Source organism: Macrotis lagotis, chromosome 1 (genome assembly GCF_037893015.1).
Source record: "Macrotis lagotis isolate mMagLag1 chromosome 1, bilby.v1.9.chrom.fasta, whole genome shotgun sequence".
Classification (NCBI taxonomy): domain Eukaryota; kingdom Metazoa; phylum Chordata; class Mammalia; order Peramelemorphia; family Peramelidae; genus Macrotis; species Macrotis lagotis.
In genome coordinates, this window is record NC_133658.1 from 516,020,983 (window position 1) to 516,164,165 (window position 143,183).

Here is a 143,183-nt window from a genome sequence, read left to right on the forward strand (position 1 = left end):
ACTGTAGTTTTCTGTAATATTGCTGTAATAATCCTGTAATATTGCTACTAGGTCTATACTCCAAAGAGAGCAAGGAAAGAGGAAAAGGACTCATAGGTACAAAACTATTTCTAGTAGCTGGTTTTTGTATTAGCAAGGAGAAGGAAACTGGGGGTCTTCTTCAGGAAAGAAGGATGAACAGCTCTCTCAAAGATGGGTGCTCTCTGAAGACTTAAGAGGAATCCCCAAGGGTCACCTTTGTTTCTGGTCCTATGTTACTTTATAGTTCTTTATCATGAATTGTTCCCTTTGTCAGTCATCAACTGGAGAATGACTAAATAAGTTATAGTATATGAATATGATGGAATACTATTGTGTTATAAGAAATGAAAGGGATGATTTCATAAAAAAAACTGGGAAGACTTGTATGAAAAATGAAGTGATCTGAATTAAGGGAACAATGTATACAATAGCAATAATTTTGTAAGGATCATCAGCTTTGAAAGAACTATGATCAACACAATTTTTGTTGTTCAGTAATGTCTGACTTTTCACGACCCCATTTGGGGTCTTCTTGACAAAGACACTGGAGAGGTTTGCCACTTTCTTTTCTACCATTTAACAGATGAGGAAAGTGAGGCAAATAGGTTAAGTGACTTGCCCAAGATCACACAGCAAGTAAGTATCTGAGACTGGGATTGAACTCAGTAAATGATTCTATTCTCAGATGCCTCTATGACCAACACAATGATCAATCACAGTTCTAAAGAACTCATGAGGAAACATGAGTTTCAGATAAGAGAGCTGATAAATTCAGAGTGCAGACTGAAGTCTCTTTTCTTTTTATCTTTCTCCTTTTTTTATTTTTTGGGTACTTTTGGACATGACTAATATAGAAATTTGCTTTAAATGATTAAACCTATTTGTAATGAATTTTGTTTTTCTTGCCTTCTTGATAGGTGGAAGAAAAGGAGGGAGAGATAGAATTCAGAACTGAAAATGGAGTATTTATATTTATAATATAGATAATATATTATATACATAATAGAAATGTAATATATACATAATATAATGTTTATTTAATATACATAATAGAATTCTAAAGGGGTTTTCTTGAACAAGAGTACTTTATCTGAAGTTAAATGTGTGCTATTCAAATTTTTTTATGGCATAACAGTCAGCTTTTGGGTCTTAATAAGTGTTTTCAATGTGGAACCAATCTAATGTTCATTATTTACCTGAATACCATATATAATGACTCTTTTGAGCTTATAATGCACTTTTGGTATTTTGGGCTACCCTGATATTCTACATTTCCTCTACATCTTCAATTTGTTGAATATTACTCTACTCCATAAATCAATCTATAGTGTTCTCTGTGTGGATACTCCCTCCACTGGTGCAGATCCCAATCTATTGATGCCCTTTCATACTTTGTTATTCTTGTTTTTATCTCTTTGTGCAAATTCTTCATAGAGGATCTATCCACCATACAAGTGACCTTCCCCCTGTTTTCTTAATATTTTATGGATATCAGTGAATCCACTGGTATTCACTCAATCTGCTACCTATTATTCTTGATCCATGACAGGTCAACTCCCTTTTTTTGGTTGCATATATCCTCATTATATGGCAGTTTAAGATTTGCAAAACATTTTACATATGTTAACTCATTTTATCACATCTTTGCTTTTATACTACTTTTGTCATACAAGTCACTTCTGATAATGTGTTGCAGACTGCTTCCACTTGTCTTGCATTTTTCTATTTCCCTTTGGGTCATTTGTGATTATAATTTTTCTAGGCTAGTAGGATCGCATGATTCACAGCCATAGGACATTACTGGGAGAATATTGCTGTTAAAAATAAGATTATCCATCCATTGGAGAATGAATATAATTATCAATTAATCCTTAAGTATAATGGAATATTATAGTGTTGTAATAAAGAGTGATTATGAAGAATTCAAAGAAGTTCTGAAGTATTCATATGAATTGATTAAGAATGAAATAAGCAGGATCAGGAAAACAACATATACAATGACTACATTAATGTGGATAGAAAAAAAACAACTAAAATCAGTATTTAAAACTGTGAATATATTGACCAAGCATGTCTCTGGAGAAAAATTGAAAAATTGTCTTCTTATAACCTCTTTGCTGAATTGATAAGACCATGGCCTTGTAGTATTGTCAGGCAAGACAAGTTTTGTTGACCTATTTTTCTTCTTTTCTTTGTAACAGGGTTTGGAAGAAGGGATAAAGGAGTGACATCATCTGAAATATATTCTGTAAAAATAAAAGACACAAATAAAAATAAGACCAGAAAGTTTTTTTGTGGTAGTAATAAGTTTAGCAAAGGATAGGCAAGCCAGTTTAAGTGAAGAAATAAGGCACTCTGAGGAAAAGTCAAAGGATAGCTTATCCCAAGAGAATCAAACCATTAGCACTGTCTCCCATCAGACTATATTGGAGGTAATCCTGAAACGTAAGCCTCAGAGTACTGGATGAAGCAGGATCCCATACTACTGGCTGTACTTCTAACCTGAATCCTACAGCCAACATCAAAGGAAGTAATCTTTATGGAGAACTCACCCATCATCCTTGCCATAGCCAAGTTCAAACATTGATTCAATGCTATTAGTGAAGAGATATGTCCAATCTTCGACATAAACACAATGCCCTTTCCTCCCTTCTCCCCCCACCATCCTGCTAGCTCAGCTCCCACAATTATCATTCAGAAGACCAAACCCTAAAAAAGAAGAGATCAGAAATCTTTGTTCAACAATTACCATCCATAGGACAGGTAAGTCAAGGTAGTTAAAGTAGAGAAAAAGATAGAAAGTTAAATTTTCCAAGAAAGTCAAACCACATTTACCACCTCCTCTCAGAGCCCAGTGATCACAACCAAGGACCCTGAGACCATAAGACTAATCACTAGCTGCTATAGCAATTATTTTAGGGAACCAATTCTTTTTTTAAAATGTTTTTATTTTTTTAATTCCCATGACATATAAAGATAGTTTTCAACATTCATTTTTTTCTTTTTTTTCTTTTTCAGATTTTATTTTATTTTCTCTGGGTACATATAAAAACAAGTCTCAACATAAATTTTTAAAACCTTGATTTCTGAATTCTCTCCCTTTTTTCCACCCCAATTTCCTTCATTGAGAAAGCAAGTTATTTGATATAGTTAGAAATGTGAAGTACCAAAAAATCTTACCATAATAATCATGTTGCAAGAGTAAACATAACTCCTTGCTTTGAACACACATGAAAGGAGAAAACTGAAGAAAAAAGAATTTTAAAAAATGCCTGAATTCAGACACTCTGTGTTTGATATGAATAGTATTCTTTACCATAAGTCCTTTGGAGTTGTCTTGGATCACAGTATTGCTGAGAAAAGGTAAATTGTTCATATCTGATCATACTACAACCTTGCCATTACATAGGATATAGTTTATTTCCTACTGCATCTGCTCATGTATCCTGTTCTTTCTTTTTTAATATGTATTTTTATTTACATTTTTATTATTTACACATTACTAAAATAGTCTTCTTGTAATAGTAAACTTAATCCTCCCTCCCTCCACAAAAATAAAAAACCTCACAAGAAATAAAGTGAAAGAGAAAGAAAAAAAATGTGCTTCAGACTGTGTTCAGATACTATCAGCTCTGTCTCTGGAGTAGATCACAGTCCTATCATAAGTCCATCAGAGAAGTTGCTTCCATATTTTTTCCCACAGTTGCTATCGCTGATTGTAATTCCATCCATCTGTTCCTACCCACTCCCATTTATTCTATTTTTTCTCTCTTTTCACTCTGTCTCTTTTCAAAAGTGTGCTGTGGGGCAACTGAGTGGCACAGTGGACAGAGCACAGACCTGGGACCAGGAGGTCCCTAACCCACATCCCACTTCAGACACCCAGCAATCACCCAATCATGTGGTCCTGGGCACCCAATCCTACCACCTTGTAAAAAACAACAAAAAAAGTATGTTGTATCTGTCTATCCTCTCCCATAATCTACCCTCTCCTCTATCACCTACACCTTCCCTTCTCCTCCTCCTGTCCCTTTTCTACCATCCTCTTCCACTCCTTTTTCCTCTAGATTTCTTCCCTATTGTGTATGTTGTTTCCTCTCTGAGCGGTTTCTGATGAGAATGAAGGCCCCCTCATTCCCCCTCATATTCCCCTCTTTCACACTATTGCAAAAGCTTCTACAGTGAAATATCTTAGCCATTCTACCTCTCCTTTCCCTTTCTCCCAGTATATTCCCTTTTCTCCCATTGACTCCATCTTTACAGTATATTATACCTTCATGTTCAGCTCCCTCCTGTGCCTAAATATTGTCCTTCTAACTGCTCCATTAATTTATATGGTTCATGTGAGTATTATCAGTATTGTCTTTCCATACAGGAATACATGCAGTTTAACATCATTAAATTCCTCATAATTTACCCTACTTATCTACCCTCTCTATGTTTCACCTGACTCCTATATTTGAAGGTCAAACTTTCTGTTCAGCTCTGGCTGTTTCAACAGGAACATTTGAAATTCCCCTGTTTCATTGAAAGTCCATCTTTTTCCCTGGAAGAAGATGTTCAGTTTTGCTGGAGAGTTGATTCTTGGTTGCATTCCAAGCTCTTTTGCCTTCTGGGATACTATATTCCAAGACCTATTAGCCCTCAATGTAGATACTGCCAAATCCGGTGTAATACTGACTGTAATACCACAATACTTGAATTGTTTCTTTTTTTTGACTGCTTGTAATATTTTCTCTTTGACTTGGGAGTTATGGAATTTGACTATAATATTCTTGGGGGTTGTTTTTTTATCTCTTTCAGGAGGTGATTGGTGAATTCTCTCAATTTCTGTTTTACCCTCTGCTTCTAGGATATCAGGGCAATTTTCCTGCTGAAATTCTTTAAAAATGAAGTCAAAGCTATTTTCCTGATTTTGTCTTTCAGGTACCCAATAATTTTTAAGTTGTCTTTTCTGGATCTGGTCTCCAGGTCAATTGTTTTTCCAGTGAGATATTTCACATTTTCTTCTAGTTTTTCATTCTTTTGGTTTTGTTTTATTGTTTCTTGATTCTTCATAGTTATCAGCTTCCTTTAGCTCCCTTCTACATTTGAAAGGAGTTGTTTTCTTCAGAAAGCTTTCGAATCTCCTTTTCCATCTGGCCAATTCTGCTTTTTAAGGTGTTCTTATCCTCATAACTGTTTAGACTGCTTTTCCATTTGACCTAAATTGGTTTTAAACATGTTTTCTTTGGCATTGTTTTTGTAACACCTTGACTAAGCTATTGACTTGGTTATCATGATTTTCCCACATCACTCTCATTTCTCTTCCCAATTTTTCTTCTACCTCCCTTACTTGGTTTTCAAAATCTTTTCTGAGCTCTACCATAGTCTGAGCCCAATTCTTATTTTTCTTGGAGGCTTTGGATAGAGAAGTTTTGACTTTGTCATCTTCTAAGTGTGTGTTTTGATCCTTCATGGGACCAAAGTATTTGTCTATGGTCAGGTTCCTTTTTTTTTTCTGTTTACTCATTTCCCCAGTCTGTGTCCTGGTCTTAGGGTGCTTCCTGAGCTTTTGAGTTGCTATTGGGACACCCCCACAAGGACCCCAGTTCCTTCAGTGTCTTGTGAGAGGCTCTGACTGCTTTCTTGTCTTGTTCTCTGGTCTGTGGATGACCACAAGCACTCCCTCTGCCTTGGAGCAGTTGAGGAAGGTTCTTGCTCTATGGCAGTTGGGGGCTCCTTGGTGTTCTCTGGATTGGGAGATCTAGAAACTGCTTCTTCTGCCATGAGTCTGTGCCCACAGGGACCCAGGTGCCCTGCAGGTTGTTCCTAGAAGACTGGAGTTCCTTCACCCTGGAGCAGTGATCCTGGCTGTGCTGCTGTGCCCTCCAATCCTGTGGAACAGAGTTTTACATGCTCTTCCAAGTTACATGGGGTTGAAGAATTGCCTCACTGAGTCTGTCTCTCAAAAATTTAGTGAGAGTCATAATTTTAAGGGTTTTGGAATACTTTGAAAGAGAGCTTCTGGGAAATCCTGTCACCTCCTCAACATTATTTTTTTTAAGGTTTTTGCAAGGCAATGGGGTTAAGTGGCTTGCCCAAGGCCACACAACTAGGTAATTATTAAGTATCTGAGGCCCGATTTGAACTCAGGTACTCTTGACTCCAGTGCTGCTGCTCTATCCACCTAGCCACCCCAACATTCATTTTTTGAAAGATTTTGAGTTCCACATTTTTTCTTCACCTCTCCCTTCCCCCCACCTTGACAGCAGGCAACTGATATAGGTTATACATGTACAACTATGCTAAACATATTTCCATGCTAGTCATTATAAAAAGAATCATAACAAAAGGGGAAAAAACATAAGAAAAAATTTTTTAAATTTAAAAAATGAAAATAGCATGCTTTGGTCTTTATTCAGACTCCATAGTTATTCTTCTAGATATGGATGGTATTTTCTATCACAGGTCTTTGATCATTGTATTGTTGAGAAGAGCTAAGTTTAGCATAGTGGATCATTTCATAAGGTTGGGCTAATGTGTACAATGTTCTCTTGGTTAAACTCACTTCATTCAGCATCAATTCATACCTTTTCAGGTTTTTCTGAAATCAACCTGTGTGGGATAAAAATCCACTTACAAATATAGAGACTCCTCCGAGCAGTAAAAAAAGAAAAGTTTATTTTGACTTTTCTTGAGAAAGGGGCACACTCCAAGTCTCACAAAGGTAGTGTAGATCAAGGAGCTGCCTCGAATTTACAGTCAAGCAAGATTATATGGCTTAACTCAATTCTCCCCACCCTAGGCCCCTCTCTTCCAACCTGATTGGTTAAGGTTTTCAGAGTTACAATCTACTGGGTAAAGAGAAGAATAAAATGTTTTCATAGAATATTCCCTCACCATCCAGATTTCTAATGGCCCTTTGTTGTCTATCTTAATGAATTAATGTCTGAGTATGCAAGGTCTTCTAAGAAAATCTACTATCTTCTTATTTTAGCACTTATCATTAAACAAGAGGAGGTTTATGAGCTCCTTTGGAATGCAAGGTTTTCCCCAGAGAACAGTCTACTGTTCTCCCAGTAAAGAAAGTTTTATCATCAAATAGGTGACTAACTAAAAAATGCAAGGTCTCTCTAGAAACAGTCCACTGTTCTCCCTCCCCCCTAAAGGAAGAGTGCCTGGCTTGGAATGCAAAGTCTCTCTCCCTCTTTCTTCTAAGAATAGTCTAAGAGTAATTGTCTTCATTTTAATAACTTTTTTTTTTTTTAGGATTTTGCAAGGCAAATGGGGTTAAGTGGCTTGCCCAAGGCCACACAGCTAGGTAATTACTACATGTCTGAGTCCAGATTTGAACCCAGGTACTCCTGACTCCAGGTCCAGTGCTTTATTCACTGTACCACCTAGCCACCCCTGTTTTAATGATTCTTAACCCTGAGAAGACTTCACTAGGAATATTAACCCTGAAATAGTTTTATTGGGAATACTCCAGTCAAACCTGTTTAGCATTTCTTTTTTTCTTTTTTTAGGTTTTATTCTTTTTTGCAAGGCAAATGGGGTTAAGTGGTTTGCCCAAGACCACACAGCTAGGTAGTTATTGAGTGTCTGAGGCCTGATTTGAACTCAGGTACTCCTGACTCCAGGGCCGGTGCTCTATCCACTGTGCCACCTAGCCACTCATGTTTATCATTTCTTATAGAAAAATAATCACATACCACACAATTTGTTCAGCCATTCCACAATTGATGGGCATCCCCTCAATTTCCAATTATTTGCCACTACAAAAAGAGTTGAAAAAAATATTTTTGTATATGTGGGTCTTTTCCCCCTTTTTTTATGATCTTTTTGATACAGACCTAGTAGTGGTATTTTTGGATCAAAGGGCATGTATGATTTTATTTCTTTATTTTTATTTTTGAATTTTACAATTTTCCCCCCTAATCTCACTTCCCTCCCCCCATTCCTCACAGAAATAGATAGTCTTTACATTGTTTCCATGCATTGTAAATGTTTCCATTATATTGGATCTAAATTGAATGTGTTGAGAAAGAAATCATATCTTTAAGAAAAAAATAAAAGAGATAGGTATGCATGGTTTTAATAACCCTTTGGTTATGTTTCCAAATTGCTCTCCAGAGTGGTTGGATCAGGGGAACCCCTTCTTGAGACAATGCAACTTGGTTACTTTTACAGAGTGCTTCTTTCAGTTCCTGCCCCTGCAGAAGCCACAAGTACTAAAGATCTGGTAAAGAGAGTTCTTGCCATCAAAGTCCTTGGCACTGTCACATGGTTTTATATCAGAAATAGATACAGATCTATTAGTAGAATTAACTTTAAAGATGACAAGGGGTGGCTAGGTGGCACAGGGGATAGAGCACCGGCCCTGGAGTCAGGAATACCTGAGTTCAAATCTGACCTCCAACATTTAATAATTGCCTAGCTGTGTGACCATGGACAAGTCACTTAACCCCGGTGCCTTAAAAATAAAACAAAACTTTGAAGATGACACATTACTATTTGATTTATTTCTATACCTTAAAGACCTTGGAACTTTTTCATCTATCTGATTTGTATCTTTCTATTAGTAAGTCAGTGAGATCAGGTGCTGCCTGTCTTTTATGTTTGTTTACCCCAGTGCCTTATATGTGCAATCCAGTCCAACATTGTCCATCTATTCTATTCTGGTTCCTTTTAAATTTGTGACCTTTTATCCTTCTAGATAAATTTTGTTATCCTTCCAGTTTCTATAAAGTAGGTAACATGAAAAGTAGAAAAATTTAATAAAAAATAATTTTCAGCTAAATGGAAGAACACCTCACAGATATATATTCTTTAGAGAAACATAGAAAAGTATTGTTAAGAGCTGATTTTTGTATTGATATGTATTGTTGTCTAGACATATGAATGTGTTGATACAGAGTGGAATGAGAAGAACCTGGAGAACAATTTATACTGTGACCATAATTTATAAGGAAAAACAATGTAGAGAAACTTAAGAACTCAAATTCAGTTCTCAGTCATGGCTCTGTAAACCTGATAATGAAATATGCTTCCCATTTCTTGACAGACAGCATGGACTAGAAGTGAAAAAACAAGACATATACTTTCAGAGTTGGCCAATATGTGTATTTGTTTTGCTTGACCTTGATTATTGATTATGCCTCAGGGTTGTTGTGTGGATCAAAGAGATAATAATTGTAAAGCACTTTCCACATAAATTTTATTGCTAATGGTTATCATTATTTTTACAAGAGATGCTTTTACTGAAGGATGGGGAAGAAGGAAGGGATGATAATACTGATACAAAAGTGTCAATAAAAGCATTTTAAAAAATGTGTACAAAATAGAACAAAAAGCTCAAAGGGAAATAGACAAGTCAGACATCTCTGGAACTAACACACCAAATGCATTCTATCCTTAAGGAAAAAAATGCCATACTATATAATGGAGATTCACAGTTTCATGTATTCTGTTCAAACACTCTGCGATTAATGATCGTCCTTGTGGTTCTGTGATACATCAAAAAATGCAGCTACAAATATTTTTGTTCATGTGGGTCCTTTCCTTCTTTTAATCTTTTGGCATAAATTAGTCAAAGGGTATGGGCAGTTTGGGTATAGTTCCAAATTATTCAGTTCATATTTTGACCAACAATACATTTTGTGCCTGTTCTCCCACAACCCTTCAATAATTGTCATTTTCCCTTTTTGTCATCTTTATCAATCTGATGGGCATGAAGTGGAAATTCAGTTCTTTCCCCTTATTAATGATTCTGAGCATTTTTTCATATGGTTGTTGATAACTTGCTTTTCTTCTTTTGATAATTGCCTGTTCAGATCCTTTTACTATCTTTAGAGAAACATAGAAAAGTATTGTTAAGAGCTGATTTTTGTATTGATATGTATTGTTGTCTAGACATATGACATAGACAATGGTTGTTTTTTTTTATATATATTTCAATCAGTCTGTCTTCTCAAGAGCATTCCAATTTTATTATATATGCTGCTGAAGCAAGCACCAATCAGTTCCCAACTGATGTTGGACTTTTGGATGATGGACTTTACCAGTCATTCCAGTTATTTATGATTTGATTTTTAACTATAGATTGTTTATGCAAAAATTTTCTTCTAGATCTTGTGTACCTAATCTGTTCAAATGACCAACTTTAACCAATCTGTTTTGATGATTGCTATTAAGTATAATTTGAGATCTGCCCCCACCTTTCTTGTTTCCTTTCAAATACTTTTTCTTTTGTTCTTCCATTTTTGACATTTTAGACATTTTTTTCAATTTCTATAAACTTGGCAGTTTGACTGAATAACTGCATTAATTTAACTAACATACCTCTTCTTCCACTGTGATGCTAAACCCTTCGAATCTCTATTTAGTTCCAAGATCCTTTCTTTTATACAAATTCCTTGGGACATGAACAAGTCTCTTACATAATGCCTTTAACTAATTCAAGAACTGAACCAACCCTGTTAACATTAGTTCTGGTTGACTGATTCAACCAAGTGCTCTTATCTAACAAAAGTAATTTGAATTACTTAGTACTTAAAAGTTAAAGCAAGGGTGGCTAGGTGGAGCAGTGGATAGAGCACGGGCCCTGGAGTCTGGAGTACCCGAGTTCAAAAGTGACCTCAGACACTTAATAATTACCTAGCTGTGTGGCCTTGGGCAAGCCACTTAACCCCATTGTCTTGCAAAAACCTAAAAAAAAAAGAAGTTAAACCAACATTTAAGTGGATGGAACAATCAGTGAAGTAGCCACCCTTACACTGAAATCAATTTGATTGAATTTATTAACCTCCCCTATATGTAAATCTAATATATCAATACAAAACACTATCAAAATGTGTGATCTGCCTTTTACAAGTTGTATGTGTTAGTAGGAGTATCACTGGGATCTACAAATCTGTTTCTCTTTTTACTGGTTGTCCTCAGGCCTGGGGTTCTCTGCCCTCATTTGTGCCCTCTGGCATCTTTCAAATCCCAGCTGAGATATCACCTTCTAGAAGCCTTTCACGATTCCCCCTAAAGCTTGAACCCTTTCTCTATTGGTTATCTTAAATGAATTCTCTGTCTCCTTTGTAAGTAGCAGTTTTCATGTTGCCTCCCACTCCAGGGCTCCTCTGGAGAAGAGGCTGCATTTTGTCTTCCATTGTATTCCCTGGTTGGCGATGGTCATAGGTAAATGTTTGTTAACTGCCTCGCCTGAATGGATCTTTCTGTGTCAGTAACTAGTACCTATTTTCTGTTATAGGTCCCTTTCACGGCCAGGTGAAGCCTATAAAAAAATCCCTTCTCAGAATAACATTTTTAAATACATAAAATCAAGTATATAAGAGTACAATGGAAGTCAATTAAGATGACATAACATCATATAAAAACAATTTGTAACATTTCTTTTTAAATTTTGAGCCCCAAGTTCTCCCTTTCCCTCCCCTTTTAAAAAAAGTTAAGCAATTTATCAAAATATAATTTTAAAAATTCATGAAGCCTTTTGGCAGTTTGGGCGAAGCCCTCAGACTCCCCGGAATTGACGTTTTCAAATGCACGATACAAATCAATTCCACTGAAAAAAAATTATCAAAAATTTGAAATCATCAAAAATAAACATAAATATATTTATAACATAATGTATAATTATAATATACTATATGATATATTTATAAATATAATACATATAAATATAAAAATTATCAAAATAAATGCTTTAAAAGGTAAGCCTGGACCCTAGCTTAAGAACCTAAGTCTAGAAGTTCAGGCCTTTTTCTTTTTTTTAACAAAACCCACAATCAGGCCGTTAATTGAGACTTCAATGGAGAGAGGATTTTGCGCTCGAGGTTTCCTCTCGGGAGAACGCCACCTCCCCGGGCCCGGGCGGGGACGGGCGGAGCCGGGGGTCGGGGCTGTAGGCGAAGCACGTTGGGCAGAGGGAGGCGGCGTGCGGCGGGCGCGGGCCCGCGCGGAGAGGAGCAGGCCCGGCCCCTCCGCAGCTCCCGCCCCTCGGTGTCCCGGAGAACAAGAGGGGGAGGGGAGGGGGAGGCCGGGGTCCCGCGCCCCGCGGCTCCGCGCTCCAATCTCGCCGCCCCCTCCCGCCCCGCCCCCAGCGCCCGCAGACGCCGGCCCCGGCGAGGGCGAGCGCAGGCTGCTGTCGGAAGTCCCTCGCGATTCTCCTTCCGCTCCACAAACCACTTCCGGTCTGGCCCGCCAACATGGAGGCTTAGGCCTCTGTCGGCCGAGCGGCTTCTGCTCTTCTCCCGCCCCTTTTCCTTCCTCCCCCCTCCCGTTCCCTTTCCGGCTCCCGGGCTCGCTGAATGGGGTCGGGGCTCCGCGCCGCCCGCCCCGGTGCCCGCTCCATCGCGGGGCAGCGTTAGGGAGAGGCGGGGTGGCGACAGGCCGAGCCGAGGCGGCGGCTGCGCCAGCGCCGGCCCCGGGCTCCGAGCGGCGGGGGGGGTCTCCGGAGCCGCGTTCCGGGGCGCCGCCGCGCGTGAGCCGCCATGGCCCCCGTGCAGCTGGAGAGCCACCAGCTGGTCCCGCCCGGAGGCGGCGGCGGCGGCCCGGCCTCGGCGCCCGCGCCCCCCCCTCCGGGAGCCGCGGTGGCGGCGGCGGCGGCGGCGGCGGCGAGCCCGGGCTACCGGCTCAGCACCCTCATCGAGTTCCTGCTTCACCGGGCCTACGCGGAGCTCATGGTGCTGACAGACCTGTAAGTGCCCCCCGGGGCCGGTGCCCGCGCGTGCCGGTGCCCGGCCCGGGCGCGCCTGCTTTGTGCAGCCCCTCCCCCTGCCCCGGCGCCCCCGGACCAGAAAGGCGGTGCAGCTGTCAAGTGGGGGAGCCCGCCGGGCCGCAGCCACCCGCTGGGCAAGGGGAGGCGGAGGCAATCTTTCCGTCCTTTTCCTTCTTTCCTTTTTTTTTTTAAATGTTTGAGTTCAGGTAAGAGGTATGTCGGTTTACTTGATGGAGCAGAATCTGCTTCCTAAGCTGAGAGGATCACAGATTTAGAGCTGGAAGGGCCCTTGGAGGCATCTGAGATGAGGAACCTGAGGGTAGGAGAGATTAGATGACTTGCCCAGAGCCCACTTCTAGATTGGAGCTCAGCATTTCCAAGTACCTACCGCGAGTGCTGTATATCCGCTTGTATTATATAAATGAATGCTTCAGGAAGTGTATTACCTAAAGTAACTGGGGGCGGGGAGGGGATTTTTTTAACCTTTTGAGGTTTGGTGGAAGTAAAAAGTTATTTTTTTTTCTCTCACCTACTGAAATTTTATGAAGTTGGGAGCTTAACGCCACTCCCTAAGTGGTTATTTTAATTTGAGGGATGCAAACATTTCGGAATCGTAGCATATAAACAAAAACGTTTTTTGTCAACCGAAAAATTTATCCCCATAGGATAGATTTTTAAAAGCTCACAATCTTTTGAGGAAGGCAGAACCAGATTTTATATATCTGAATTTTCTCTAAAGGCTTTACTGATTCAGTGAAAATTCCTAAGCAGAATAGTCTTTGTTGACTTAACTGGAGGAAACGGTCAGAACTTAGAACACAGGATAAGTTGATGATGTTTTCGCTTAAGACCCTAGGCAAAATTATGAAGTAAAAAGTTTTCATGGTTACTTTTGTCTGTAGCTAACACTTATTGACCTTTTGCCCTGTAATACTTTTTTTTTTTGGTTTTTTCAAGGCAACGGGGTTAAGTGGCTTGCCCAAGGCCACACAGCTCCTGACTCCAGGGCCGGTGCTCTATCCACTGCCACCTAGCCACCCCTCCTCTATACTGTTTTAAAAATTGACTGACTTCATCCTTTATTTTAATCTTCCCTTCTGTTACTTTTATCACTATTTATGTTTTAAGAGTTATATCTCAAATTGCATAGTGGATGGAACGTTCTGAGTCAGGGAATTTTGAGTTACCTTTGACTCTCAGTGACTCCAGAGGAGGTCTGGTTACTTCAGGAAACTCCTTCCCTTAGAGCCTTTAAAATATTAAACAATTGGTGATTCTCTAAGTACAGGGAACTCCCTACAGCCATCAAATTACAGATCTGAACCCCCCCCAACTCAAAATTATGGAATTAAAAGTTTTAATTCGCATAAGAACTTTTAGCTATCTGTGGACAAAGTCATATAATCCATTCACAAAGTAATTCCTGAATCTCAGACTAATGTGATAAAGTCCATTGATTTAGATTAAAGGGTCAGATGGGTTGCTTTCAGTCTTTGTCCTTTGGTAAAAAGGACATTGGATTTGGAGTCTGAAGACTCCAAATTTGAATCCCAGGTTTACTATTTATTTGATCTTTGGGAAATCACTTGACTTCTTTGATCTTCAATATTTTTAACCTATAAAATGAAGGAGTTCATCTAGGTGATCTCAAGTCCCATTTAGCTCTAATCTAATCTAATCTAATCTAATGTTCATTTGAGTCCTAAAACTGCTTGAATCACAGATTTGACGTTCTGAACCCTCTCCTTTCTTCAAATATCTGCTTCTAGTCTCACTTCATCATTGCATCTAAATGCTTCAGGAGATCTGTGATGTTGGTGTATACTCCACCAACATTGAACAGATTTGCTCCTCACCATGATAGATGACTCTCTTAAGTTGGTGACCGATCTGGTGGCCGATCTTCTGATGATAAAGTTCTTCAAATTTAATTAGGTTAGTCTTTGAGCCCAACATCTCAAAGTTGATTCTACTTGAAGACTTTTCAGCTTGATAAGACCTACCAGTGATCATGCTCTGCAAAGCATAGTTTTTAAATGATTCAGAGTAAGCACAATAGTTACAATTAAACAATTGTTTGGGGGTATAGTTGGAAGAATAATCATACTATATATTTCTACAAAGCTCCTTTGATTCTAAAAACATCCTGTGGTCTAGACCTGTCAAATATCTTTATTTAACAAATGTGATAACTAAGTCTCAGAGGAGTTAGTGATGTGTGTAAAGCCATATGAAAAGTCAGTAGTAAAGTCAGAACTAGAGCCGGAGTCTTTTTTTTTTTTTTGAGGCAATTATTTGACTTGCCCAGGGTCACACCACTAATAAGTTTTTGAGAGTGGATTTGAACTCAGGTCCTGCTGACTACCTTCAGTGCTCTGTCGACTATGCCATCTAGCTGCCCTGAGCCCATGTCTTTTAACAAAGATGTAGAGAATCTGAGTTAGAAGAAATTTTAGATGTCATCTAATTCAATTTCTACCTAAATAAATCTCCACAATGTCCCTGAAAAATGGTCATGCAGTTTCACTTGAAGACCTACAGTGAAGATAGACCTACTGTTTCCAAGGCTCTAATTATTAGGAAGTTTTTCTTTAAATTCTGCTAATATCTGCCCTTATAACATCTACCTCTTCCTGTAGTTCTATCTTCTGGGGGACAATGATAATTTTTTTCAAATGATAAGTTTTCAAATGATAATTCATATATTTGGATAGCAAACATTTCACCTACCCTTCTGAAAATTAAACCTTCCTGGTTTTTAAAACTCCCTTTTTTAAAAAAAAAATTTATTTAAGGCAGTGGGGTTGAGTGACCTACCCAAGGTTAGACATTTAAGTATCTGGCAATGGGGTTAAGTGACCTACCCAAGGTTAGACATTTAAGTATCTGAGGCCCAGTTTGAATTCAGGTCCTCCTGACTCCAGGGTTGGTCCTGTGTTTTTTTAAAACTCTTGATCCTCATATGTGGTCTTCAATTCCCTTACTATTGAGGTCACCCTCTTCTTACGAGCTTCACATCTTTAATGTCCTTCCTAAAATATAATACCTAGAACTGATTAAAGTATTCTATGTGTGACTTGATAGGGCAAAATAATAGGTAATGTAGTTTTAAATTATGTTAATTCTTTTGACTCCAATGACACTGTATTTACACATATTGGCATCTTTTTAATTTTAGACCTTTTCCTCTCACAATTTTTCCATATTTTTGTTGCAATGGAAATCTGATTTCCCCTAGTAGGGGAAATCATCTTTGACCAGATTTTCCAGCATCAAATCCTAACTTTTGTGTACACACACACACACACACACACACACACACACACACACAGGTTCAGAAGTAGTTTTCTTTGCTTATTCCCCACTACAAATTCCCGTGTTCCTGCTCCCATCTTTCAACAATGTCTCCCCTTTTTGAGGTGTTCATGCCTTCTTTCATCACTTTAGTCAAATCTCTCAAAGTCTTCTCCTGAAGGTTTCCCCCCCGCCTCTTAGGACTTGGCTCCCAGTCTTCTTCATACTAACCCCCATCCTCATACTTGGGGACTGCATCATTGATTTCCCTTAGAATACTTCAGTCTCCCATTTCACCAACTTCTTCAAATCCTGTAAGTCTACATTTTCACTGAGCTTCACTAGCTTTCAACATCCATTATGCTGCTTCCTCTATTAGCTTGAATATTGTTTCCATCTCCAAACATTACTACTATTGCTCCATTCATTCTGTCTCACTCTTCCTAAGGGCAGCTAGGTGGCACAGCGAATAGAACACTGTCCTTGGAGTCAAGTTGACTGGAGTCGAATCCAGCCTCAGACACTTGACACCTGTCTAACCTGTATAACTTTGGGCAAGTTACTCAACCACGATTGCCTGGCATCCTGGGCCATCTCCAGTCATCCTGATTCATATCTGACCACTGGACCCAGATGGCTCTGGAGGAGAAAGTGAGTCACATCCTCACTCAAATTCAATTCATGTGCTTGTCATGATATCACCTCCCTGATGTATGGTCTAAATTTGAAAATGAAGGCCAAACATTATCTCACTCTTCCTAAAATCTAATCTTTGGTCTCAACATGGCCTCAGTCCCTCATTTCCCCTTTTTCTACCAGTCACTTTAACTCTGGTCTCACATTACTCCCTTAACAGTCTATTTAACCATTTTAACTGAATGCTCTCTACTACCATGAATTCCTTTCCCTTTTGCCCACTCTCCACTCAGGTCTTAATCCAAACCTAATCCTCTTGTGCTACTGGATGCCACTAAAGGAAAGTCATATAATTGTGTCTACTATCATTTTATAATTATCTGATAATCCCACCCAGACCCTTGATAATCTTTTTTTTTTCCTTCTTTCACTGTCTTCAATTCTGCAGTGGCTGCTTCTTTTCTCTTCTTAAGCCCCTCATCATCCTTTTCTCTCTCAGGAGGAGACCTCATCTCCTACTTTACTAAAAAAATCAAGGCCATTATCTCTTTCCCTTTTTTGAAATTACTTTATTTGAAAATGTTTCATGATTTAAAAAAATAAGATGACTATGGAGTATCAGAGACATAACTGTCATTTCTTTCAGTACTGAGATACAGTTCAACCCAGCCAGGTAATTCTTTGAAGATAGATAGTTGGTGTCTTATTATCTCATTCCCAAAGTACATCCTCAAGGCATATTGCCTCTCACTTCACCTTAAGGACACCATTCATTGCCTGGAACCTAGATCTCATTTTTCCTGTGTACCCGTTTCCTATATCTCATTCTTGCCTTGGGGTTAACATTCAGTAATTATGGGAGAAGGCCATTCCATAACCGTGGAAATAGTGAAATTCCATTTGTGCACCTAGGACTTCCTGGAATGTAGGTATGTGGGGGAGGGAAGTAAGAAGAGCTGTTGGACAGACTAGTAAATCTTATTATTTTGGGGCTATGGTTCCTGAACCTATAAACAGTTGTGTGTTAAAAGAAATGTCATACTTGATAAAGCTTATGCTACAATGCCTGGCACATAATAGATGTGTTTAATAAATGCTTGTTGATTGATTACTAGCATAAAAAATGCTTTGTGAAACACTCCCAAGTACAGAAAATTCTCATTTTTCCTTTGTTTCATACTTGTAAAAATGCTTTTATTGCATGTGGTTTTGTCTTTAAAAATAAAATCACGTTATTAACCAAATTGATCTTTGCAATGTACAATGACAAGTATTATATGAATGTTTTCTAAAGCTATCAGTAATGGTATTCATTGCTACATTTATATTAGTCTAATGTTCTGATTCAAATGCAATATTTATATAATTAAAATGTTTTTGTTTCCTTAGACTACCAAGGAAGTCGGATGTGGAAAGGTGAGTTTTAAAGATATCCTTATCTCTCTTTTAGTTTAAATATATCTAGGAATTTTTTTTTTTTTTTTTAGGTTTTTGCAAGGCAAACAGGGTTAAGTGGCTTGCCCAAGGCCATTAAGTGTCTGGGACCCGATTTGAACCCAGGTACTCCTGACTCCAGGTGCCTGTGCTTTATCTACTATATGCCACCTAGCTGCCCCTATCTAGGAATTTTTAAGAATATATTATGTGAAGAGGAAAACTCAAGAAATCAAACTTTACTAGCTTCCAGTATAGTTGGTATTGGCTTAGAATTTTCATTCTTTTAATAGTTATTTATTGAATGCCTATAAAGTGCTAGAACCTTTTGAACTGTGCAAAAATGTGGTACATTTAGATCACCTTTGTGGAATTGTGCATCATGTTTAAACACGAATCACTTCCTCTATATTTCTGTTATTAGATGTCTTAGTGAAATGACATCTTATTTCTGTGGTTGCTCTACAGAAAACTTGATTTTTGTAAATAATTGAAGTTTGAAATGAACATTACTAAGTTTTAGCACATGACCCGTTTGTGAAGAATTTGAAATAAATTAGTCCATTTAAAAATCATATTTTGGAATTTTAAATTATCACCACAGAACAGTGTACTGTGAGAGATTTTAAGGAGATATTTAAGTACCTTCTGATGGGCCTTCCTCTGAAGTACTTGGCAGATCTTTTTTTGGTAGAAGACTTTTTTTGTAATTAGGGATCCTTGGAAAGGCACAGTTTTAACAGAGGATCGAAGTTGTTGTTTTGTGGTATATTTTACTGATAGACCCTTTGGCGTGACCTGACTTGTCATTCATTCTGGGTCATTACGTGCCATAAGTAGCTCTTTCAGACTCTTTAAGTGGCAGAGAGGGGACTGCTGATCTACATTGATAGAGAGGGGTATTTCCTACAAAAATGAAAGGTTGACTCTCTCTCCCTTCTAGAAAAGAAAATCTTTTTTATTTATTTACTGTGTACAAGTTGTATTGCTTCAGTTGATTGTAAGGTCTTTTGAGATAGAGACTGATTCCAGAATCACTCAGTTTTAAAATTAGAAGGAACCTCAACAGCCATCATATACACCTCACACCTGAAAGGAATGTCCATTATATCTAACAAGTTATCTAGCTTCTGCTTAGTGTTTGTATATTTCCAATACAGTTGTTCTTGAATTGAGTTTTTTTAAATTTAAGAATAAGTTCTTTTCTTTTCAGCGGTGCTATCAGAGTTGTACTTTGCTCATTTTTCTGGGTATACTCCATGATTAGGTTATTATCATTAGTTGTTTTAGATATATTCTTTTGTAGTAGTGAGATTTTAATTGTTACAAATTATGTCTGTGTCCCTTTTACCTTATGGGTGATGCCCAGCAGGAATACTAACTTAGACATCTAAACACTGGTTTTAATTACAAATGTTAACCCTGGATTTGACCCCCCCCCCCCCAGGCGAAATCCTTGTGAATAAAGTTCAGGATAGTCTAGGGCATGTATGGGATAATTGTTGTTATTCCAGTTTTACTAGATCATAGAGTATGTGGAAGGGATTGGCATGAGAGAATGCCAAGAAAAGTATTTAGTTCAGACAGAAGAGCCCTACTGAAGTAGTTCCACATGGGTAATATGTCATAAAGGTCCTTTAGCAGGACATAAAAATAGACATGAAAGGAGTAATAATCAGTAACTAAAACATTTCTTTTACACCCAGAGAAACTTTTTAACAACGTTGGCATCATGTGAAGTGGCCTTTATAAAGTTTTATGAATTGCTAGAAAATCTTAAGTTGATTAATTTAAGATTATCTATATTAAATGAATCTGGATTGATTAAGAATGATATTAATTCACTTCTGAATGCTTTGAATGAACTTTAATAGACAAGATCAGTGAGTAAACATGGTTGGAAAAATAATGTTTGGTGCCTGGAAATCTCTTGAATGGTTTGATGTTGTTCAGATCATTCAGCTGTGCCAATTCCCATTTCATAAGAACAAGATGTCTACTTAAATAAACATTCCTTTTAAGGACTTGGATTTACTTTAGCTACTCATCTTCTGGATACCCCTTAATGACCTTTAGAAGAAAACTTTACATAATAGTGTGACTTTTTTTTTAAGACCCCTTCTCTTCTTGCAGTCTGTTTCCGTATTTTTAAAAAATGTTTAGAAGCCCTATTGCAGATTCAGAGGAATTGTGTGGGTCAGGAACCACCCTTTTTATTAATAAATTTTCCTTCACTCTTTTTTTTTTATTCTTATTAAGGCAGTGGGGTTAAGTGACTTGCCCAAGGTCACACAGCTAAGTAATTATTATTTAAAAATAAAATCAGGTTATTAGCCAAATTGAACTTTGCAATGTACAATAACAGCTAAGTAATTATTAAGTGTCTGAGACTGGATTTGAACTCAGGTCCTCCTGACTCCAGGGCTGGTACTCTTATCTACTGTACCACCTTGCTGCCCCCTTCCTTCACTCTTGAAGCCTTCTCCCCTCCCCCAACCTAATTAGAGTGGGTCATGAAACAGTTGTTTCTCTGCTTTATTTATCTGCCTATAGAATCTATAGTACATAATAGAGGTTGTAGCTGTTGATGTGTTGGAAATCATGATATGATCTCTTTATTGATCCAATCCAATGAACTTGTACTAATTACTTACTACCTGTTAGGTACTATGCTAAGCACTGTACAATGAATAAAAAAAGAAAGACAATCTGTTCATGAGGAGCTTGATGACATCTAATTATAGGTAAAGAGTTACATGGCAATTTTAAGGTCCCTTTGGTTTATCCATTGTTGAATTCCTCTAGCAGTGTCACCTTAAAGGGGGAGATATGAGTTCAGGATTAAAGACTCAGGTTTTCATATGTTGGAAAGATTCTTTTTTTTTCTTCTCCTTTAATCTCTCATGAAAGGTGACTACTTTCTTCAAGACCAACCCCCTCCACAAGTATCCTTGATCCTATTTCTTCCTATCTTTTCAGTAGATTGTACTCATAATTATTTCATAACCCCTTTCTTTATTTTTGGATCTCTTCTTCTCTATTGGTTCCTTTCCTCCTGACTATAAACAGACCAAAGACTTCCTTTTCCTTAAATTTGCAGTAGACTCAGGTATGTTTTCAGGTTGTCTGTCTCTGCTCATTCTCCTAGAAAAATGCTTTATGCTTGTCTCTACTTCCTCCTCTCTCACTTCTCAGCCCTTTGTTGTCTGACTACTGATCTCATCACTGAAAACTGCTTTCTCCAAAGTTGCCAATTGTCTTTTACTTGTTATATCTAATACCTCTTCTCAGACTTCTTCCAAGTTCTTGTCCTTTCAGTAATGTACTGCATTCATGAGAATAATTTCTCCTTTCTGGATTGTTAAGACAGTGTTTTCTCTTCACTGTCCTCTCTGTGATCTGACTGTTCCTTCTCCTTGGGAGGATCAAAATTCATATCTTTCTCCTCTGCTCTTAGCGTGGGTACTCTTTTTACCACACCTCAGTCTTATCAGGTTCCCTGGTTTCATATATCATCTCTATCCATATGACTCCCAAAAATATATATATATATATATATATATTATATATATGTGTGTGTGTACATATATACATATATATACATATATACATATATGTGTATATATATATATACACATATATATACTACCTTAGTTGCTTTCTTAAATTACTATATTATTCTATTTCCATCTACAAAATATCTGTAGCAAACTTTCCCTCTCTTGGGGTAGCTAGGTGGTGCAGTGGTGCAGTGGATAGATCACTGGCCCTGGGGACCTGAGTTCAAATTCAGCCTCAGACATTTAATAATTTCCTAGCTGTGTGACCTTGGGCACATCACTTAACCCCATTGTCTAGCCCCACACAAAAGCTTACCCTTCTCTGCTTAAATAGCATCTGCCTAAATTCAGACATTTTATCACCTCTCACCTGCAATATTCTCCTTATTGGTCTCCCCAAGAGCCTCCTCCACTTCAAACTATCTTCACATGCACCAAAGTGATTGATTTTCTCTTAATGCTCAACCCTGAACCCTTTCACTAAACGCTAGTGGTTCCCTCACCTCTAGAATCAACTAGAAACTGCTATGTTTGACATTCAAAGCTCTTCCCACCTAACTCCAACTTACCTTTCCAGCTCTCATGTGTTAATCTTCTTCATGCGCTTGTAGATCAGCCAAATTGGCCTTTATGTTGTTATTTTTATGTCACTCTACCTCCCATCTGCTTGACTTTTGGACTATCCCTCTTATCTAGAATATGTTCCTTCACTTCCATCTTTTGGAATCCTTAATTCCTTTCAATACTCAAATCAAATATTACCTTCTACACGAGAATACTCTCTTCCTTTGCTAGTAATTCTCCTCTAATGTTGCCTTGGATCTGTTTTTGTACTTACTTGGTATATAAATATTTGTGTCCATATTTGTCTTTCCCTTTAAGGTTCTTGAGATCCAGGCTCTGTTTTTAACTTTGTGTCTTCATGGCCTGATACACATAGTAGACATTTAATAAAAGTTTGATTTAAAAAGTTACACATCATTATTTTGCATTTGTCCTTGACCTTTGTTTCGCTAAATTAAACTATATTAACAACTGATTTCACATGTTAGTCTATAGAAATTTAAAATTTTTTAGTAAAAACTATAACCCGTATTGAAACAAATATGAAATAATTAAATGCTTTAATTTTTTGGATTTATTACTTTATTCCTCTTAGAAATTGAGCTTCCTGAGGTGGTTATGTTTAAAGAAATATTGATGATAGAATATAGATTTTGACTGAGATAATATAAATAGAAATCATTTTTTTGGTTTTAAATAAAGATGGTGAGATTATCACAAACAAGCAATAAATAACCTTTAAGATATTTTTATTTACTTAGAGTTATGCTTTCTTTTTATAGGAAAATAGAAATTGTGCAGTTTGCTAGCCGAACACGTCAACTCTTTGTTCGATTATTAGCTTTAGTAAAATGGGCTAATAATGCTGGGAAGGTGGAAAAATGTGCGGTAAGTCTTTTTTCAGAATTTGGTACACAGTTGATTTAATGGTATGTTTAACTGGTTATTAATTTACTTTCTAATTTAAGCTTGCCGTTTCATCTTCTGATTATTTGCAGGAGGTCATGAAATTATTTGAATAATCTTTTCTGTATTATATAGTATTTACTGCATCCAGTGGTATTTTTAACAATTGTTCATGCATATTGCATCACTAGTAATTATATCTCATTTCTACACCAGTAGTGAGTGTTATGAATGTGTATCTTTTTTGATTGGTGTGTGGTCCTATATTTAGATTCTTGAAAGCACTATGATTTGAAGGAGGCAAAGTTCTTAAAAAATGATTTCTAACCTAGAGCTGCTAATCCTGATTTGAAAGAGAGAACCTAGAGATAGGAAGATGGACATGTAAGGAGAGGAGAGATGGAAAAATAGACCAAGGATAAATAGAAAAGAATGTCAGGAACCTTTGAAAAAAGGATATCTAGTTGCTCTTATTTCAGATATGTCCAACCTGTGGGCTGGATGCTACCCTCAAGTCCATCAATGGGGCATTATTATATTTTATTGTTGTATCATTGGTAATATAGGTTACATTATAGTCACATATTAAATGCTATATGTGGCCCTCGACAAGTTTTTGTTGGGCAGTGCAGCCCAAAAGAACTAAAAGGTCAGACACCTTTGCTGTAAATGAATTGCTTTTTCTGTGCCCATGTAAAGATTCAAGACTACCAAAAAGTCATCATTCCCACTTTCCAGGAATGGTCCTGGACCCCTTTCAGTAATATTTGTGAAATTGTGGAAAATTAATAAGAATTTCCAGAAACCTAGTGACAGACAAATATTGTCCTTGTTTCCAGAAATTTTATAAGAATAACATTGAACCCTTGTAAAATTCTAGAATGGACTATTAAGCATATTTATGAGAACTTAGAAGAGAATAGTTCCAGTCATGGATTCTCTTAACAAATAATGCCAAACTATTGGGAAATCAGAAGACCTCAGGCACAGCATATCTTGAGTTAAGAAATATTTATTTTATTAAAACTGTCTTATTTTACCTTTCCAAATAAGTTGGAAAAATTTGGAACAGCTTGTGTAGTTAGATCTGTTTGCAGCAGTTGAAAATAAAAAGTATTGAATAATCAATAGAGTCTACCTGGAGAGAATCCTGCAGTAAAGTATCATAGAATTCTGAACAAATCAACATTTTTATCATTTACTTAAAAGAAGCATAGGAAGTATGTTAATTATATTATGAAGGCCACAAAGCAGGAAAAGTAACTGACCTCATGGATGAATAAGTCAAGATTCAAAATGTAAATGAATTGGAATGCTTAGTCAGAACTATGAAAATTAACAAAGATAAATGCAAACTTTTATATCTAGACTTTTAAAATCATTAAGTGCAGAAAATACCTGACAATAATTCTCAAGGGGAGAAAAGAATGTGATGGGTTTCTTTTGACATGTCACCACTCCCACTCCCTCCCAGTAAACTCCAGTGATTCACTGTTGCTTCTTGGAGCAAATACAGAATATTTTGTTTGACTTCAAAGCCCTTCGTACTTTAATCCCCTCCTGCTTTTCCAGTCTTCTTACACTTTACTCCCTTCCAGATACTTTTTGATCTAGTGACACTGACTTCTTGATTGTTCTAGTAACAAGATACTTCATATCTCACCTTTTGTTGAATTTTATGGTTCTCTCCTATTTCTGGAACATTTTTTCCCTCTGCTCCAACTACTCATGTCATTGGCTTCCTTTAAATCCCAAGTAAAATCTCATCTACGGCAGGAGGCTTTCCCTTATGCCTCTTAATTCCATTGCTTTCCCTCGGTTATCTCCTATTTATCCTGCATATAGCTTGGCTTTATTTATATATGTATTTGTGTGCTTGTTGATTCTCCTATTAAATTGTAAACTTTGTGAGGTCAGAGGACTGCCTTTTGCCTTTTATTTTTTATCCCCAACATTTAACATAATGCCTGCCATAACCTAATCCTAGAGTGTTGATACAACTAACAGTTGAATAAAGGCTGGAGACATAATAGATAGTCTGTCTTCTTGTCATATCACATTGCAACAGACCAGAAGTCTCATGATATGAATTCCAGTTCTGACCCTGTTAACTACTAGCTTTTTATGGTAATGGGCAAATTACTTAACTTCTTAGTTTGTTTCAGACTTTAGAAGAGGGATAATAATACTTTGCTTAACTTTAGATTTTTTTTCTGAGGTTCACATAAGGTTGCATATAAAAATCTTTTTAAAATTGTAAAATAATGAATTGGAGTGATGGCAACTATAATTTTGGACACAGTTTTTAGAAGGAATTTAAATGTACATCTACAGATAGGGAAGCTAGGTGGAGAAGTAAAGGAACCCACTGTATTTGAGGAAAGTTCGAAATAGAGAAGAAACTAAAGAGAGACATGTGTCTTCACAGATCTGTAGACTTTCTTGTTACAAGAGTGGTAAGATATCAAAGGATTAATGGATAGAAATTGCAAAAAAAGAAAGATTTTTGACTCAACATAAGACTGATTTTAATAGTGGAACATAAGCTTCCTTATCACAAAATTTAAGTCATGGCTGGATGACTTATCAGGAAATGTGAAAGGGATTCATTAATTCAGACTCAGAGTTGGAAATGACCTTACAATGCCATTTGGATCAATCTCTCATTCCATGTAGTCATCCCCAAGGTTTTGTTCTTAAACTCTGTTTATCCTTTTCCTTGGCAGTCTCATTCATTCCAGTGACTACAGCTATCACTTCTGTGGCTGCTACTCTTCTAACTCTTGCCTTGCTCTTTCTCCTACCTTCAGTCCCTTTAGTTCTCTTATAATTCTGAGAGTACCTGAGAATTTGGTCCAGATGTATGATTTTATCAGCTTAGGGAATTCCCTCTGTGGAAATTCCCACCACTTATGTAGACATGCTACAACTTAGTGTCTTATTCTTAGAGGATTGCTGCAACAACTTTTCTATATGCTGTTGGAGCAGGAATTACCACAGCTACTGGCACCAGATTTACTCTTCAGTGATCCTCCTTGAAGTATTTAAAGTGTACTCATTCCAGTACCAGGGCCTCAAAAGAGCCCTGTATTGTTATTTTTCATCACAATTAGGCCTTTAAGGGCAAGGTCTACCCTCACTGACAATTAGTCCATTGAGAGACAGGTTAGGATATGCTTTGCTGCCCCCCAAATTACTGAATTGTAATAGCACTGAATAACCTCATTGATACAGGAAAGGAAATCATAAAAAAGCCCAAGAGACTCTTGCAGCATTCAGACCATTACCAGTAGTCCTGTTTCCTATCAAATCAGACCAGGGCATGAAATGGTTCTGGAAAAGCAAGTGAGAAGGATGTCTTTGCACAGCATAGCTTTCACAATAATAAACGTAATGTGCAAGTCATTAATTTGATTGATGTGGTCATCTTCAAAATTGAGGGGAATCTTCTATAATAATAATAATTGTCTTAGAAGGATGCTGATGTATGAAAAGTTTGGGCAAGAGATAAGACTAGAACTCATGTCTTTCTGACTCCTGTGCCCTGCCTACTATCTTCTAACTAGTAAGGCCTTGGGGAGCAGTGACCAGAAAGTGTCATCAAAGTTAGCAAGACACGGGTTCAAGTTTCATCTCTTCTCCTGTATTGGTTATGTGACTGTGGGCACATTTCTCAGTGTCCTAGACCACTTTTAGAAATGTAGACTGCAGAGAAGGTAACCCTCTATAGCCAGAGGAGGTTCATTACTAGGAGCTCCCTACACCAATAAAAATCACAAGGAAAATTAAAGAAGTGTATCTTAGCATGTATTTTATTTCACCTTCTCAATATGAGAGTAAAAGGTACTAAAATTTATAGCATTCTTTAACATAATCATTTTTATTGTACTTGTAGTTAAGGAAGGGAAACCAAATGTCAAAGTCTTGAAATGAGTAAGGTAATTATTAATGTTAAACTTTCATTCATTTTTACCTTTCATTGAAGATTGAGTAAATAGTATGAAGATCAAGTAGTTTTCAAAAAGCATAACAGTTATACTTTCCTTTAAAGATGATATCAAGTTTTTTAGATCAACAAGCCATTCTCTTTGTTGACACTGCTGATCGTCTGGCATCGTTGGCTAGAGATGCATTGGTCCATGCACGTTTACCCAGTTTTGCTATCCCTTATGCCATTGATGTATTGACTACTGGGTCTTACCCACGTCTCCCAACATGCATCAGGGTAAGAATTTTTTAATGTATTTTCAAAATATTTTTTCTATAGTGTTTGTTATTTGATGATGCTATTTTGTCACTACAAATAGATTTTTTACATTATAAATACTTTAAAAATCAGTTATTTTGTGTTGGGGCATTTTGGGGAGGAGGTGAGGAAATCAAACATTGAACTGAAAAATATTTAAAATGAAATAAGTTAATTATAACCATGATTTCTTTAATGGAATATTTGAAGGAGTGGTGTTAAAGTATAACTAGTGCATTCACTTTGAAGTAGTTTCAGAAATAAAATAAAAAGATAAAACCTGTTTAGGAAAAATCATATATCACTCTTTGTTGTGGCTTGCTTCACCTTGGGGCCCACAGTGATGACCTCCCTCCCAAAGAGGAGCTGAGAATAAGGAGTCAAGCCACCACTGCCTTATGCCTCCAGCTCAATTTTATTACTGCTTAGCTACTATATACATACATACATACACACACACACACACACACACACACACTGTTAGGTCTTCCGGTAATTGGGGGGATGTACAAGTGGGGTATGTGCAGCATCGTGCTTTACAGGATAAGGGGGTACGTTGGGGGGAAGTGGTAAAACACAGCTGTGTCTGGTGCCCTTGGTCTGTGGGGCGGAATGTCCAGCTCCTAAGGACTCTGGTGCACCTTATCTCTAAGGGCAGCATGCCAGCTCCTGAGACTGTCCAGGTGGTGGTAATTGGAAATGATTTGTGTCATGGCTGTTAGAATAGCCTGTGTTCCCACAACTGTTCTTCATTTAGAGCACTTAATTAAACCTCAAAATCATAAGAAGGATGTCTCATATTGGCTTGGAGAGCTAGACAATAACTAGAGACTAGATTCAAGTTCCCCATCCCCTCCCCCTCCCCCACCTTGACACATAATGGCTCTCTTAAGATTCTTAAGTTGCATGAGAAAAGTACTGATCTACTAATTAATTTCCTTACTTGGAAGTTCCTGACCTTAAAGAAATTACCAGTCAAGTTTCTATCCTAATCTTTAACATTAACCAGTAAATTGAATATTGATTTTTGTTTAAAAAAAATCATACTAAGAAAACACTTTGTTTCTTCCTAAATATGTTTTTTAAATATCTCTTTTTAGGATAAAATCATTCCTCCTGACCCTATTACCAAAACTGAAAAACAGACTACTCTTCATCAGCTGAACCAGATTCTTAGACATAGACTGGTAACTACAGATCTTCCTCCTCAGCTGGCAAATCTTACAGTGGGTATGGATCTGAAGTTTCTATTAAAGAGTAGTTTTGTTTAAATAATTTCTTTATCCCTCAGTTTGATCTTGAGATACTTAAAATATTAACCTACATTTCATGTAATTTTTGTACAATCTAGAAAATTAAAATCAGATTAGTGGTCTGTTCTAGCCTATATTAGCCATTTAAGACTTCTTACTTTGAAAGTAGTAGAGAATTATGGAAAGATGGCAAAAGAAAAAGAGATTGAAGAGACACAGTATAGGAGAAAAAAAAGAATGAGAACATGGAAGATGCAGGTAGAAAATTTCTTTGTTGTTTTTCTTCAGTAAAGAAATACTTACTGACTACATAAAATTAGGATCTTTGGGGAAGCCCAGAGAAGTAGTACATTGTTAGGTCATCAGATAATTAAAGCATTAAGATGCCTCAAATATTTCAGGCCTTTGCTAGATACTCGGGATGTAATGGTAGAATTGTAGCATCCTCATCCTCAAGTTGAAAAAGATGACACATACATGCAGCTAAACAGAGAAAGCAAATACACAGTAATGTGGGACAGGAATGTTCTCAAAGCTGGAGTTTTTGGGGCAGGGGCAGCAGGCAGAGTAAGAAACATCAAGAAGGAAGCGCTTTGAACTGTGTCTTCAAGAAAAACCAGTGAGTCCAAGAAGTGGAGGTGAGTAGGGAATAACATTTCCGTCATGTAAGAGACATCAAGTGCAAAAAGGGTGGATATATGAACTAGAACCAAGTGGGAAATTTACTACTTTTTTTGTCTGACTGGTCAAACTACTGGTACCACTGGTAGAATAGATTCATTGAATAGAATTCTTTCTCAGATATCTACTCAGTTTTGGAGTCACTGATTTCCTGGTAAATATTGCTTAGTACTTCTCGAATATCTGGTTTTATTTCTCTAGGGCCACTTAAGAGCAGAAGCTGGACAGTTCTCACAGATACACATGTACTTGAATTAAAAATTAGTCCAAATATGTAGCATTAGCATGATATTGGATTCTTTTCAAACAGTTCTCAGCTGTTATTTCAATTCTTCACAGACCTGAACTGAAAAAACATCTAGTCAGCAGTAAGTTAAGAATAATTCTTTTTTTTCTTCTCTTATGTTATGGTAAAAACCATACAGCAAATGGTCGAGTAAAGTTTCGAGTGGAAGGAGAGTTTGAAGCCACTTTGACAGTGATGGGAGATGATCCTGATGTCCCTTGGCGTCTTCTCAAATTGGAAATCCTGGTTGAGGATAAGGAGACTGGAGGTAAATTCAGAGAAGTTGTTTTTTGTTAAAAGTGTTTCATCAGTTTTGTATCTCTGTGTTATGGGAGAAATATCTCCCCTCTTCGAATTCTTATAGTAAGTAAATGTTTCCAAAATAAGTTTTTCACAAAGTGGAAATTATGGAGATAAAAACCTAGGTTTTATTTTTATGTTTAACCACAAGTTTAGGTTTCAGAGAAAACCATAAAATCATCAGGATTTTAACCAAGAATCATATAGGCAAAATTATTTCAGTGATAGTGAAATAATTCTTTAACATATTGCTATTTGTACATTTCTACTAGACTATAAGAATTAAAGAAAAGGTAGATTCATAATAGCATATTTCCATCAAAGTCGTATTATTTGGACAAATTTGCAGTCATAATCTCATACATCCCCTAAGGAAACAAAGTTTTTTTCAAATAAACTCTATAAGCAGTGTCAGATTACATATTAAACTACATTTGGGAGGGGGGTCACAAATAGTTTGAGGGGGAAGATTCACACATATCAAGGAGTCAGGGACAATTGAGTTTTCCTCTGACTCTTTATCTAAGGAATGTTTAAGACTTTTAAGTAAATGTTCACATCCCATGGGTTATGTTTTGGTCATCTCAGTAACCTTGCTGCTAGGAAAAAATGGCAGTGATCTTTCTTTAACATGATAATTTTTATGAGTCATGTTTTGGCAGGTTGAGGTTGATAATCAAGAATCAGAGATTCCCATTACACTTGAAACATATATTTTTAAAATTTTCAAAAATAATTTTTACTTCAACTGGTCAATAACATGTCATCAACTTTTAATCGTAGAAAGTTGTTTGAGGGCAGCTAGGTGGCACAGTGGATAGAGTACCAGCCCTGGAGTCAGGAGTACCTGAGTTCAAATCTGGCCTCAGACACTTAATAATTACCTAGCTATGTAGCCTTGGGCAAGCCACTTAATCCCATTGCCTTGCAAAAAAAAAAAAAAAGTGAGTTGCTTGAGTCATTTAGATTGTGACTTACCCATGAACATATTTCAAAACCTATCAGAAGCAAGACTTGGACCTAGGTCCCCAATGCTCCAATGCTGACTTTCTAACTACCAAATCACATTGGCATTACTTTTCATAGAAATATTTTAGTTCTTTTTTTCTGTTTATTTAAACATTTTTGAAGAATACTGTAATTAACTCCTAGTGATTGAAATCTAGTGAGATGTGGTTTTCTTTTTGGTCTGTCTTAAAATGTGTTCTGTTTTCCATTGAAAATAAATTTTTATTTATTTCACTTTATTTCATATAGCATTTATTCTTGTGTAGAATGCTACTTTATTTTTATCATATAGGGTAGAAGATGGGGATTATAGTACTTTGACTTTGTTGGTATCCACAACTCTCAGTTGATGAAATTTTAATAAATCAGATCATTCACAGCACATAATTCCCTGAAGCTTAGTCTTAGAGTTACTGTGAGAGCAATGAGGGTTTAAGTGACTTGCTCAGTGTTGCCTAGTCTTATGCATCAAAGTCAGGACTTGAATCCAAATTCTTTTTGGAGCCCAGTTTTCTAGCCTCTCTTTTTATCATATATTTATGAAATTTTTTTTCCATGATTTGTAAAATTGTGATTAATTTTTTTTTCTCATTTCTTCTTCCTAATATATAGATGGGCGAGCTTTGGTCCATAGTATGCAGATTAGCTTTATTCATCAGTTGGTCCAGTCTAGGCTCTTTGCTGATGAAAAACCTCTTCAGGACATGTACAATTGCCTACGTATCCTTTTAAAAATAGGGACTGGTAGTTCCAGATAATAACTTTTCCATTTCCTTCTCCTTTTTTATCTTAATTCTTAACTGTGGCAGGCTATTTATTGTTTGTTTGTTTGTTTTTTAAATAATCAAAAATAATGAAATTCCACTTTTAAATTATGATTATATTGGCTTGACAAATGTAAAAAAGCTATTAATAAAGAATAATGAGAAGTGGTTATTAGTATGTCTAATGCATAAATATATATTTTTATAGTATGAACATGGAAAGTAATATTTTCATAAGGGGATATGTGACACTGCTATTTAAAAGTTGTATTGAAATTAATTTCTCTTAATTTCTTAAATTTTTGAAAAGGGGGAAAGATGGTATCAGTCTTTCCTGAAAGGATGGAAAACAAAGCTGCCAACTTTTATTTCTGATAACAGTAAAGTTCTTTGTACTTTATATACCTGCTTTTTTTAGATTTGGTGGGGTAGACTGACTTCACTGCTAGGTTTGTTTGTTTGTTTTTAGTTACAGAACTAAAAATAATCCCAAGATCTTTCTTCTTTAATTCTGTGCTATAAATTAATGAGATGACATAATTCAAGCAAGATAAATTTGTTTTCTAGCCAACTTTTCTGTTAGGTGTTATTTTTAAAAATAAGATTCCTCTCTACTTGATTGAAAAAAGTAGCCAAGGATTTTTGAATGAGAGAATTTTGCTTAACTTTTTTATCAGATTCTTTCTGCTTATCACTTCAATTAGAAGTACTCCATTCACAAACTTTAATGCTAATTCGAGAACGTTGGGGTGATCTTGTTCAAGTGGAGAAGTATCATGCTGGGAAGTGCCTCTCACTCACAGTTTGGAAGTAAGTAAAACTGTTTCCAGTTGCTTTTTGCCATTAAATCATATTTTTCTTTTTCTCATTTTTGTTAAATATTTTTGCCAAGTACAGTCTTCATCATTAAGCTCTTGTCCTGTGACCAAGATCTTGCTGTAAAATAAACATGATTATATTTGTTTTGTTCATAATTCCTCAAAAATTTCAGAAATAAAATAATTCTTTTCTCACTCATGCTAGATTCTTAAAACAAGGGGTTCATCTTACTTTAACTTCTTAATTATTTGATGAGTTTTCTGTCAAATAATTTTATTAGCCTGCTGAATTTTCTTATCTTTAAATATAGGTATCCCAAAAAACTTAGTGTAGGCTTCAATAACTTAGTAGCTTTCAGTTCTTTTAAATTGTTTCGAACTGCCTTAAGAGTTTTGACATACTTTCTACCTTTTTCAAACACATAATTAAAATGAATTGTATATGCACATTTGAAATATTGACATTCGCTTAAACTGCTGTCTCATACAGAAGATTGTTTACTGAAATAGTTTTTCCTTTTTTAGGTTTTTGTAGTAAGCATCAGTTAGACTGCCACCAGCCTTGCATCCTTTATTATCATGACTGATACTATCTTTTTATTATAAAAGGATGAGAAATGATAACACAGATAAACCCAGAAGAATTTATTTTTTTATGTACTTTAAATTGTATCTCTATACTATTCAAAAAGTCAAACATATATAAATGGACATGAAACATAACTGCCAAATATGCTTTTTGTAATAGTGAAGATTTCTTTCTCAAAGCTAATGTTACATTAGCATACTTAACATTTCAGTTTTCTGTTAAGCCAACAGGTTCTTGGGAGAAAAACAGGGATTGCCTCTGTCCACAAGGTCACAATCAAAATTGATGAGAATGATGTCTCCAAACCTTTACAGATATTTCATGATCCTCCTCTGCCAGCTTCTGATTCCAAATTAGTAGAAAGAGCCACAAAGGTAAGTGCCTGACTGTAACATTTTTTGGGGGGGGGGGGGGGATATAATTTAAGTTGTTTTTAGCACGTTAACCATTACCAGAAACTCTTCAATATCTTTCATGTGGTCATTTCATAATCTTGCTACCTACTTATTATGTGGAAGACATTGGGAATTCAAAGAAGAGTAGTGGTAGTTGTAGTTCTCAAGGAGTTTTCAGCCTAGAAGGGATGAAACATAAGGCATAGCAATGTGTGGTAGAAATTGCCATTTTTATTTTTTTGTCACTGTTGAAATTTAATAATTTCAAATTCCCATTTTAAGTATACAAAGATTTTTTTTTTCTATTTAACTCTTAAGAAAAAAAAATGGGAAGAGGAGCAGTAAGGTGGGGAAGGAGATGAGAAAGGCAAAGAGGGAGAGAGTGGCTAGTATAAAGGAAGGCAGTTCCATCCAGGAAGAGAGCAGAGAACTGAGCCCTGCCAGCATAGAAAGAGTCATGCTGCTAGATGTATATACCTCCTCAGGGATACTTGCAGGAGGAGAGCTAGGAGGGAGGCAGGCAGGCCAGTCCCCGAGTAAAGATGGGATCATTCAAGAATGTAAGAAACTAGGTAAAGTGACTCTGGACCTCTGGGCCTTTTCTGCCATGGAGAGCTTTAATAAGAAAGGGAAACTTGAGTGATAATGGCCCTGGAAGACCAAACTCCATTGTTTAAATTTCTCCATGTTGCCCTGGAGCCTAGACCTGTAGGGTCCTAGTGCATCCCAGGTCAGAGAGGGAGCTTGGAGCTGCTGCCATAGGTTCAGATTCTGTTCAGTATCCAGTCCTGGGTTAAGACTGGTCTGGACCTGAAGCCCAAAGACCAGCAGTTGAAGTTGGAGATATTACCCTTAGGCCTCAAGTCCTGGAGACCCTAGGTAGGGGCAACATCTAGCATCCTGACAGTGAATAGCCAGTAGGGGAGTGACTTCAAAGAGGAGTGAGAGACCATAAACTTCATGTCAGTGGAGTCATTGAGAAAAGAGGACTAAAGCAGCAATAGTGATAGTGGCAGTGACTGCTGTGTCCATGTCTTGGTCACAGCTGCAGCTGTTCCTTTGGAGCCTGCAGGCTAGAGTCATGGAGTAGGGGGGTGGCTAGGTGGCACAGTGGATAGAGCACCGGCCCTGGAGTCAGGAGTACCTGGATTCAAATCCAGCCTCAGACACATAATAATTACCTAGCTCTGTGGCCTTGGGCAAGCCACTTAACCCCATTGCCTTGCAAAAACTAAAAAAATAAATAAAAGAACATTGAGTAGGGCCCCCTTGGGCTTGCACACTGGTCAAGTGGCTGCCAGGGTGCTGGTGCTTAAATTCACGCCATTATCCCAATTCATGCCATTATCCCAGGACTCTCCTCTGTAGGAATCTGCAACTTCTAAGCTGGAGACATTGACAACTAGGTGTAAGAGGAAGGCAAAGCTTCTGAGGACCTGATATTACCATTAAAAAAAAAAAAGATTTGGGGGCAGCTAGGTGGCACAGTGGATAGAAAAATAAAATAAAATAAAATAAATTTCACTAATTTACCTCCTTTTTTTTAGTTTTTTTTTTTTGCAAGGCAAACGGGGTTAAGTGGTGTGCCCAAGGCCACACAGCTAGGTAATTATTAAGCGTCTGAGACTGGATTTGAACCCAGGTACTCCTGACTCCAGGGCCGGTGCTCTATCCACTGTGCCACCTAGCTGCCCCTAATTTACCTCTTTTTTAAAAAAAAATTTTTAAGACAGTGGGGTTAAGTGACCTGCCCAAGATCAAACAGCTAGGTAATTATTAAGTGTCTGAGGCCAGCTTTGAACTCAGGTGTACTTGACTCTTAAGACCCATGCTCTATCCATTGTGTCACCTAGCTGCCTGCTAATTTACCTCTTTAAAAAATTCTCATTATATTACCTATCAAATATTTTTATTTCAAGATAGTTGTGAGATTTTAAAAATAAGGAAGTAAATTGTTAATCAACTTTAGTATTTTAAATTCTCTTAATTTGGACTTAAATTCTCTTCTTTTTTTAAATAGAAACTTATAAAGATTGTTTTTTCTTATTTCTGCAGATTGATCACTTATCAATAGAAAAGCTCTTAATTGATAGTGTACATGCAAGATCTCATCAGAAACTCCAGGAACTGAAGTCCATTCTTAAAGGTTTCAATGCCAATGAAAATTGTATGTCCTTATTAACATTTATTCTTTTGAAAGCTTTGCATTTTTGATTTCACTTGCTTGACTTTTTGTAGATAATAGTTTATTTTCAAGGGTTTACACTTTCTTTAAGTAGAGATATATTTTTTTGTATGTTTGTATCACTTTAATCAGATATATTCATTAACAGAAGGAGCTCCCTGGATAAGGGGAGGTTTGAAACCTCTGCATTATCTAGTCTTAGAATGTTGCTTAGAGCTATCAGAGGTCAAAAGACTTAGCTAGGGTCAGTGACCCTGCCCAGCTAGACCAGTGGCGGGGGCGGCACTTGGCCCTGAACCATGCTGTAATCTGTTAACAACACAGTTCTGTTTAAAGATCATTAAGCTGGTAAATTAGCTCTATGAGTTTTAAGGATAGGGACTGTACCTTGATAATCTTTGTGTGCCCTTTAAGCACAGTATTCTGGCATATATTTGAATCAAAATTATGGGTATTTTTCATTAGATTTTTTAAAGGACCATGATTTAGCTAAGTGGAGGAAACTAGACTAAATTTGTGATATCTAAATTATTATAAATTTAGCTTTATTGCTTGCAAATACATATGATAAACTTCCTTCAAGGGTAAGCTTATGTTCAGCTTCCTACAGTAAGCTTTTCCTAATCCCCCTATTTATTAGTACTCTTTCTTCTCTTATATTATTTTCTATTTACTTTTTTTTCTTTTTGTATCCCCCAATAAAATGTAAGGTCCTTAAGAACAGAAACTGTTTTTAATTTTGTCTTTTACCTTAGTGCCCAGGAAAGTGCCTTCCATATAGTAGGTTAAACTACTTAATAAATAAAATATAATTGAAAGTAGGAGGTTGCATGATGTATTGGAAGAAACTTTGAATTAATATATCAGAGTATCTGGATTCAAATCTTACCTTTAGTAACCTCTCTAGACCTCAGTTTCCTCAGCTGAAAAATGAGCGGAAATGAACTAGGTGAGCTCTAAGGTCCCTTCTGATTCTCAGTCTATGATTTGATGATCCTATAATGAAAAGATTTTATCTAATTTCTTTTTTTTTAATTTTTTTCTAATTTCTTATATACATCAGATATTAGTTCTGAAGTCCTGTTTCCCATTAATTTACTTAGTTAATTTGAAAGGAAATTATATTCCAGCCATGACTATACTGTCAACATTTTTATCTGAGATTTTGGTGTTTCTGATAATAGTAATAAGGAATAATAATAATAATAATAATAATAATAATAACAACAATAATAATAGAATGATGATAATAAGGAAGATAAGTAGTATTTTGAATCATGTTGAACTGTACCGTACAGTTTTCTTTTCTTTTTTTTTGCAAGGCAAATGGGGTTAAGTGGCTTGCCCAAGGCCACACAGCTAGGTAATTATTAAGTGTCTGAGACTGGATTTGAACCCAGGTACTCCTGACTCCAGGGCCGGTGCTTTATCTACTGTGTCACCTATCCACCCCTGTACTGTATATTTTTCAAAACATTTCATATACATTATCTTGTTTCAGTAAGCAAACATTTATTAAGTGCTTACTGTATGCAGATAATTATGGCTGCCCTTAAGAAGTTTAAACTCTAGTAAGATAACTACAGTTATCTTATATGCTTTATCCTCATAGCTTCCCTCTGAGGTAGGTAGCAGATATTCTGTCCCTTCTGAGGGCCCTCAGTACAGTGGGCAGACCTCTGATTCTATGGTCAGAGAACCTGAGTTCAAATTCCCACTTCTGATACTTTGGGCAAGTCATTTTACTCTACCTGGGTTGTCTTCTAAGGTTGCTTCCAGTTTTAGCTCTGAACTTTGAAGTAACTGGGACAAGTACCCAACTTGCTCATTGTCATATAGTTGATTAATTAATGACACAATCAGAACTAGAATTTGATTCTCCTGAGTCTAGTCTTCTTTTCCCCTCTATTATAGCTCTAGAGGGCTTTAGTGCATTAGAGCTGTCATTTTTATATTATCTTTACCTTTAATATCTTAATGCCTTTTATAATATCTTGTTCTGACTGGTACTTGGTTTGTAAGTACTTCCTGCTAATGTCTCTGAATTACTCCTCTGTCTGATTGGGGTTAAGGGATAAGTTAATTGGGCCTTTTAGAAACATTTTGAATAAGATCAGGTAAATCCCTAACTCTCATCTGTGACTTTAAAATGAAGTATTCATTTAAAGTTAAGTATAGTTAAATGAAAGTTTTTTTTCTTTTCAATGTGATTTTTGAATGTGTATTTTTAGATTTTTATAGTTTAATTCAGAGCTGTCCAAAATGAGACCTGCAGGGCGATTTTTATGTGACTGCCTGTGGGTTTGCTAAATGCTTTAGTAAACTAAGCTAAGCTATGCAGAGCTCTCACTAAATGGCAAATCAAAATATATTGTCTATTGTTTCAATAAAATCTTTTAAAAGTGAGTTGGACAAACCTGGTTTAGTTTTTATATTATATCTGTTGAGAATGACATTATAAAACTTTAGTTCATAAAGTAAGGTGATTAGGTTTTCCTAAATATATTCTTCACTTTGTAATTGGATGGTGAGGATAAGAATGGATAGAAATGACCTGAAAGAGAGAAACTTTTTCAAAATTAACATTATAGTAACCACTGAGTGACATAGTAAGTAGGATCCTGCAGGCTTATTATGGAGGTATTAGGAATATTCAGTTCCTTTAAAAGATTCTTTTCCTTATCAATATCTTCTTTTTACAGCAGATTTTGAGACTAGTTTACTTGAAAGTTGCATTATTCCTATTTATAATATAGTGATATCCCAAATTTAACATTTGCCTGCTTTGTCTTTGGCATGCATCTTGGACATCTAGTTGATTTATATTATTAATTTAGAGTTGAACTTTAATTAAAAATATGGAGACAGAGATGTATATTTTAACCTTTAACTGTTTAGCATTCATAGAGACTGCACTTCCAACTCTTGTCGTTCCCATCTTGGAACCCTGTAGCCGCTCAGAATGTCTACATATTTTTGTAGACTTGCACTCTGGAATGTTCCAACTGATGCTTTATGGACTTGGTAGGTTAATAAAATATTACAATCACGTAATGTATAGTTGTTTAATTCATGTTTATTAAAAATGGAAAAGACATGTTTATTTTTTCAGGTATTTAAGAGAAGTAGCAGCAGTGAAAGGTTAAGATAGAGGACAGAAAGAACAAGCCTATCTAAGTTTTATAGGAGCTGTTGCTTCTGATAATATAATATATTACTACCGTATTTGTAGTATTTCAGATTTATTGAAATACTCAAGAGGTTTACATTTTGCTTAGTGTTTATGTTTCAAAATAAGAAGCTAATTGTTTTAATAAGTCCTTACTATGAGCTATTAGTGATTTTTAAAGAGAGAAATTTTGCTGGAATTACAGAAGCTGAATTTTCTATCTAGATCAAGGCTCTGTAACATTTTGTTAGGAAATTATCTGTGATTAAAACACTTCAATAATTTTAGTAACTGAAATGATGGTAAAAAAGTAATTCACGAATTTGCTGTTTGCCTTTAGGTTCTATTTAAAAGGCTTTAACCTGAATGTCCTTTTAATATAATTATGTCCTCCAAACAGAGCAGATTTATTGAATTAAAAACTTGTTACTTATATACAAGTTATATACAAGTTCACCTATAGCATACCTTATTTTCTGACACTAGTGTTATCAAAAGGTTACATTGTATTACTTTTCATAATTTGTAGATGGTAATAATCTTGAGCCCCAGTGAGCCCCTTTGAGTGATGCATGTTTTAAATATTAATAATCTACTTGTCAAAAATGTTATTGCTTCTTTCAAAATATTGTATATGATGGTTAATATAATTTAATACATTAGCATTTCCTTGAAAAGATTCCCTCAAAAATTAACTTTAATTTTGTGTGTATTCTTATGGAAAGTTAAATTACCTTTACCATTGTTTCCTTTCACCAGTGCATCTGTTGCTATTCCAGGAGTATCCTGGGGAAGGAGAATTTGCTGACTCATAATCAGCAAAGCTAGAATTTTAATAATGGGCAAAAATTAGGCAAACGAATTCTATGATATATAGCCATTTAAAGGCACAATTGTTCCTTAATGTTTAATATGAGCTCTTTATGATCAAAATTAAAACTTTTTTCTCTTATTTTCCTTTTTTTTTATTTACTTCATTTCTTTGAAAAATTTATAAAAGATTTTGTTCATGTAAGCAAATAATGATAAGCTTTATCCTCTTAGATCAGGCAACTCTGGATGACATAGAGAAATCTGTGAATGATGATATGAAAAGAATCATCCCTTGGATTCAACAACTCAAGTAAGGTTATTTTTTTACATTCTTTTCACTTCATCCAATTTATTGAAAATATTTTATGTTGATGTTGACTAGTATTTTAGCCTTTTAATTATATTCCAAATAGTTTTTTTTTTTTAAAAAAGAGACTTTTACTTTGCAGGAGAAAAATTTAGCTCATGATTGAAAATACCTTTTCTTAAGATTTTTATAAGTTGTATTTTGATGAAAAAAATCAAGTAGCAGAGCCTGTTCTTCTAGAAATAACTACTTATGAAAGTCATACTGTGGATGTTATCTTGGAACATTTAGTGAATTCAAAAGACATAGACAATGATAATTTTTCATATTAAGCAGTTGCTAGGAATAAATGTGATGGATAAGTGATCATTTGGGAAGTTTATTCAGAATAAAATCTCTTTGTATGGAAAGGATAGCAATAACAGATTTTTTTGGTCAAAAATGTCATTAAAGTTAATATAAATATGCTGAAATCACACTATTAGTCTTCACTTCAGAGTGGACTTTGATTTAAGCTAACTTTATCTTGGACTTTTTCTTCAAAGTTCATTTATGAATTAAGTATGAAAAGGATTGTAGTAAAAGGGAAAGCCCTCATTGTACTCTGTTTTTAGCCCCCTCTTCTCATGCCCCACAGTTTTACTTTTGTCAATATTGTGGTATTTGCTATATCTCAAGAAAATTTTTGTGAACAAATTGGTCATATTTTTGTTGCCAATGGGTGGAAGTCATTATGCTTTGGGGGGGGGTGTCATTGCTCTTATATTTCTCCATTAGTTTAATGTTAATACCTACACATTTTGACCACTTTTTCTTTTTGAATAATGAATAAGTAAAACTGCAACACATTTAAAAAGCATTTCTGTGTGTGAAATACAACCAAAAGTTGGGAAATTTTTAGATTTTTTTCTTGTTTTAAAGGGAGGGTGGGGGTGGTGAGTTTATGAAATATATGATCATCCAGAGAAGCTGTTCCAAAATCCATGAATCAGCTCATTCTTTTTTGCTTATTGGAGAAGCCCTCACTTCTTATTTATCTGTTTTCTGTGACAGTAACAGATGATAGAGTCAAATTATAGAAGGAAATATTAGGGTAAAAAAAGCATTAATAATTTGTGGTAACTATGTATAAGGAGAAAACAGCCATTTGAGTCATTAGTTTTTTGTTTTGTTTTTAATAAATTTATTTGTTTTTTATTTCAACTACATGCAAAGATAGTTTTCAGCATTTTTTGTAAGATTTTGAATTCTACATTTTTCTTACTCCCTTCTTTCTCCTTTCCCCTTGATGGCATTACTATTTTAAAGTTAGTATCATAATTGGTACACATAATAAGCATTTGGCATCAAGAAAAAATAAAATCAAGTCAATATTTGCTTTTTTAAAAAAAGACAAGAGTTTATAATCTGTTTTAGAAAGATTTCCTATTCAGAATAGTGAAAATCAGAAGTTGTCATCCTATTGAAAAAATTTCAGTTACTTGAAAAATCATTTACATAAAATAACTTTTTTACAATGTCAAGAATTAATATATTTTTACATATGGGTTCCTTTATGTGCACACATACAAAATTACCCTTTGTATCATTTTATAAGTTCTTTAGAGAATACATGATTGAATACATACTGAAATATTGATGATCCCTTTTGCAGTCTGATGAAACCTATGGACTCCTCAGAGTAATACTTTTAAATGCATTAAATAAGATACATAAGATCATGAAAGAAACCAATTACGTTGAAATATAGCTATCAATATTTTTTAAAGTTCACAGATTCTAGGTTAAGAATCCTTTTCTTAAGAGGTTAGTTTCTTTGGCAGCAATAAGCTAAAAAAAATTCTTTTAATTTCTTTTACTAATCTTTTTCACTGTCTCATTAACTCTGAAATTATTTCTCTTTTTTTAAAAGTTTATTTAAACCACAATTGACAGAGAAGTTAAACATTTGAGAGTTTTGCTTCTATTTATATATCCTTTTATTGATCTGTGAAATTTCCATTGCTTTATATGATTGCTAGCTTGTAATAGGATTGAATATTGACTTAATCAGTTGTACCAGGTTAACCAGAACAGTGTTTTTCTAATAACTGCTTATTTTTAAATTAAGATTTTGGCTTGGACAGCAACGTTGCAAGCAATCCATAAAACATCTCCCAATAATGTGCAGTGAAACGTTACAGCTTTCTAATTATTCAACTCATCCTGTTGGAAACCTTTCGAAGAATAAACTATTTATCAAACTCACTCGTCTCCCACAGTATTATATTGTAAGTAACTAAATGGAACTTCTCACATAAGTCTTTAGGTTTCATTAAGTTGGTCATTTCCTTGGTTCCTTTATTACTTTGATTCTGTTGTTATGAATATTATTTTCTTGCCAAGTAAACCCTGTTGTCCCTTAAAAAGGGTATTTTCTTTAGTCGCTGAACGTAAGAAAATTCACTTGATGGCCAAGCATACAGCAATTTAAATATGGCAAACCATGGTTAATTGGACACATTCTGTTTACTTTTTAATGTGGAATGAAATCCTTTTCTGATCTTAGTTCCTGCTTTTAAAAGATTTTAATTTGTAATTAAAATTTTAATTGTAATTTAAAATATTTTAATATATCAATCATTTTCTAAGATTTTAGTTGGCATATTTCTTTTTGGTTTATAAGAAGTATATTAGTCTTCAAATAAGATGATTCTGCTCTCAGTTTTTGCATTTTGTTTATCTAGTCACATGCCAAATGGAATTAAAAGTTGGTTATTTCTTTGCTTTTTTTTGAATATTGGACTTCATTTGTGATATTTGTTTTTTAAATAGCACAATATTGTATATAGGAACACTTGTACTGTTCTCCAAATTTATCTCCTGAAGACACATTTATAAGAACTAATCATAAAATCATAGATTCAGAGTTATAAGGGACCTCCTAATCCTACCTCTCCTTCTACAGCTAAGGAAATTGAGACCCAGGGAACTTAAGTGACTTACCCAGAGTCATATGACTAGTATGTGTCTAGGGCAGGAGTTATAAATAATTCTCTGGGATTCAGAGTACAGGATGGAAAAAGACTATGGAATCATGAATTAGAAAGAAGAAGAGAGGGTAGGTAGGCTATTGTGTTAATACTCTGAATTCTTCATTGAACTTAATTTAGGTCAGCTATATAGCTATTGTCTCAGAATAGCCTCTACAATGTGTGAGCCTTTTTTCAGAGGAATTGATTTTGCAGACTTTAAGGTGATTCTTCTTTAGATTTTTCTGTTTAAGGAAGGGTTTAAAGAAATTGAAATTAGCAGAGCTGGTGTGACATAGTATTTTATCTGGCTTTCCATCAGAGTGTCAGTATCTTTAAGACTTTTTGCATCTCGTATATACTAGTGTTTACTTCTAACATTGATAGTTTTTGTGTCTATTTTTGCTTTTCTTGCCATCTGCTGGGTTTCAATTTTGCCAGATTTAGTGGCATATATTTTTGCATATCAAAAATGCATATTTTTTAAATGATTGACTAATCCTTGGGTAAAATCCTACATTGAATCCTTATTTCACAGAACCATTTGAAATTGCATTTTAGGAAAGGAGTAAGGAAAATGCCTCATTCTATAAATTGTTTTAATTGTTAATATAATCTTCTGGGTCTGAGGTTTTATTTATTAATGTTTAGGTGGTAGAGATGTTTGAAGTTCCTAGCAACCCCACAGAGCTGGAGTACAAGTATCATTTTCTCTCTGTGAGCTCTGCAGAAGGAGATGAGAGTCCAGCCACAGCGTTGTTACTACAGCAATTCAAAACTAACATTGAAGAGCGACTACTTGACCCTAAAGCTGGGAAACAAGTAAGAGCAGGTGTCAAGCGCAAGGTAAGTGAGGTCAGTGACTATAGAACTTAACCTTGTCAGGAACCTATCATTTTAGATGTTTAATGGAGCTAACCAACCCTGAGCTTTGAAAAAAATACCTAGAATTTATGAAGGATAAACAGAAGTTGAATTTATATTAAAAAATGCTACGTTTTCTTAAATATTTGTATTTTAGATTAATTTATGACTCATTGAAGCCAACTTGATAGACAAAATATTGTCATGTGTATCATTCTGAGTGTTTTGTAACAAATATCTTAAAACTGAACTCTGATGTAGTAACTTAGAAAGTTGCCTTAAAGCAGTTTTGAAAGAAATTTTATTTATCTGCTTGTACTCTTTACTTCAATTTTAGTTGTCTGGTGATCCAAACCCTGTAGAACCCAAGAAACCCAAACAATCAGGAGAAATGTGTGCCTTCAATAAAGTTCTAGCTCACTTTGTAGCTGTGTGTGACACAAATATGCCATTTATAGGACTTCGAATGGAGGTAAGGATTTTTAACAGTTGGGTGTATTATCTCTTCCCATTCCCTGCTTTAGGTTAAACGTCTTTTCAAGGCTAAGTAATTCCCTTGAAGGAAACTGAAATGTTTATAAATCCTTTTGTTATGAAATTATGACATATTATTGAGTATTTGTGTGATTCCTGTGACATCATCCAAAGCAGATGTTTAGACTCCTCATATCTTTTGCTTAAATCCCCTCCTTGTATGCTGGAAGCTAAATACCTAATAAAAGACTAGCAATCTTGCTAGCTGAAGACATGTTTGAATTTTAAGGATGATGACTTTTTGTGTGAATTACTTATTTTTTACTGTGGGAAATGGGAGGACATAGATTTTCTTGTAGAGGATGAAATCATCATGGTATAGGTGATGGAGTGCTGAACTTGGAGTCAGGAAGAACTGGATTTTAATCCTGCCTCTTATTAGTAGTTTTACAATTTGTGGCAAATGATTTAACCTCTCTTTACCTCAGTTTCCTCAACTGTAAAATGAGGCAGCTAGACTTAATAAGGTCCTCATAAGCTGTGATTCTATAATTCAGCCTTCTTAGATCACTAGAAATATTTGCACTCTATTTGTTAGGAAAGATACACTTAAGCTTAAAATGATTTGACTGGAACTTTGTAGAAATATAAAAACTCTTACACTATTAGTGAAAATCTGTATCTTATCCCATCTAAGGTGAGCTTAAAGACTGGAAGAGTAAGTCCTTGACACATAGTACATTCTCCTAGTACTACAGAAGCCTGGGAAGTCAGTTTCAAAAGTGGCATGAAATGATTCATTTTTTTGCAGCCTCTTCCTTTCTTTTGTTACCCCTAACTCGACTCCCAGACTTTGTGAATTGGGAACCTCCTCTCTGTAAAACTGGAGAAAGGCATTCTCTTTATTAGAAGAAAACACTTTTTAAAAAAAAAAGAAAACATTAAAAACTTCAAAATGTAGAACAAGCAAGTCATTGATGCTGATCCTGGTGGGGTAATAGAAATCACTGGAGACTTTGGAGCACTTGTAGGCTAAAAAATGGAGTAAAGAATGAAATGGTTTACAAAGTTGACCTAGGATGTAGTTACCCCTCTTCTATCTAATTACTATGGCCAAGGACTTGGAACTGCTGTGTGTGTGTGTGTGTGTGTGTACGTACGTATTTGTATCTGTCTGTCTGTCTATCTTTATGCCCTTAGTTGAATTAGGAGTGTTAATAGACATGTGATATATATGGTAATTTTTTTTGACTTGCAAGGAATTCCTTATAGGGGACGACCTAAGCAAAAAGTTTTTCAATAAGTCTATGCTCCTATTTTGATACCCTTCTTTCTCAGCACCTAGTTCCCTCATTCTACCATAGCTGCCTATTTATCTGTTACAACTCCTTTCCCTGTGGTATATATGTTTAGCTGGGTACTAAGATAGAAGTAGCTAGATGGCACAGAAGATAGAGGATAGAGGGCTTGTCCTGGACTCAGAAATGCTTATCTTCCTGAGTTTCAAATCTGGCCTTAGACACTTACTAGCTATGTGAATCTAGGTAAGTCATTTAACTTAGTTTGATTAATTTTCCTCATCTGTAAAATGAACTGGAGAAGGAAATGGCAAACCATTCCAGTATCTTTATTTAAAAAAACTCCAAATGACATGAAGAATTGGAAACTACTGAAATGACTGAACAAGATAGAAGGAGTAGGGTTGTTTGAAGTAACTTATAATGATTGATGTAGGCTTAATCATTGAAGTAGAAGGTACTATTAGCATTTTAGAGGAGCTTATTAATGAAATTTAATTTGATACTTCTATATTATAAAAGATTTGAATTTCATTCTTTTCCCTTTAGCACCCAGATATATAATCTTTACATTTGGAAAAATAGAGGCATTTTTGAAATTGGATAGAATGCTTTACTCCAACTATAAAAAATGTCAGTGAGCAGCTCAACAACTGTTTCCAGTGGATTACACTAGTTAGCTTGGTTAGTTGTAGGCTCATTTCAGACATTAATCCATAGTTTCAGAGATGAATTATATACTAAATGTTCTAGTTATATTCATCTTTTTTGAGTTATAAATATCTTATATTCAGTTGGGAAAAATGCCCATCTTTTTTATTATTAAATAGATCACACAGAATACTTGCCTAATTTGGTAGAGATTTGTATATGGTGAAGAAGTTAAAAGCTAGTTGATATTGTTTGGGATTAGAAATGATAAGAGAGTATTGATAGAAAGTTCACTATGCTGAATCTCCCCCAAAGTCTTAGTGCAGCTTTCAACTTTAATTGTTAAAAAAAACTGAAATTGAACTTTTGGGATACTGTGTGTTCACATGCATTGCACATGCACACATGCTTAGTAGAGCTATTTTCAAACCTCAAAAAATTGATTGCTTTATTAGATTCACCTTATTTTTGTTTTGCCAAAGACAATTACCCAGTATGATCAACAACTTTATTTACCAGACTTGGCTCTGAATGACTTTTGGCTTTTTTTTAAAAAGTAAATTCTTTCCTTAGGGGAGATTAAAATTTGACTCTCATCTTTGAGAATATTCAAACGAATGTGTTACATTCTCTGAAATAGTTTCATACATTTTTGAGGAGTGCTTACATCATTGGAACAGATATGCCCACAGAACTGCTTGGAAGGGGATGACATGAATGAGAAAAAACAAAACTTAGACATCTGCTCATTTAGGTGTGTAAGTTCTCTTATGTATCATTATTTTATAGTTAATACCTCCTAATGTTCGCAGTTTCTCACTTTAAAAGTGTTACTAAAAACTAATATCACCATATGAAAAGAAGTAAGACTTAGGGGAATTTGTAAAAGGTTTTGTATAATTTGACTTAATTTTTCTCTTTTAGTTATGTAATATGGAGATTCCACATCAAGGAGTACAAGTAGAAGGAGATGGTTTCAGCCATGCTATTCGTTTATTAAAGTAAGAATGATTTATTGAATTTCATTTTCTGAAACAAATTCAGTTATACTTTCCTAAAGAATTACTTTTAAAAAACATGGAAAATTGGGGCAGCTAAGTGGCACCAGTGGATAGAGCACTGGCCCTGGAGTCAGGAGTACCTGAGTTCAAATCCGGCCTCAGACACTTAATAATTACCTAGCTCTATGGCCTTGAGCAAGCCCCATTTTCCTTGCAAAAACCTAAAAAAACATGGAAAATGGAGTTCTTTTTCTGTATAAAAGGCATAATTAGAAATACTTGTTTTAAATTTGTTTTATTTGGAGATTTCATTATTTATTTTCTGTTAGTTACTTCAGAGAATCATTAAATAGGGAATAGCCTAGAAGATAAATGAGAACAATGGTTGGGAAGAGTTGGTTCTTTTTTATTGTTGATTTATTGAATTTATTTATTTGAAGAATTTATTTATGTTTTGTATTTGGTAGTTGATTATTTTTTCCCCAATTACATATAGTGAAAATTTTGACATTCATTTTTATCATTCATTTAAGATTGTGTTGCTGAGTTCTAAAGTTGTTCAAAATTGCTTTTTTCCATAATTATCATTATTTAAATTTTTCTGCTTACTTCACTCTGCATCAGTTCATAAGTAGGAATCATCCCAGTTTCCTCTAGAGCTATCCATTTCATTTTTTCTTTGGCAGAATAACATTCCATTACACTCATATACCACAATTTCTTTAGTCATTTCCCAATAGGAGGATACCCAATCCCTTATTTTCGAGTTTGTGTTTACCTTGAAAAGAGCTGCTATAGATATTATACATATTGTTCTTTTTCTCTTTCTTTGAAGTAATGGTTGATCAAATTATTGGGAAAACTCCCAAAGTAGGGAATTTGGGGACTTAAGAGCACAACAAATTAGGGTTAAAAGCACATTTATTGATAATTCACCAAGTTGAGAGACCTTCAGCTAGCCTGAGTGGAAGAACCCTCTGAATTAGAACTATCTGGTCAAAATTCCTTGGGTCCGACCAAAGCAGGGATTGGCCCCAAGGCAGGATAGGTTGGAGAGGTATATAGGAGAGTCCTGGAAGAGGTGGGGAAAGGTGAAGAAGAGGCTTTCTAGTGAGGACCTTCAGGGCCTATTTATGGTATAAGAAGGCTAGCCTTTGGTCCTTGAATTAAAAGTATTTTTTTCAAAATGCCAGTTGACTTAATTACCTGGCTGTACTTATGACCTCACCCCCTCCTCTCTGTTCCTAATTTGATCAAAAGGACGTTAATATGAAATAGGGGAATTTCTAGTGACTTGTTACAGAAATATAAGTTTAAAACTCATCTACTTTTTTTATATAGTATAACTGAGAGGATGTGCTCAGTTTGGTAACTTTACCAGGGTAGTTCCAAATTCCTTTCCAAAATGGCTGGAACCCATTCAAAATTACACCAGTAGAGAATACAATTGTCATTTTTTTCTTTTATCATCTTTTCTAGTTTGATTAAGTGTAGAGGAATCTCAAGTTGTTTTCTTTTTCATGATTGTGTAATTATTAATGATTTAGTACATTCTTAATTTTTGAGATTGTGGATGACTTTGAATTATTCCTATTCATATCCTTTGATCATTTTTGTAATTAGGTAATAGAGTGGCCAGAGCACTGAACCCTGGAGTCATGAAGATCTGAGTTTAAATGTAGTCTGAGACATTTACTAGCTAGCTGTGTGATCCTGGACTAGTCACTGAGACAAACCCCAATTTTCTCATCTGTAAGATCAGAATAATAACACCTATACCCCAGGATTATTGTGAGAATGAAACAAGATAATATTTGTAAATCACTTTTTAAATCTTAAAACATTATGTAAATGCTAACTGTTGTTATTTATCAGATGTGGAATGGCTCTTAGACTTATAAGTTTGAATCAGTTTCATATATATATCCTATCAAGGAAATTTTCTCTAAGAATTTTTTTTTTCTGGTTACTTGTCTCTCTTTTAACTTTTACCCATCACTTATAATCAGAAACTCTTCTCTTTCCATAAGGCCAAAATTAATTTCCTCACTCTTCTAATGTGTATGAGATGTTACCTTTTAAGTTTAAGTCATATCTGTTTGGAGTTTTTGGTTTTAGATGTTGGTCTGATTTTTTTTTAAGCAACTGTCCATTTTTCCCAGCCGTCTTTGTCAGATATTGAATACTTCCCCTGATAACTCCAGGCTTGGAATTTATCAAACACTGCTACTATGTTTGATGATTTCTGCTTGATAATACATTACTGAATTCCTTTACACTTTTTTCCATTATTCCCCTTGAAATTCTAGACCTTTTGTCTTTCATATTAATTTAATTAAGTTTTTCGGTCTTTAAAAATAGCCTTTTGAGAGTTTGAAACAGCACCAAATAAATTAATTTAGAGGGGATTACTGTCTTTTATTATTACACTAGTTTATTTTATCCTTGAGTAATTAATATTTCTCTTGATTTTTAGGTCTATCTTCATTTCTGCAAAGAGTGTTTTATAGTTAGATTCATGCAGTCCCCTCCAACACTGATCATTATTCTTTCTGGTCATATTGGCCAATATGAGAGGTGTGAGGTGTTATAAGCTCTCCTTTTCTTGTTTTGTTGCTTATAACTAGCATTCTTAGTGTCATTAAATAGCCATGATAATAATGGGCTTCTGAAGGTTTTCTCCAAAATGAAGATATGATGTTATTTTTGTATTCTGAAAAGTAATATAATAGTGGTATGAAAGATTTTCAAGGGAAATAATTTGGAGACTATTGCATTGAGTAGTTTCTGAGTAGAAATGAAAGCCTAAACTAGGGTGGTGGCTAGAAACAAAGACTAGATGAAAGAAACATCATTGATAGTATCAGTAGACTTGATAATTGTTTATGATTTGAGAAGAAAGGGGGAAGAGACAAGGCAAAAGTTGAGTCTAAAAAAACAGAATCTTAGCATCACCATAAATAGTGAAGACAGGAGGAAGAACTCCAGAGACAAAGATACTTATAAATTTCAATTTGTAGCACCTTGTAAAAATCTCGGGGTCCCAAGTTGTCAGAGTTGGAATGGATCTCAAGGCCACCTAGTCTTCCATCTGGCCTCTACTTGATGGATACAAGTAAGAGTTCTAGTACCTTATAATAACTCAGATTTTAGAATTATTTTTATGACATTTTGTATTCTCCTGAATTGTTATTTTTATTTAATTTTGTTTTAAAATATGAAAACATACTAGAAACATCTGTTCTTCAGATGCTGCTTTCCAATAGAAAAGGAAGTATAAATAGAAAATGCACGGAAACAATTGTTTTAATATGATGTCTGCAGAATCTTCAATTACATATTTAGTAGCTACTAACAAACTTGGATTAAGCCTTCAAAATTATTGCTTGTTGGATTAGCTTCTAAAAGAAATGACAGTTTTCAGATTTAACTAATGTATTGTTCAGGAAACCTTAGAAAGACTTTCATGAACCAGTATCAGTGAAGTGAGCAGAACCAGGAGAACAATTTATACCATAATAATACTGTAGAGACAAATAATTTTGAGATTTAAGAACTCTAATTAACTTAATGATCAACCATGACTCAAGGGGACTCATGATAACGCATGTTATTTACTTCCTGACTCAAAGGTGTAGGAAAAAAAATGGTATCTAATAAGATATATTTTTTTAGGTTGGCCATGTTTTTTAATTCTGCATATTTGTTATAAAGATTGGGGGAGATGGGGGGGCACTGTTTTTTTCAATGAAAAGATTGAAAAGGAGCATATTTTTATTTTTTAGGTGGATTTTTTTTTTTTGGCAAGGCAGTGGGGTTAAGTGGCTTGCCCAAGGCCATACAGCTAGGTAGTTATTAAGTGTCTGAGGCTGGATTTGAACTCAGGTACTCCTGACTCCAGGGCTGGTGTTCTATCCACTGTACCACCTAAGCTGCCCCCAAATCTCTTTTTTTTTTTTAATGGTAATTTCAGGTCCTCAGAAGCTTTGCCTTCCTCTTACACCTAGTTGTCAATGTTTCCAGCTTAGAAGTTGCAGATTCCTACATAGAAGAGTCCTGGGATAATGGCGTGAATTTAAGCACCAGCACCCTGGCAGCCACTTGACCAGGGTGCAAGCCCAAGGGGGCCCTACTCAGTGTTCTTAAGAGAGCCATAACTCTAGCCTGAAGGCCCCAAAGGAACAGCTGCAGCTGTGACCAAGACATGGACACAGCAGTCACTGCTGCTATCACTATTACTCTATCCACTGTGCCACCTAGCCTCCCTGGAGCATTTTTTTTTAATGTGCTTAATAAAAAACTTTTCATAATTAGTCACCATTTTCCTGGGAATGAATCTTTATGTCATTAGTTTCCTGTCTAGGACTAATGTCTCTTAGCAAAATTTAGGATCATAATGAAGGATTTTACTTTGCTAAATGTATTAAATGATGCTTCTATGTATTGTCATCTCTTTTTTTGGTAACAAATTGTTTTTAGTGCTGTTACAATTGAAGCTTCTTTTCTAACCTACTAAAATGTGCACTTTTTGTTTTTGTATCTATATAAGATATACATGTACACTTCATATGTTACTTTTTTCATCATCAGAATACCACCATGTAAAGGCACAAGTGAAGAAACCCAGAAAGCTCTAGATCGAGCTCTTCTTGATTGCACTTTCCGACTGCAAGGTAGAAACAACCGTACGTGGGTGGCAGAATTAGTGTTTGCAAATTGTCCCCTTAGTAGTACTTCTACCAGAGAACAAGGTGAGGTATTCCACATATTTTGTATGAATTTTAATCAATTTATTGATGTTCATTTGCTCAATTATCAACAGTTTTTTTTACTCTTACTATCTCAGGACCAACAAGGCATGTTTACTTGACATATGAAAATTTATTGTCTGAACCTGTTGGTGGTCGAAAAGTTGTTGAGATGTTCCTTAATGATTGGAATAGTATTGCACGGTTATATGAATGTGTGTTAGAGTTTGCACGGTCTCTACCAGGTAAATATGATTTTTATAATTTTTTTGACTTTTATTTTTGTATATGTTGTAAGCTTATATCCTTTTCTCTTTTATCTGTTCACTAGATATACCTGCGCATCTTAATATTTTCTCAGAAGTTCGTGTCTATAATTATCGCAAACTTATCTTGTGTTATGGAACCACCAAGGGAAGCTCAGTGAGTGAATAAGTCCTTGTTATTGAGGCTTTGAGTTTTTAAATGAGTTCAGAAGGTAGAAAATCCAAGTTTCTTTCTTACAGTAGGAGGATTCTAAATATAAGAAAGATATCTGAGGTTTACTACCTGTGTGACTTTGAGCAAGTAATGCCTTTAGCCTTTTTGGAACTTAATTTCTTCTTTTAAAATGAGGGAGTTGGACCAGATGATCCTTTGACAATTCTTCCATATCTAGACTTAGGATCCTATGATCTTTCTTGATTTAAAGAATCATTACTTATAAAGGATATAAGCTTTCATTTAACAGAATTAAATTTCACAAGGTATAAGATGCTATATCTCAAGTACTTTATTTACCTAAGTAGTGCCAAAAATAAGTTTTTTCTTAGCTTTCAAATTTAAAATACTTCATCAATAAAACTACATGACTGGGAGTGGTTAGGTAGCACAGTGGATAGAGCACCAGCCCTGGAGTCAGGAATACCTGAGTTCAAATGTAGCCTCAGACACTTAATAATTACCTAGATGTGTAGCCTTGGGCACCAGCCCTGGAGTCAGGAGTACCTGAGTTCAAATGTAGTCTCAGACACTTAATAATTACCTAGATGTGTAGCCTTGGGCAAGCCACTTAACCCCATTGCCTTGCAAAAAACCCCAAAAAACCTAAATAAAAGACATGACTGAATAGTGCAGAACAAGAATTCATTATGTTTTCTTAGGATGTTTGTATGAATCTTCTTATCAAATAATTGTAATAATAATTATTATTATAGCTAATGCCCATATGTTTGCAAAGCAGAAAAAAAAATCTTATTTGAACCTCTGGGTGGGAAATACTGTCAATTATCCCATTAATTTTAAATTAACGAAGCTCAGACACTGAATGACTTTGCCAAGACCACATAGCTATCATCTTTAAACTTCTAGTTTAAAGTCCAGCAGACTTTCTGTACTATATTTACTTTTCAGTTCTGAGATAGGAAATTAACAACTTAATTTAATCCTGTTTCTAGTGGTTCTCTATAATTTTAGGGACTATTCTGTTTACCTTTTGACTGATTGCAGTTTTTATAACCCTCTTAATTGAGGAAGCAGACAAGACTTAGTTTTTTTTTTAAGGTTTTTGCAAGGCAATGGGGTTAAGTGGCTTGCCCAAGGCCACACAGCTAGGAAATTATTAGGTGTCTGAGGCCGGATTTGAACTCAAGTACTCCTGACTCCAGGGCCGGTGCTCTATCCACTACACCACCTAGCCACCCCAAGACTTAGTTTTAATGTCTCTATTATAGAGGTGGTTTGTTACTTTATGGCTAAAAACATCTATAAATATCAAAAATAGTAGGGTTTTGTTTTGTTTTTCAAGTTGTTGATGCTAAGCATATTTGATGAAAATTCTGCTGCCATTTTAAGTAGAGGGACACTTTTGTTCACTTAAACATTCCTTATTTTTACCCCTACATAAACTTAAGGCTAGATATTTTTACATTAAAATTCAATATTCCTGCTTCATGATGGTTTTTCTAAACATAAAAGAGTGGGTTTTGAGATATTCAAAGAAATCTTAACATTTACCAGATGGGCATGTCTTATGGTACAATCAGTAAACTCCCTTCATTTCAGAGCTCTCTAGTGCTTTAGCATAAGACTGAAAAGTTTGTTTCATTTCAGAAAGGAAACTGGTCAGTCTCAGGTACTATTTTAGATATAATATTGGATAAAAGATTTATCTTTGGTGCATTCTAACTATAGTAATATTTCCTCAAAAATTTGGTTGTTTCAGAAATTGATTTATTGATGCTTAACCACGTATCCTGACTTACAAAGGAAAGAGTCTAAGTTCTCCTATCTTAGTTTATTGCTTAGTTTTTTAACTGAGAACTTATTCAACTTAAGAAAACAATGACTCTTATGTATAGATAAAAATCTAGTTTTCATTGTCTTCGCTGTGACTTTTCTTTAGCTTATTCTTCATTAGCACTTCTAAGGTTCTGAAATCTTATTCTTTGTTACTTAGATTAGCATTCAGTGGAACTCTTCACATCAGAAATTTAATATTTCATTGGGAACTGTTGGTCCAAACTCAGGTTGCAGTAACTGTCACAATACCATCCTCCATCAGCTCCAGGAAATGTTCAACAAAACACCAAATGTGGTCCAGTTATTACAGGTAACAAGTATAACTTCCAGAAATTAAAGTAAGGTCAGAGTTGTATGTAAACTTTTTCATAAGGTGAGAAGGGTTACGTCTATCACTTGGGGTCTTTTTGAGAATTTTTATTTTAAAACAGGACCAGAGTACTTAGATGATCTATTGTGTATTTTAGACACAGTCAAAGAAAACTGTTGATGAGTCACCTCAGAAGAGTCTTCCTTAGAAATAGTGCTTTCATCTTCCTAGAATGAAATCTGAAGGTAGCAGTGCCATAGACTGAATGTCCAGGTATGTGTTGATGACACTTAATTTTTCTCAATTTTTTTTTCTTATAGGTACTTTTTGATACTCAGGCTCCATTAAATGCCATCAATAAGCTCCCAACTGTACCAATGTTAGGCCTGACACAACGGACTAATACTGCTTACCAGTGCTTCTCAATTCTGCCTCAGTCATCCACTCACATCAGGCTGGCTTTCAGGAATATGTATTGTATTGATATATACTGCCGAAGTCGGGGGGTTGTGGCCATACGGGATGGAGCCTACAGTCTTTTTGACAATAGTAAGATAGTTGAAGGCTTTTATCCAGCACCAGGACTGAAGGTAAGAGTCTTAAGTATTCTAGCATATTAAATATGTGAGGAAACATTAAAATATTCCCTGAAATATTCCTTTGCAGAGAAAAATGATTCTTTCTGCTAACTTCATCTCCACTGTGACTTCATGCTAACTAAAGATGGTGGGAATTTTGTTAAAATTGCTTGTGCCTATTTGCCTTTTATGGCAGTCCTTTCCTTGCTTTTAGAAATAGTTGGGGTTTTTTTTTTATTGAAATGAGGTAACAAAAAATTGGTTAATTTCTCTTTCATCTTTTATCCTGGTAACTTATACCAGGAAGGTGGATTTTATTTAGATGGGTTTAATTCAGTTCATCAAACCTTTAATAAGTATTTATGGGGCGGCTAGGTGGCATAGTGGATAGAGCGCCGACCCTGGAGTCAGGAGTGCCTGAGTTCAAATCTGGCCTCAGACACTTAATGATTGCCTAACTGTGTGGCCTTGGGCAAGCCACTTAACCCCATTTGCCTTGGAAAAAAATACAAACTTAAAAAAATATGTGTACTGTCTGCTAGTTGTTGTAGTGTTGTAATGAAGCATGGCATAGTGGATAGAGGGCTGACCATGGAGCCAGGAAGAAGACCTAGATTGTAGTTGTACCTATGACACCTGCTGACTTAAGAGAATGAATAGGTCACTTAACTTTCAGAGCTCTTAGACAACCTAGACTGTATGTTACAGAGAAGGAACCAACTTGAATTGGTAGAGGAGGATCCCTCATTTGGGAGCTTCATATATCTTTGAAGCCATTGCTTCAAGCCATCTGTACCTATTTATTAAATATTGGGGGATATAAAGACAAAAAAGAAATAGTTCCTGCCATCAAGGAAACTTACAATCTTCTGGAAAAAGGTTTATTGAAATTGACTTTTGTCTTATTTGATTTCTGATCCCTTTTGGGGGATTCAGGAAAGTTGTTAGAAGTTTTGGAAACTATGACCAGTGTGACATGCTGTTATGAAAACTTTTCCTCTCCTGGTTCTAGTCAGATAAATTGTGATGGGAAAAGAAAAGGTATAAATCATTGCTTAACAGTTTTGTTCCATTGTTCCATTCTCCCTCTGTTATATACTCCCACCAAAAAAAAATGAAAGAATTTTAAAAGTTATTCCTAGATTCATATATTGTTAGGGTTAGGAGGATCTTTAAAAATCATCTAATCCAGCCATTTTACAGTTTAGGCAACTCATGTAATAGCTAAAGTAAATCCAGCCTATGGGGTACTTGCATCTCAGTTATGTGACATTAGTCTAGTTAATGTCAAATGATTGTGGGCTAGATAATACTTTAATTGCCAAAAAAAAATTTCATTTCTGATCAAGAAGATCATTTGAAAATATTTGTCCAATTGGACCAGCATACACTTAAAAGCTTTTTAATCAGAATTTCCTGTTCTTCGAATGTTAAACTAGATGACTTTTAGTAATTATTTGATAATGTGTTTTTTTTTAACTGATTTTTCTATCACCAGTCCTGAGGGTATCTGTTTTCAGTTTGTGGATTTTATGTAAGAACAACTTTCCTTTTGGAGCAAGGATTTCCAATTAAGTCTTTTGACTGACTCTTAGATAGTTTAAAAATATATTTTTAAAATAAGTTTAAAGTATTTTAAACAATGCATTTATATCCATAGACGTTCCTGAACATGTTTGTTGATAGCAACCAAGATGCTCGAAGACGATCTGTAAACGAAGATGATAACCCCCCTTCTCCAATAGGGGGTGATATGATGGATTCTTTAATATCTCAGCTACAGCCCCAGCCACCACCCCAACAAGTAAGGATAAAGTTAAAGGTCTAAAAATAAATCATACACATGTAATCTAAATTTTTTCCATGAAAACCAGTCTTTTTTGAGTAGGAGCTTAAAAGCATCATCTAACATTAAAGTTTTTTTTAAATCTGTTACCTTGTGTAGAATTGGCTCATATCATGAGAGTAATTGCAAATTCTAAACATGTTTATCAGTTCAAAATTTTCCCTCTTATCAGAAGTTTGTTTCAGGTATACAGGTAGCCTCAGAGTATAGTGTTTTCAACCTATAGATCCCATACAAAGGATACTATTTATGTCTAGTTAGAAAAGTTTGACCTTGGTACAGAATCAGAAATCAAATGCCCCACCATCTCTCCAGAAGAAACCTTGATTGACAGATACAGTTCTCAAGGGATCTCTTTGCTTCCAGGTTACCTTCACTTACCTATTCTTGTCACTCTTGAGTTGTGGATACCTCATAGGAAAAGAGTTTTCTCACGCATACTTGCTTAGAACAAGGAACTGTATGGAGGGAGCTTCAGACAGCTTCGAGTAAGACATGGTCAAAGGTGTTAGGGCTTTAGATTCGAGAAAGCATCAGATCATTGATGTTTTAGGCTGAATCCTTCCAGTTGCCCACATTGCTTTACTTCTGTTTAAGTGACAGGACTAAATAGCATGACCTTTTTCAGTTTACAATCCTGGGCAGTTTACATTTCTGTGTTTAAACAGTTTCCTTTTCAAACATTGGTTGGACTGGATGAACTTCTAAAATCTCTTTCTGCTCTAGAACCTGGGATTTCAGATTAAATAATAGAAACAGACCCTCAGATCAGAATAGCTAACATTTATATAGCAGTTTGAAGCTTGCAAAGCAAAATGTTTGTAAACATTTGATCCATAAAAGAATCTGAGAAATAGATGTTATTTTATTCTTCATTTTACAGCTAAGGAATCTGAAGCAGCAAAGGCTGGATTTGAACTCAGGTCTTCTTGACTCCAGACTCTTTGTTCTATTTCCTGTATCATCAGTAGTCTCCAACAATTGTATTATAAAAATTGTGAGGTTTTTAAGTGTTTTGCAAAGGCAGAAGAAAATATTTCTATCCATTGCAAGAAAATTCTAACAAGCTTCAGTGAGCTACAAACATTTACAACTAATGAAGTTTTGGCATTGTCCTTAGCTAACCAAGTCTTGATTAAAATTATGTATGGGGCAACTAGGTGGCGCAGTGGATAAAGCACCAGCCCTGGAGTCAGGAGAACCTGAGTTCAAATCTAGTCTTAGACATTTAATAATTAACCTAGCTGTGTGGCCTTGGGCAAGTCACTTAACCCCATTGCCTTGTAAAAAAAAATTGACATGTATTACTGTTTACCCTATGGCTAAATAAATTCTTCATGTTCTAGATTCTTAATTATTTACCATTATAGTTAAATTTCTTTTAAAATTTTTCTAGTTTCTTTTTATTGTAATTATGCACAATTTCATGGAGGTCTTCCTACAGTTTTTTAGTTGAATTCTTGCATGTTTCTAATCTTCAGTCCCAACAGGAAGCAAAACATTATTACCCTTATTAGCATCAGTTAATTAATAAGTATTTATTAAGTGCCTTCTGATAAGTGCTAGAAATACAAAGACAGTTGCTGATTGTCTAACAGGGGAAACAGCATGCAAATTATAGAACAGTCAGGGCTATATACAAGTAGGAAATGATCAACAGAGGAAACTCTAGAAATAAGAGGAATCATAAAACTTTTTCTGTAGAAAATAGAATTTTAGCCGGGTCTTGAAGGAGACCAGGAGGTAGAAATGAGGAGGGAGAACAAGCATTTCAGTCATGAGTAATAGTTTGAAAATGTTCAGTCAGAATAAGGAATATCTTGCTCAAGGAACAACAAGAAAGGTCAGTGTCCCAGGATCACAGAGTACTGGAGGAGGGGGAATTGCAAAAAAATTGGAAGAAAGGAGATGGGTTATAAAGTGCTTTAAACACTAAGAACTGAATTTTGTATTAATTCTTAGAGGTAATAGGTTATGGTTTATTGAAGATGCTGCTCCCACCCCCTCACCCCATCCTCAGTGGCTATATGTGTGACATGACCAGAACTGTGCTTGAAGAGAGAATCGCTGACAACTGAGTGAAAGATGTTATTGGAGTAAAGAAAGACTTTTGGAAGGCAGACTAATCAAGATGAATAGTTCAATCTTGAACTGACAAGGGTTATGGTACTGTTAGAGGAGAAAAGGAGCCATATGCTAAAGATGTTATTATGAAGGTGAACAGATTTGATATGGGAAATAAGAAAGTTAGGTTGCAAACCTGTGAAATGAAGAAGATGATAGTGCCCTAAAGAGTCAAAGAGAAATTAGGAAAGGGAAGGGTTTTAGGGAAAAGATGATAGATTCAGTTTCAAACATGTTCATTATTACAAATCTATAGCACATCCAATTTGCAATGTCTGAAAAAAACAGTTGAAGATGTGAGACTGAAGGTCAGTAGAGGTTAAGACTGAATAAGTAAATGTAAGATCAGCAAGTGAAATAGTATAAAGGAAAAGAGGAATCAAGGAGAGAGCCTTGTGAGGTACCTATTATTAGTGGGTGGACCCTGACAATGAGATCAGGTAGACAGAGGGAAAACCAGGAGAGAATAATATCATTAAAACCTAGAGAAAAGAGGGTGGTTGACAATGCCAAAGATTGCAGAGAAATCAAGGAGGATAAAGATTGACATGAGTCCATTAGAATGGGTAATTCTGGTACTGGTAACTTTGGACAAAGTAGTTCCAGTTTAGTGATGAGGTCAGAAGCTAGATTACAAAGAGATAAGAGAATGAGGAAAAGAATTGGGGGTACCTGTTGTAGATGTATTTCTCAAAGCATTTAGCCACAAAAGGAAGAAGGATGTAGAGCATGATAGTCATTAAGGATGGATGGAGCAAGTAAGGGTTTTTTGAGAATGGAACATACATGATATGTTTGTAAACAGGAGAGAAGCAGCCAGTAGGTTGACTAAAGATAAATTGAGAGAGTGGGAATGATCGAGGGGATAATCTGCCAGAGCAGATGGGAAAGAATGAGATCAGTTGTGCATGAAGAGAGGTTTACCTTGGTAAGAAAGACCATCTCTTCAAGGGTGACAAAGATGGAAAAGATAATGGCAGAAGGTATCAGCGTGATGTGAGATAAAGAGTTCTCAACAGGGGGTGGCTAGGTGGCACAGTGAATAGAGCACTGGCCTTGGAGTCAGGAGTACCTGGGTTCAAATCTAGCCTCAGACACTTGATAATTACCTAGCCGTGTGGCCTTGGGCAAGCCACTTTAACCCCACTGCCTTGAAAAATCTAAAAAAAAATTTTTTTAAAAAGTTCTCAACAAATGACATCAATATTTTTTTCAGTAAAATAGTAGGCAAGATTGAGAGAGTGAGGGTATTGGAAACCAAGGGTTTGTGGGACAATGAGAATGTTTGGAAGAGCTTCTGTGGTATAATAAGTTAATTAGGGAAATTTAAAAGGATTGCCGAGCAGCAATAAAGACTTGGTTCAGTGTGAACAACACATTTTTAGTAAACCCAGTTGTGATTTTTTTTGCAGCTTCATTCACATCATTTGTGTGTAAGAGGGAAGGTAGTATATGATGAGAGTGATCCAAGGCTGAAACTTGACAGGGCAGGAGAAATGAATATCACTTAACATCCTTTGAATTAGGACAGTATAGAGTTGAGCTAGTTCATTAGGGGGCCTACGTGAGGAAAGGAGGAAAGTGTTAAATAGTTAATCAGCAAAGGATTCAAAAGAGTTTAATTACTGGAGAACTGCCACAAAATTTGATTGATTTTCCTCTGTGGAAAAGATACACAGAAAACTTGAGGAAAGTTGGGGTCAGGAATAGAATCTAATAAGGAAAATTACTGAGTACTCACACATACTGTGACCCACATAATCTAATTTGTAGATGCTTCCTCTCCTGAAGCAGTTTCTTTGAGAATAGTAATAGTGGCTTTGGATAGTGCTTTATCTCCTTTAAATCAGTAACTTACAAGATTGTACATGGATAGACCATCTCATTTTTAATTTTGACCAAGGGATCAAAAAAAGAATGGAAGAATAAAACAAATAGCATGAGAAAACATAGAAGCCCCTCTTATACTGTAGCTTCTGTGTTTCAGTGCACCCTTTTTGGGGGGAGTGACACCTCAGGCTTTTGTAATAGTAATTGAGTAAAATATCAATAATAATAATAGAGACATCATGGTATGATTTGGTATTGCCCAAAGAATGGTTCCTGAGACTTAAGGGTCCTTGAGGTTTCGACTATTTTCTTAATAATAATAAGACGACATTATTTGCCTCTTAAAACACTCTTCCATTTTCATCTGTATGCAACCAGAGATTTGTTCTTTTACTTCAGCAGATTGAAAACAAGCAAATTTGAAAATTCAGCAATCTTCTTAAGCCAGACATTAAAACATATGTAAAAGAGATTTGCTTAATAATATTGTTATTTTGGGGGCGGCTAGGTGGTGCAGTGGATAGAGCACCGGCCTTGGAGTCAGGAGTACCTGGGTTCAAATCTGACCTCAGACACTTAATAATTACCTAGCCATGTGACCTTGGGCAAGCCACTTAACCCCATTGCCTTGAAAAATCTAAAAAAAAAATGTTATTTTTCAATTATCTTATTTATATTAACATGTGATGCATTCATTATCATTTTAATGAATTAATAAATATCTTAAGATTTTATCATTTTATTTTCTAATATGGTAGAGTATCATTAGATGTAAGCCAGATTAACCGAAGATCTCAGAAATTTTTAAGAGTATAGGAATTCTAAGAACATGTTTGAAAATTGCTGGTATAGTGATTAGAAAGATGGTCTCAGAAGCAGGAAGATTTGGTTCAAGTCTCATCTCTGGTGTTGACTTCATGAGCTTAGGCATATCATTAAACAATTCTTTAGTGTCCTTATCCAGGAAGCCACAGGTCCAGACCCTAGCCTTGAACTTTGTAATACAGTTATACATTTTTTAAAGGGATAAAATATGATTTATTGTAATTTTTTAGTATAATGGCAAATCATTTTCCATAAAGATTGAATAAATTTATAGTTCCACCAGAAATTCATTATTATGTAACTGTCTTAAACATTTATCATTTTTGTCTGCTGTCATATTTATAAATCTAATCTTTCGGGGGTGGCTAGGTGGCGCAGTGGATAGAGCACCTGCCCTGGAGTCAGGAATACCTGAGTTCAAATCCGGCCTCAGACACTTAATAATTACCTAGCTGTGTGGCCTTGGGCAAGCCGCCTAACCCCATTGCCTTGCAAAAAAATAAATCTTATCTTTCTCTTATGATCAGTGATTAAGAAATCCAGAAAAAAATCCATTACACAACTGTTCACATCCTATCAACATTTCTTCAGTGAAGAATGTCTTTTGTACTTTTTTTAAGGGAAGAAAGGGGAGGAGTTGATAATTTCCATGGGTAAAAAAATTTATATGTTTTGGGAATATGCTAGGAAGAGGTATATACTTTTTTACCTGGGAATGGTGTACATTTCACATAGTGAAAAAGAAGTAACAGAGCTAGAAGTTTATCAAGATGGGAAGATCAGTGAGTGAAATAGTCTCAGCAGCCATCTAGTAATCTAGCCTCTGCTTGAATATCTTCATTGAGAGGATATTCTTCCATCTTATGGAAGCCCCTTTCACCTTTTAAGAACTCTTAATTGTTAGAAAATTTTCCTTAGAATCAAACTTAAAATTGTTTCTTCTCAACTTTCCTTCACACATTTATGCCTTGTGAGATTTGCTGAACATTTTTAGTCTCTCTTTCACATATTTCAAATAGCTGAAGCGACTATCATATCCCATCTTACATCCCCAGCTCTAGACCCCATCTTCTCTTCTTCAGGCTAAATATCACCAGATCTTTCAATTGATTTACCCATGACATGCTGTATCCTGTGATTCAAGCTTAAGCTTAAACTCCTTACCTTCTTGAATGGCATACAGTTCTCTGTATAGTACAAGAATTAGGTTGAAAAGGGGAGAAATATAACTAGTAAAGAGAATGGGATTGTCTGTGTTGTACTTGGGATGATAGGCATTGTAAAGCATATAAAATTCAAATTAAAAAAATAGGCTTCATAGTGATGTATAGGACTATCTTTTTCCCCCTCCCATTTAAGGACGAGGATTTTTAGTTTGAAAGTTTTTTACAAATCTGAAAAGTATTTTTTAAAGTATTCATTCATTTGGAATTAATATTAATTAGTACAGTTTCATATTTGTGTATGCTTTCATTGATGAGGTCTGAGTTTTATGCCAACTTTATTTTTCAACTTTCAGTCATTTCCAAAGCAGCCAGGGTCTTCTGGAGTTTATCCTCTTACTTCACCACCTACATCTTATCATAGTACTGTCAACCAGTCACCTTCTATGATGCATACACAATCCCCAGGTAAGCTGTCACTCATTGTATTGTTGTTTTATCTTAACCTAACCTTATTAGAAGTAGTCACTGTATTGGGAAGCAGTAAACTAGCTTTTAATGTTATTTGTCCTAGGCATTTTTTGTTACTTGTCACTCATTGTCTTTCTCCTGCTGATCTATCTACTCTCTTCTATGCATCATTTATTTAAGCTTTATTGCTCATTTCTTTCTTAGGTGAATATTTAAAATATATATAAAATGATCCTCTACTGGAGTCACACTCCTGTGTGATAGTTGATTTTCTTTACCAACTTGCAAATGCATCAAATTCTGACTCAACAGTGGACAGGTAGCCAAAGACCAATTTGGAATAAGACACTATCAGAAAGTTGGCTACCAGGGATGATTTTTTTTCTTTTTACCATAGCCATTCAGTATTCTATGGGGATATCATCTAGATCTGTGAAGCAGGTAGCTAGACTAATAAAAGGATATGCCTCTTTAATTATTGAAATATATGTAGTTTAGTATTGATTAATTTTCCTATGATTAGGAAATCTGCATGCTGCCAGTTCACCCAGTGGTGCTTTGAGAGCTCCATCACCAGCATCTTTTGTTCCAACTCCTCCTCCTTCCTCACATGGAATCTCTATAGGACCAGGGGCCAGCTTTGCCAGTCCACATGGTAAGTCCTTATGTCAAAGTCTTACAGAAACAAATTCAGATTGATGCAAAAAAAAGAATTAAACTGGTGTTTGTAGGATACAATTTTTGGTTCTGTTTGACATATTTTCTGACTTGAACAATGTATGCAATTTTGCTTGACTACTTATTTGTAACAATTGCTTTTATTTTATGGTGAAGAGTTGTGATAAAGGAGTGAGGGTTAATGATAATGATACCAAAAAAAGAATATAAAGAAGATCAATAAAACATTTAGAAAATAACAGAATAGAACCAAAGGAAGTTAGAGATAAACCTGTCTAACCATGCTAAATTTAATTTGTACTTTTGAAAAATAAAAAATAGAATGTATTACAGATCTATGGTTTCATACAGAATCTCTTTTGTTTCTTTTTTAAGGAAATGTTTATAGATGTTGTCAAGTTAATAAAAAAAGATATTGTAATAAAATAAAGGCATTAAGAAAGAAATTATTAAATTCATATTTTTCAGAAAGATGCTGGCTTTTGCAGCATCATAATCTAATCATTTTAATAAATTAATGTTTGTCAAATGAAGAAAATCTTAGTCATCCTTTTTTCAGTTTTGTCAACCTTTCTTGGTGGAACAAAACATTCAAGAAAATTAGTCTTAATTTTAGCTGATTAGTTGGCAGTTATTTATTGAACACCTGCTACATGCAGAATATTCACTGAACTTAGAATTTGAGGTTCTAATCCTGGCCTTCCCATTTCTTTGCTATGTAACCTCATATTTATATCCAAAGACTCTTTATCTAAAAGCACCTTTTAAATCTAAAGCATTCTGTAACCATCAGTATTATGCTATGTGCTAAGTAATAGAAAGAAATAGAAAAGAAAGTAAATTGAGGTCCCTAGTTGTCTGCAGCCTATTTTAACATGTTCTTTAAATCTAATGAGTTAATTTTGTAATTGTGTAATGAATATTACTGCATAAAGCATTTGCATAGGTAAATTGTATCTTTTTCTCAGTCTTGTGATGGTAGTGAAATCATATGTTATTCTGTCTGATAGATTACACATAATAGATTCTAAAGTGGTATCCTAAAATATGGTCATCTTCAGTTGAAATGTCATTTTAAAGGAAAGACATCAAATTGAATAATGTATTAATATTTTTGCTCTTAAAAGAAAACATTAAGGATCATCATGGATATTGAACCAGGAACAGATTTCAAATTTTTTTTAACCTTTTATTTGAATACTTTCTCAGGATAATGGAAATAGGAATAACTTTGAAATTTATTACAGGTACCTTGGATCCTAGTTCACCATATACTATGGTGTCACCAAGCGGAAGAGCAGGAAATTGGCCAGGGTCTCCTCAAGTGTCTGGTCCCTCACCAGCAACACGAATGCCTGGAATGTCACCAGCCAATCCATCTCTACATTCTCCTGTTCCTGATGCTTCTCATTCTCCTCGAGCTGGAACAAGTAAATCTCACAACATTATTTTGCATAAGTTAATGTCTTTTGTTAATATTATCATACTAATCAGTTGAATACCTTATATCTTCATATTTAAAAGAATTTAAATATACCAAAAACATATTAGTCTTGACCTGTGTAGTAGATTCTTTTTATAAAATTTTTGATAAATAACTTTGTCATTTTATAATCCACTGAAAATTTGAACATCAAAGAGAACAGTAGTATCTGATGTCAAATTATCTTTAAAAACCAACCCATCCATTTTTTTGTTGTTGCCCAATTTTTTTTTTTAGTCATATCTGACTTTTTGTGACTCCTGTTGGGGTTTTCTTGGCAGAGACACTGGAGCAGTTTGCCATTTCCTTCTCTAATTCATTTTACAGATGAGGAAATTGAGACCAACAGGATTAAATGACTTGCCTAGGGTAACATAGGTAGTGTCTAAGACCAGATGTAAATTCAAGATGATTCATCTTCCTGACTTAGATCTGTCACTATGTCTACTGTGCCCCATCCATGCTTTCTAGGAAATAAAGTTTTCAAAAGTTTTTTCCAAAATGTTCATCCTCTGGTGGTTATTTCCCTTAAAAAGCAGGACCTTCATGACCTTGAACAAGTCACTTCTTTCTGAGCCTAAATTTAATCATCTATAAAATATAGTCAAACTAAGTGTGGCCCAAGGTCCCTTCTTCCCAAAATATTTTGATCCCATGATTCTATGATCCTTTTCACTTACCATTTTATACTAACTTCAGGCAGTTTGAAACAGGCTTAATGCTATGTTGTGATAATCAAGATCCTGAATTAAAAGTCTTAGAATTGTGACCTATTGTTTGAAATAGATTACTTAGTAATAACTCCAGTCATTTAATAAATAAAGAACAGTAGCTACTCATCATCAACAACACTTTGTGAGCTTTTTTTAGTTCACGAATTAGAAAATGGTGGCTCAGATTTAAAGTTGTTTTTATAATTCTAGAGTTTTGGTTGTGGTATTGATCTAACTTCAGATTTCTGCCACACTGGACCTCATCCAACCAGTGCCATAAATGTACTTTTTTTTTTTTAAAGGAAAGATTGTAAAATTAAAAATAGTGAAAAATAAATTAATATAAAATTGTCACTGAAAATTGAAATTAATATCATTTTTTTTTTCCAAAAGGTTCTCAAACAATGCCAACCAACATGCCTCCACCTCGTAAACTACCTCAGCGCTCTTGGGCTGCATCCATACCTACCATCCTCACTCACAGTGCCTTGAATATTTTACTTTTACCCTCTCCTACTCCGGGACTTGTACCTGGCCTGGCTGGTAGTTACCTTTGCTCCCCACTTGAACGATTCCTTGGATCAGTTATCATGAGACGACATCTTCAAAGGATTATTCAACAAGAAACGGTATTTGATACTTAATATGTAATTTAAAAAGCAAAATGAATCTTAAAAGGAAATATCCTAAATTGTAGAATTATGGGTATTTTTCTTCCTATAGCAGAACTAAAGTGATTTCCCTAATGTTGGTAATCTAGTCAAACTCAAGTGACCTTCCCTTTATATTAACACTATGAATGGGTTTTGTTTATGTTGTCTTTTCTGATGTGATGGCCATCATCATCACATCATGGAGTTTTTATAATTCCTATAGGACAGATATCATCTTCACACTTATTAACCAGACTTCCCAGACAGAAACTAGACAGATTCTGCCAATAAGCCCTTATTAAAAAATAGATATTTGCTTTTTGAAGACTTTCAAGAGCCTAACAATCTCTAGAAATTCCATCACTTTAAATCAAATAAGTAATGTCAACTAAGATTTCCTTTTATTTGTCTAAAAATACTTGGGGCAGTGGTTACAAGATAAAACTTTCAAATAATACATTGATTAAATTCATGTGAAATTTGTGATCCATTTTTGTTGTTTGTTGTTTACTTTTCTTTTTTTAATTGAAGGCAATGGGGTTTTTAAGTGACTTAATAACTGTCATTTAATCACAGTATCACATTTTCAAAATGTTTTATGAGAAATTGAGATGTTAAAGTAGATTTTTAGCTTTTTTCTAAGCATTTATAACTACTTATTTAAGCTCCTTATTTTGAATATAGTTGTCATCTTATTGCATGAGCTTCTTTTCTGCCTCTAGACTTAGTATTATTTAATTCTCTTATAATCTCCTGAATATGTTAATAATCATACAAATTATTTTGGTTTTGTAGCTACAACTAATAAATTCCAATGAACCTGGAGTAATAATGTTTAAGACTGATGCCCTTAAGTGCAGAGTTGCTCTCAGCCCCAAGACCAATCAGACTCTTCAACTAAAAGTAACACCTGAAAATGCCGGACAGTGGAAACCAGATGAACTTCAAGTTTTGGAGAAATTCTTTGAAACAAGGGTATGTATTAGTTTTAGTAAAATTATGTATATTTAAAAATGAAGTATGAAGTCATGTTGGAATGAAAAATAATTGCTTCTTTTATTCTTTAGGTTGCAGGACCACCATTTAAAGCCAATACACTAATAGCTTTCACCAAGCTATTGGGCGCTCCAACACACATCCTCAGGGACTGTGTGCATATCATGAAACTAGAGCTGGTGAGTTGTAAGGAAAGAAGCAAGATCTGTTGGTGGTGAGGCTGAATATACCCACATATATACATATATTCATACATATACTAATGTATGTATATGTATAACCAAAAGTATGACTTGAATAAAAGCAGTAGGTCTATTTTCTCTTTCTCTGATTATTCTGTTTACTTTTTTGCCTCCTTTCCTTTTTTTTTAACCTAGAGGTATTTTTCAGCCAAAAAATAGTAATGGGGTTTATATTGTGAACCTGGTTAGCTTAGTTAACCTAGTTAACTTCATCAGGTGTTTAGGGGAGGGATTGGAGAGCTGGGACTGCTGATTATGATAAGGGAGGCCAGGGTATTACAGTGGAAAGAAGACAGCTTGGAATAATATGAGTCAAAATCCCACCTCTAGTGCTTGCTGCTTTTCTGACCTTGAGCAGCACTTAACTCCCCTGAACCTCAGTTTCCTTGACCTTTATAATAGGAGATGGGCAAGTGAACCAGATGATCTCTGAAATCCCTACTAGTTTTTAATTCTGTGATTCTAATTCAGTAAAGATTCCTTGAGGGTATAAATAGCCTTGTAGACAGTATCACTTTACACTAGTACATCATGAGTACACAGTGGATGTAGTGATGATTTAACAACATCATAAAAAAGAAAGTGACTACATCTTAAGAGACAGGAAATGGCTTGGTTACATGGCAGGTGCAGCAAGCATTTTAAAATCAAACTGTGTATGATCAGTATTGACTAAGTTACAGCAAAGGTAGAGTAAGGAAAAATAAAGATGAGAAGGCAACACTAAATACAGCTCCTTTCTGATCTGTTTGACTTGGCTGTTGATTTTGAAAAAAAAAAAGTGGGAAATGAACATAAAGAAAATGACTGATCATTGCTTAAAGAAGTTAACTGATACTGTTGAGGGCCTTACCATCATGGGATTCAGGAGAGGAAATACTTCATCTCTTTGCCAAGCAGCAAATCCAAAGGGCAGCCCACATTTGTCATGGAAACTTTTGCAGTGTTAGAAGGGAAATTGATAAAAGATGGCAGTGTCACTTCTTCAACCAGTAAAATGCAATTGCGGAGTAAATGAAGCTTTACAAATCTCATTCTGAGAATCATTGAAGCAATATCTTCAAAGAGTGCTCCTGACTGAGACTATAAGGAAGATGGGAACTTGACACCCTGACTCAAAGCTCATGGTATCACAATTTTTAAATTCTCAAATCTCCAGTAGTGGATCAGCTTTATAAGGAAGTGGCAGTACATTGTTGTATTTCTTTGAGCTTTGAACCTTGAGTCAGGAAAACTAGTCAGTGTCCTTTTTTGCCACTATTAAATTCTCAAATCTCCAGTAAATGAATCAGCTTTATGAGGAAGTGGCAATGACATTGTTGGTGCTCTGAGGTAGTGTTGGTGTTTCATTGAGCCTTGAACTTGGAGTCAGGAAAACTAGTCAAGATCCTTTTTCCTACTAGTTGACTGATTTTGTGACTCTACTTGGACCTCGCCTCTCAGTTAAGTCTTAACTCTAGTTCCAAACATATTGTTGGCTCTTAAAGTTTTGTTGACAAGATACCTTGAATTGCCTTTTGGCTGTAACAAAAATCCAACTAAATTCAAGTAGGAACAATTTTAAAGATTGCTAAGATAGTTGTTAGAGGGGATGACTGAAAGAAATGGAAATGGAAAATGATCACAAACTTTTTTAGTGATCCAAGAAGATCTACCAAACCAAATGTTCCAATCCATATATATATATTTCAATAATCATTTATGAAATGCTTACTATGTACTTCCTCTTTTCTGTAAAATAGCTGAAAAACTATACAGGAGACATTCATATACATGAATAAGGCAGCCAATGATTTGCTATAGTAAACTTTATCTTTATGGTCACAGAGAAGTGAAATTTTTTTCCTAAATTCACCTTGGTAGAATAAAATGAAACCTTGAAGGCTCACCACAAAAAAAGTTTCTGGTGTAGCTGCAGTAGATTGTGCACTGGCACTAGAGTCAGGAGGACCTGAGTTCAACTGTGGTCTTAGATGCTTAATTAGTTAGCTATGTGACCTTGGGCAAGTCACTTAACCCCATTGCCTTGCAAAAATGAACAAAAATGTTTCTCCCTAACATATGGTTAAATAACTAGAATTGTGTAATATGTAAAATGACATGATTTAAACATAGCCATGGGAGGAATTATTCTATTGACAGATGTATAAGCCACAACAAATTTTGTCCAGTGCACATGGGTATTGTCCAAGTGCAGCAAAAAGCAGGCAAGTATGTACTCACTTAAAGTGTTTAACAGTGTCACAGAAGATATCTTGGCAGAAAATTGATTATAAAAGGCATACCCATCAAGTGGAGAATGACCAAACAAATTGTGTTATATGCATGTAATAAATACTTTGGAGCTGTAAGAAATTATTAAAGAGTTAGTTTCAGAAAAATTGGAAAGTGTTAGGAGCTGATGCAGAATAAAGTGAAAACAACTAGGAAAACAATTTATATTAGAGTAACATTGTAAAAATGACGAATTTTAAGATCAGAATTCTAATCAATGAAGTAATCAACCTTATTTCCAGAAGGTGAATGAAGAAAAATGCTATCACCTCCTGACAGCAAAATAATGCACTAAATTTATAAAGATTCATATTTTAGGATAGGGCAAATAGGGGAATTTGTTTTGCTTAAATATGTACTTGTTGCAAGTATATTTTTGTTTTTCTTTTTTCCTGAGGTTAAGAGAAAAGAAAGAAATGTTGATAATTGAAAAGGTTCATTACACAATTTTTTTAAGGATATCAAATTCACATTTAAAACTGATATTATGCTAATTTCATTGCTCATCCAAAAACTATATTCTAAACTGAAATCTACAGAAGAGATTTATGTAACTATCCACAAAATGAATAAAAATGGATGCAGCTTAGCCTGTGACATTCTATTGGACTATTTGGCTCCTCTTCCAATGTGTAATATTAATGTCTTGGATGGATAATGCAGCTGGACAGTGAGGTGAGCCCAGAGTTGAAAAGGATCTTATTTGGGAAATATAATACTTTAAAGGCCATCTTTTTCCTATTTATGTATGTTGCTTCAAAACATAAAACCTCACAAGTATCAAAATGACAAGTGATTCATCCTACATTAGACTCTTAGGCATGTAAGTTGGCGACAGGATATTAACAGTGATGACTTACTTGCCTTTGAGAAGTTATCATTGGAGATTGTGTGTGACTGGAATGGAAATAAGCTAATCGTGTAGTGAGAATTCAAGCCACTAGATGAAAAGTGCAAGGGTCTACTTTGGTACCTTTGAGATAACAGAACTAGGAGAATGCATTTAAGAAGCTTTTGAGGAGGTTTTCTGTAGCGTATTGAGAGAAATACATGGCACAATATTAGAAGGTCTGGAGGGGTTGTGACCTGCACAAGAGAGGTAACGTGAATGTGATGGATTCATGTATCTTTGAGTCAAGGTTCTGTGTGGCAAAGTCTTAAATATTTTGAGTCACAGTGGGACACTTGACCTAAAGATAGGAAATAGAATTAGCCTGATACATGTGAATAGTAATGTCTGCCATTAAAAAGGAGACAACTGGAAAGAGGTAAATCTATAAAGATTAAAGGAACCACTGTTTAACACAATAGATAGAAAACAATGGCATGAGTTACTTCTTAGAAAGTGGTATTTGATAATTAGATTAAATAATAGTTTTAACAGAATGATGACCTCTGAGAATCTTATTGGGGGTAATAATACAGTGAATAAGATTAGACAAACCCCTGTTCTTTGTTAGGGTTAGAGAGGAAATACCAGGCTAGAGGTGAATCAGTCTGACCAAGTGTTTCACTTTCCAGTTACATTTGTAAAGAAAAGCAACTTTCTCACAAGTGGAGCTTTTGAAGTCTTAGAGCAATATATACCCTTGTCAAAATTTTCATTAATATCTTTCCTTTTGAAATAGTGATTTGCAAAAATTTTTTTTAGGATTTTTTGCAAGGCAAATGGGGTTAAGTGGCTTGCCCAAGGCCACACAGCTAGGTAATTATTAAGTGTCTGAGCCTGGATTTGAACCCAGGTATTCCTGACTCCAGGGACAGTGCTTTATCGACTGTGCCACCCAGCCGCCCCTGATTTACAAATCTTAAGTTGCTCTGTTTTTTAGAGTAGTTGTTGAACCTTCAGATTTAGATGTACTATTTAGTTTACTAGGGAAATGTAATAATGGTTATCCTTTTAGGTAGGCAATGCCATGATATGCAAGGTAATTGGATTTGAGTGAGGGGAATGCTGTGCAAAGTCACTGGCCTCACTTTCTCTTCTGGAGCCCTGTGGGTCTGGTGGCCAGATATGAATCCGGACAACTGGAGATGACTCTAGATGTGAGGCAGTCTGGATTAAGTGACTCGACCAAGGTCATACAGCCAGTGTCTGAGACTGGATTTGAACTCAGATTCTCCTGACTTCAGGGCCATGCTTTATCCCACTGCGCCTCTTAGCTGCCCCAAACCAAAATTTTATTTTTAGGCAGGGAATAAATAGTTAAGCTAAAAATTACACACACACACACACACACATATAATTTTACATAAATATGTATTTTATATACGTGTATGTATATATATCCATAATTAAATAAATCCATAAAAATAAAGGAAATAATTGCTGTTTCTGTGATCTTGAATAATGAATGTTTGAAGTAGTCTGAATCAATTAGAACATTTAATGCCACATTGAGATACTATAGTTAAACCATTTGCATAGCCTTATTAATTACTTTCTTTATATTTCTAATTATAGTTCCCTGATCAAGCTACACAATTGAAATGGAATGTGCAATTCTGTCTTACAATTCCTCCCAGTGCACCACCTATTGCACCTCCTGGGACACCTGCTGTAGTCCTCAAATCTAAAATGTTGTTTTTTGTAAGTATTATCCAATATCTGAATTAAAAGTGCTTTAGAGGTAAATGAGGCCTTTTTTATGGTGACTAAGTCAGTGTCTGTCCCTTATATAAACAATCAGATATTACTAAATTATAGACCTAACTTTTTGCACTTTGAAAGATTGAGTATCGTTTGTCAAGTCAAGATCATTCAAATCAATAGGCTATATTTTATCTTGTATGTCCTCACCTTAACTTATTCAACCTTTGCAGTCTGTCTTGTGTCTACATGACTACAGAAATAACTTTCTAAAGTCACAATCTCCTTACTTCATATCCAAACCTATGCCCTCTTATGTGCGTGCACACACACACACACAAATTTTTTTCTTAGTCTTCAAAATTTCTAGTCCTGTATTTTAGGTACCTCCTGGATAACTCCACCATAATACCCTGCCAGTTCAAAATAGTAGCTTTATTTGTCTTACAATTCTGTTTTAAACTACTGAAGAGTAGGTGTGTCCTATGTATTTTTGTGCTTCTCTGCAAGTGTTAGACTGAACCAACAGAAATTCATTATTTTGCAAACAGGTATGGAGAGAAGAGGCTAAATCTTACAATAGTTAATTTAGATATTGCCTCTCTAAAGTGAACAGATTTAAGCTTACCTTGGCATGAAAGTATTCATTTATATTCAGTATCTCATTTTCTATATAGCAATAGAAACTTGAAGACCGTTACTCCCATTTATCTCATTAAATATTTAATTCTTTATTTTGTGTGTGTTGTATTGCCTACAGCTTCAGCTAACTCAGAAAACGTCAGTACCTCCCCAGGAACCTGTTAGCATTATTGTTCCAATTATTTATGACATGGCTTCAGGTACAACACAACAGGCAGACATTCCCCGACAGCAAAATTCTTCTGTTGCTGCACCCATGATGGTTAGCAACATTCTAAAGAGATTTGCAGAGATGAATCCACCGCGACAAGGTACATGACCAGTAGATGGTATTTTGTTACATGGGTCTTAAGATTCTGATGAGAAAGCGCCCTCCTCCTCCTCACTTCTCTTTGTTGTGACCCCCTTAATGTCTGCTTTCACTTTATCTCCTTCCTCACTTGTTATTTTTGTTCATTTCTCTGCTGCCAAGACTTTACTTTTGTTCATGATTTAATAATGGGACTGTCCCCATTGCTACTACCAGAAAGTTCTATGTATAGCACGTTGTTGCCAGAGGACTGTAGTTAGGACCACAAAATTCTACATAGCCCTGCTTCCTCCAGCATTGATACTTGCTCTGTAACTCAAAAAAGTTGAAATGCATGTTTCTTTATCATATTTAATTGCTAATGAATAACAAATTAATAGAATTATCTTTAAAAGTTCTGTATATATTCCAATGTTTTGTGAAGAATAAACGCTGATACAACCAGCACCACTGCTGTATGGGCTTCTTATGTAAATGTCAGCTTGGGTGCAAGTGAACATTTTCACCAAGTGCTCAGTGAAGCTCTCAAACCTAACATTTTCAAGGCAACCAGAATGGTATTAAATGTCAAACCCCTTTAATTTTTCTTTCATATTGGTAGCATGCAATTTAGAATTTTTTACTTCTGGCAGTGTTAAATTTGGTTTAAAAAAATTTAATTTAAAAGGAGGAACTTCCCTCCATTTGGCTCATCCCAAAGAAGATTCTCTTTAATCTGAATAGGACAGCAATTTACAGTTTGAAATGAAATGAAACTATTCTCCAAAAAAAGATTTATGTTCAACTTATTTTTAAGTAAAAGTTACTTATCAAAAATTTTCTAGGAGTAAGAATCATAGAAAAAAATTATACTATATTATCAAGTTTTTTTTTCACATGATGGAAAAATTGTGGTTTCCCATATTATGCATGCCCATGACTAAGTGATTGAGAAAAGGTATTTTTTCATTTCAGAAATAACCACATAGTTGCTCTTAAGCATTAATTGAATTAAAATTTATAAGAAATATAGTAGCAGTAGGGAGGGTTATGCTTTATTTATTGCAAAACTTCCTCAATTTTCATATTGCTATCTTCATTTCTTCCTTTGGCTTCTCACCTCTTTGGGCGAAAAGTAGAATTCTTCAAGAATCAAGGTTGAATGCTATCAGAGTCTTTGACCTAACAATCTAAAATTTTTTACAGGCTTGATGAATGACATTACTATATTTTGTAGAACTTAAAATTATACTTTTGGGGGGGGGTGATTTCAACCAGTTATTGACTTAGCAAGCTTTTCCACCTAGAGTAATGACTTTTCAATGAACTCCAAAAAATTGCACAATAGAAATCATGAAGATATGGAAGATAGAATATTTTTTGGTGTTTAGAAATTGCTTGCATTATTCTGGAGGGGAATTTTTTGAGATATAATTTAGTTAAACTTTCACATTCCAACTTCCTTCTGTCTAGTTTTCTATTTCTATGGATTAAAACTTAAATTAAAAGTAAACAAAACTCATTGTCTTAGTAGTACAGTTAACAATATCTAATGTTTGATTCCAGTTTCTTCCAGGGTGTTTTGTGTGTAAAAGTAGACTATTCCGCACTCTTTATTATCATAAATATAACTGACTAAATTAAGATCAGGGAGACTGGCTATACTTGATTTGTTTGGCCAGAGCAAGGTGGGGGGGGGGGGGAATGGTGTGCAGAGAAACACTCAACAATACATCCTAACCTCAGCATTTCTTGTATTTACATTGTTGTTTAAAAATCCCTTCTCAGATGCTTTTAATGGATGTAGCATTTTTCTTGAAGAAATCCAATTTTGATATAAAGACTAAACTTCGAGAATGTTTATGTATCTTTAAAATACTGTGACTTGAGAAGGATGGCCATTTACCTGAAATTTTATTGAGAATTCTGGTGAATTTCCTAGTAGACTTTCAATGAAAATTTTGCATTATGCATTGATGTTATGGGTAGGGTATCAACACTTAGAATAAATAACCTTTTTATTTGCTAGGTTCAAAGGATAGAAACAAATACAGGCTTAATTGAAGCAGATTTTACTATGAAAAATTTTCAGTGTTGATGACATTACTCAGAGTATCTTTATAAATTAAACAGCTATAATTTGACTAGAAATTTCTAAAACCCAAATATTGCCTTATAGCTGATATATAGTCTGGGCAGTTAAAAATGAAGTTTTTTTAATTCTCCAATTTCTTGTTAATACTTAAAAGTTAAACACTCCCTTCCCCCACCAGTTGTGTTAAGATCCTTTTTCCTATGTTGCGAATAGCTAATTAACATTTTTCTCTGTTACAGGTGAATGCACAATATTCCCAGCTGTTCGTGATTTAATGGCTAATCTTACACTGCCCCCTGGTGGGCGTCCATAGACACTTTTGTTTTTAAACAAGGCTGAAAAATGAAACAACAAAAAAATCTGAACTTTTAAAAAAGGAAAAGGACATTTTGACATGATTTGTTTTTTTAAAAGGGATAAATATACTAAACTGGCAAAAAAACTTTCAGGGATGCACTTCTTTCATCAAAATGCGCATCAACCTTTTTGTACAGTGATCTTGTATAGTGTGTTTAAATGGGACACATTTCAAACTAGAAAACTAGGTCAGTGTCAGCTTGCCAGTAATAGATTTAATATTCTGTTTTATACTACAAAAATTATGAAAAATGCCAAACTTGTTTATTTAATTGTTTTCTTATGTTTTGGGTGTAATAGTCCTTTTTTTTTTAAGGCAGGTCTGTCATTTTGAATACTGTAAAACTGTGATAAACTTTATATTGAAGCTGTATTTTAATATGACCGCTTTGAATCCTTACATGAAAATGTTCTGGGATATGTTATAAACATATCCCAAGGAAGCAATATTTAATAAAACTAGGTTAAAAAAATAATAATAGTACCAATGTGTGTGTATAATAAACCCTATATAAACTCAGTTCCTCCCATGACCTTTAACTTGGTGGGAGCATTCATTTGCAATAAGATATGACTGAAGATATGATATTGACCGCAAATACTTGACTGTATATTTTGGAGTTGAGCCAGTTTCCTTTTCTTTGAATCTCCTTGGCTTCTCACAGTTTATCTTCACTAAATCGTGGCTCTTTTTTGTAGGGCTTGAATGGGTAGAACACATATTGTGAGTGCTACATATGATGATGGTTTATAAGTATTGAAGTATTATTTTTCATCCATTGAGAAAATGACAATTTCCCATTGGATAAGATTAGTTCACAAGATATTTTGCCATGGGATCAGTGGAAAACAATCTATTTCTAAAAATCAAGAAGTAGCATTAGGATGTTGCAGCCTTGGAAGAAATTTCCTTTATTTCACTCACACAGGTTCAGTTAAATACGTTTGTGCACTTGCCATGATTTGGTAGTGAATAGTTAATTTACTTTTTTGACTAGCTTGAAAATTTATCTGAAAGGAGGGAGAAGTTCTGGTGATTTGACATTGGGAAAATTTAGAAATGTTATGATGCTGAATTAACTAATCAACATAAGATCTTCCTGTATATTTTTTTTTAATAATTTGTCTAATTCTGTTTTTAAATTACTTAGGTTGATTGGGCTTCCATCGCTACTAAAAACCCAAATTCCAGCATGCTACCTGTTGTGACTCACATTTCATGAAAAATATAGTACCCATCAGTTTATTCTCACTCTTTTTGATCTCCATTAAGTTCTGAATCAGATTCAAGACCTTTCCTTTGTCTTCCTTCTAAGGCTTCTTTTACTTTCGCTCCTGATTGATATTGCTGTGCTTCTCACCCTACCTTGAGACTATTATGGAACCTTCTCCTGGTGACTTATATTTTCCTTTATTTAATTCTTCTTTTAACTTCATTTTCCTTCGGTTTTCTCTCATTTTTAAAATGGTGGTAACATCATTTTGAGGATGCAGGATACCAACATTGGATTAATTCTGTTCTATTGAATTTTATATCACATACATTTGCATGAACACAAAGAAGTTTGGGGTTTTTTTCATTTTTTCATTTTGTGACTTCTAGCACAATATTATTTTTACTATTTTGAGTATCTTATAAATGTATTTTTCCATTTAAATAGGTGACTTTGAAAGACCATAGATCATTCTTAAATGTGATGTTACCATACCATGGGTTTTTTTTTTTACAGTGCAGCAATCTGGTTTTATAGTGTAAATGAAAGGACAATTTACTTCACAAAAATTTTCTTTACAGTAAACTTTGCTGGAATCCATCTCTTCCAATGAGGAATACTTACAAAATAAAAGCTCATGCATGAATTTAGGCTTCTAAATTCGGTGATGAGATGACCTGAGCTTTTTGCTCCTCCTGAGTGACATGAATGGCAGCAGCCAGCATTGGTTTTCCTGGTGGTAAATAGCCTTGGGTGATGAATGCCTTCAATTCAGATTCCCTTATGATACAATTTTAATATTATCTAAGATTTTGAACAAAAATGGTATCACAAATTTTAGATAACTAACACTTATGTATTTATTTTTGCTGAAGATGCTTTGGGCAGTAACCTGGTTTATTATAGGTGCATAATCACTTTCTTGAAATGAAATTTTAAAATTCTCATAACTAAAATTTTACTGCATTTTAAATATCTTCTGAAATTTTAGGATTGATTTTAATACTTTAAGTTTTGAGATGAGAGATTTAAATAATAGAGGCTGCTAATTTGCCAGCTCCTGAGCCAAATAAAGGCATAAATATAAATATTGAGCATCCATTTAAATTTTTTTCTGATTGTATAAATTTTTACTATTCATTACACTTAGCACTTAAATTAGTACAATTAAAGCAGTACAGAGATTTTAGTAATAGAAAATGAATTTATCTTTTCTGTAATGATGGGGAAAGTTTTCCATGAATATAGCCTTATCATGAGACCTTGAGAAATTATAGAATCATGTATTATAAGTTTAGGATGAAAAATTATCTTAGAGGCCATCTAGTCCAGCCAGCTCATTTTGCAGATGAGGAAACTGAGGCACAGAAAGATGGAATGACTTGAAAGGTCAAATACAGGTAAGTGGCTGAGTTGAAATTTAACCAGGGCCTCTGACTCCAAATCCATTACTTTTCCACCACATATACTGAAGCTCTATTTATAAAGGCTCTGTTGATATGAATTCATCAAACACTCTTTCATACTTTCATCAGTACAGTTGTTAAGCTAAAGGTGAAGAATGACTGTTCTAATTTTATCTCTGTAAATTACATTCTTAAGCATAGAATTGACTATACTAGTACAAATTAAATTAGACTATGCTTAGGATGGTAGTCAGATCAAATTGCATAATCTACAAAAATGGTCTATAAACTTTAATCTATCTATACATATCAGCTATTCTGTGTCTGTACAACAGTTATAATATTACCAACAGTGAGTTTCCCTTTTACTTTTTAACTCCTAAAAATGGAGGGGTTATTGGAGAGAGAACTGATTTGTGGAAATTATGGAAGGGGTTTTATGACTAATTGGCCAAGAAGATTAATAAAGCCATTACAATAGGCAAGGCATATTTGTGAGACTGTAACAACTTAGTTTTTTCTTGGGCCATGCTTTATTTGATAGGTTTTTAAGAAATAATTTACTCAGTTATTCAGAATTCAAGGAGCTGTCAACAACAAAAAAAGGAGTTAACATAGTTGAACCCTTGCTGGATAGTTGAAGTCAAAAGAAGAAACAAAGACCTGCAACATTTTGTTACATATTTAAGCACCTGTGTTATTCATGATATGACCTATCAATATCAAAAAAGACAAACTATCTAGAGAGAGCAGGTAATTGCATTAGGTAGTATGAAACAACACTACTTGGGAAAGAGAATAATATGGAATAAAACTTAATCAGAGTCAGAACAGCTTCAAAAATGCCAGAATGGGAAAACAGATAACAAAGTGAAAATGATTCCTGTGAATTTCTCTCCCCCAGACTCCTAGATCCTCTACCCATTTTTCACTTATTAGTTTAAATAGAATGAAGGGGCTGCAGCATGGATTTTATTTGAAGACTCTTAGAATGGATTCAGTGTGAGTTGGCACAGTGAAAATTGAGTGTCAGGCCTGAAGTCAGAAAGATTCATCTTCCTGAGTTCAAATCTGCTCCCAGCCACTTTGTAGTTGTGTGATCCTGGAGAGTCACTTCACCTCGTTTGCCTCAATTTCCTCATCTATAAGTGAGCTGAAGAAGAAGAAAAATGGTAAGGCACTCCAATATCTTTGCCAAGAAAATCCCTAGTCATGAGGAGTTGAACTACAAAGGCAAGGGTCTGCGAGTAGTGGTGATTTTTCTATAAAGTGCCTCTGTGCCACCGAGTTGATTTAAGAGTTGGATAAAAAAAAAGACTTCTGGACAATTTCAGGTCCTCTTTCAGAGTCATTTTTAAAAATTTATTTTAGACATGGTTTTAATGAACTTAATTACTGACTTTGAGGCCCTTGGTAATTAGAAGCAAATTTAAAAGAGATAGTCTAACTTTAAGTTATAAAGACTACTCAAAGAGACTGGGGATCACTTAGTATTGCTAAGAAGAAGGCAAATTGTGTCACTTTCCTTAGCTCAGGAGGGCTTTGAGAAAAATCAATGTTGATTAAGTTTCTCCTTAAAAGATCCCCATCTGGTTGCCCTCAAGGAGCTGAAATGTTTACTCTGAAAGGCTTTCTGTATTTTAGGAACTTTGTTTCTGATAAAGAGGTACATACAATATGACCATAAATAGTCAATAGATAATTTGAGGAGAAAACATTCACAAACTGGGCCAAGGTGGGAGGAGAATTTGGAAAGGCCCTTCAGCAGGAGGTGTTACCTCTGATAAGCTTTGACAGAAGCTGACAAATAGAGGGAGGAGGGTTCCAGGTAGAATTCTGAGACTGAAGATTTTAAAGAGAGCAGGTAATTGCAATAGATAATAAGAAATACACTATTTGTGAGAGGATAATATGGAATAAAACGTGATCAGAGCCAGAACAGCTTCAAATACCAGTCTGAGGATTTTTTCCTAGAGATGACAGGGAGCCACTCAGCCACTACTGAGTCTACTTAGGATTTTTGAGAAGGAAAGAGGTATGGGCAGATGTGCCTTGGTTCAGTTGTTTTGGCAGGTTATAATACAGCAGGTGGACAGGAAAGACTGAAGGGAAGACGTTGACAGGGTTAGGTAGAATAGGGAAAGCGTTGAAACGGCACTAATAAGAATTGAAGCTCTATAGTAGAATCAAAGCAACATCATAGAGGGTAGACTGTAGAAATTAAAGTGACAAGGCTTGGTGGCTAACCAAGTATGGAGCATCAAAAAATCATTCTGGGTATCCAGAGAAAGAAGAGTTGCAAGGGGGCAGGTTTAGGGGATTGAGTTACATTCAGAATATTTGTTTTAAATGCCAACAGGATACCCAGGTAAAGATGTCCAGAAGACAGACTGGAATTCTGAAAGAAGGGAATTGAATCTATAAATTTCGGAGTCATATGCAGTCATAGTTGAAACAGACGCTGATGACACCAAGAGAAAAGTTCCAGGAATGAATTGTCTTGGGGGTAGATTGATCCACAATTCGGGGCTTACTGAGACTAGGATCAGACAGGTGGAGAGGAATGAGAAGGGGAATTAATTTAAAGCATAGGCAAAAAGGGGGGAGGGGGAGATACCACCGTGATTTCGTAGGAGAAAAAAACCAAACCAACTGGCTGAAATGCAGGGAGGATCTAGTAAATTGTAAGCACCGATACAAGTTATGAAAATTTCCCAGGTATGTTGTAATACTCCCTAATCTCATACATAGACTGTAGCTCATAACTTCTTGATGTGTTTTCATTACAAATGTAAATACTTGTAATCTCACAGCCTACTTGCATTAACTTTTTGAATCTTTGTATCTTTATGGTAATACATTTCTTTCCCCTTGGTGGGGATTTTTTTTTTTGACTGGGATTGGTGTGGGCTTCTACAATGTCCGTTCCTTTGCTTCTAATTTGGCATAAATTTAGTAAACAAATAATTAACCTTATTACACAAATAAAAGTCTCTAAATGAGCGAACTGCCCACCAGTGAAAAAGACATTCATCAAAGTATGTATAGAAGACTTAGTCAAAAGACATGGTTTTTGAAAAGTGCTGTGTGGGATAAAAACCTGCTAAAAATGGGACACCTCTGAGTAAAAAAAAAAGCATTTTGGCTTTTCTCGAGAAAAGGGCACACTCCAAGTCTCACAAAGGTAGTGAAGATCAAGAACTGCCTGCCCCTTGACAGTCAAGCAAGATGGCCTAATGCAGCCCCCTCCTCCTCCCTGCCGTCCCTCTCTGGTTGGCCTTCAGAGTCCCGTTCTTGTGAAAATCTGCCCCAGCAACAAAGAAGAGAATGACCTTCACCGAACGGTAACAGTCTGCTTCTCATCCACAAGAGGAGTCTTATGAGCTTGCTTAGAACGCAAGGTTTTTCCCATGGGAAAAAGGCTACTGTCCTAGTGGTCTGTAAAAGTAGTCTTACCAAAAATCAGGACCGCAAGGGGCATTCTTCTAGAAAGTATAAGAATAATAGTTTGTTCTTTACTATGGCTTGACCTCGAGAGGACTTCACTAGGAGTATTAGCCCTGAAATGGTTTTATCGGGACCATCCCAGTCAGTGCCACTCACGTTGTATACCCTGGGCAAGTCTCGGAGCAAGCTCAGGAATGTGAGGAATTGTAGAGAAATCTAGTCCCACCCTCTCACTCTACCCGTGACTACCGGGAGGAGCGGGCCCACGCTGCGGGCTGGCGCCCACGGGGAGCTGCTGGGGAGCGGCGAGTCGGGGCCGGAAACCGGGGCTCAGTCCGGGAGGCGGCCGCGGAAGGAGAGGAGCCCCGGCGTGGCCGGGAGACTCGTCCTCGGCGGCTCCCTCTTCACGACGGGCGGTGCCTCCGGAGCGCGGCCGGGCCGGCCCGGGAGGAGGAGCCGCACGCGGAGGCGGGGCCCCCGGGCTCTGCGCGGGGCGAGGCCGCGGCGGCCGCGGGCCGGCTCCTCCCCACGCCGCCCCCCGAGCCCAGCGCGCAGGCGCCGGCGGCCCCCGCGGCCCGGGCGCGGCGCGGATGGCGCTCCCGGAGCTGGCCGCGCGCCTCAACTGCGCCGAGTACAAGAACTGGGTCAAGGCGGGCCACTGCCTGCTGCTGCTGCGGGGCTGCCTGCAGGGCTTCGTCCGCGCCGAGCTGCGCGCCTTCCACCGGCGCCTGCGGGCCCGGCTCTGCGGCCCCGGGCCCGGCGCCCCCTGCCCCGGCGGCCCGCGCTGCGCGCCCCGCGCCCGCCAGGTGAGGCGCCGCCCGGCCAGCGCCACCGGCTGACCTCCGGCCCCGCGCCTGGGGCGCCTCCCGCCCGCACCCCCTGCCCCGCCGCACCCCCGCCCCGCCGCACCCCCTCCCGCCCCGCCCGCACCCCGCCGCCCCGCCCGCACCCCCCCCACCCCCGGCCCCGCCGCACCCCCTCCCGCCCGCACCGCCGCCCCGCCCGCACCCCGCCGCACCCCGCCGCCCCGCCCGCACCCCCCGCCCCGCCGCACCCCCTCCCGCCCGCACCCCCCGCCCCGCCGCACCCCCCCGGCCCCGCCGCACCCCGCTGCCCCGCCCGCACCCCCCGCCCCGCCGCACCCCACTGCCCCGCCGCACCCCCGGCCCGCCCTCACCCCCCTGCCCCGCCGCCCCCCCCCGCCCCGCCGCCCCCCCTGCCCGCCCTCACCCCCCTGCCCCGCCCGCCCCCCTCTGCCCCGCCGCCCCCCTTGCCCCACCCACATCCCCTCCTGCCCCGCGGGGCCCCCTCAGCCTGTCCGAGCCCCCCAACGCCTCCCCCGCGGACCGCCTCCGGCTGCCTGTGCCCCGGTTTGGCCCGTTCCCCATTCACCCGGGAGCCCCTCCTCGGCCTGGGGCCGTGGGGGGCGTCCCGCAAGGCCCGTGCCCCAGCCGCTTCCCCGCACCGGGGCCCCCAGCCCCACCTCGGGGAGTCTTCAGCAGGGGCTGCTGGCCTGCCGCTTGCTTCTCCTGAACTTCCTGGGGTTGCTAAAACGAGTCAGTCTCCCCCCCCCCCCACTCCCCCCCCAAAAAACTTTTTCCTGCAGATTTTCTAAGCGAAGTCAAAGCTAAAAAACCCGCTGGATTTGGTGTCAGAGGACCTGGACCCAAATCCAAGCTCTGGCCTTTCCCCTGGCTGTGTGAGTGAGTGACAGGCTTAGGGGCATCCTTTTCTTCATCTATAAAATGAGGCTGGATTAGATGGCTGCCAAGGGCCCCGAGTGGGCCACCCTCAAAATTGAGAGCAGATCCTTGCCAAATCCACAGCAGTTAAGATGATGTTTGTCCTTCATTCTCAGAGCCCATGACATCATGACAAGCACATGAATTGGATCTGAGTGAGGGGGCTGTGCCAAGTCACCAGCCTCACCTTGTCCTCCAGAGCCAACTGTGTCCGCTGGCCAGATATGAATCAGTTGGAGTGGAGATGGCCCCGGAAACGAGGCAATTAGGGTTCAGCTGGTTTGCCTAAGGTCACACGGCTTTAAGAATTCAATCCAAATTCCCTTCTTCCTGACTCCAAGGCCAATGCTCTATCCGCCGCAGCAGTTTTTATTATTATATTCTTATATTATTGTTAGATTCAGCAATAGGTTAGTTACCTACTGTATACACATTGGCCATCGTGCCAAGCAAACACTGGCATCTGGAATAACTTGGAACTCTCTACTGTTTTCCTTCCTCATCCCTTTTAGTTTCAGCCTCAGTGTCACTTGTGTGCAGAATGGAAAAGGGAGATTTTGAAACATCACACCAACAGAAATGGAGACATCTACTGGGGAAATTGTAAGCCTGAGCGCTGGTCTTTTGATCCCTGGGAACTGGCAAAGGTAATTTCCTCTTATTGAATACTTTTTTCCACAGGAACTGAAAATTAAACTAGCATCAGGGAGCAAAAAGTGTGACCCAAATATAGGGCTCAGGGAGCCCAGCTGTGGAGTCCAGGTGGGATTTGACTGAATTCTATCAGTCAGTCAGTCAGTCTATAAACATTATGCTCCAATTGTGTTCCAACAGCATTTGTTAAACCTTATTATGTTCGAGCCTTGAGGCTAGTGCTGGGAATATGAAGAGCTGTTAGTTCAAGACTGTGCTTACCTTCTGCTCTGGAGATTCAAGGAGCTAACTAAGTAGATCCATAATAGATAGTGGATGGGAGAGATGGGCAGGTGTTTGAGAAAGACAAGGTAATAAAGAGGGGGAGTACAAATAGGTAAGGGAAGACCCTGAAGGGAGTTGAGCTGGTAAGGGAGCTTAGTGCTCCTAGAGGCTTGGGTGAAGAAGGAACTTGGCTCTGCAGGAGGATTCATGGAAAAACTACTTTAGGCTAATAACATTTTTTTCTCTTCAGCTAGAGTTGCCTGCCAGCCCAATATACAACATCCTGTGGGCAGGTAGATCACTTTAGCTGAAAAGAAAAAGTATGATTGGTTTAGAAAGACACACTGGAACTAGATTAGGAGGAGCTTTAAAATGTCAAAGGGGCTTGTTTATGTTTTGTCCTAGATCTTCTGAGCAGGGCTATATTCTGCACAAACATCCTTTAGGAAAGGCAACTTGGCATCAGTGTCAAGGGAGGATTAGAGAGGATAGAGATGAGCAAAGATGAGATTTCTATAAGTGGTTTATGATGTGAGAAGTGATGAGGGCTTGAATTATGTTAGTTGTTGTGTTGAGGAATAGATAGCATGCAAGAGACACTGCAGAGGCCATATTTTGGCAACTGATTAAATATACTGAAGAGAGTCAAAAAAGGCTGCAAACTTGGGTGCCTAGAAGAGCAGTGATGCCCTTTACAAGGAGAAGTTAAGAGGAGGGAAGAAGTTTGGGGAGACCGAGATTGAGTTCAGTTTTGGACAGGTTGAGTTTCAGGTGATTCTAGGATTCCAGTGACTCGTCTACCTGAGGCCATAGGAGATCTAGAATTAGAACTCAAAAGAGAAAGAGGAATTCATTATGTAGATCTGGTAATCATCTGCTTGTGAAACTTATGAAGCATAGAGAAAGAAGAGAAGACCTAGAATTGAGCCTTGTGGAATGCCCACACTTACCAGGGGAGGAGCTAGATGATTTTGCAAAGTAGACTTGGAAGAATCTGTCAGAGAAGTAGAAGACCACAAAAAGAAGTATTTCAGTGTCATGAAAACTTAGAAAATGAGTTGATGAAGCACTTATTATTTTGTTAAACTCTGAGTGAATACAAACAAATAAAACAGTGCTTGTCCTCAAGGAACTTACATTCTAAAAGAAGACAAAACATAGAGACAAATGGTAACCAGAGAGGAGTGTTTAGACAGCAGAATCCTAGAGAATGGTGATTGGTGTTCCAGGACAATTAACTGACATTTTCTTTCTAGAAATGGTAATACTGATTTGATTTCTATTCTCAGGGTTAGAGTTGGAATGGAGTGAAGGAAGAGACAGTGAAGAAGTAGTGTGGTGGAGTGTGGTGGGTCTGGGCATGAAAAGGTGAAGGTTCACAAGTCAGAAACCTGTGAATGAAGAAGTGGGAGATTAAGCTTCAGTTTGAAAGATGAGGCTAAAAGCTCAAATAGCGTGTTTTCTCTCTCTCTCTCTCTCTCTCTCCCTGGGTCCTTCTCTCTCCCTATCTCCACCATAAGTTCTACAATCTAGTGTCACTAGCTCCCTGCACAAGTCTCTCCCCTCTCTAGTTGCTGGATCTACCCATTTGATCTCCAGGCTGGGAATTTATAACTTCTCATCCCTACCTCCAAACTTCCCTGGTTTTTTAAAGTCCCATCTTATACAAGAAGCCTTTCCCCTTCTTACCAGTGCTTGCTTTTGCTGCCTATCTCTTATTTGTCCTGGAAACCTCTGTTTTAGAAGCTAATGTCAGATTCCCTCCAAGGAATGGCACAGGTCTGGTATCAGCCAGGCTGAGCCTCAATGTTTGGGGCCATGACCAGTGGGAGGAACCTCAGGACTGAGAAGGCCATGTGAGTTCTCTCCCCCAGGAGCAGGGACTACAACAGGACCTCAAGTCATTCCACTGACCAAACAAGAAACTTCTCATGTGTTTTATAAAGGCAGGTGGGGAAGAAATGAAGAACAGAAGGTAGGGGTGAGAGGCTTCCAGAAAATGCTCCACAAATAAAACTGTTTAAGCCAACTCAAATTGGCCAGCACTAACCATTTCTGAAGAGTAAGAAGATTTAGTAGCCCTAAGATGATGCAGACTAATTTAGACTGGACTCACTTTATATTCCATGTGGCCTTGCAAAATAATGATGCTTTTTGTAATAGCAAAAAACTATAAGAGGAAAGGGGGAACCAATAAACCAAAAATTGTGGTTTATGATTCTTCTGTGTATCGCAGCCCATAAACAAAGGGCCACTGAAGTACCTTCCAGCTCTAAATGCTGTGAATTTGTAAAGGTGATGGACTGTTATTGCATCATATTAATAACAAATACAAGAAATTAAGGGAAATGTAGGAACACTTGTATGAAATGATTCTGACTGAAATAAACAGAGCCAAGAGAATTATTTGATAATCATATTATGATCACAAAAAATATAAGATACAAAAAGAAATAATTCAGATCACTCTTGATTGATAAGGACTATAGCATACCTTATCTCCCAGTTGAAAGGTGGTAGGTTATAGGATCAAAATTAGGCATTGCTGTTCGACATGGTAAGTATTTCAGTTTGTTTTTCTTAACTGTACCTTTTTGATATGAGGAAGGAGTTAAGTAATATCATAATAATATCAACTCACTTGGCAACCATTCCCTTTGCCTTTAATTTTCCAAATTTTTTATGATGGTCCTTAAAAGGGGCTCCAATCTCATCCACCAATACAGATAACAATCACTATTTACCCTGTATGTCTTAAACATGTTCTCCTAAGGGCTAGTTCTAGATGACCCCTGTAGGCCTTTCTGGATTTCTATCTATTATCGTATGTTTCTCTTGTAAATTGTCCACAGACTATTCATCCCAAGAGCTAGGGACATTGTATCTAGTTATTCAATGGAGCTGGAAGGTTGCCCAACTTCTTTTCTGGTTGTATGTCTCTCTGATCTTTATGCTGCTTAAACCCGGCCTTCTCAGAGGATGACCACTCCTTAAATTCAGAGATTCAAGAGTCTGGGACTGTTCCCATGATTGTTATCCATCCCTGGAAGAACACCGAGATTAAAAAGACAAGTCTTCATTTCAGTCAGAAGTTGAGATCATTAAAAAATATGCTTTGAGGTTTCCCAAATTCAAGCCAGCCTTCCCTTCTCTTAATCAATTTTGTTCACAGTTCACTGTCCATCTTTAGTTTTTGTCTAAGAAATGTTCAGATGGATCCAACCTTGTCATAATCAATAGGCATTCTTCTCTGGTCCCAAATGGATTACATATCTCCTTTAGATGGCACTGTAATGTTCTGGGGCTTGATGCAACTAGCACAGTGTCATCAACTAACAGGAGCATCTGAGAGATCTTACCCTCTAGAGCAGGGGTGCTTAACCTCTTTTGGTAGTCTAGTGAAGCCTAGGTACCCCTTCTCAAAGGAATATTTTTAAATAATTGAAGAGTAAAATTTCATTTAGAGATTAGTGAAAAATGAAGGTTTTTTTCCCCCTGAAGTTTATGGGTCTTTTGAAATCCATGGATTCCATGATATTAACCCCTGATCTAGAGGGCATATACCTCTATATCCTTATCCATATATTTATATACATACAAACACATATACACACACACAGATATCAAAAATCCATTTATAAACCATGGCAGTAGCAAATACTGTCATATTCCTAGTTTCATATTAATAATCAGATGGCTTTAGAAGACAATAATTTTTGTTGTATCATAATAGAAAGAGTGCTACATTTAGTTAGAAGACCTAAATTTGAATCCTAGTTCTTTTACTACTTTCATCTTCATTTTCTTGAAGGCAAGTCTTTTCCAAGTGTATCTATGATCCTATAATGTATAATAATATTATAATTTCTTAATAGTAATTTTATATGATTGTGACTAGTACATGAGAGCCACCTTGTTGGGAAAAAAGTCTTTAATACAATTTTTTACTCTACTGAAGTTTTTTTTTTGTAGTTAGTAAACAAAAGGAAGTGGGATTGTATATGCTTCATACCCATTTGTGTCATAGTAAATATAGATGAAGAGTCTACTAGTCTGCTATAGAATGTTGCTTGTGAAAACCTGCCTGTTTTCCTTTTCAAGTCAGATGAATGTGAGGGCATTATTCTATCAAAAGATTTTTGTGAAGATGGGTTTGTAGAGAGATAAGGTTGCTATTGAAGTTATTACCTTTCTTAGTCTCATTTTACAGTAACTACATAGTTCCCCCCACTTCTCAAAGTATATTGTTTCTTCCCTCTTTCAATTTGATCCCTCAAATTTTTCATCCCTAGCATAGACCCCTTCTAAGTGTTCATGGTCTAGCCCAGCTACTCTGTCCAAGTTGTATTATTAGTGCCTTTTCTACTTCCCTACACAGGAGCCATATGTTAAAAGTGGAAATGATGGAGTTACATTGCATTGTGGTGAAAAAAATTTACAGCAATAGTGTCTTTGTCCTCCATTTTTATTGTTAGCTGCTTTTCAAATTATCTGTCAAGGTTGTGTTTCCACGTAAAGTTTTTCTATGCCAAACATAATCTTCGACCATCTTCCTCGAGAAGATTGTACAAGAGTTTATAATCTATGCCAGTATTGTCCTTGGCTACTTTTTGTCTTCCCTTGGCAAGGAGATCTAATGTTTACTGATAAAGCAGTTACAGGTTCTTTTGGTTTATCCTTGTGGTAACTTGATTTACATCAAGTTAAACTTCCTTAGGAAAAGTTGATAGTCTGTGAACTCAAAATAAAACTAGATAATAAGATTTAAAAACACAATAAAACATTGAAGAAATGAGGAAGAAAATTGTATCAGTCAAGTCTAAGGACCATTACTATCATGGGCTAAAGAATCTGTGAAATTCATAGATTTTCCTTTCTATGTATTCAGTTTGGTTTTAAGGAGGGGGAGCTGATTTAGGGAGTGAAAGAGAGAGAAGCTAGGCCAGGTTAATAAGAAACTATTTTACCTTGAATTAGTATTACTTTAAAAAATATACATATATTATATATTATATATGTATATATTTTTTAAAAATTATATGTATTAAAGCTTAATTTTAGGGACACTACCATATATGTATATATGTATTTAAAAATACGCACTAAAAACATCCAGTAATCTAAGGAGGATTACATTTCATACACACACACACACACAAAGGTTTTTGCCATTATCTTAGTTTGGTTTTTTTTTTTTTAGTCACTATAAGGTACATGATTTTTTTCCCTCAAGAGTTTATCATTCTCTTTTCTTTCAGATAGTTTGAAATTAATCCATCAGAATTGTGTCACTTTGGGGCGGCTAGGTGGCGCAGTGGATAGAGCATCAGCCCTGGAGTCAGGAGTACCTGAGTTCAAGTCCGGCCTCAGAAACTTAATAATTACCTAGCTGTGTGGCCTTGGGCAAGCCACTTAACCCCATTGCCTTGCCAAAAAAAATACCTAAGAATTGTGTCACTTTTAACACAGACTTCTATATGCACATGGCCTAGCCTGCAATTCTTTTAATTTTGTTTTCATTAGTAGGACACACATGTATTCATATTGTATATTGTATGTACGTATAATCTTTCTTACAACTTCTGTCTTCCTGTGTTTGTGTTACACTGAATCCTGATCTATGATGGGTTGTGTTGTCTGGACGTATCTTTTACTTATTTTCTGTTTGGGTACCAGCTGTGTTTTATAAAGCTTTCACTTTAATACCACAACCACTTGTATCTCAGTGAGAAAACTTCCTTATTGTTAGAATTTGTGAAATGCTAACATAGGTTACCAGGAAAAAAAAAAAACAGGATAAATACCAAATTGGGTTAGTTAGTTTTACTTGGGGGTAAGAAAAACAAATTGGAAAAACTATTCCTTTGATATTTCTTTCAGAAAGTTCTATGATAATTTAGAATTCTGCTCCCCAACTTGTACTTAGAAAACTTATTGAGGCAAATTTTTGTAATTTAAAGAACTTTTATTATATCCTTAGGGAGATATAAATATGATGAATGATTTGCATTTTCCTAAAGCAAATGAGAATTCTGTGGGCTCTGTGATATAGGCTTTTATGCCCAGAGGATTGACTGAAAAAAAAGGACCTGAGGAATGTGATGCAGTTGCTCTTCTAAGTCTTATCAACTCCTGTGATCACTTCAAGATTGATCGAAAGAAAGTCACAGAGGTAAGAACTAATACAGGTACTTCTAAATATTTGTCTGAATTAAAATTTTAAGTCAATCATGAATGCCAGTGAGCTTGTTAGTTTAATAGGGGAGAATTCTTCTCTGGAGAAAATCAGTATAAATCAGGTGGGAAAACTTTTTCCTATTGTGAAAGCCTCTGATTCACAGGAAAATAAATCAAGCACAGCTAAAATAATACAACTTAATTCAGTTTTTGATGGGTTTGGGGATCAGTTATTTGTTTGGTTTTTAAGGGATAAAAAATGTAAAACACTTCACTTTTAAAATTAGGAAAAGGTAAAATAAAACTATTCAAAAGAAGAACAAATTTTTAAAAATCCCCCCACACCCCAACATATTTTCTGTTCCTGATCTACTGGTCTATTTGCTGTTACCATAATTTAAACTTGTGTCACTCTTCAACTTTTTTTTTAATTACTACTTTTTAACTATACTGGAGAAAAAGAATATGAGAAAAGGGATAAGACTAGTATTTCAGGTGGATAGGACTGTTGCTAGAAATGAGTAGGACAACAATGATGGGGGGGGCGAAACAGACTTGCTTGTTTTCTGAGCTAAAAAAGATGTTCTTTGAACTAGATAGAACAGAATTTAAAAAGGTAAATAAGGAGTTGAAATAATTTGAGTCTTGGTCATAAGATCCAGGTGACCTTCATTCCAGTATTCAGAAAGAACTGACACCTATGAGTGCTGAGATTATCAGTGAATAAAGAATGAGAGTGATACTATAATACTGGAAAAGGGAAAATTTCACAGTTTTCTGAAAACTAAAGAGAACTAGGTCTGCAAACTATAAACCTATGAGTTTGAATTCTATTCCCACTAAAATTCTAGAATATATTATTTATTTAGTTATTTGTTTGTTTTTTAGCAAGGCAGTGGGGTTGCCCAAAGCCACACAGCTAGGTAAGTTTTAAGTGTCTGAGGCCAAGATTTGAACTCAGGTCCTCCTGACTCCAGGGCCAATGCTCTATCCACTGCGCCACCTAGCCACCCCTAGAATATATATTATTTAAACAATGATTAGTAAGCATCTAGAAAGGGTGCTGATGGTTTCTTCAAAAAAGGGGTCATGCACAATTTTTTAGAGCAAGGGAATTCATAGCTAGCCTTTACTTAGATTCCAGCAACAACAGCAAAATTCTTGTCTCCCCAAAGAGTGTGAGCTTCTTGAGAGTAAAGACTTTCTCAGTTTTTTTCTCATTCTTAAGATGTAACAAGAACTTCACACATGCATTTTCATTCATTCAGAATATTTAACAGTCTTTCTGATTAGTTTTGTATGAAAGAAGCCACCCAGTAATGTATTTGGATAGATTTGAAACTATTTTGAATAACTAACTGCACATAGGATATTTATTAATGAATGGGGCATTAGCTTAGAACCAGTCTCTCAACAATTATGGGTTAAGTGTCTCCTTGTGTGTTTGCAATGAAGATGCAAGTTCAGTGCAAGAAACTTACATTCCAATATGGGAAACTATAGATCCAAACACTATATAGAGAGAGTATGAATATAAAGTGGGTAAATACAAATAGATATTCAATAGTTTGGGAGGGAGATTCCCTAGCATTTGAGAAAACTAGACAGGGTTTCATGTTAGCAGAGAGACTACAGCAGGGCAAAGAAGGGAGTGCATTCTAGGTGTGGAGAGAGAAAAGACAAGATTTTGTGTGTGTGGAACTGAGAGAAGGCCAGTTTGGTTAAATCATAGAGGACAAGTGTGTGTATGGGGGGGGGGGTGGTTAGACATCAGTGAAAGGGGAGGTAACACTAGCTATGGGCCAGGCAGTGGTCTAGATGCTTTACCAATATGATCTCATTTGATCTCACAACAGCAGGTCCAGGTAGGTGCTGTCTTTGTTCACTCTTTACAGTTGAGGAAGCTGAGGCCAAAAAGGTGATATGATTTGCTAATAAGTGCCTGAGGCCAGACTGGAACTTAGATCTGCCTACAACTGGAGGTCCCTCACTGTCTGCCTCTGAGGCTGACCCCGTGATGCTGAAGAGAGAGACTGGGGGCTAAACTATCAAGGGCCTTAAAAGAGAAACCTTGAAGTTTACAATATCTTAAAGGCAAAGAATGTAGGGTATGAGGTGATGAGGGCCTGAATTAAGCTTAGTGGAGGAATTTAATTCATATGTTGTAGAGACAGAAACATCAAGATGTGACTGGAGGTGTGTATGTGCACATGTGTATGCATGTATGTACACTTGTGTACTGAGGGTGAATAAAGAACATAGAAAAATGTCAAGGTTGAGAATCTGGGTCACTGGAAGAATGGTGGTGGCTTTTGACAGAAATGGGTTAGTTTGGCAGAGGGGAAGATTTTGGGGAGCAAGGTAATGAGTTCAGTTTTGTTCATGTTGCATTTGAGATTTTCAGGAAAAGACAATTTGAAATGTACAGTAGAAAGTTGGCAATGCTGCACTGATGCTCAGGGGAGAGGTGCTAGATATACATATCCTTGAATATTATGCACTGACATAGTAATTAAACCCATAAGAGCTGATGAGGTTGCCAAGAGAGTAAGAACATCTCAAGGATCTGTCTTTGGCCTTGTACTGCTCTTTTTTCTATCAGTAACTTGGAAGAAGGGAAAGATGGAAGGTTTATCAGATGTGCTAATAACACAAAAGCTGAAAAGATATAGTTATTGTATTGCATGACAACCAGGAGAAAAAAAGGATCTAACTTTTTTTTAATCATATGAATACTTTATTTGTTTTCTAATTATATACAATAGTAGTTTCTACCAATCATTTTTTTTAGGTTTTTTTTTTTTTGCAAGGCAACGGGGTTAAGTGGCTTGCCCAAGGCCACACAGCTAGGTAATTATTAAGTGTCTGAGGCTGGATATGAACTCAGGTACTCCTGATTCAAGGGCCAGTGCTGTATCCACTGCACCACCTAGCTGCCCCCCAATCTTTTTTTTTGCAAGGTTTTGGATTTTACAATTTTCCCCTCCCTGCTTCCCCACCCCCAACAAAAGGCAATCTGATATAGTCTTTACATTTGTTTCCATGATATGCATAGATCAAAATTGAATATATTCAGAGGAAAAAACATAAGATCTAACTTTTTTAAGTTAACAGTGGGTCAAATCTAATTAGATTAAATTTAATATTAATAAATGTAAAGTCCCACTCTTGGGTTAAAAAAATCAACTAAAAATAAATGGGGGAATCTTGTCTAGATAGCAATTTAATGTGAAAAAGATCTGGAGGCTTTTCTGGGCTGAGGCAAGAGTGTAAAATGGCTGCCAAAAAAACTAATGCAAACTTTAAAATCTCTCTTTAAGAGAGGTAAAGGATCCAGAATAAGAGAGATAATGGTCCTGGCTCTATTTTACTCTGTTCAGACCACATCAGAAGCATTCCAGTTCTAGGTGTCACATTTTCAGAGGGATATTGACAAGCTAGAAAGCATTAAAAAATGCCTTAAGTTCATACCTTATGAAAATCTTTTGTTGGAAATGGGTATGTTTAGCCTAGGGAAAAGAAGATTTAAGGTGATATAATAGTTCTCTTCATTTATATGTAGGGCTAGCATTTAGAAAAGGAATTTGGCTTGTTCTGGTTGGTGAATTGGTGAAACTCAAAGGAAGCCAATTCCATCTTCATGTAAGGAAACACTTCCTAATAATTGTAATTATTCAGGCATGAAGAAGAATCATTTGAGAGACAGTATATTCCCCAGAACTTTGATGTTGTAGATGCATTTCCTATGAGTTGGTGCAAAAGAAGGTGGCTTAACCTTACCAGAAAACATCAGTCATCAAAATAGTCTGGTATTGGCTAAGAAATAGAGTGGTGGATCAGTGGAATAGACTAGATGCAAAAGAGAAAGCAGGAAACAATTATGGTAATCTGCTGTTTGATAAATCCAAAGAGTCCAGCTTCTGGGATAAGAATTCTTTCTTCAATAAAAACTGTTGAGAAATTTGGAAGTTAGAATGGCAGAAATTTGCATTAGACCAACATCTCACTCTGTGTGCCAAGATAAGATCAAAATGGGTACAGGATTTAGATATAAATGACAATATTATAAGCAAACTAAGAAATCAAGGAAAAGTTTACTTGTCAGATATATGGAAAGGGAAGCAGTTTATGGGGGAAGAGATAAAGAATATCATTAAAAACAAATTAGATAATTTTAATTACATTAAATTAAAAAGCTTTTGCACAAACAAAACCACTGTAACCAAGATCAAAAGAAATGTAGTAAATTGGAAAATAATTTTTACAACTAGTATTTCTGACTAAGGACTCATTTCTAAAATATAGAGAGAGAACTGAGTCAAATTTATAAAAAAACAAAAACAAGCCATTTCCCAATTAGCAAATGGTCAAAGGATATGTAAAGGCAATTTACAGATGAAAAAATCAAAGCTATCCATAGTCATATGAAAAATTGCTTTAAATCATTACTGATTAGAAAAATGCAACTTAAAGCAGTTTGAGGTGCTATATTACACCTATCAGATTGGTCAATATGACCAGAAAGGACAATATTAAATGTTGGAAGGGATTTGGGAAATCTGGGACACTAATACATTGTTGGTGGAGCTGTGAATTCATCCAACCTTTCTGGAGAGTAATCTGGAATTATGCCCAAAAGGCAATAAAAATGTGTATACCCTTTGATCCAGTAATACCACTACTGTGTCTTTACCCCTGAAGAGATGATGAAAAAGGGTAAAAAAATATTCATAGCAGCCCTGTTTGTTGTGGCAAAGAATTGGAAATGGAGTGAATATCCATCAGTTGGGGAATGGCTGAACAGATTGTGGTATATGTATGTTATGGAACATATTATTGTATTAGAAATCAAGAGGGATGGGAATTCAGAGAAGTCTGGAAGGATTTGCATGAACTGATGCTGAATGAGATGAGCAGAACCAGAAAAACACTGTACACCCTAATAGCAACAAGGGGGGTGTTGAACAACCTTAATCGACTTGCTCATTCCATCAATGCAATAATTAGGGACCATTTTAGAGCATCTGTGACAGAGAATACTGTCCAGAGAAAGAACTGTGGAGTTTAAACAAAAACCAAAATCTATTACCTTCACTTTTTTAAAAGTGTCTTATGTCCTACATAATTTTGCTACCTCTAACATTTTATTTTCCCCTCAAGGAGATGATTTCTCTCCCAATACATTCAATTTCAATCAATGTGTATAGAAACAATATAAAGATTATCAGACTACCTTCTGTGGGGGGATGAGGGAGAGAAGGGGGGGGGGTTGTAGAAATCAAAACCTTACAGAAAATGACAGGTAGAAACTACTATTGTAGATAATTGGAAAACAAATAAAATATTAATTTAAAAAAAGAATGAATTCAGTTGGATGGTCTTTAAGGTCTTATACAATCTTGAAGATTCTAATGATTCCTTCTTATTTTTAGGTGATTAAGTGCCGTAATGAAATCATGCACTCCTCAGAAATGAAAGTCTCTTCTACATGGCTTCAAGATTTTCAGAAAAAGATTGAAAATTTTTTGAATGAATTCAGGAATATCCCAGAGATTGCAGCCACAAGTACTAAAATAGAACAGGTAAAAATTTCTGATAGCAATAGAGTACATGGGACAAAGAAGAAAATTTTGTAAACATCTGGAGTTTGGACCTGACAGGGCTTAATCCCAATTTTAGGATTTTGATACAAAAAAAGAGAAGTGTTACAGATAATTTCATATATAATCTGAAATCCTCTTCTTTTTAGAAGCTTTTTTCTATTAAAATGATATCGACATAACCTCAATTAACATCTTCTAATAATAATTCTTATTAAATGATCTTACAAGACTATGTTTTGAATATGAATGAATTAATATATGTTTATTTTATGTAACCAAATAGCTCCTGACATCTGATTGGGCTGTCCATATCCCTGGGGATGATCAGTTGGATGGGCCTGAAAATGAAACCAGGATTTACCTCAGTGAAAGTGAAATCAATGAAATAGAAATAGAATTATTAAGGGAAAAACTTCAGGAAAATTATCTTCAAGCAGAAGAACAAACAATACCACCAGAAGAGGTAAAATGCCCATATTATGTGTCTGGATTTTTTTTTTTAGGTTTTTGCAAGGCAAATGGGATTAAGAGGCTTGCCCAAGGCCACACAACTAGGTAATTATTAAGTGTCTGAGGTCAGATTCGAACTCAGGGACTCCTGACTCCAGAGCCGGTGCTCTATCCACTGCGTCACCTACCTGCCCCTTGTGTCTGAATTCTTAAAAGAAAAATTCATTAAGAGAAATTAGTAGTCATAGGCATTCTGGTAATAAACATTTCCTGTACTGGTTTATAAAACAAATAATTGATGAAATAATGAATATCTTAAAAATGCAAGTGCATATATGCACATTTATACTATGACTCCTGGTTCCTCTGTCAAAAACTTGTCAGTCAATTTATTAACATTTTTGTTAATAATTTTGTTAACAAACATTAAGTCTGTATTCAGGATAAATGGGAAATAAAAGAAAGAAGGCACTGGAATTGAGAGAGGTTATGAAAGGCTTCCTATAGAAGGTGAGATTTTAGTTGGGACTTACAGGAAGCCAATTAGGAAGGATAGGACAGAAAGCATACAAGGGATGGGGTAATAGCCAGAGCCAAGAGACTGAAGATTACATGTCAGAATATAAGGTGTAAGAAAACTGGAAAGGGAAGAGGAGAGAAAGTAGAGGCATCTATTGTCAAGTAGTTTAGGGGCAAAAGAGACATAGGACAATAGTGGAGATGGAGAGATAAAGTAAGGGGTTTGGGGAAGACTTGGGCATGCTTGTAGGCAGTAGGGAAGAAATCAGAAAACTGGAAGAGATTGAAAATAAGTCAAAGAGTGGGAATGACAGAGGGGGGAGTTGTTGGAGGATACAGAATGAGAAGGGATCATTTGAGTAGTTAAGAGGGTTATCTTTGCCAGAGCAAAGCAACCTTATCTTGTGAGACAGCAGCAAAAGAGGCATTAGTGGCATAAGGCATTTATGAGATGAGGAGATAGAACTGACAGTGGATGGCCGAATTTGTTACTGCAAAATAGGAGACAAGGTTCTCAACTGAGAACTATAAAAAAATAGCATTAGAAACAACATTGCAGACAGACAGACAAGTATCATAGACCTAGTTAGGCTACAATCACCAGGAGACCCTGAACAAACTACTTCAATTCACCTGAACTCCTTTTCTTCACCTGTTCAGCTGGTAGCATGGGTTGAATTTGCCACTGGCCTCTTAAAATACAAGGAAGGTGATCATTCAGTTGGCAAGTTGGTTTTTTTGTGTAACTTCTCAGAACAAGAAAGCAGTTGTAGACTGGAGCAATTGCAGATCACAAGATAAAGGCTGCATTTGGGAAGCATTTCCAAGAATGAGGAAAGAATAATCTTTCCATAGGCTTCATTAGATGGTACACATATGGAGTATTGTGGTCAGTTCTGAATCCAGAACACAGGAACTGGCAGTGAAGAATTCATACTAACTGGGGTATCACATGCAAGAATCAGGGCTAATTAGACTGGAGAAGATTGGTCTGTATTAGAGGCAGTAGGTAGGATATGAACACTGTCCTTCCAATATTGGAAGGCTGGCTCTCATGTGGAAGAGGAATTAGACTTGTTCTGCTTGCTCTCAAAGGGAAGCATTAGAAGCAGTGCATAGGCATTGTCAAGAGGCATGCTTAGGAAAAACTTCCTAAAAAATTCAAACTATCCAAAAAAGAGGAATGAGCTTCCACAAGAGGTGGAAGTTTTCAGGCAAAAGACTGATGACAGATCTATTCTAGTGGAGATTCCTTTTGCATATGGGTAAAACTGAACACCACTGAGGTTCATTCCAATCCCAAATTCTATGATTCTTTTAATGGGTGTTAAAACGTAAATCCAAAGTTCTTATCCTGGAGTCTGTGAACTTTTTTTTTTAATATTTTAATAACATCACGTCAAGATAAATAATTGGTTTCATTTAGAACTTTCTGAGTTTTACTTAATGCAGTTTAAAACATTCTAAGAAATTGGTTCCCAGGACTTATCAGACCACTAAATAGTACCATGACACAAAGATGATGAAGAACTTCAGCTTTCTTCTCTGTGTGACCTGCCATTTGGGGAAGATGGGGGTGGGGGGGGAGGAAGGGGATAGAATCAAGACAATAGATTTTGTGGATTTTCCAATGCTCACAGAGCTAAACTCTTAATATTCAAAAGTAAAGCACATGGGGACAGCTAGGTGGTGCAGTGGATAGAGCACTGGCCCTGGAGTCAGGAGGACCTGAGTTCAAATGCAGCCTCAAACACTTAAGTGTAGTGTGACCTTGGACAAGTCACTTAAACCCCATTGCCTAAAAAAAAATAAAGCACACCATTTTAGAAAAGATATCAGTATAGAGACAGATCAGCAAAGTTCCCAAGGAAGGGGAAGGAAGCAAGGAAGTCCCTAGTATGTGCTGAGCACTTTTACAAATGTTCTCTCAATCCTCACAACAGCCCTGCAGAATAGATGAAATGCAGTTGAAGAAACTGAGGCAGAGATTAAGTGATTTGCCTGGGGAGGGGGCAGTTAGGTGTCAAAGTAGATAGAGCAAGGCCTTGGAGTCAGGAGTACCTGAATTCAGATCTGGCCTCAGACATTTAATAATTACCTAGCTATGTCGCCTTGGGCAAGCCACTTAACCCCATTTGCCTTGCAAAAAACTAAAAATAGTGATTTGCCTAGGGTTACACTACTAGTAAATGTCTGAGACCAAATTTGAATAATTCAAGTTTTCCTGATTCCAGACAACACTATTCATTGCCTAGTTCCAAGAAACATTATAGGACAAACACTAGAATAGGAAAGTTAAAACATGGTGGAGAATCTCCAGAGTAGCAGATTATGAAAAATACAGAAATAGAAGAAAGAGAAAATTCAGAAGAGATTCAAAAGACAACTTTGGATTAAACAACAAGGAAGAGTTCTTAATACTAATTAGGTGTTGTTATTCACTTAATGACTATTGACAACAAATATTTAAAATCTTAAATAAGATTCCTTGTTCTACTTTTGTGTTGTACTGGGCAGCTACTTGAAGTACCAGTCTTAGGGATTCTTAACCGGCAGTCTATGAACTTGGGTTTTTTAAAAAATATATTTTTATAATTATATCAAGATAATTGGTTCCCTTTTTAGCTTTGGGTACCCAGCCGTTTAACTATAATGAGTCTCATGGTCCAATAAAAACTTGACAAGGGCCACGTATAGAATTTGCTGTTTGTTTATGATTATAATGTAATCCATATTACCAATGAATATAATAATTACATGTAATAATGTTGGTATGAATGAACTTTGAGAGCTGTGGGTTAGACACACCTGCTTTATAACTTTCTGAACTTTATTTTAAAACATTTTTATTTTATAATTTATTTTATAACATACTTTAAGAATTTTTTTTAGGTTTTTTTTTTGCAAGGCAAATGAGGTTAAGTGACTTGCCCAAGGCCACACAGCTAGGTAAATATAAAGTGTCTGAGGTCAGATTTGAACCCAGGTACTCCTGACTCCAGGGCCAGTGTTTTATCCACTGCACCACCTAGCTGCCCCATATTTTAAGAATTTTAAAATGATTAAGAACCTCTTAGAATTTTATTATTTTTTTAATCAAAAATCATTTGAATTATCCTTTATCAAGAAAGATGATGCTAGTTACCAAACCTTATGTTTTTTCTAGAACATCTTTAATTCTGCTTGTTCTTTTAAAATGGCATTTGAATTAGTATTCATTTTCCTTTCAAAGTACCTTTGCTGCAAAGGTTCTTTTCAACTCATGAGAGGTGAAAATTGGTTCCATACCTTCTAGCAGCTGTGGAATGCTGTCCTGAGACTGTGCCCATCCTGAGACACTCTCATCTCCACTGCCATTGCCACCATATTTTTCTCATTTCTCTCCTGAGACACTTATACTCAATTTTCATGCTCGTATTACTAGAAGAAAATGGCAGAAGGGCCAGAAGAGTAAATAGGGCCCTACTCCTGAGATACTACGAAAAGTAGCATTTTCCTCACTATAATTCTGTGTATTTGCCATTCATTATAGTATGGTGCCCAATACCTTTTTTCCCTTATATTTAACAATCTAGTTATAGACTGATGTGAAATTGGTCCATTAGGAAGATGATAGTGACACTGGCACTTTTAAGTAAATGTCAGATGGTATGTGAATAGAAGGCATGAAGAGTCCTCAGAGATAACAAAGGACATCATTGCAGCCACAGCTTGTAATCTCCTTTTATTTCTTGTTGTTACCTGAGCCTTAGCAATACATAAAATTATTTAAAAAGGGGGGGGGCTATGTTAAAATATGCAGCACATGTAAACAACTGGTAGTAAAATACTTTCAGCATAAGAACCAAATGGATCAAGTAACTGTTCAGGCTGTGTTTGGATTGAGTGACAGCTGTTCAAATAGTACATTCATCAGAATGCAGCTTCAGGCTTAGCAGAGCATCATGTAGGGTTGGGCTGCAGCCATAAGGCATTTTCCACATGGCCATCAAAGTGAGAGGATACTCACCACTCTTTTTATTATTTGAACTTTCTAACAAATTCAGCTAAAACTCTCCTTTTAGAGAAAAAAAAAAGGTAGTATTCCTTGCTCCAGTACAAAAGCAGGCAGTCTAAGGTTAAGAAAATGAATAATAAAAGTTTATCTCCCACCTGATCAAGAGGTGATAGTCTTAAGGTGAAGGATGAGACATATGTATACTTTCAGATAGCCAATACGTTGATTTGCCTTGCTTGACTGATTATTTGTCATATGAGAGAACATTTTAGAGGCTTGGGCAAGAAAGAAAATGGGTAAGGGGTATAGGGATATGATGTCATGAAAGAATCAAAAAAAATTTTAATGAATATAATGACAAATTCAAAGGGAAATAGCTCTGGAACTATCAGGTTATACAGAAACACTACATGTTATATATTATACCATACTGTGTATACTATATATTTTAATAAAAAGCTGTATTTCTGTAATAGATTGTTTCATATAGTTTTTATTTTTTTACTTTGAATAGGAAATGACCATATTTGTTGTGTCTGTCAGGCTTAGAAACAGCTAAAAATTAAAATCCAGAAAAAAACTGGGGTAGTTATCCTACAACTTTAGGCACTGGAACAGGAAATATCTCCTCAAAAATTGTGGTTGAGGGATTTTAAATAGAAACTACTACATCTGCAAGGCTATAGTGATGATAAAATGAGATCAGATCTGTAATCTCTTAAGTAGAATGTCCAGGGCAGCTAGTTAAATTGCAGGTTGATAGAGTAGGGTGCTGGTCCTGGAGTTAGAAGACTGGTCTTCTTGAGTTCAAATCTGACCTCAGATATTTATTAACTGTGTGACCTTGGGCAAGTCACTTACTCTGCTTGCTCCAGTTCCTCATCTGTAAAATGTGCTTGAGAAGGAAATGGCAAACCACTCCAGAATTTTGCCAACAAAAATTCCAAAAGGGGTCACAAAGAGTGGGAAACAACTGAAATGACTAAAAAAGTATGTGGTGATAATAAGAATATCCAGGACAAAAGAATTAGTAAGTACAGGCTATATCACATTTGGAGTATTGAGTTCAGTACTAACTGTGACATTTTTAGAGGTATGTTGATCATTGATGAGGGAGATTGGAGAGGTAAGGGGAATTGATACTTTGTTATATGACATACAGTAGAATTAACTAGAGTCAGATGATTACCTGCCACCACATTACTTGCCTCATCCCCAGGGCTAGACTTAAAATGAAAAGCTTATGACAATAATTTTCACTTTTAATGTCTTACTATTTTCACTGTTTTACTATTGCAGATAATAAAAAATGTAGAGGCAATGAAGGTCTTCCTAAGAAATAATAAGGATCTTAGAGATAGTTTTGAAGAAGAAATACAAAAGTTGGAAGATTTTAATCTACAATATCAACAAAGGTGTATAAAATAGATACTTGAACCAGTGGAGGTTGAAGGTGAGTTTTAATGCACACATTAGAGTTACTTAAGGATTCAAATGGTGTTTGGATTTGAGGATTTCAAATGATGAATGCTATTGCTGGAAGATGACTTTGTAAGAAAGAACAGGCTTTGTCCTTGATTTGTTTGAGGTAATGGTTTCTTAAATATAAAAAGCAAATGATATATTACAAAAGTCAGCAATTCTTATATGAAGACACTTTATTGTTATTTTACTTTTAAGAGAATTAGCTTTATATCTATAATAGATTTAATAGGGGAAGGTTTATCCCTAAAGTTGTCACCTAATAAAGGTGCCTTTTTCTTAGGTAACTATAATTAGGGACAACTGGCAATTTTACGATATACCTGTCTATTATTCTATGAAAGCAACCCATAAAAGTCATCTTTAGTTGTTGCCTGCCCATTCTTTGAAAAATTAATTTAAAACCTTATTGTTTTATTTCAGGAATTTCTTCAGTCAAAATGAAACAGGTTATCTGAAGATCATCTTGATTCCAGTCTCATTATTGAGATAGCAAGGTGGAGCTGGGTCTGGAGCTAGGAAGACCTGAATTTCAAATTTGGTTTTAGACATTTCATAACTGTGTGACTCTGGGCAAGTCACTTAACCTTGTTTGCTTCAGCTTCCTTAACTATAACTATGTGGATTATAGCATCACCTACCTTTCAGGGTTGTTGTAAAAATCAAATGAAGTATCTGTACAGTGCTTAGCAAATAGTAGGTGCTATGGAAATGTTCATTTCCTTTCCAATCACAATGTATATAATACTAAATGGAAATATTCATTAGAGGACTTTTTCTTCAAGATTCTCCTTTTTCTTTATGATTGAAAGTTTGGGTGCTTTATCTTCTTCACAGACCAAATTTATAAGTTCTTATCCCACTTTTTTATTTTCTTATAAAAAAAAGTTAGGTTTTTCTCTGCTCTTAGAACTTTAGGGTTTTTGGGGTGTTTTTTTTTTTTTGTTTTTGTTTTTGCAAGGCAAATGGGGTTAAGTGGCTTGCCCAAGGTCACATAGCTAGGTAATTATTAAGTGTCTAAGACCGTACTTGAACCCAGGTACTCCTGACTCCAGGGCCGGTGCTTTATCCACTGCGCCAAATAGCCGCCCCTGCTCTTAGAACTTTAGAAAGGCTCTGTATGAGGCTGGCTCTATATATATATATGTTTTAAGTCAGCGGATAATGCCACAACATTGCTATTCTTACTGTCTTGGACTCAAATTTCTAAAATTAGAATTGTGAGTTATTTATTAAAAATGGATTCATGAGTAAATTCATATATATATATATATATCTATATATATCTATATCTATATATATATATATATATATATCATATGCTCCTAAAAATCTTTGTAATTATTACAAAAATGGAGTTAAATTTGTTTAATATAGTAGTAGTAAGCTCAGCTAGAGAATGAGCAGAGTTGGGGGGAAAGTTCTACAAAATAAAACAAATTGCCAAACTAGGTACAGTATATTCAGGAGATCTATACAAGAGGCAAACACCATTTTGAAGATTCTAAGAAATAAATTCTCAAAATGTCTCAAAAGAGGGAGGATGCCATCACTTGGGGGAGTCTCAGGTCTTATAACTGAAAAAAAAACAAAAAAGAAATTAGTAGTAACTCTGAACTCATATGCCTACTTTTTCCTTCTCTATAAAAGCTTTAGGAGAACAGCCTGTACATGCACTTGATGGAGTCTTTGTTGAAGGCTTAAGGAGTGAACAAGAGAGTATTCTCTAGCAAATTAAATCATTACAAATTGACTGAAAAGTTAAGAAAATAAGATCCTTTTCTGCTAATTGTTAAAAAGCCTTTGACTCAATACAGCAAAACCTTGCCCTAAAGGTTCCTCCAACAAGGTGGACCTTATGCATACACCAGATTATTAAGAAACTAGGTGCTTCTGTCCATAGAGCACTGGGCCTGGAGTCAGGAAGACCTGTGCTCAAATGTGACCTCCTGTGTAATTTTAGGCAAAACATCTCACCTCTGCCTATTTTCTCAGCTGTAAACAGGGCATTTTTGTACAAGTGATGTTTTTACCCTTTTTCATAATCTCTTCAGGGTATAGATCCAGTAGTGACATTGCTGGATCAAAGAGTATGCACATTTTTGTTGCCCTTTGAGTATAATTCCAAATTGCTCTCCAGAAAGGTTGGATGAGTTCTTAGCTCCAGCAACAATGTATTAGTGTCCCAGCTTTCCTACATCCCTTCCAACATTGATCATTGTCCTTTCTGGCCAGTCTGAGAAGTGTGAGGTGGTACCTCAGAGCTGCCTTAATTTGCATTTCTCTACTAAATTGTGATTTAGAACAATTTTTCATATGACTATGGATTGCTTTGATTTCCTCATCGGTAAATTGCCTTTGCATGTCCTCTGACCATTTGTCAATTGGGGAATGACTTGTTTTTTTAAAAATTTGACTCAGAGATGAGCAGAACCAGAAAAAACTGTACACCCTAACAGCAACATGGGAGCAATGATCAACCTTGATGGACTCGCTCATTCCATCAGCACAACAATCAGGGACAATTTGGGGCTGTCTGCAGTGGAGAATACCATTTGTATTCAGATAAAGAATTGTAGTTTGAACAAAGTCCAAGGACTATTTCCTTTAATTTAGGGAAAAAAAACTGGTATCTTATTGTCTGATTGTGTTATCTCTTATACTTTATGTTTCTTCCTTAAGGATATGATTTCTCTCTCATCACACTCAATTTGGATCAATGTTCAACATGGAAATAATGTAAAGACTGACAGATTGCTTTCTGGGGGGGTAGGGGGAGGGAAGTAGGATTGGGGAAAAATTGTAAAACTCAAAATTTTTAATAAAAAAATTTGACTCAGTCCTCTGTAAATTTTAGAAATGAGTCCTTTGGGGGGGGGGGTGGAGCCAAGATGACAACTGGAGAGGTTTGTCTCAGGTGCTATTGATCAAAACTTATAAGCTAAGGACTCTAAATTTTCAAGAGACAGAACCCACAGAGGGATCCAGTGAGGCAGTTCTCCAACCCAGGATAATCTGGAAAAGAGCAGAAAGGCTTGGTTCCACAGGGTCAGAGGGGTGGCCCCCCAGAGTGAACGAACTTCATCCTCCTGGAGACATCCCCAGGGCATGACCTCGGCAGCCCAGATCCAGGAACAGGAAGCAGAAGCTGGTAAGTAGGAGCCCCCCCCCCCCCCCCCGACCCCTGCATGAGTGCTGAGCCTAGGGAGGGATTTGGAGAGAGACTGCCAAGCTCTGCCTTCTATTCCTGGAACAGGACTCTGGGACTGACCACATTCAGATCCTAATTGCAGTCTAGGTTCCCCCATAGAACAGCACGACCCTCTTACCTCAGCCCGGTTGCAGAGGGGTGTGCTTATGATCATTCACAGACCAGGAGGGAAGACAGAGCTTCATACACTCAAAAGCTCAGGAAGCACCCCAAAACCAGGCACAGGCTAGAGAAATGAGTAAGCAAGAGAAAAAAGAGCAACACCATTGACAAATACTTTGCCTGTGATCCCAAGAAGGATAAAACACTCAATCTGAAGATGAGGAAGTCCAAGCTCCTACATCTAAAGACTCTAAGAAAAACAGAAATTGGGCTCAGGCTATGATAGAGCCCCCAAAAGACTGCATACCAAGTGAGAGAGATAGAGGAAAAATTGAGAAAAGAAATGAGAGAGAGATGCAGGAAAAACATGAAAAGAAGTCAGCAGTTTAGTCAAGATCCAAAAAAAATGCTGAAGAAAATAACATGCTAAAAATCAGCATAAGTCAAATGGATAAAACAGTTCAAAAAGTTATTGAAGAGAAGAATGCTTTAAAAAGCAGAATTGGCCAGATGGAAAAAAGAGATAAGAAAGCTCTCCAAGGTAAACATCCTTCAGACAAAGAATAGAAGTGAGGGAAACTGCTGATTTTATGAGAAATCAGGACACAATACTTCAAAACCAAAAGAAAGAAAAATTAGAAGAAAATGTGAAACATCTCATTGAAAAAACAACTGGTATGGAAAACAGCTTTAGGAAAGATAATTTAAAAATTATTGGAATACCTGAAAGTCATGACCAGGAAACGAGCCTTGACATCATTTTTCAAAGAATTACTACAGGAAAATTTCCCTAATATCCTAGAAGCAGAGGGAAAAATAGAAATTGAGAGAATCCACCGATCTCCCCGAGAAAGAGATCCAAAATAAAACAACCCCCAAGAATATTATAGCCAAGTTCCAGAACTCCCAAGTCAAAGAGAAAATATTACAAGCAGCCAGAAGGACACAATTCAAATACCATGGAGCTGCAATCAAGATCTCACAGGACTTAGCAGCAACTACATTAAAAGCTCGTAGGGCTTGGAATATAATATTCCAGAAGGCAAAAGAGCTTAGAATGCAACTGAGAATGAACTACCCAGCAAAACTGAATGTCCTCTTCCAGGGAAAAAGATGGACTTCCAATGAACCAGGGGAATTTCAGATGTTCCTGTTGGAATAGCCAGAGCTGAACAGAAGGTTTGATCTTCAAATACAGGACTCAGGTGAAGCATAGAGAGTGGAGGAGAAGGGGAAAATATGTGGGACTCGATGATGAACTACATGTGTTTCTGTATAGAAAAATGATACTGTTAATACTCATGAACCTCCTCATTTAATAGAACAGGTAGAAGGAGCTTTTATAGATGAAGCGCAAGAGAGAGCTGAATTTGAAGATATAATGTGGTATAAAAATGGAGTCAATATATAAAAGGGAAATGTAATGGGAGAAAGAAAAAGAAGAGGACGAATAGGATAAGTTATTTCATATAATAAGATTTTCCTTTATTACAATGAGCTATTGCAAGGATATGGAAGGGGGGAAGGCAAGGGGGAATGAGGGAATCTTTGCTCTTATCAGAGGTGGCTAGGAGAGGAAACAGCATATATACTTAATGGGGTATAGACATCTGTAGTAAGAAGGAGAGAAGGGGGACAGGGGGAAGGGGGGAGATGTGAGTGATGGAGGAGAGGATGGACCATGGGGGGAGAGTGGTCAGATAGAACACATTTTCTTTTTTACTTCTTGCAAGAGGCTGGGATTTGATGGCCTGTCTGGGACCATAGGGCCGGGTGGATACTGGGCCTAAGGGGTGGTATGGAGGCTCCTGGCCTATTGGCCCCAGAGCCGGGGATCTGTCTGCTGCACCACTCAGCTAGCCTACAGCAGAGACAGAGTGAAAGGAGAGAGAAAATATAGTACGTGGTAGTGGAGAAGTAGGAATGGAGGGAGTTGTAATCAGCAGTGGCAATGGTGGAAAAATATGGAAGTAACTTTTATGATGGACTTATCATAAAGAATGTGGTCCACCCGCGACAGAGCTGGTGGTGTTGGAACACAGAGTGAAGCACAATTTTATTATTATTATTATTATTATTATTATTATTTTGGAGGGGTTGCAGGGCAAATGGGGCTGGGTGGCCTGCCTGGGGCCACACAGCTGGGTGATTGTTGGGTGTCTGAGGCTGGATTTTGACCTGGGTGCTCCTGGTCCAGGGGCCAGTGCTCTGTCCGCCACCCAGCCACCCCTACTATTATTACCATTTTATTTTGGGTCTTTTTTTTTTTTTTTTTTGGTTTTTGCAGGGCCATGGGGTTGGGATGGCTTACATGGGGTCATACAGCTGGGTGATTGTTGAGTGTCTGGGGCCAGATTTGGGCTCAGGTGCACCGGGCTCCAGGGCTGGTGCTCTGTCCACTGTGCCACCTGGCCATACCTGCAATTATTATTATTATTATTTTTATTTTCTTTTACTTTTAATTTTTTTCTCTCCCCTTTATCACCCATGTGGGTCTATATTTGGGGGGAAGGGTTTTATGTTTACTCTTAAATAATATTTTAGTAATGTATAAAAAAGTTATTTGTTCAAAATAAGAATAAATAAGAAGAAAGGGGGAAAAAAGAATAAAGTTAATATTTTCCAGGGAAAAAAATCTATGCCAGTTTTTTTGTTACCTCTGAAAATTACTTTTTATGCCAATGAACTCCTAATTGACAAATCCAATAGTTTTTTTAAATACTTTTTTTCTCAATTAGGAAAAATCTACTTTTTCCCTTCTCACCCACCCTACATGAAAAAGAAAGAGAAACAGAACCCTGGTTATAAACATCTATAGTAAAGCATTAGTAATTTCCTCTTTGATTATGACCAAAATAAAGTCTCCTTCTAAACTGAAAAAAAAAAAGAAATGAGTCCTTTGTCAGAAATACTAGTTGTAAAAATTTAGTACATTTCTTTTATCTTGGTCAGTATAAGATTTTAAGAAGAAATGAAAACAGATCTTTGGAAAAACACTATTTTGCACAACCTTCCCTTGAAAGAGTTTAAAGTCTAGAAATTTAGTAGGCTTAGAGTTGGGAAATTTGGAAGAAAAATGTTGTTGAATAGTACTGCTGTTCAGCTTTGGAGCAGTTTTCATTTTCTCAGTTCTATTTCCTGAGACTTGAGCTTTCTTTTTTTTTTTTTATTAAAGATATTATTGAGTTTAAAAATTTTCCCCCCTTCTTACTTCCATCCCCCCCCAAGACTTAAGCTTCCTAAGACTCTCAATAAAGTCATCCTACAAAAAATAAAATAGCCAAATTCTGTAAAACAATCCTAATGTATCAATGGTAGCTGCTTAGGACTAGCCCTAGCAATCTATAACAATTTTTAGTTTGTTAAAGTTTATGTAGAGCCATGGACAGTTCATAGCATTATGAATTCCCAAGAACAAAGAAATTATTTATTTTTTAGGGTTTGGGAAATAAATAAAAGTATGCAAACACTGAATATTAAAAGGTAACATGGTAGAGTGCTGATAAAGAGCCAGTCTAGAAATCTGAAAGAACTTTGCTCAGTCCTGCCTCTGATATACTTACTGATCTGTACCAATGAAGCACAGTGAATAAGGCCACTGGACTTGAAATCAAGTTAAGAACCAGGCGAATGCTGTCTTAGACAAAAGTTGTAGGGAATTGATTTAATTTCTGTCTGTTTTCGCACCTGCAAACAAAGGAAGCTGGATGATAATACTCTACTGATAATACATTACACAGGTAAGGACCAAAAATAAATGAATAAAGGAAGGAAGGAAGAATTCTGAATGACTGATTCAGCAGTATGTTGAGCAACAAAGAGCTAGATCCATCTGTTCTGGTATGCTACAAATTAGATCTATGGTGCAGGTAAATATTACAGCTTTTCATTATTTGCATTAAAAATTTTGCCTTCTAAATTAAAAAAAATGATCAGAAAGGACTCCTCCCCATTTCCTGGATAATAGAAGTCCACTCATATTGAAATTTTTCAGAAGTCAGTGACCTTTTAGTGAAATATAATAAATGAAGCATGCTGTTCTAAAAAATACAATTTACTTGAGGCCTAAAGAAATATATTAATTTCCAGTAACATGACATTTAGTGGAACAGAAGAATGTCCTTGTAGTTTTATATTAAAAATAATGTTGAAACAAATTATGTTTCATAAATATTCTGGTCCTTTTAGTTCTTTCAGAGTGAGGTTTCTGTTCACTGAATTTTAGCTCAAAGTATCAAATATAGGGGCCACTAGGTGGCGCAGTGGATAGAGCACCAGCTCTGGAGTCAGGAGGACCTGAGTTCAAATATGACCTCAGACACTTAATAATTACCTAGGTGTGTGTGGCCTTGGGCAAGCCACTTAACCCCATTTGCCTTGCAAAATCCTAAAAAACAAAACAAAACACACAGAAAGGCAAAGTATCAAATATACTAAGGGGAGAATGCTACTATTAATTCATCACTCATACTCAGTAGTACCATATATACCAACTGTGTTTATAATGTTTATATGATAAATTCAGAGGGTCAAAATAAATTTTATATACTTTTTTATATACTTTATATACTTTTTTTCTTCCCTCCTCCTTGACCTAGGCTTCAAAATAATAACCCAAAAGGGTAGCATGTGGTACTAGAAAGCCAGAACCTGGGCTTTTAGACCTAGTTCTCTGTAACCACCTGGTGATCTTGAGCCTCTTCATGAGTAGAATGCAGGGGTTGAACTAGATAATCTCCTAATTTCCTTCCCAGTTCTCAAATCCTATTATCCAATAATATATAATTAAATTCAATCATAAATATACTTAATAAAGAGAAATTTGTGGTTTCTTGGTCTAAAGACATAGTTCATTCAAAAGTTGCATAAAGACCATTTTGTAGTAGGCTTTAAATATTCTGAATTTATCTGCAAAGCTATACTATAAAATAATAACTTCCCAATTGTTAATCTATTTCCAGAATATAGGACCTCTGCTTATCACCAGGAAGTCAAGTGCCAGAGTTCCTGATAATATAGGTCAATGGGAGCTAGATGGTGCCTCAGAGGATGTGCTGGCCTGTGTTAAGGAAAATTCAGTTTAAATGAAGTCTCAGACACTTACTGGTTGACCCTGGGCAAGTCCCATAAACTCCCTGCCTCAATTTCTTCAACTGTTAAATGGGTATCATGCTAGCAGCCTACCTTGAAGGACTGTTGTGAGGATCAAGTGAAATAAGCACAATGCTTGACCTGTAATAAGCCTTTAATGATTATTCCCCTCTCTCCACTCTCCCACCCTCAAAGGGGAAGTAAAAGAAATAGTGACAAGAAAGATGAGTGACTGAATTACAAAATTGAATATTTGAACATTATCTATATTATCCTTATCCTTTCTTCCCCCTTTTTTCTCCTCATTAAAATAGGCCATTTGGAATTGGTATTGTATCTTTGTACTTAGTTTTTAAAACTCCCTAATATGGGGTGATAAAGATCCTGGTAGTAGAATATATGAGTAAATGACAAAATCAAATATGTAGTCATTATCTGCCTTGTATTATTATCCCTTATCCTTTTGTCTCTTTTGTCTTTCTATTAATCTACACAATTTCCAATTGATATTGTATCACTTTGCCAAGTTTTAAAATATCTGGATTAATAAACAGTACAACTTCTTGAAAATGGCATAAACTTGGAAACTATTCTATTCCAGATTTTCTTACAACCTTTTTGTGTCATTGACTCCCTTGGTTGTTTGGAGAAAACCTAGGAACTCCTTCCTCTGAATAACAATTTTAAATAATTGAAGGAAATTATAAATTTCAGAAAAGTTAGTAAAAACAAATATGTAGGGGAATTTGAAAAAATAATTTTTTGACTCCATTTCCTTCAGAGCTTTCTGTTGATTGTTGAAGACACAAGAGACTCAGAAGTTGACTGCAATCAAAGTCCTAGATTGGGCAAGACTTCCTGGCTTTGACTAGAGGAACAGAAAATCTGAAACCAGAGAGAAGATGAACTACTAGACTTGCTCTTTTTGAGTAGTTAAAAGAGTCTCATAGTTCCAAAGAAGTTATCTAAGACAGATCATTTTTGGACAAAAATTCCTCCTACAACATTTTGAAGATGTTACTAGAATTAAAGATCTTCTCTCTGGACTTTTGAGATTCAAAGAAGACCAACTATCTCCTGCATATCTGCTCCAACAATATCTAAAGGCCTCGCTCTACATTGAAATCCAGTGAGAAACTGCACTTCAGTGACTTCTCCTGTCTGAGAACTGGCCCTCTTTCCCCCCCAAATCATCCAGACAATTTTTTTTCCATTATAAAAACCCATCATCCTGTAATTGGAAGAATACTGTGGTGATAGGTACCCATAGATATCATACCAAGACAACCCAGGTTCGGGAAATCTTGAGACTCAGAAGAAGGCCAATAGTATTCAACTATAAACCTCAAGGATCCAAACAGTTCCAATCTCAGGATGTGGAAGTCAGTGCAAGAACCCAAGGGATTAAAGACAGGACCCTTCTTGGTTAGTCAACCCACCCAGAAGCAATATGTTAGGGGACATAAAAGGGCTCTAGCACAAAATCTCAATTCAGAAATTAAATGTGGAGAAATATATACATCAAAGATGAAAACAATGACCTGTATTTCCCAGAAGAAGGAAACAACTCTACAGTAAAGGAAGAAATGGATTTTCTACAAGGACTTCGGGAATTCCTAGAAGAAATGAAGCAAGATATAAAAAGCAAAATAAAAGAACCAGAAGAAAGAATTGGAAGTACAATAAGTAACTTAAAAGAGAAAGTAGGCTTCTGGCTAAGATGGTGGAGAGAAGATAGGCACAGTTCTAAAGTCTCCTGATCTTTCCCCATCTATCATATTAAACAAACCTCTTAACAGAAATATGACCCACAAAACCCAGAAAGAAAAGCCAGGAGAAAGAACATTTACCTCAGGATTTGTCTCCTGCAGCAGCATTGGGCAAATTTGGGATAGTGAGTCTGAGAGCAGAAGGCAGATCAGCCCCGGATCAGCCAGATTAGCAGCTGAATTGGAGCCTGGGATTATGAGAGCCTGAGAGCCAGACCTGCTGGATCAGTGGTGGGGCTAGACCAAGGGGGCTTGAGTCAACTAGAGAGCAGAGGCAGTGGGGTTGGTGCTGACCCTCTGGAGCTTGCTGACAGGGCTGGGGGGAGAGTTCCGGTGCAGGAGAGCTGTGGACACCATTCCTGGGCTCCTCTGGTCTGAGGAACTCTGAGTCCATGCCTCCATTATGGCTGAGGCCTCTTCCCAGAACAATCACAGAATACTATTGCCTCAGGCACAGGTGTGTGAGCAGAAGAACCAAAGCAGCTGACAATAAGGAGAGGAATGACATCAGCCCAGAGTAAAGCCCACCAATGATTGAAGGCAAAAGGATTCAATAGCTCCAAACCCTCCCTTCAAGAAAGGGAGGAGGCCTCAATCAAGGTCACAGACACTCCAGAGAAAGCAACCAACACATCCTACTGGCCACACAGAGAAACTGCACTCAGTGAGTAAAGCCTTTAGCGATCCCAAACCCCTGTGAACCAGCCCCTCCGCAACTAAAGGTCTTAGCAAAATGAAGAAGGGTCAGCAGAAAGGTGTATCCATAGAAAAATTCCTGGAAGGGAAAGACCCTAACTCAAAGAGACCTGGAACCTCTGAGGAGAATACAATGTGGTCTCCAGCACAGAAAGACTTCCTTGAAGAAATAAGGAAGTAGCTTAAAAATTTGGGAGAGACAATTAATACCTTGCAACAAGAAAACAAAACCTTAGAAAGTACAATTGGACAAATACAAAAAAAAATAAATCTCTCAGATCATCAATTGGACCAATACAAAATGAGAATAAATCTCTCACAACATCAATTGGACAAATACAAAATGAGAATAATTCTCTCAGATCTTCAATTGGGCAAATGCAAAAAGAAAATAATTCTCTCAAAATCTCAATTGGTCAAATGGAAAGCTCTTTCAAAAGTAGAATTGACCAATTGGAAAAGGAGTTGCAAAAGGTTAATGAAGAAAACTCCTCCCTAAAAAAAAGAATGGAATCTGCAAAAACTAATGACTCCATGAGACATCAAGAACCAGTTAAACAAAATCAGAAAATAGAAAAAATAGAAGAAAATGTAAAATACTTCATCAGCAAAACCACTGACCTCAAGAATAGGTTGAGGAGGGGCAACCTGAAAATTATTGGACTTCCTGAAAACATTAAAGAGGAAAAAAAAGCCTGGACTTAATATTACAGGATCTAGTGATGGAAAACTGCCTTGATATCATGGAACCAGAGCGCAAAATAGTTATTGAAAGAATACATCTATCCCTTCCAGAAAAAGATCCTAAAATGAAAACACCAAGGAATGTTGTGGCCAAATTCCAGAACTATCAGATAAAACAGAAAATCCTGCAAGCAGCCAGAAAGAAACATTTTAAATATCAAGGAGCCACAATAAGGATCACACAGGACCTGGATGCATCAACATTAAGGGATTGAAGGGTCTGGAATGAGATATTTCAAAGAGCAAGGGCACTTGGAATGCAGTCAAGAATCCACTATCCCACAAAACTGAACCTTCTCTTCCAGGGAAAAAAGATGGACATTTAATGAAATGGAAGAATTCCAAAAACTCCTGATGAAAAGACCAGAGCTAAATAGAAAATTTGGACATCAAACAGGAGGTTCAAGAGACACATGAAAAGGTTAAAAAAAAAGGGGGGGGCTGGTAAATGAAAAAAAAATGCTATCCAATAAGTTGAAACTGGCTATATCCCAGCATGGGGAAAAAAGATTCTCATAATCTTGAGAATTGTGACTCTAAAAGAGAGAATATACCTAGCCAGAAGTGATGGACATTCATGACCTATCCATGAGACTGCTATCCAATGGGATATAATACTTTAACCCTACTTGGGAGAAAGACTCTAATAATTCTCAAGAATTTTAACTCTATTAGATAGAATGTACTTAGATGGAAGTGACGGATACTCAGGATTTTCTATGTCTCAGAATGATCTAAAAAACACTACCTCCTTAAAAAGGGGGACAGGAAGGAGACAGGAGGAGGGAGGGGATTGAATGGGGGTAAATTTCATTACACTAAGAGGTACAAAAAACCTATGGTAATAGAGGGGAGGAAGGGAGCAGATGAGAAACACCTGAATCTTCTTCTCATCAGACTTGGCTTAAAGTCAATTTATACATACTTAGTTAACTTAAAAAAATCTAACCTTTCAAGTATTAAAAGGGGAAAAGGGGAGGGGGGACAGAGAAAGGGAGGGGGAGGGGGAAAAGGGAACTAACCAAAGGAAGGGAAAAGGGAAAAAGAGGGGAAAGAAAGGGGAGGGAGTGATATAGGAGGGCAAACACACTGAAGGGGGTGGTATTCAGAAACAAAATACTGGGGAATATAGATAAGGGGGGAAGGGGGAAATACAAACAGAGGGAAGATAGCATGGAGGGCAGTAAAGAATTAGTAATCATAACTTTGAATGTGAATGGGATGTACTCTCCCTTAAAAAAGTAAGTCAATAGCAGAGTGGATTAAAAACTAGAATCCTACAATATGCTGCTTACAAGAAACTTATTTGAAGCAGAGAGATACATATAGAGTAAAGGTAAAAGGTTGGAGCAAAATATATTTTGCTTCAGCTGAAGTAAAAAAAGCAAGGGTAGCAATCCTTATCTCAGACAAAGCAGCAGCAAAAATAGCATAGCTCTAAAAGAGATAAGGAAGGAAACTTTATCCTCCTAAAAGGTACCATAGACAATAAAGTGATTTCAATACTGAATATATATGTGCCCAGTGGGTCAGCACCCAAATTCTTAGAGGAGAAGCTACAGGAAGACATAGACAGCAAAACTCTACTAGTGGGAGACCTCAACCTCCCACTCTCAGATCTAGATAAATTGAATCATAAAATAAACAACAAACAACTTAAGGAGGTAAACAGATTGTTAGAAAAACTAGATATGGTAGAGTTATGGAGGAAATTGAATGGGGATAGAAAGAAATGTACCTTTTCTATATAGTACATGGCACTTATATAAAAATTGCCAATGTACTAGGACAAAAAAAACCTAATGATCAACTGCAGAAAGGCAGAAATAGTGAATACATCTTTCTCAGATCACAATGCAATAAAAATCATATGCAATATTGGGTCAGAGAGATATAGACCTGGAAATAATTGGGGACCAGTGGAATAGACTAGGTGCAAAAGCAGGAGAATGAGTGGACCAAAAAACAAATTATAGAAAGAATTAACCATTTTATCCTAGATAATGACAATAATGAAACAACATACCAAAACCTATGGGATTCATTCAAAGCAGCTCTAGGGGATGTATTATAGTTTTAAATGCTTACATGAATAAATTGGAGAAAGAGGAAATCAATGAACTAAACATGCAACTAAAATTTAGAGAAAGAACAAATTAAATATTCCCAATTAAATATCAAATTAGAAATTTCAAAAATTAAAGGAGAAATTAATGAAATCAAAAGCAAAAAAGCTATTGAATTAAATAAAAGCAAAAGTTGGTATTATGAAAAAAACAAAATTGATAAACCTGCTCAATTTGATTAAAAACAAGAAAGAAGAATACCAAATTGCTAGTATCATAAATGAAAAAGGTGAACTCACAACCAATGAGGAGGAAATTAAAGTAATAATTCAAAATTATTTTGCCCAACTCTATGCCAATAAATTTGATAATCTAAGTGAAATGGATGAATATTTACAAAAATATAAATTTCTCAGGTTAAATGAAGAGGAGATTAAATACCTAAACAACCCTATCTCAGAAAAAGAAATTCAACAAGCCATCATTGAACTCCCTAAGAAAAAATCTCCAGGGCCTGATGGATTCACAAGTGAATTCTACCAAACATTTAAGAAATAATTGGTTCCAATTCTATATAAACTATTTGGAAAAATAGGGAAAGATGGAATTCTGCCTAACTCTTTTTTGTAACCAATATGGTGCTGTTACCTAAACCAGGAAGAGTTAAAATAAAAAAAAGAAAATTATAGACCTATCTCCCTGATGAATATAGATGCAAAATTCTTAAATAAAATCTTAGCAAAATGATTCTAAGTTATCACTAGGATAATACATTATGATCAAGTAGGATTTAGTCCAGGAATGCAGGGTTGGTTCAATATTAGGAAAACTGTTATTATACTTGATTATATCAACAAGAAACCTATCAGAAATTATATCATCATATCAATAGATGCTGAAAAAGCTTTTGACAAAATACAGCACCCTTTCCTACTAAAAACACTACAGAGAGAGAGAGTGTAGGAATAAATGGGCTGTTCCTTAGAATAATTAGCAGTATCCATTTGAAACCATCAACAAGCATCATATTCAATGGGAAGAGGCTAGAAGCATTCTCAATAAGATCAGGGGTGAAACAAGGATGCCCATTATCACCACCACTATTCAATATCGTATTACAAATTTTAGCTTCAGCAATTAGAGAAGCAAAAGAAATTGAAGGAATTAGAATTGGAAAGGAAGAGACAAAACTCTCACTCTTTGAAGATGACATGATGGTCTACCTAGAGAATCCCAAGAAATCATCCAAAAAACTACTAGAAACAATTAGCAATTTTAGCAAAGTTGCAGGATATAAAATAAACCCTCATAAATCCTCAACTTTTTTATATATGTCTAGCAAGATACAGCAGGAAGAGCTACAAAGAGAAATCCCATTCAAAGTAACCTCAGACAATATAAAATACCTAGGAGTCTATTTGCCAAGACAGACTCAGTAACTTATTGAAAACAATTATAAAACACTTCTCACACAAATTAAATCATATTTAAATAACTGGGCAAATAATAACTGCTGAGCTAATATAATAAAAATGACAATTCTACTAAAACTAAACTACCTGTTTAGTGCCCTACCAATCAAAATTCCAAAAAACTACTTTAATGAGTTAGAAAAAATTGTAAGTAAATTCATATGGAGAAATAAAAAGTCAAGAATTTCCAGGAACTTAATGAAAAAAAGTGCAAAAGAAGGGGGCTTAGCCCTACCTGATCTAAAATTATATTATAAAGCATCAGTCATCAAAACTGTTTGGTATTGGCTAAGAAATAGAGTGGTGGACCAGTGGAAGAGACTAGGTGCAAAAGCAGGAGACAATTATAGTAATCTCCTGTTTGATAAACCCAAAGAGTCCAGCTATTGGGATAAAAACGCCCTCTTTGATAAAAAAAACTGCTGGGAAAATTGGAAGTTAGTATGGATTGGACCAACACCTAACACCCTTTACCAAGATAAGATCCAAATGGTTACGGGATTTAGACATAAAAAGCAATACTATAAGCAAATTAGAAGACCAAGGACTAGTTTACCTGTCAGATCTATGGAAAGGGGAGCAGTTTATGACTAAGGAAGAGTTGGAGAACATCACCAAAAACCAACTAGATTATTTCAATTGCATTAAATTAAAAAGGTTTTGGACAGATAAAACCACTGTATCCAAGATCAAAAGAAATATAGTAAATTGGTAAACAATCTTTACAACTAATGATTCTAACAAAGGGCTCATTTCTAAAATATACAGAGAACTGAGTCTTATTTTTAAAACAAAAAGCCATTCCCCAATTGACAAATGGTCAAAGGATATGCAAAGGCCATTTACAGATGAGGAGATCAAAGTAATCCATAGCCATATAAAAAAATGCTCTAAATCATTAATTATTAGAGAAATGCAAATGAAAACTTCTCTGAGGTACCAGCTCACACCTCTCAGACTGGTCAATATGACCAGAAAGGATAATGATCATTGTTGGAAGGGTTGTGGGAAATCTGGGGCACTATTACACTGTTGGTAGAGCTGTGAACTCATCCAACCTTTCTGGAGAGAAATTTGGAACTAAGCCCAAAGGGCAACAAAAATGTGCATACCCTTTGACCCAGCAATACCACTACTTGGTCTATACCCTGAAGAGATGATGAAAAAGGGTAAAAACATCACTTGTACAAAAATATTTAAAGCAGCCCTGTTTGTGGTGGCGAAGAATTGCAAATCAAGTAAATGTTCTTCAATTGGGGAATGGCTTAGCAAACTGTGGTATATGCATGTCATGGAACACTATTGTTCTATAATTTACCAGGAGGGACAGGATTTCAGGGAAGCCTGGTTGGGATTTGCATGAACTGATGCTGAGTGAGATGAGCAGAACCAGAAAAACACTGTACACCCTAACAGCAACATGGGAGTGATGTTCAATCTTGAAGGACTCGCTCATTCCATCAGTGCAACAATCGGGAACAATTTTGGGCTGTCTGCAAAGGAGAGTGCCATCTGTATCCAGATAAAGAGCTGTGGATTTTGAACAAAGTTCAAGGACTATTCCCTTTAATTCAGAGAAAAAAACAGATATCTTATTGTCTGATCTTGTTACCTGTTAGACTTTTTGTCTCTTCCTTAAGGATATGATTTCTCTCTCATCACACTCAATTTGGATCAATGTACAACATGGAAACAAAGTAAAGACTGACAGATTGCTTTTAGTCGGAGGGTGGGGGGAGGGAAGTAAGATGGGAGAATTGTAAAACTCAAATAGTATCTTTATTAAAAATAAGTAAAGAGGGGAAAAAAACAACTAAAGTAAAAAAAAGAGTAAGTGGTAGACATTAGTGAAGAAATGGAGCCATTGAAAAGAAAGATAGCTCAAATAGAATTCAAAGACTCCAGAAGACAGCAATAAATGGTAGAACAATGTGAAAAGACTGAAAAACTTGAAGAAAATGTGAACTATGTGGTATCAAAAACTGACTTGGATAATTGGTCTCAAAGAGATAGTAAAAAATAATTGGGCTCCCGAAAATATTGATATTGTCAAAAGCTTGGATACTATATTTCAAGAAATCATAAGTGAGAACTCCCCACGTTTGTTAAGACCAGAATGTTGAATAGATATAGAAAGAATTCATAGGTCACCTCCTTTAATAAATCCCCGTATAAAGACCCCTACGAATGTCATAGTAAAACTTCAGGACTCTCATGTCAAGGAAAAAATATTACAAGAATACAAAAGCAAGCAGTTCAAATATCAGGGACTGACAGTCAGAATCACACAAGACTTTGCAGCTTCTAGCATAAATGAGGAAATCTTGGAATAAAATATTCAGAAAGCAAAAGACATGGGCTTACAGCCAAGAATAAAATACCCTGCAAAACTGGGTTTAATGATATTTGAGGAAAAATGAAAATTTAATACAGTAGAAGATTTTGAAGATTTTTTTGAATGGAAAAGACTAGACCTGAGTAGGAAATTTGGAATAGAACCAGAAGAGGTCAGTGAAATGTAGAAAGGTAAATTTATTGGAAAAATTAGGAGCTTTGTGATATAGTGGTAGCAATTTAATTGGGGAGTGGGAAGAAAGTTTTAATTAACACTTTTGAAAATAATTCTGGTGTAGTATATTTTAAATTCATGGGTAATAATGGCAACATTTCTTGTTTCCAAAGGAAGAAAATTAAATTGAACTAGAATCTGAGATATTTTAGATAGCCTGAGACAATTGGATAATGAATGTGTGAAGATAATGGAATATTATTTCACCACAGAAAGGGATGAGAGATGATTTCATAGAATCCTGGGTAGTATGAACTGATGCATAGTGAAATAAGCAAAATCTGCAGAATTTAAAGAAATTACCAACAAAGCAGAAAACTTTCAAACTAAAGAATACAACTAAACAAGAGCTAAGGCTGTAGATGAAGACCTGACCTTGAGGAAATTATCTTCAGGCAAAAGGAATGGACACAAGATGGAAAAAGTATCCAATGATTTTTTTAGACATGCTTAGTCTGCATTAATTTTAATTGTTTTACAATTCTACCTCACCCAGGTCCTTTTTGTTTTTCATTTAGAAATAAGAAGCACGAAGAGAAACATATTTCAAAAATGTAATAATTGTAATAATATTCTCTACAAGGCTATTGTAACATTTAAATTCAAAAATTCAACTAGCAACTTGAAGGAGAGCAACTTTGATTTGGAGGTACAGAATTATAGATAGCAGTATGGGGAATGTTTTATGTGTGGAAAGTGTTTGGTGTTTAAACTTAGCAATAAAGAAAACTGTCTTAAAAAGAACTAAGAAAAACAAATATGTAACTTTTTTCCAATCCAAGTTCATAGACTACCCACCCCAAGATCTACTTGTGGATCCCATATTAGGAACCCTTGTTCTAATCTACTGACTGCTTTCTAAATAAGTAATGTCACCAAAAGCCCAAAGGAGGGGTTCAAATTGACAGAAAAACTAGCTCTGTATGAAAGGGAAAATTTCTGGACTGGAATAGAAGCAAGCTGAACATGGATGCTTTATCTTGTTTGTACCTAACATGACCAAAAATTATTGAGGATACTAACATTTATCTAATAAAGATTAACTTGAGACAAGAATAATAAAATTTTATTTATTATTGCTCTGTGACATTTCTATGGGAAGGAAACATTTAGGTCTTTATGAAACTAGTTATTTTAATTAGAATGATCCCCTATATCCCCTAAGATTACAGATACAAAATTATAAATTTGCAGAATCTACTGAATATAAAATCACCACCATCAAGAACAGAAAGTAGTTTGACAACAATAAATTCATCAGACTGAAAGATCTTCATATTGATAATGCCTACTCCAAGAGGTTGATAACCTAGCCCTAACAGTTATTTAAAAACCATACCCACCCAAAGCTCCTATATTTTGGCAGAGTGCATAAAATAGAACATGTCTGTTTTTAAAAAACCATCTTTGTTGAGATGTAAAATATAATTCATAGGAGTAGAGAGAGTTGGAAAAAAATGTTTATAGCCTTCCTTGACAACCCAACCTCTGTTTATTCTTCAGACTATCAAAGAAAGATCATACAGTTTAGTCCTTTTCAGGACGCTGTTGTTCTCTTGTTCCAGCTGGGTATTTTACAGAATAGGAGACTAAAGCCCATTCAAATCAGGCATCCAGGGCCTCCAGTTTCAAAGTCAGCCTTCTTTCTGCTGCACCCTACCTCATCATGCCTTGTACTGAGTCTGAACAATTCACAACCAACTTACTCACCATAGGATTTTTTTTTAGGTTTTTGCAAGGCAATGGGGTTAAGTGATTTGCCCGAGGCCACACAGCTAGATAATTATTGTCTGAGGTCGGATTTGAATTCAGGTGCTCCTGACTCCAGGGCCAGTACTCTAGCCACTGTGCCACCTAGCTGCCCTCATCATAGGATTTTCGAGAGAACAAGATTAACTCTTAGTCATCTCTCTATGCTTTACCCTATTTTCTGCCCAGACAATAAAAATTTCTAAGGAGGAATTAATCCTAGAGCACTGGATAAAACAACTGTATAGACAATGTAACATTAGGGTATGCCTAGGCTTCACATATTACAAGCATTCACACTGAAGAAAAGAATTGAGGAAAACCAGTAAGCAAAAAGGACTTTTTAGAGATAGGGCTGTAATGGCCTCCACAAGTTACCTACATACTAATACCACTAAGGACTGCAAAGGGTTGCCCATCACAATTTAACTTATTCATCTGCAGGACTAAATTTTACCAGATTTGTGCAAAATGCTAACACCTCTTCTAAATCATTTCTTTACTCTCTTGGAAGGACTGACTGAAACCATTCTCATGTTCTGTAGCTTCCCTGGGGTTAAAGGTCTCATTCTACTTACATTAAAAGCAGAGGTTCTCAAACTTTTTCCCCCTTGCTGTAAAATCCTTTAAAATTATTATTTTTAGTGTTTATTTAATAACAGGAAGGTTATTAAATTAAAACTACTAGGGTATTTTAAGGTTCCTTGCAATAGTTTGGGAAACTGCATTAAGAAAAATAACTTGAACAGAGCTAATGGTATCTTAACACCGACTGAATCACATTGCTTTTGCTTTTTCTCTCACTTTAATTTTTGTGGGTTTCTTTGTCTTTGGTGGGTGTGGGAAGAGTTGTGTGTACTTTTGCAGCAGGCCTGTTGTAGTATTGTGCAAATAAATTTTTAAAAAGAAAAAGAAGTCGAGATTAAATTTTCTCTAGATGCATTTTTTTAAGCTTATCCCTTCATGTTCTGTACCCAATAGAAGTGGTTTTTAGGCTTCTGTGAAGGTGTTAGTGTCTATACCTAGGTTTTAACCATTGGGGGAAAAAATGCATTAATTCTATCTGAATGTGTGGGTAGGGTACAGGATTTTTAAGAGTTGAGTAGTTCTATAAGGTTAGATCCCACTCTAAGTCTAATCTGTTCTAACAAGGATTTTTTTTTATAAAGAATTTTAACTTTTCACTATTTTTCTATTAGAAACCAGGGAGAGATGAGAATTCAGGGAAGCCTGGAAAGATTTGCATGAACTGATGCTGAGCAAGATAAGCAGAACCGGAAAAACATTGTACACCCTTAACAGCAACAAGGGGGTGATGATCAACCTTGACAGACTTGCTCATTCCATCAGTGCAACAACCAGGGACAATTTTGGGCTGTCTGCAATGGAGAATACCATCTGTATCCAGAGAAAGAATTAAGAACTTTGAACAAAGACCATTACCTTCAAATTAGAAAAAGAAAAACCCATTATATTATGTAATTTTTACCATCTCATACTTTATTTTTCTTCCTTAAGGATATGATTTCTATCATCACATTCAACTGAGATCAATGTATAACATAGGACCAATGTGTAAAGACTAACAATGTCTTCTGGGGGGGGAAGGGAAGCAAGAATGGGGGGAAAATTGTAAAACTCAAAATAAACAAAATCTTTCTTTTAAAAAATATTTAAATGCATTAAATAATGATTACAGAGAAAAAAGAATTTTAACTTTAATAGACTGCCTTCTGTGGGGGGTGGGAGAGGGAAGCAAGATTAGGGGAAAAATTGTAAAACTCAAAATGAGTAAAATCTTTCTTAAAAAAAATTTTAGGGGTGGCTAGGTGGCAGTGGACAGAGCACCAGCGCAGGAGTCAGAAGTACCTGGGTTCAAATCCGTCCTCAGACAATAATTACCTAGCTGTGTGGCCTTGGGCAAGCCACTTAACGCCATTGCCTTGCAAAAAAAAATAAAACCTAAAAAAAAAGTTTTAAAAAGGGGATTGCGGGGGGAGTATAACTAAGATACACCTAGTTTTAAAACTCAGGCCGTCAAAAATTAATCCCCTTTTCTTGGAGGCGCCCACAAAGAGCTGAGCAGGGCCTTCCCGCCGTCCCCAACATGGCCGCAGCTTCCGGCTCCGCCCAGGGGCAGAGGGAGGAGTGCAGTGGGCCCGGGCGCTGTGGTGACCTGCTGCCCGGAAGTAGTGGTAGCGGGCGAAGCGAAGCCCTGGTGCGCAGGCGCCGAGTTGAGGTGGAGCGCCAGCGTCGGATGACTTCGGGCCACGCTCTCACGGCCTTGAAGGCAGGCGGCGGCAGGTCCCCGTCGGCCGCGGGGCCCCAGAAATGCGTGCTGGACAGGTAGGCCTGGAGCTCCGCCTTCCCAATGAGCATTCTGAAAATGGCCGGCGGCAGATTCCCCCCCTTGCGTGCTCCCCCACTCTGAGAGAGGGAGCAGGGGGACCCAAGCCGGAGGGCGAACAAAGGAGAGGCCGCGTTGCTTCTGGAGCCCTTCCCCCACCCCCTCCCCCAGCCGCGGCGGGCGAAGCCCCATAACAGCTGGGCGCCTCGTGGCCGCCACGTTTTCCCGCTTCGCGCGTGCGCCGTGCGGAGGGCTGCGAGCGCAGCTGCCAAGGCGCCCGCGGCGGAGGGAGGGGCCCGGTGTACCTGCGGACCTAGACCGCAGAGCCTGCCGGGACCTGGGAGGGCGCAGCTCCACCTCCAAGGGCGGGCCCGGGGCGAAGAGCCGAGCTGGGCTTGCACACTTCCCACAATTTGATAAAAATGAAAGTACAAAAATAGAGTCACATATTGTGTGGAGATGAATTTATAAATTTTTATATTAACTAGATCTAGACAAATCTACGTAGAGATGTCATTGAATATATATATATATGTATATATATATATATATGTATGTATGTATGTATATATATATATATAATATATATAAAAGGAAAAAACCGAACAGGATGAGATTAGATTTTTCTGAACACCCAGACAGCATCCTCCCTTGAAGAGATGAATCTCTACAATTTAAATTTTTAAAGTTTTAAATAAAAGTAAATCATATGGGTATATTTAACAAAATATATTTATACATATATGTATAATTATATGAATAACTTTGTTTTATAGAAAATTTTTGCATATTTATATAATATGCTATAATATTATAAATTTATGTCATAAAGTACCACTATTTACATAAATATATTTCTATTTTTTACAAATAGATTTATTATTTTATATATTTATTTGTATGAATTATATTTATTTTACTTTAGATAAATATATTTAGAGCAGAGCAGGCTGAGATTAGAAGAGTTACAGAATATTCAAATGGAGTCTTCCTGAATCTTAAGTGTTAATATTCCTGGAGTGGCTAGGTGGTGCAGTTGATAGAGTACAGGAGTCCCTGAGTTCAAATTCGACCTCAGACACTTAATAACTACCTAGCTATGTAGCCACTTAACCCCTTTTGACTTGCAAATAAATAAATAAATAAATAAATAAACCTAAAAAAGAAAGAGAGTTAATATTCCTAGTGAAGTCCTCTCAGGGTTAAAAATGATTAAAACAAAGACAGACTATTACCCTTACTATTCTTAGGAGTGGGAGAGAGGCCTTGCATTCCCACTCAGACACCCTCCCAATTCTGCTAGGGAGTGAAACAGTGGACTCTTTCCAGAAAGACTTTGCATTGATTCTATTAGGGAGGGAAATAGTGGAATACTTCCTGAGAAGAGACCTTGCAGTCTTAGTTAGCCACCTGTTTGATAATGGACTGTGAGAACAGTAACCTGTCTTTTCTTATTTGATAAGTGCTAAACTAACAAGACCATGCATACTCAGACATTAATTCATTTAACAGAAGGTCATTAGAAATCTTCTGATACCCTCATCATCTGAATGGTGAGATAATATTTTATGAAAACCTTTTATTCTTCTCTGTTGCTTGGTAGATTGTAATTCTGAAAACCTTAAGCAATCAGATTGGAAGAGGGGGGCAAGGGAGAAGGGAATTGTACATTTTAAAAAAACTTTAGCTGATGATTGAAAATGTTTATAAAAATATATTTGAATGTAAATATATGTAAAGATAAAATTTAGGCAAATAATATTTTATGTAAATGTTTATCTGCATATAAATATTTTAAATAAAAACAAAATATTTTAACCAGTGAGATATTTTCATTAGATTTCTAATTAGTTTTAAATTTTAAATTATTTTTTAAAATGTATTTTAAGTGTAAAAAAATTAAGTGAGCAGCTTAAATTTAGGTATCTTAATTTTAATGACTAAAGGGGGAAGTGGGAGAAAAATTAGTGTTAGTATATTGAAAAAAAGTTTAAAATTTCATTTCTTCCCGTACATTTCAAATGAATACTGAATGCTCACTGGACTTAAAGTAGACAAAATACAACTTCTTATCTTTTACCTGCTTCTCTTTTACTGTAGAAGATACTACTTTTCTTCCAATCAGGATAGGTAGAAAACCCCTTGATGTCATCCTAGATTTTTCACTTTTTCCCAATCTTGACTGTTGTCGTCCCTTTTATATGCTCTCTTTTCTTTATTTACATAACTACCTACCTAGAAGAAGCCTCTCTTCTCTGAACTATTGCAGTGTCCTCCTCCTTTAATCTCCCTGCTTCAGATCCCTCTCTATCAGTCTAGTTCATCCTCCATTCAAATGCCAAGTCTCTTTTTCTAAAGCTGTCATCCCTCTGCTCACTGAGTTCCAATAGTATATTTGGCATTTAAAGATCTTCTTAACCCAACATTTCCAACTTTCATACCATATTTTGTCCTTTGCACTGGCTAATACCTGGGCATTCTGCCCCATCACCTCTGACTTTTAGTTTCTATGGCTTTTTCTAAAAATTATTCGAATCAAAAAACATTTTTTTTAATTTTTCAAATCTCACCTTTTGTAGGAGATCCTTCTCAGTTCCACCCCCCCCCCCAACCCTCACTTGCTAATTAGTGCCTTCCCACTTGATGTTGCCCTTTCAATCGTGTCTGACTTTCCATGATCCCTTTTGAAAGTTTTTTTGGCAAAGATAGAGAGAAGTGATTTATCATTTCTTTCTCCAGCTTATTTTACAGATGGGAAAACTGAGGCAAACAGGATTAAGTGATTTGTCCAAGGTCCCATAGCTAGTAAATGTCTGAAGAGAGGATTTAAATTTGGGGAAAATGACTCTTTGTCATTCTTAGCCCATCACTGTACCACCTAACTGCCCTATATATCTTATATATACCTAGTTGTTTACCTGTTGTTGCCCTGCATTTAAATGTATAATCCTTGAGGGCAGAGACTGGTTTTTGCCCTTCCCCCTCCCTTTCTTTTTATTGGTTTGTAGTTATTTAAGAAATGCTTGTTAAACAAAAAAAAGCAAAAAAGAAATGTTTGACTATCTGATTAACAGTAATTCTGTTACTGTTTTACATAACAGTAATTGTCTTTTGTGTTATTGTGAAGTGCAAATAGATTATGACTATCTCTGTAATTTACTCAGTAATACAGTTGGCTTTTCTTTCCCCCTTCCATAGCTAATCAATCTGTAATGCAAAGATGACTGATTTTTCTATTGAAACTGTTTTTATTTTGATCAAATTTAGTGGTGAGATTCCTGGACCTTATATAAAATTCTACTTGTCCTCATTGTCTTTGACAATATTGGCTATCATTTCAGTGTTCATGATTAAAACTAGTGTCTGCAGTATGGTAAAAGTATGGCACATACTTAATGACAAAACTTAACCAAACTTGCTTTTTCTCCCTGAATTTTGCTCTAGGAATGAGGTAGCAATTTTTACATGTGTTTGAATGAATGCCAAGAAATGCCTGTTCTCCACATTGGTGTCACACAAAGGTCTTCAATTTTGGTTAATTTTTTTCATCAACTCAATTTTTTTTTCTTTTGGAGAAGTCTTCATCACTTTTTTTTTGCTTTATAACAAAATATTAACTATTGGTTTGAAAATAATGAATTTGAAGAAAACCAACACGGAGGCAAAGACAAGTTGAGCAGCTTTGAAAACAATGTGTAAGGGGCAGCTAGGTGGTACAGTGGATAGAGCACTGGCCCTGGAGTCAGGAGGACCTGAGTTCAAATCTGACCTCAGACACTTAATAATTACCTAGCTGTGTGACTTTGGGCAAGCCACTTAACCCCATTGCCCTTCAAAAAAAAAAAACCGAAACAAAACAAAAAAAACAAACCGAAACCTAAAAAAAGAAAAGAATGAAAACAATGTGTAGTATCTATTGTTTTCTTGAAATAAAAATTTATTGTTTTATATTAAATCCTCTCGTGTTCTGCAATGTACATGGTATTTTTTTCTTTTCTTGTTTTGTATTTAAGTTTTTAAAAACTTACCAAAAAAAAAAAAAAGAAAAGAATGAATTCACTCCATACTTAAGCACAAAGATAGGCACTTAGACCTATGATCTCATTGACACAGTGAACTCACAGATGAGGAAATTCTCTCTACCACTAAACTTGGTTGGCACTATCTCAGCAATTTATAATCAAAAAGTCTTGCTAAGTCACTGAAAAGTGACATACCCAGATCACACAGGTATGGGTCAGAGGCAAGATTTGAACTCTTTGAGAGGGATACACTGTATATAATAGGGGTTCAACAAATACTTTTGATTGAAGTATGGATTGAAATATCTGAAGTGTTGGGGTGGCTAGGTAGCACAGTGGAGTCAGGTGGGCCTGGAGTCAGGAGTAACTGGGTTCAAATCCGGTCTCAGACACTTAATAATTACCTAGATGTGTGGCCTTGGGCAAGCCACTTAACCCCGTTTGCCTTGCAAAAAAAAAAAAACCTAAAAAGAAAATGAAGGATAAACATTATAAACATTATTATTATTATAACCATCAAGGAAGGCTTCCCAGTAAAATTATACATCTGAGTCAAGAAAGTTGGTTAGGCTGTGGATTGCACATCCTAATGTGCTATTAGAATTGAGGAATGATGAAGTTGCAAATTCCAAGGATTATCCTGGGGGGGTGGGGGGGTGAGGTTGAGATTGTTATAATAGCTATAAGAGAAAATTATTAATAGGATATGACAAGGGGCTGTAATTGGGTAGGGTTGCAAGGGAGATAGAACAGACATCTCTAGTCTTTTTATTCTTGACAGATGAAACTTCTCAAAATTAAGACAGGTATGTAATGTTTCTCTTTCCTATTTTGAAAAAATTATTAATAAAAATAAAATAATTAAAAAAATAATAATAACCTGAACAATACCCAATAAATACTAAATGGAGAGCTTAGGTTTTTAAAAGTCTATTAAATATTAGCTTATTGAGGAAATAATTTCAAATTAAGTTCCAAATGTGTCCTCTCAAAAGGTCAGTAAAGAAAAAAGTGATAAAAATAATACCTATAAAACATCAAATTAGGGGCAGTGGTGCAGTGGATAGAGTACCAGCCCTGGAGACAGGAGTACCTGAGTTCAAATCCAACCTCAGGTACTTAATAATTGTCTGACTATGTGACCTTGGGCAAGTCACTTAACCCCATTGCCATAAATAAATAAAAATTTTTAAAAAGTCAGATTACACTCATTAAGATTAAACAGTTGCTTAAGAATTGTTGTTCATTCTTCATTTTTGAAGAAGACCAATGACAGAGGACACAGGGGAAATGTCTTTACTTCCACATGAATTGGATTTATTTATTTGTTTGTTTGTTTATTTGTTTATTTATTTATTTTTAGGTTTTTGCAAGGCAAATGGGGTTAAGTGGCTTGCCCAAGGCCACACAGGTAATTATTAAGTGTCTGAGACCAGATTTGAACCCAGGTAACTCTCCTGACTCCAGGGCTGTGCTTTATCCACTATGCCATCTAGCTGCCCCATGAATTGGATTTAAGTGAGACAGAGTTGCACAAAGTTGTCAGATTCACTATCTAAGAGTGATTGAAGTCTAGTGGCAAGACAAAAATCAGAATGACCGTAGGTGTCTCATGATACAATGGATGATCTTGGGTTTTCCTATGTCTGACCAAACTCTTAAATGCCCTTCTTGTTCTGCTACAGCTGCCTGCATGGAACAAATGATTATCATCTGCCATTCCCTAGGAAGAAGTCTTCACATCCTTGGGGTACATATCTCCTAACTCACTGACAGGTTTGAAACTTGTCAGTTAGCCTGGTTTAGTTACTCCATCAAGATGGTTTTTGACCAGGGTGTGGCCGCTGCACATGCTACAATTTCTTGGAGCCACATGTGAAAGTTGGGTGAGAGGTAGACACTAAAGGTGAATGAGTAGCCTCAATGAGGTAAACCTTCATTAATCCTCCCTGAACAGCCCATATACCTCATTCTTTTCACTAACTTGTAATCTAAAGACTCTCATTCACTGGTCCAAGATAAGGTACTAATTTTATCACAGCTTTCTTTTAGATGTAACTAGCAATGAGTACCCCTGAGATCCTCTTTAAGTGTAGAAAAAAATTTTAAATCAAGATCACAGGATTAGAACTGGGAGGAATCTTTGAATTTGTCTAAGTTCAACTTCCACTTTTTATGGAAAATGACCTTGGGAAGGTAGAGGCTTTTGCCTAGGTCATACAAGGGTTTTTGTCATTCCATATGCAATCCACTACATCAAGACCTTATAAGCAAGAACCTGGGGATAAATTCCTGTATTTACAACTATTCAGAGACTTGAGATATATCCATGTATGAAAAGGTAAGTAACTAAATCAGCATAGAACCTTTATTTTATATACTTAATCTAGGTAAAGCTTTTATCTAATGATTAAGTCTATTAAATAGTTTGTTAGAAAAATATTTTCAAATTAAGTTCAAATAACAAACTAGTCACCCACATAGACATATCCTTTCCTCTCTGCCTAGGGTTTCCTTTCTGTCATTCCTCCCTTTCCATCTTCTCACCTTTCCCTAGGATATTGTGCAAAGAAGGATAGAAATAAGATGTCTTCTTTGTCCTAGCCTCTATTCATATGCACTCTTAGAACCTAATCCCCATGAGATGAAACTTGGAATAAATTGAGTTTTTTCCATTAAAATATAAATTATCCTAAAAGCTTTGTTTTTTCTTCAACATGGATACCAAACAATTCAGAATGCCTGCTCATCCCCTTTAGCCCTCATCCAACTCTTCCCATAAAGTTTATTGGAACTCTTCCATTTCTCTTGATACCAATGGAGCATGCAGTTGTTTCTTACTCTGTTTTTCTTTCACTTGTTTGAGCAACCACTCTAAATTTATAATCATCATTTATTTCTTTGACAACCTTATTTAACCTCTCCTACAAAACTCCTTATTTATATTATGTTGCAAGTGCCCTTTTCCATCACTCTTTAGGATCATCCTCAAATTCAGTTCCATTTGTCTACATTAAATGGCTCTTAATTTGGTCATTTGTATATCAACTTCCATAATTAACACTTATTATCTGGGTTGAAGTGATGGGGAAAATATGGCATATGTGAATTTTTTCACTCCTTATTTTCTCTCTTACTGATGACTGAAATTTTTGGCAAGTCTTAGAGAGGGCGTGCAATTGACATTAAGGACATAAGCAAGGAAGAAAAACTTCAACATTAATTTTTCTTCCCCAGTAGTTCAGAGGATAGAAACTTACTTAGAAAGAACAGGTGATAACAGGGAAAACTGGCAGTCAAGTTCTTAGGGGTCTTTTAAAGGAGGAGAGCAGAAATTGCTGAGAAAACCACATTAGTATGATCTATCATGTCACTGCTCTTACCTCTGCTCAAAGCAATAAGTAAGACTATTAACAATGGTTTGGATCTGGGAAAGTCCAGCAGGTAGGATGCCAGTAATACCATTAAGGAGGAAGAATTACTTCTTCATGGAGTCCCCTTGCCTAGACTTTTTTTCAGTCTATGAACTGTTGTCATTTTTCATTGGTTTAGTGGACTGATTTTTTGCCAGTCTCTTGTAGAAATGGAAAAGGAGAAAGGAGAGTATTCCTAATTTTAAAACATTTTTCCTAAGTGATTCTTTAAAAAATTAAAATAAATTATTTTTTAATTTAAAAAAAAAAGAAAGTTCCATTTTCCCTCTCTCTTTTTTGGTGTTTTTAATAGGATTATTTATTTTGTCAAAAACTTTTTCTGCATCTATTAAAATAATCATGTGCTTTTTGTTGTTTTTATTATTTATATAATTAATTATAGTGTTCTTATGTTGAACCAGCACCATATTCCTGGCATAAATCCATTCTAATCAGAGTATATGATCTTTTACAGTAATCTTATTGCTAGTCTTTTATTTAAAATTTTTGTATCACTATTCATTAGAGAAATTAGTCTATAGTTTTCCATTTTTCTATTTTTAGCTTTCTGGTTTTGGTATCAAGATCATATTTATATATTTATGTAAGAATGTATGTCTCCTTTATTTTTTTGAGTTTTGTGAAGAATTGGAATTAATTGACAATTTCTTGTAAATCGATCTGATCCAGGGGTTTTACTTAGGGAGCTCATTTATGCCTAATTTGATTTCTTTTTCTTACATCACTATTTATTAGGGAACTTGGTCTAGAGTTTCCTTTCTCTGTTTTAGTTCTTCCTGGTTTAGGTATCAATATCATATTTACATATTTATGTATAATATAGATGCTGTCCTTTATCCATTTTTTAAAAAATAGTTTGATAAGTATTGTAATTGATTTTTTTTGAATTTGTAGAATTCCCATCTGATCCTGGCAGTTTTTTCTTAGGGACCTCATTTATGCTCATTCAGTTTCTTTTTCTAAGATAAGATAATTTGAGTATTCTATTTCCTCTTGTAATAATCTATACAATTTCTCTTTTTGTAAATAGGCACTCATTTCATTTAGCTTATCAGTTTGTAAGTATAAATTATTTTATTTCCTCCCTTGGTTGTAAATTATTTTATTTTCTGCATTCGCTTTGTTTGGGAGCACCTAGATAGTGCAGTGGATAGAGCACCAGACCTGGAGTCAAGAGGACCTGAGTTCAAATGTGGTCTCAGATACTTAATAATTATCTAGCTGTGTGACCTTGGCCAAGTCACTTAACCACATTGCTTTAAATAAAAATTTAAGCATATATTTGGCTTTATTTATTTTTAATCAAATTGGGCAGTAGTTGATCTATTTTATTGGATTTTTTCAAAGAAAAAACTCAAATTTTCACTTATTTTATTAGTACAATTTTTTAAACTTTAAATTTTATTAACATCCCGTTTGATTTTTCATGATTTACATTTTGATCACAATTGGGGGGGTTATTATTTTTCTCTTTTTTTAAACAGTTGCATCCCCAGTTTATTAACCTGTTTTTTCCATCATTTATTGATATCTAAATTTTCTCCAAAATGATGCTTTGCCTGTAACCACAAATTTTGCTATGTTGTTTCATTATTGTCATTATCTTGAATGAAATTGTTTTATTATTTCTATGATTTTTCTTTAATCCCCCCTTTTTAGCATTTGAATCTTTAATTTCTAGTAATTTTTTTATCTAGACTTCAAAGGTCATCAAATCATTTTTATTTGTACTATGGTCAGAAAAAGATGCATTTAATATTTCCTCTTTTCCACATACTTGTGAGACTTTTTAATACCATGGTCCATTTTTGTGTAGTACCATGCATGACTGAAAAATAGTTATATTTCTTCCTATTTCCATTCAGTATTTTCCAAAGGGTCTATCATATCTAACTCTTCTAAAATTTTATTCTTCTCTTTAACATTCTTATTTACTTAATGGTTGGATTTATCTAGGTCTTAAAGGACTAAATTGATGTTCCCCATTAGTATAGTTTTACTATTTTTGTCTTGCAACTCATTTAACCTTTCTTTGGGGGGGGGGATGTTTTTCAAGGCAGTGAGGTTAAGTGACTTGGCCAGGGTCACACAGCTAGATAATTTTAAGTGTCTGAGGCAGGATTTGAACTCAGGTCCTCCTGACTCCACTGCCTAGTTACCTAATTGCCCCAATCCTTTCTTTAAGAATTGGGAAAGGGGCGGCTAGGTGGTGCAATGGATAGAGCAACAGCCCTGGAGTCAGAAGTAGCTGAGTTCAAATCCTGCCTCAGACACTTAATAATTACCTAGCTGTATGGCCTTGGACAAGTCACTTAACCTCATTTGCCTTGAAAAAAAAACTAAAAAAAAAGAATTTGGAACTATCCTCTTTTGCTATATCTTTGCTCAGTATTGACTTATTTCATTGTTTATGGTACTTTTAGTAAAATGTAGTTTCTTTTTTTAGTTCTTTTAATTAGATTTAATTTTACTTTTGCTTTTTCTAAGATATTCCTACCTTTTTTACCTCAGCTGAAGCATAATAGATTCTGCTCCAACCTATTTTAACACTGTGTTTCTTTCTATTTCAAGTGTTTCTTTCAACATAGTATTGAATTTTGATTTCTTATCTATTCAATCAACTTTCATTTTGTGGGTGAGTTCAGCCATTCAAATTCACAGTTAAGATGAATGTGTATTCATGTTTACACAAATACACAATACTCTGACCCTTCTCAAAAATTTGTTTTACTTCTGATCTCTGTTTCCCTTTATAGTCTTCCTTCTTGTTGTCTGATCCACTCCCCCCTTTATCAGCCTACTTACTTACCTGTTGGATAAGATAATTTCCCTGTGTATGTATATGCTTCTCTCTGTTTTAACCTTTTGAGATGGGAGTGAAATTCAAATGTTGCCTCTTCCTCTCCAATACTCCTCCCTTCATTGTATAAACTCTTCCTTGAGTACCCCTATTTATATGAAGTTATTGCCCCCCCACTCTTCTTCTCCCTTCCCCCATCTCCCAAGGCATTTCTCTCCTCCACTTTTCCATTCTTTTTTTTTTTTGAGATTATCTCAATATAATAGAATTATTCTCAGGCATTCTGTCTAGATAGATTCCTTATAAGAGCTCTAGTGATGGTAATGTTTTGAGGGATTTAAAATATATCCTCTCCCATATAAAATATAAACAGGTTGGCTTTGTTTAGTGCCTTATGAATTCTCTCATGTTTGTCTTTTTATGTTTTCTTGAGTTCTATATTTGAATATCAAATTTTCTATTCAGCTCTGGTCTTTTTCATCAGGAATGTTTGAAAGTCCTCTATCTGGGGGACAGCTAGGTAGTGCAGTGGATAGAGCATCAGCTCTGGAATTAGGAGGACCTGAGTTCAAATGCAGCTTGAGACATACAATTACCTGTGTGACTGTAGGCAAGTTACATAAAAATGAAACAAAACAATCACCCTCTATTTCATTAAATATCCTTTTCTAGATAATTAAATTCATATTTTCTGGATAGGTTAATCTTAGCTCTTTTGCTTTCTGTCCTATTCCAAATTTTTCATTCCTTCATAATGGTGGTGCTAAGTCTTGTGTGATCTTGATTGTGGCTCCTTGGTATTTGAAATATGCCTTTCTGTCTGCCTTTAGAATATTTTTTTTCCTTTGACCTGGAGTTATGGATTTTGACTAAAATATTCCTGGGGATTTTCATTTTGGGGTTGCCTTCAGGATTTGACTGGTGAATTCTTTTAGTTTCTACTTTGAATTCTCATTCTAAGATATTTGGGAAGCTTTCTTTTATAATTTAAAATGAATATCATGTCTAGACTCTTTTTTGGTTCATGGTTTTCAGATAGAACAGTGATTTCTAGGTTGTCTCTCTCTCCTTGATCTGTTTTGTTGGTCAGTTTTTTTTTCTATGAAGTATTTCATATCTACTTCACATTTTTCATACTTTTGACTTTATTTTTTTTTCCCCTCATGTTGATGAGAGCATTTTTGCCTAGTTTTCCCCACACATGCACCATACTAAATTCTGATTAGGAAAGTTAAAGACAACTTAGAATGATAGGTTAGTGGATGCAGGAGCAGCAGTGGCAGTGGTGGCAGTCTCCTCATGGAGACATTTGCTTCCACTTGGCCAATTCTAATTTTTAAGGAGTTAATTTCTTTTAAAAAATGTTTTGAACTACTTTTCATAACTTTATTTTTCTTTTCCCATTTTTTCTTCTAACACTCCTATTTGCTTTAAAAAAAAAAACTCTTTAATTCTCCTAAGAAATCTTAGTAGGTTTGGTGTCCATTTGGCATATTTCTTGGGGCTTTTCTTATAAATATTTTAAAGTTATTCCCTTCTTTGTTTGTGTCTTGAGCTTCCCTGTCATCATAGTAGCTCTTTATGAATGACTTCTTTTTTTGTTTGAATGTTTTTCTAGACTACCTCTTGACTTTGACTTTTTTTAGTTTTGGCTTTGCTCACTTTGGGGGGGTGGGAATAGGGATGAGGACAATGTATCTGACTTGAGCTTCTGTCTGTTATGTCCTTTTGCTGTTTTCGCAGCTCAGCCTGGGGACCTACAAATTTTCACTGCTTCCAAGGGCATGTGATTTGGGGAGAGTTTTGTTCATTGCTCTATAGTCTGCCCTCTGTAACTTCCTAACCCATGTTTAGATCCACTAGACTGTGTGTGGTTGAGCCTGAGTATTCAGCGGCTGGACTCAGTTACTGGTTTGAATTCTTGACTATCCTTTGATTTTGTTTTCATGAATAGGTTATTCTGTTTTACAAGTGAGATCTCCCTCTCTCTTGGGCACGGAGCTATACATTCCATTTTTGTCATGTGTTCCTTGCTCAGGTTACGGATAGGACCTCTCTACCCTGGGATGGCAGAGCTGCCAAAGACCCCTGCTCCTGTTCCCAGGCCTGGCTCAGGGTTTCCCTGGGTTTCTCTTTCTTCCCCAATTCTTCCAGCTCTGAAGACCAGTCAAAGCCCTTTTATCATCCCTGGGTATTTAAAATGCTTCTCATCTTGCCACTGCTACCACTGCTGCTGCACATAGCCTCTGCATCTACTGACCTGTCAATTCCTAATCAGAATTTAGTATGGTGCATGTGGTCATGCATGTGATGGGAAAACTAGGAAAAACCAGTAACTCTCATCAAGTGAAGTCTCTATTACTGTGTTCACTAATTCTTGGATCAAGTTGTTGATAGCACAGAATTAAGTCCACCTAGAAATTCTTAAAATTCAAAGAGTATTGGGGCAGCTAGGTAGCACAGTAGATAGAGCCTGGGCCCTAGATTCAGGAGGACCTGAGTTCAAATGCAACCGCAGACAATTACCTAGCTGTGTGATCTTGGGCAAGTCACTTAACCCCATTTACCTTGCCAAAAAAAAACCAAACAAAATTTAAAGAGTTTTGTTTACCCAAGTGCAGTCATTATGATCTACACCCATGGTGATACTGCTGATGCAATTCCATGACCAAAATAGGTGGTAATTACTGACTACAATTCTTTACATCCTGGAAAACATATTGTGACAAAAAGTTTCTAATGTTTATGACCAGCTGTTACTTGATGGACTCATAATTTTAAGAAAGTTCTGATTTGTGAGAGATGGATGGACAGATAAAACTTTATTTCATTTTAGGCTTTATAGTTTTATTTGGTTTTACCTATAGTTGCATTCACATGACATTCAAAATCTTACCTCTTAGAAATAAAAAGAACAGTAACAAAGAAAACAAAAACACCACCAAATGATTCTTGTAAGAATACAGTGTAGACAAACACCACTACAATGGAATCTCAAATCTTCAATAAACAGACTATTCTCCCAATTTAATATGAGTCTTCTCTCTCAATGTCAGTGGGAGATTATTCTGTTGCAACCCACTTCCCTGCCTCTCACACAGATCCTGACATCATGATTTATGTTCTTGAACAAATGAGACTTAATTTAAGAAAGAATCATCAGCAACAGGTATAATAATCTTGGCAGAACATCCATTTTAATTAATTGCCTTTTGACTAATATAGCCAGGAGGATGTGGGTGCCACATACCCTATAAGGATCAGTGCTGTTGTATAATTAATTTTTTTCTTACTCCTGAACTTAAAAGCTCATCAGTTTTAAATTACAAAGGCTTTGGCTTACTTCATATTTCATCACAACAATCCACCTTCTGTGACAATGTTTGCATAAGGACCTTTAAAAAGAAAAATTATTCTTAAGTACATTGCAGCATTTTAGATTTCAGCTACCTAACAGTATTGTATTTATAATTAATAGCTGACGAATAAGAATCTAAGGTTAAGGGCCTTTGAAAGGTGTGGGAGTTGTATGTTAACAAAGAGAAGGCATATCTCACACCTAATTCACATATACCATGGAACTCCTATGGAGTTGAAAATCATGTTCATGATTCCTTATAGTGACGAGACAAAAGGAGAGTAAAAGTTACCCACAGTAAGGGGTTTGAACAACTTTTGCAAGACTCCCAAGATACATCTGCAGTCCTGACCTGTATTTATAGCTCTGGATTAATATGTCTAAGAAATACTTGAATAAAAGCAAAACAAAAAATCTGGATATCCCTTCTGGAACTTCTAACCCAGTTTATCCAAAACAAAGTTTATTTTCACTCCTGATCTTACCTGTCCTGACTTGACTATATCTATCTACAGCTCCACCATTCATCTTTTTTCATGTGTGAAACCTTGGCATTTTTAATTCTTCCTTTAACCTCACTTTTCATATCTAATCACTTATTGTGTCTGGTCAGTTCTACCTTCATTAACACTTCTTGCTCCCATCCCTTTCTCTTTTGATACTGCCTTGTTCAAGTCCCTATTATACCCTCCTGGACAACAGTAATAGTCACTTTGCCTCCACTCATTTCCTAATCCGACCTGTCTTTTCTTACCACTTCTAGACTTGAGGATTCTCTGGAACAACTCTTTAGAGGTTTATTTTTGTTTTGTCTTAAGACAGCAAGATTTTATGCCTCTTATTTCAAACCTTTCTTTTTTTTTAAATTTTTTTCTCCAGCTTTTGTATCTTTTTTCTCCTCTAGCACTCTCATTTCATTGATTAAAAAAAATATTTTCCCCTATTTAAAAAAAAAAACAGAAAACTTTTTCTCATTTCTTCCAGAATTCTAAGTGAGTTTGTCTCCAAGCCATGTTTTTCCTTGGGGCTTTGGATGTTTTGGAGTCATTGTTTACTTTTGAGTTTGTATCTTGAGTGTTCCTGTAACCATACTAGTTTTTTATGATGGGATTATGTTTTTGTTTGTTCATTCTTCCAACCTACTTCCTGATTTCAAGCTTGATGTCAAGCCTTGAAGTCTGCACACTTTTGTAGGCAAGGTCTAGGGGCTAGTCCTATTGCTCTCTTGGGAGTATTGAGTGTTATGTAATCTCAGGAACTGTGATCTGATCCAGGGCAGTCTGACTGCCTCCCCTGGTCTGAACTCTGCAAGTGCCTCATCTGGGCCAGTGGTAGATTCCAGGGGGAGTCTCAGGCATTGTCATCTAGCTAGGAAGCTCTGCTGGTTCAAACAGAACTGGTTATTCTTCTGCAGGTTGAAGACCAGGCTTGAAGTGGACATTGAAGGTCTGAGCCACACTGGCTTCTACCGAATCCTTTACTCCCTCCTCTCTTAACCAAGGCCTGTGTTGACTTCTTAGCCCTCCTTGGTCCACCTTGGATGTGGGACTCAGAATGGGATAGTGGATGCCAAAGCTGCCAGGCAACACCTGTTTCCAAACCTTGCAAGAGGCTGTAGGGCCCAGGGTAGGTTAGGGTGGGTCAGGCTGGGTCGGGAGGCTTTGGCCTGGGTCTGGGACTTCTCTTGTCATGGAGCACAGCTTCTTCTGCAAACTGGAGAAGTTCATCCACACTAATGGCCAGACTATCAATGTACATAGACTTCTTTCAGAGACGATCCAGACTTGCAAAAAAACCGATTCAGTCCATTGATGCCCTTGAAGAAGTCCAAAATGGCATTATGATATCAGGGTCCAGGTAGAGTGTCCAGCTGGGGCTATTAAGACTAATATGGGTTAGAAAGTATCACAGGTTGGGCACAGATAGGCCCTATGATCATTTGTGCATCTCAAGTTTCTTGTGAGCTAGGACAATTCTGCTTTGTTCATAAGAGCATAACACCATCTTTGATGTGGCCAACATCCTGGCTAGTCCCATATCTCACAATTGATGCCAAAGTCCTTTAGAGAGATCTTGAGAGGGTCCTTGTTTTGCTTCTTCTGACCTCTGTGTGAGTACTCCATAAAATAATCTTTTAGGCAGATATACTTTTGGTATTTGAAAAATATGACCAACTCATTATTGGTGCTCTCCAAGGTCCTTTGAATGCTTGGCAGTTCAGCTCGAGAAAAGAACTCAGTGTCTGGTACCTTAGCTTGCCAGGTGACGCTTAGAATCTTCCTAAGATAATTCAGGTCAGTTTCATGACTGTCCAGGTTTCCCAGGCAATGAGGTCAGCCCAATGGCTCTCTAGACCTTTGGTTTGGTGTCAATATAATACCTCTTCTCTCCCACACTTTCTTTCAGAGCCTCCCACATACTGAGCTAGCTTTGGCAGTGTGTGTGTCAACTTCATTTATCAGCATGTGGCTTCCCTGGAACATACACTGCCAAGGGAAGTGAAATTCAAAATTTCTTCATTTGCTGTAACCCCATGGTTCCACATGACTAGATGGTGATATATTTCTTAAGCATTTAGCACAATGCCTAGCACATAGTATGCATTTAATAAATAACTTGTCCCTTCCTTTTTCCCCTTGTGCCATCAGTGACAAACATCTTTGGTAAGGAAATTCCCTTTTTATGTCACACCTGATATGCAAACTGAACAAGGTTCTGTTGTTGTATCTTGCAGGTGACAAGTCTTCAAATAAAGTAAATCTATTTTCTGTAAATAATGACTGGTTCTTCTCTACATATTTCAGTAAACTATATAATGGTAAATGTGTATAATTTGTATACATGCACATTCTCTTTTCTAATATTGGTTATGTAAACCTGCCTTTTATCAATTTATCAATGAAGATTACTTCAGTATGTGTGTTGCTTCTCATAACAATTTTTTATAGTTGGGAAAAGTGGAAATATGGGTATAAATTTTTATCCCACCCTAATATTTTTAGGGTTTACATTTTTTTCCTGTTTTTGACATTTGTCTCCAGTTATTTTGTGAATCAATTTTTCAACCTCCTTAGTTGTGTTGTACATTTCTCCTTTATCTAGACTTGGCTTAGAACAGCTGTTTGCTCCATGTTTGTTCTCTTTGAGTAGTATTTATACCTCTTCTAAAAGCATAGGTGGGACTCCCATTCTAAAATCAATGAAGAGGTGTTGGGAGCCAGGGTCTCTAAGCTGTTTGACACAGTCACAGCAAGACTCAAGGCAGGCACACTGCCTGATGGAACAACATTTCCTTCTATATATAGGGATTTCATGCATACCAATATTTATAGGTTTATTATTGATTATAATACTCACCCTAATACTGGAATGACTATAAAGGAAGGATTTCAGAAAAATTCCTTAAATAAAACAGATTGTAGACTCTGTCTAAATTTAACAGGACTGCCTCTCCCTGAGGCATACAAAAGGCTTCAACATTATGAAACCTCTGGAAAACCCAGCACTGGGAATTCCAAGGAGATGCCAGAATATATACAGGGAAAACAGATACAAGATGGGTTGGATAGAATTCCAGGGAAATTATAGTTGCCCCCCTTACCATACATAGGGATATATGAAAAAGATGGTGAGAAAATAGTACAGGTGACTGATATGTGAACTCCAGCAGCCTTAGTTTCATGGGAAAGAATAAAAAAGTCACAGAAACTGTGGCTTCTACCAACAAGGCCAGAAAGAAAAATTGGTTATTGTAAAAGTTAACGGATTTAAGTAACCCCATTGCCTTGCAAAAAAAAAAAAAAACTCCTTGGCCGGTGCTCTATCCACTGCGCCACCTAGCCGTCCCATCCTTGGTATGATTTTGCTTAGTTGGGTCTCTCATCAAGCTTTCTTTATATGAAGTGCTAAGGTTTATAATCATTATCAGTCATCATAATAAATCTAGGTCCTAATTAGTGTATATTGTGACTCTTAGGAAATTATTATTATTATTATTATACAAATAGGACATATTCCATTGGACTGGAATAAATTACCATAGTTGGGGTGGCTAGGTGGCACAGTGGATAGAGAGCACTGGCCCTGGAGTCAGGAGGACCTGAGTTCAAATGTGGCCTCAGATACTTAATTACCTAGCTGTGTGGCCTTGGGCAAGCCACTTAACCCCCACTGCCTTGCAAAAAAACCTAAAAAAAAAAAGTTTAAATTACCATAGTTTATGTAACTTCAAAATAGTGCTTAACTGACTACACAGAACCAGAACCACTTCATTAGATTAATTTTTCAGAGAGATCTGGCCTTACAGATGAGTTGATATTCTGAACTAATCTTGCCATTGGTTTTTGCATCTCCTCACTAGACAAGTAGGTCAAG

The 143,183-nt window shown here is 36.3% G+C and overlaps 2 protein-coding genes and 1 long non-coding RNA gene across 3 annotated transcripts; 2 read left to right on the forward strand and 1 right to left on the reverse strand.

Moving 5' to 3' along the window:
* The first annotated feature begins 12,488 nt into the window (after positions 1–12,488).
* On the forward strand, positions 12,489–82,708 carry MED14 (mediator complex subunit 14). Its single transcript, XM_074214170.1, has 31 exons — positions 12,489–12,709; positions 18,050–18,076; positions 23,001–23,106; positions 27,176–27,349; positions 28,471–28,600; positions 29,730–29,858; positions 31,511–31,618; positions 32,340–32,472; positions 33,293–33,443; positions 35,520–35,631; positions 38,548–38,673; positions 39,863–39,941; positions 42,049–42,208; positions 43,601–43,795; positions 44,151–44,285; positions 47,161–47,237; positions 51,828–51,988; positions 52,084–52,230; positions 52,317–52,408; positions 54,423–54,575; positions 54,896–55,165; positions 56,814–56,957; positions 63,298–63,409; positions 63,936–64,067; positions 65,338–65,520; positions 66,680–66,915; positions 67,735–67,914; positions 68,007–68,114; positions 72,916–73,041; positions 73,802–73,994; positions 76,307–82,708. Exons 1-31 carry the CDS (start codon positions 12,504–12,506, stop codon positions 76,378–76,380), a joined length of 4,359 nt encoding a protein of 1,452 aa, XP_074070271.1. The 5' UTR covers positions 12,489–12,503; the 3' UTR covers positions 76,381–82,708.
* LOC141506944 (uncharacterized) lies at positions 79,995–82,913 on the reverse strand. The gene is made up of 2 exons (XR_012474028.1): positions 82,741–82,913; positions 79,995–80,197 (listed from the first exon to the last, which is right to left on the reverse strand). It is a non-coding gene; the product is annotated as an uncharacterized LOC141506944 (long non-coding RNA).
* A 168-nt stretch (positions 82,914–83,081) lies between these two features.
* C1HXorf38 (chromosome 1 CXorf38 homolog) lies at positions 83,082–106,147 on the forward strand. Its single transcript, XM_074214171.1, has 7 exons — positions 83,082–83,297; positions 84,746–84,880; positions 91,204–91,323; positions 96,761–96,910; positions 97,215–97,394; positions 103,197–103,350; positions 103,803–106,147. Exons 1-6 carry the CDS (start codon positions 83,082–83,084, stop codon positions 103,323–103,325), a joined length of 930 nt encoding a protein of 309 aa, XP_074070272.1. The 3' UTR covers positions 103,326–103,350; positions 103,803–106,147.
* Positions 106,148–143,183: the final 37,036 nt, after the last annotated feature.

Coding starts and splice junctions, on each gene's coding strand:
- C1HXorf38 (XM_074214171.1), top strand. CDS start 83,082: ATGGCGCTCCCGGAGCTGGCCGCGCGCCTCAACTGCGCCGAGTACAAG. Junction 91,324..96,760: donor ATCGAAAGAAAGTCACAGAG/GTAAGAACTAAT, acceptor TCTTATTTTTAG/GTGATTAAGTGCCGTAATGA. Junction 96,911..97,214: donor CAAGTACTAAAATAGAACAG/GTAAAAATTTCT, acceptor GTAACCAAATAG/CTCCTGACATCTGATTGGGC.
- MED14 (XM_074214170.1), top strand. CDS start 12,504: ATGGCCCCCGTGCAGCTGGAGAGCCACCAGCTGGTCCCGCCCGGAGGC. Junction 64,068..65,337: donor CAGCTTTGCCAGTCCACATG/GTAAGTCCTTAT, acceptor AATTTATTACAG/GTACCTTGGATCCTAGTTCA. Junction 68,115..72,915: donor ATATCATGAAACTAGAGCTG/GTGAGTTGTAAG, acceptor TTCTAATTATAG/TTCCCTGATCAAGCTACACA.